This window comes from Salmo salar, chromosome ssa09 (genome assembly GCF_905237065.1).
Source record: "Salmo salar chromosome ssa09, Ssal_v3.1, whole genome shotgun sequence".
NCBI classification, from domain to species: domain Eukaryota; kingdom Metazoa; phylum Chordata; class Actinopteri; order Salmoniformes; family Salmonidae; genus Salmo; species Salmo salar.
The window spans coordinates 44,005,699-44,113,370 of NC_059450.1; the positions used below are offsets into that span (position 1 = coordinate 44,005,699).

At 41.3% G+C, this 107,672-nt stretch overlaps 2 protein-coding genes and 1 long non-coding RNA gene across 5 annotated transcripts; 2 read left to right on the top strand and 1 right to left on the bottom strand.

Moving 5' to 3' along the window:
• Window positions 1-24,345: 24,345 nt before the first annotated feature.
• On the top strand, window positions 24,346-53,775 carry LOC106611381 (calpain-1 catalytic subunit). Its single transcript, XM_014211543.2, has 22 exons — window positions 24,346-24,489; window positions 36,969-37,225; window positions 37,343-37,412; window positions 38,691-38,809; window positions 39,023-39,156; window positions 39,258-39,432; window positions 39,883-39,957; window positions 40,114-40,199; window positions 41,419-41,493; window positions 41,617-41,777; window positions 41,883-42,049; window positions 42,533-42,544; window positions 43,341-43,549; window positions 43,715-43,772; window positions 43,894-43,974; window positions 46,499-46,556; window positions 47,059-47,123; window positions 49,772-49,840; window positions 49,964-50,042; window positions 50,998-51,114; window positions 51,792-51,844; window positions 52,294-53,775. The coding sequence occupies exons 2-22, from the start codon at window positions 36,989-36,991 to the stop codon at window positions 52,318-52,320; spliced, it is 2,127 nt and encodes a 708-aa protein (XP_014067018.1). The 5' UTR covers window positions 24,346-24,489; window positions 36,969-36,988; the 3' UTR covers window positions 52,321-53,775.
• Window positions 53,776-57,791: 4,016 nt separating this feature from the next.
• LOC106611390 (uncharacterized) lies at window positions 57,792-61,268 on the bottom strand. The gene is made up of 3 exons (XR_001330099.2): window positions 61,093-61,268; window positions 59,707-59,790; window positions 57,792-59,135 (listed from the first exon to the last, which is right to left on the bottom strand). It is a non-coding gene; the product is annotated as an uncharacterized lncRNA (long non-coding RNA).
• Window positions 61,216-91,801, top strand: LOC106611380 (calpain-1 catalytic subunit). 3 transcript variants are annotated; one of them, XM_014211542.2, is made up of 22 exons: window positions 61,216-61,414; window positions 63,060-63,316; window positions 63,441-63,510; window positions 64,962-65,080; window positions 65,287-65,420; window positions 65,503-65,677; window positions 66,016-66,090; window positions 66,489-66,574; window positions 72,354-72,428; window positions 72,576-72,736; window positions 72,850-73,016; window positions 73,369-73,380; window positions 73,557-73,765; window positions 74,262-74,301; window positions 74,440-74,508; window positions 76,442-76,499; window positions 76,701-76,765; window positions 80,817-80,885; window positions 80,997-81,075; window positions 84,016-84,132; window positions 84,345-84,397; window positions 86,232-91,801. In XM_014211542.2, the coding sequence occupies exons 2-22, from the start codon at window positions 63,080-63,082 to the stop codon at window positions 86,256-86,258; spliced, it is 2,097 nt and encodes a 698-aa protein (XP_014067017.1). In that variant the 5' UTR covers window positions 61,216-61,414; window positions 63,060-63,079; the 3' UTR covers window positions 86,259-91,801. The 3 variants fall into 3 exon arrangements, with proteins under 3 accessions (XP_014067017.1, XP_045579648.1, XP_045579649.1); XM_045723692.1 differs by lacking the exons at window positions 84,016-84,132; window positions 84,345-84,397; window positions 86,232-91,801 and adding an exon at window positions 82,192-82,955; XM_045723693.1 differs by lacking the exons at window positions 80,817-80,885; window positions 80,997-81,075; window positions 84,016-84,132; window positions 84,345-84,397; window positions 86,232-91,801 and adding an exon at window positions 80,753-80,812.
• Window positions 91,802-107,672: the final 15,871 nt, after the last annotated feature.

Consider the following 107,672-nt stretch of genomic DNA (forward strand, 5'->3'; position numbering starts at 1 on the left):
AGAGTGTCAAGACAAAAGTACAAAGGTCTTTTATAGCCAAGATGCACCCCTTTCAACCTACATGACGAACAACAGATACATAGAATGTGTCACAAGGTTAAGACTCCAAACTAGAACCATCTCTCCCTTGTATGGTATAGAGCAGAAACATTAACTCATGTTCTCTGGAATGCTCTTTAGGTTTTATCACCCAAAGATATCGTAAATCCCCTCTGTCAATGTTATCTCATAGAGGCCCATCCTCAGTAGAACACACACACAATAGTTAACAGAAGGCTTTATTCTGTCGAATAAAACAACCATTATAATGCAATACAAGCATTATAACATAATCTTGCAATTTCCATGACACACCACACGGCGGTCCCGTTCTGTGAGCTTGTGTGGCCTACCACTTCGCGGCTAAACCGTTGTTGCTCCTAGACGTTTCCACTTCACAATAACAGCACTTATAGTTGACCGGGGCAGCTCTAGCAGGGTAGAAGTTTGAAGAAATGACTTGATTGAAAGATGGCATCCTGTGATGGTTTGTCTATGGAGATTGCATGGCTGTGTGCTCGATTTTACACACCTGTCAGCAACCTGAAATAGCTGAATCCACTATTTTGAAGGGGTGTCCACATACTTTTGTATATATAGAGTAGTTTGTTCATCCTTATTTAACATAAAGAAGCTTACATCACAAAATGGCAACTACCTCCATGGATTGGTGTTTTTTTTTAACCTTTTACAAGGCAAGTCAGTTAAGAACAAATTCTTATTTACAATGACAGCCTAGGAACAGTGGGTTAACTGCCTTGTTCAAGGGTAGAAAGACAGACTTTTACCTTGTCAGCTTGGGGATTCCATCTAGCAGCCTTTCAGTTACTGGCCCAACGCTCTAACTACTAGGCTCCCTGCTGCCCCAAAATAATGATAATCCCTGTTGAATTCATGGATTGGTGATAATCCCTGTTTAGTTTAATGGAGTTGATTATTAGTCGAGTATAGTTTTCAAACTGGATATTACAGAGTCGGTTAATTAAGGTTAATCTCATTGATCAATGTCTCAACCAAATATTACTCACATTTCCACATTGAATTGACGTGGTGTGCACAGTGGGAGTAACCTTGGGTGGGGTCAGTGAATTGTTCTTTACTTCCTATGGTATGTAGATAAATGTGGCTGCATAGACCACTTCCCGTGTTTGTTTAAAGATAGGAAGCGCCAAAACACAGGAAATCGTGCAAGAGGCCCCTCTAGCCACTGGCCCTCTCCGGCTCTGCAGTCCAATGAATCTGTCTAATATTTTTCTTTTAGCACGTATGAATATGATGTCACTCCCTGGAGACAGTCCACATCCATTACAAATGTTCTGTAAAAATACTCTTATTATCAAAAGGCTAACAATCAACCCACATTTAAAGATGCAAATGGAGGGTTTAGTTGCTAATATGTCAAAGTTTTAGTTGAATGTTGGCTGTATGGTTCAGACATTAAATTATATATTTATCTTTTCTCTTATAGATGTCTTACTATGAAATGAAACTGCACAGATAAACCCAGTTTTAGGCAAACAATGTTTTTGCTCATGGATTTGGGAAGGTGTGCACATTTTGTGGTACGAGAATTTCTCCCTCCTTTGCCCAGCCCTGATAGAGAGCTCCTGGCCAAGGTAACAGTTTGTATTAATATGGCGTGGCAGTGCCCTCTGCTGGCACAACAGGAGTCCACAGAGACACTGAGCCAATCCCAAATCATCCCTCATGCATAAACTGGTAAACAGTAAACAACATGGTGAAACTTCTACCTAGCCTATCAGAGGGCAAGGTGGAGCCATTACCAGACTCTTTACACCAATCACATCCTCTCAGATCGCCACAAGTGCATAGGGAACAGCCCCCCCCCCCCCCATCCCCCCATCCTGTGAATACTAAAGTAAATAATTTTTTAATAAATTAGCAAACATCTCAAAAACCATGTTTTCCCCTTGTCATCATGGGGTATTGTGTGTAGATGTGTGGAAAAAGTACAATTTAATATATTTAGAATTCAAGCTGTAACAACGAAATGGGGAAGAAATCAAGGGGTGTGAATACTTTCTGAAGGCTCTGTAAGAGTGGTTGAGTGGGAGTCGGTGCAGAAAGTCTCTTGAGAAGCAAGTGTGAAGAGTCAGTGAACACAGTCTCTAAGGTGCAGGTGATTGTCTGTGGTCTATTGAACAGATTTTCTGGGTAGGGCTGTGGTGGACATGGACGGTTGCTCCAGTTTTTCTCCCAATAAGCTCACTTGCCCCTTCTTCCCCTGGTCTGCTGACACAATCAGGTCCTCAACAATGAGGGGAGTGCCAGGGTTGGGAGGTTATTTATAAATAATTATCTGGCTCTGTCTCCACATCAGAAGAGTTATTTTGACCAACTGACCAAAGCCTGTGAAATTACAGGAGACTAAGTTATTCTGCCCAATAAACAAATGGTCTGGAACACTGGAATCCCAAAACTAAAAAAAGTCACACTAAAATCTCACTTTTCTCAACTCAGTCTCAACTTTTCAAAACTCAGTACTGTATTTAAAATGTATGGATTGGTTTACATTTAGAAACAAACCTGTCTCAGGCGACACAGACTTCTCTTTTTTATGTCCCGTTCCTTTGCTCTGTCAGGGGTGTCCAACGACTTATGGCTCTGTCTTTCAGTCCAATACCGATGTGCAGCTGCATCTGAGGAGTCAGTGTGGTGTATCAGCAATGGTTCTATGTTACAGTCAGTGGTGGTGTATCAGTAATGGTTCTATGTTACAGTCAGTGTGGTGTGTTAGCAATGGTTCTATGTTACAGTCAGTGTGGTGTATCAGCAATGGTTCTATGTTACAGTCAGTGTGGTGTATCAGCAATGGTTCTATGTTACAGTCAGTGGTGGTGTATCAGCAATGGTTCTATGTTACAGTCAGTGTGGTGTATCAGCTATGGTTCTATGTTACAGTCAGTGTGGTGTATCAGCAATGGTTCTATGTTACAGTCAGTGGTGGCGACCCGTCAAGCAGGGCCCCCACCTGTTTAGCATGTTATTTTGGCGTTAATACGTGTCACATATCAGTTTGCAAACAATGTAAACAATGTAAAAAAAACATTGAGTTAATAAACCTGCATACAAACTTGGTCTCTTTTTTGCTTTCTTGAGTAAGGCAGCTCCAACATGCAGGTGTTTCAGCCTAGCTCAGTGCTTTCTGTGGTGGTGGGGCAGCCAGCGGAAAATACAGAGCATAGGGGTTTGTAATGTTCTCTACTTGCGGCATGAATGGCTCAGTGTTCTGTCACTCATGGGGATATTCCGTCACCGCAAAATCTACGGGTAGAGCTTGAAAATTGAAGTCCCTTGGGTGACGCCATAGAGTTACATTATAAGTGCCCATCCTAGAAGGCTCAATGTCATTGGCCACAGATAAAATGATGTCAAATCACGTTATATCTACCGTAGCTTTAATTGGACTGATCAACATCATACTTTCAAAATCTTAGCTAGCAAGCTAGTAGTAATCATCATGAAGCAAGTCGACAATCTACTGGCAAATCCTTTTCAATCCTTGTCATATGAAGACAAAAATGAAGATAAATTAAAGATAAAATGTATCGGTGCTCATCGGCCGTTGGACATAAACATTACACAACAAGTTAGAAATGACAAATTCAACAATGAGTGGTTTAAAAGGAATCACTGGCTGGGTGTGGGTGTGTGGGTGTGTGGTCACAGTCTGGGTGTAAGGGTCTCTTTTCCAAGCTTAAAAGGATAAACATTCAACATTGGCCATGCTGTCAATCCAGCATGACTTCTGCCACGCTCAAAACAACTGGAAACTGGAATATCTCAGAATTCAGTGAGGTCAAAACAACTGGAAACAGGAAACATCTCAGAATTCAGTGAGGTCAAAACAACTGGAAACTGGAAAATCTCAGAATTCAGTGAGGTCAAAACAACTGGAAACTGGAAACTGGGATATCTCAGAATTCAGTGAGGTCAAGACAACTGGGAACTCTGAAAAAAACTAGCTCCGACTGGGAAAATACGTTTTGAACGGTCATCCAACTTGGAATTGCAAGCCGGGAACTCTGGCCTCTTTCTAGAGCTCTGACCTGAAGATCACTGATGTCATCATGATTTGACCTTGTTTTTTTCAGAGTTCCCAGTTGTCTTGAAAACACCATAAATCCAGAGAATACCAGACTTTGATGACAAAGTTTGATGACCAAATTTGCCCAAGACGGACCGTCGCGCCACCTTCCTGTTCAAGTGGGCACAGCACAGTCCAAAAATGTATTGCATCATGCTGCATACATTTTTGTAATATGCCAGAAAGATATGTACACTGTAGCTACGATAGTAATACTAAGTGTATGTTGTGTAGTAAACTGTTAGTAGCCCATGTGCCTCACCCTAATAATTTGGTCCCTTTTCCCCTCATAATTTAGCCTACTGTTCTGACTTGGTATTTGGTATTTTATTAGGATCTTTTATTTAATTTTATTAGGATTAGCTGTTGAAAAAGCAGCAGCTACTATTCCTGGGGTCCATGCAAAGCGTGAAACATGACATTTCTAAGGCACATGTAGCCTACAGTACATATCAATACATACACACAAACTATCTAGGTCAAATAGGGGAGAGGCGTTGTGCCATGAGCTTTTACTTGATCTGTTTTTTGAAACCAGGTTTGCTGTTTATTGGAGCAATATGAGATGGAATAATGTTCCATGCAACAATGGCTCTATATAATACTGTACGCTTTCTTGAATTTGTTCTGGATTTGGGGACTGAAAAGACCCCTGGTGGCATGTCTGGTGGGGTAAGTGGGTGTGTGTCAGAGCTGTGTTTAAATTGACTATGCAAACAATTTGGGATTTTCAACACATTGTTTCTTATAATAAGAAGTGATGCAGTCAGTCTTTCATTAACTCTTAGCCAAGAGAGACTGGCATGCATAGTATTTATATCAGCCCTCTGTTTACAATGAAGAGCAAGATGTGCCGCTCTGTTCTGGGCCAGCTGCAGCTAAACTAGGTATTTCCTTGCAGCACTCGCCTGCACGACAGGACAACAATCAAGATTAGACAAAACTAGAGCCTGCAGAACTTGCTTTTTGGAGTGTGGTGTCAAAAAAAGAGCATCTCTTAATTATGGACATATCTTTCCCCATCTTTACAACCATTGAATCTATATGTTTTGACCATGACAGTTCACAATCTAAGCTAATGTCAAGTAATTTAGTCTCCTCAAATTGTTCAATATCCACACCATTCCTATCCAGATTCAGCTGAGGTCTAGAACTTAGGGAATGATTTGTACCAAATACAATGCTCTTAGTTTTAGAGAGGTTCAGGACAAGTTTATCTACTGGCCACCCATTTCAAAACAGACTGAAACTCTTTGTTATGGGTTTCAGTGACTTCACTAGCTGTGGTTGCTGATGCGTACATTTGAAGTCGGAAGATTACATACACCTTAGCCAAATACATTTAAACTAATCCTAGTAAAAATTCCCTGTCTTAGATCAGTTAGGATCACCACTTCATTTTTCCATGCTTTCCACCTGGCTACCCCTACCCCGGTCAACTGCCCGGCACCCTCCACAGCCCCCAGCATATCTCCTTCACCCAAATCCAGATAGCTGATGTTCTGAAAGAGCTGCAAAATCTGGACCCATACAAATCAGCCGGGCTAGACAATCTGGACCCTCTCTTTCTAAAATTATCTGCCGAAATTGTTGCAACCCCTATTACTAGCCTGTTCAATCTCTCTTTCGTATCGTCTGAGATTCCCAAAGATTGGAAAGCTGCTGCGGTCATCCCCCTCTTCAAAGGGGGTGACACTCCAGACCCAAACTGCTACAGACCTATATCTATCCTACCCTGTCTTTCTAAGGTCTTCGAAAGCCAAGTTAACAAACAGATTACCGACCATTTTGAATCCCACCGTACCTTCTCCGCTATGCAATCTGGTTTCAGAGCTGGTCATGGGTGCACCTCAGCCACGCTCAAGGTCCTAAACGACATAACCGCCATCGATAAAAGCCATTTCTGTGCTGCCATATTCATCGACCTGGCCAAGGCTTTCGACTGTCAATCACCACATTCTTATTGGCAGACTCGACAGCCTTGGTTTCTCAAATGATTGCCTCACTTGGTTCACAAACTACTTCTCTGATCGAGTTCAGTGTGTCAAATCAGAGGGCCTGGACCTCTGGCAGTCTCTATGGGGGTGCCACAAGGTTCAATTCTTGGGCCGACTCTCTTCTCTGTATACATCAATGATGTTGCTCTTGCTGCTGGTGATTCTCTGATCCACCTCTACGCAGACGACACCATTCTGTATACTTCTGGCCCCTCTTTGGACACTGTGTTAACTAACTTCCAGACGAGCTTCAATGCCATACAACTCTCCTTACGTGGCCACCAACTGCTCTTAAACGCAAGTAAAACTAAATGCATGCTATTCAATCGATCACTGCCCGCACCTGCTCGCCCGTCCAGCATCACTACTCTGGACGGCTCTGACTTAGAATACGTGGACAACTATAAATACCTGGGTGTCTGGTTAGACTGTAAACTCTCCTTCCAGACTTACATTTAGCATCTCCAATCCAAAATTCAATCTAAAATCGGCTTCCTATATCGCAACAAAGCATCCTTCACTCATGCTGCCAAACATACCCTCATAAAACTGACCATCCTACCGATCCTCGACTTCGGTGATGTCATCTATAAAATAGCCTCCAACACTCTACTCAACAAACTGGATGCAGTCTGTCACAGTGCCATCCGTTTTGTCACCAAAGCCCCATACATTACCCACCATTGCGACCTGTACGCTCTCGTTGGTTGGCCCTCATTTCATACTCATCGCCAAACCCACTGGCTACAGGTTATCTGCAAGTCTCTGCTAGGTAAAGCCCCGCCTTATCTCAGCTCACTGGTCAACATAACAGCACCCACTCGTAGCACGCACTCCAGCAGGTATCTCACTGGTCACCCCCAAAGCCAATTCCTCCTTTGGTCATCTTTCCTTCCAGTTCTCTGCTGGCAATGACTGGAACGAACTGCAAAAATCTCTGAAGCTGGAGACTCATATCTCCCTCACTAGCTTTAAAACCTGTTTGGGATAGGGGGCAGTATTTTCACGTTCGGATGAAAAGCATGCCCAAAGTAAACTGCCTGCTACTCGGGCCCAGAGTCAAATATTTGCATATTATTAGTAGATTTGGATAGAAAACACTCTGAATTTTCTAAAACTGTTTGAATGATGTCTGTGAATATAACAGAACTCATATGGCAGGCAAAAACCCGAGAAAAATCCAACCAGGAAGTGGGAAATCTGAGGTTTGTAGTTTTGCAAGTGATTGCCTACCCATCTACAGTGTCTGTGGGGTCATTTTGCACTTCCTAAGGCTTCCACTAGATGTCAATAGTTCTTTAGAACCTTGTTTCATGCTTCTACTGTTACTGGGGAGAGAATAAGAGCCCATTCAACCAGTGGACTGCCTGAGACCAAGGAGTTGATTACTCCTCTGTAATGAATACGCTATTGTCCGGTTGAAATATTATCAAATATTTATGATAAAAAGACCCTAAGGATTGATTGTAAACATTGTTTGACATGTTTCTCCGAACGGTAATGGAAATGTTTGACTTTTCGTCTCTGGTTATGCGCTCGCGCATTATGCCTTTGGAATAGTGATCTGAACGCGCAAACAAAAGGAGGTATTTGGTTTATCGAACAAAATGAACATTTATTGTGGAAGTGGGAGTCCTGGGAGTGCATTCCGACGAAGATCAGCAAAGGTAAGTGAAGATTTATAATACTATTTCTGAGTTTTGTTGACTCCAGAACTTGGCGGGTAACTGTATAGCTTGCTTTGATGGCTGAGCTCTGTACTCAGAATATTGAACAATGCGCTCTCGGAGAAGTGTATCTATAATTCTTTCAATAACTGTTGTAAATTTTATCAATGTTTATGATGAGTATTTTTGTAAATTGATGTGCTCATTCACCGGAAGTTTTGGAGGCAATACATTTTCTGAACATCACGCGCCAATGTAAAATGGGTTTTTTGGATATAAATATGAATTTTATCGAACAAAACATACATGTATTGTGTAACATTGAGTCCTGGGAGTGTCATCTGATGAAGATCGTCAAAGGTTAGTGATTAATTTTAGCTGTATTTCTGGTTTTTGTGATGCCTCTCCTTGCTTGGAAAATGGCTGTGTGGTTTTTCTTGTCAAGGTGATGTCCTAACATAATCTAATGTAATGCTTTCGCCGTAAAGCCTTTTTGGAATCGGACAATGTGGTTGGATTAACGAGAAGTTTATCTTTAAAATGGTGTAAAATAGTTGATTGTTTGAGAAATTTGAATTATGAGATTTTTGTTGTTTTGTATTTCGCGTCCTGCTATTCCATTGGCTGTTGGCGAGGGATCCCGCTGGCGGAACGGGGTTCCGCTAGCGGAACGTCTGTCCTCAACAGGTTTTAAGCACCAGCTGTCAGAGCAGCTCACAGATCACTGCACCTGTACATAGCCCATCTGTAAACAGCCAATCTATCTACCTACCTCATTTTGGCCCATTCCTCCTGACAGAGCTTGTGTAACTGAATCAGGTTTGTAGGCCTCCTTGCTCGCACACGCTTTTTGAGTTCTGCCCACACATTTTCTATGGGATTGAGGTCAGGGCTTTGTGATGGCCACTCCAATACCTTGACTTTGTTGTCCTTAAGCCATTTTGCCACAACTTTGGAAGTATGCTTGGGGTCATTGTCCATTTGGAAGACGCATTTGCGACCAAGCTTTAACTTCTTGGCTGATGTCTTGACTGATTTCTTTTGATCTTCCCATGATGTCAAGCAAAGAGGCACTGAGTTTGAAGGTAGGCCTTGAAATACATCCACATGTACACCTCCAGTTGACACAAATGTCAATTAGCCTATCAGAATTTTCTAAGCTGCTTAAATGCACAGTCAACTTAGTGTATGTAAACTTCTGACCCACTGGAATTGTGATACAAATTATTTCACTTATAATTCACTGTATGTAAACAATTGTTTGAAAAATTACTTGTGTCATGCACAAAGTAGATGTCCTAACCGACTTGCCAAAACTATATTTTGTTAATAAGAAATTTGTGGAGTGGTTGAAAAATGAGTTTTAATGACTTCAACCTAAGTGTATGTAAACTTTCAACTTCAACTGTATGTGCGTTTCGAAATCATGTCCAATCAATTGAATTTACCACAGGTGGACTCCAATGAAGTTGTAGAAACATCTCAAGGATGATCAATGGAAACAGGATGTAACTGAGCTCAATTTGTAGTCTCATAGCAAAGGTTCTGAATACCTATGATAATAAGGTACCTGTTTTTATTATTTAATACATTTGCAAACATTTTAAAAACCTGTTTTCACTTTGTCATTATGGCATATTCTGAGTAGATTGCTGAGGATTTGTATTTATTTAATAATTTTTAGATTAAGGCTGTAATATAAAAAAATTTGGAAAAAGTCAAGGGTTCTGAAAACTTTCCAAAAGCACTATATACCCCTTTTATTTATCCTACAGTTCTGAGTTGGTGTACTGGGAGAATACTGTAAGAACATGTATCCAATGTGCAAGTTGTAAAAGTAAGCATTAAACTTGCGGATAACCCCTTCCGTCTTGCTTGATGAACGCCGTTCTGGTGCAGTCGCTGGAGGACTGCTCTGCTGCAGCTGCGGTTGTTGTTGGAATAGTTGAGCTACAGTACTTATGCCAGCATTTTGTTCATATCAGCCACCGTGTTGTAGTCCGGCATCTTTCTCAGCCTGGCCATGAGTTTCTGGAAATCCATGCCCTCGTTTGTTGATGCATCTTTCCCTTGCACAAACAAATTGTATCAATGGGAAAACAAATAAAGAGCAAATAGCCATTTGTCTCCTTTGCTGTATTTTACTAGGTTTGGTTATCTAGCTAGCTACCAAGCTATCCGTTCTTCCACCAAAGTTGGATAGCTAACTAGCTACCAAAAAATAGTTGGTTAACACAAACTCTTTGACCTAGATAGTTTGTGTGTATGTATTGATATGTAGGCTACGTGTGCCTTTTTTAAATGTATGTAGTTCTGTCCTTGAGCTGTTCTTGTCTGTTGATGTTCTGTATTATGTCATTCTGTATGTTTCATGTTTTGTGTGGACCCCAGGAAGAGTAGCTGCTAGTTTTGCAACAGCTAATGGGGATCCTAATTAAATACCAAAATCTTGCCAGCAACATTAGCTAGCTAACTATCTTGTTTGGTCAAAACAGCAAATTGCAATTTCTTAATCCTACAACTAAAATCCAAGTAACATGATCGTGGTAACTACAACATTTGTTAGCTAGCTAGTAACTGTAGTTATTGATTACTTTGGCTGTAGTAATTTGCTAATTGCTAACGTTACAGCTGCTACTGTGCTAACTAGCAGAGATAGCTAATTATGCTAGCTAGCTAGATTGTTGACAAATAATAGGACTGCTTCTTGTTGTTGTTCTTTTTTGGGGGGGAGGGGAGTAAATCAGCTTTCATATTGCAGATGGGATGTGACTTCCATCAATGTAATTGTCTGCATAATTTCCAATCCCCATATATATTTTTAGAAATATATACAGTACCAGTCGTGTTTGAACACACCTTCTCAATCCAGGGGTTCTTTATTTTTTACTATTTTCTACATTGTAGAATAGTGAAGACATCAAAACTATGAAATAACACATATGAATCATGTAGTAACCCAAAAAGTGAATGGACCGTCTGTCTGTCAGTGCCGAACCACTTAGCAGAGTGTGCAAAGCTGTCATCAAGGCAAAGAATAGCTGCTTTGAAGAATGTCAAATCAAAATATATTTATATTTGACATTCTTCAAAGCAGCTACTCTTTGCCTTGATGACAGCTTTGCACACTCTGCTAAGTGGTTCGGCACTGACAGACAGACGGTCCATTCAACCGGATGCAGAGCTAACCCCATGCATCGTTACACAGTCTTTGTCTTGTTATGTGCTAGTTGGAAAACATGCATTTCTCATGTCATGGTTGTGTAAATTGGTTCCAGAAACAATCAATATAATTTCAAGCCCGCTGTTGAGGTTTGGGGCAAGGCATTGCAATCAGTATCAGAGGCACAGTTTATTCCAGTTCAGAGAATTATGTAGTGCCATGCCTGTATAAAGTGCAGTTTGCCAGGACTACAGAGAAAGTAACTGTGGTAGTACCAATTTTTAAGCAGGGCTGCTTTTTGGGTATTAGGCTACTTGGGGATGAAACTATAAGAAATCAACGAGCATTGGGAATTTGAGAGCAAAGATGCAATTTATTTCTTAAATTGTAGCGGTAATTTTTTTTTGATTATTCAAATTTGTGTGTTTATTTTATAAAAATGTATCATTCTTTTTATGTTTTATTATCCATTTTTTATATGGAACTTTGCATTGTACTATGAAACTGCTTAATTTAAAGTGATTACATCTTATTTGTCAACCATCCTTTTTAGCTTTGCCTTTAATCAATTAAGCCTTTGTGTTTTATTGCTGTGCTTGTTTTTTTCTTCATTTTATTGTTTAAGTGTGTTGAGGGGATGGCTGCCGTTTTACGGGCTCTAACCAATTGCACTATTTTGTGTGTTTTTCACAAGGTTTGTAACTTATTTTGTACATAATGTTAATGCTACCATCTTTTATGATAGAAAATCTCTTCTGGATATCAGAACAGCGATTACTCTCCTCAAACTTGAGGAAGATTTCTCTTCATGTAAGGGGTGCGTAACTGGTGGCAGGGAAGTCAGACGCAGGAGAGCAGAACTGGTTAATAACCGGAGCAGTTTAATTATCAAAACCAACGGCATCCAGAAATACAAAATATGGGTACAAAACCCATCGCGCACCAGTCAAAATGTGCACAAGCACTTACAACAAACAATTTCACACACAGACATGGGGGGAACAGAGGGTTAAATACACGACAAGTAATGAGGGAAATGTAAACCAGGTGTGTGGGAAAACAAGACAAAACAAAAGGAAAATGAAAGGTGGATCGGCGATGGCTAGAACACTGGTGACAGACCGCCGAACGAACAAGGAGATGAACCGACTTCGGCGGAAGTCGTGACACTTTAGTAAGTCTGCCGCAAAGGATATAATGTTGCTCCCAGACAAGGCCCAAATCCCAGTCATTCGCTTGAAGAAAATCAGGAAAAACAGGGGGCGGAGATCAGGGTGCCTGGTGAGAATTTGTCATCAAGTGGGTAACCCGCCTCTACCATCTGTTCTATTGGCAAAAGCGCAATCACTGGAGAATAAACTGGATGAGCTCTGTTCAAGACTATCCTACCAATTGGACATTAAAAACTGTAATATCTTATGTTTCAATGAGTCGTAGCTTTGACAACACAGATAATATATAGAGTGCTTTGCAAAAGTATTCACCCCCCTTGGAATTTTTCCTATTTTGTTACCTTATAATCTGGAATTAAAATAGATTTTGGGGGAATTTGTATCATTTGATTTACACAACATGCCTTCCACTTCGAAGCAAAATATTTGTGAAACAAACAAGAACTAAGACAAAAAAACAGAAAACTTGAGCGTGCATAACTTTTCACCCCCCCCCAAAGTCAATACTTTGTAGAGCCACCTTTTGCAGCAATTACAGCTGCAAGTCTCTTGGGATATTTCTCTATAAGCTTGGCACATCTAGCCACTAGGAGTTTAGCCATTCTTCAAGGCAAACCTGATCCAACTCATTCAAGTTGGATGGGTTCCTGCTGGTGTACAGCAATATTTAAGTCATACCACAGATTCTCAATTGGATTGAGGTCTGGACTTTGACTAGGCCATTCCAAGACATTTAAATGTTTTCCTTGATGGCCAAAAAGCTCAATTTTAGTCTCATCTGACCAGAGTACCTTCTTCCATATGTTTGGGGAGTCTACCACATGCCTTTTGGCGAACACCAAATGTGTTTGCTTATTTCTTTCTTTAAGCAATGGCTTTTTTTCTGGCCAGTCTTCCGTAAAGCTCAGCTATGTGGTGTGTACGGTGTGGTCACTCCACAGTGTACGGAGTGGTCCCATGGACAGATTCTCCAATCTAAGCTGTGGAGCTTTGCAGCTCCTTCAGGGTCATCTTTGGTCTCTTTGTTGCCTCTCTGATTAATGCCCACCTTGCCTGGTCTGTGAGTTTTGGTTGGCGTCCCTCTTGGAAGGTTTGTTGTGGTACCATATTCTTTCCATTTTTTAATAATGAATTTAATGGTTCTCCGTGGGATGTTCAAAGTTTCAGATATTTTTTTAATATTCCAACCCTGATCTGTACTTCACAACTTTGTCCCTGACCTGTTTGGAGAGCTCCTTGGTATTCATGGTGCCGCTTTGTTGGTGGTGGTGCCCCTTACTTCGTGGTGTTGCAGACTCTGGGGCCTTTCAGAACAGGTGTATATACACAGAGCATGTGACAGATCATGTGACACTTAGATTGCCTACAGGTGGAATTTATTTAATTAAGTGACTTCTGAAGGTAATTGGTTGCACCAGATTTAGGGGCTTCATAGCATAGGGGGTGAATACATATGCACGCACCACTCTTCCATTTATTTATGAATTATTTGAAACAAGTTCTTTTTTTCATTTCACCAATTTGGACTATTTTGTGTATGTCCATTACATGAAATCCAAATAAAAATCAATTTAAATTACAGGTTGTAATGCAACAAATTAGGAAAACCGCCAGGTGGGGTGAATACTTTCGCAAGGCAGGGTATTTGTATTTAGTATGGATCCCCATTAGCTGCTGCCAAAGCAGCAGCTACTCTTCCTGGGACATGAACAACAGGTATAGGCCAATCAAAAGGTTCTTTATTGTAAACCAAAAAACTATTAACTTTAAACAAAGAAAAAGGAATGAGGTGTGGAAATGTCATAATGTGGGTAAGGTGCATGGATGCATGAATCTGTGTGTGAACATGACTGAATGGAAACTAAGTAAACCTACAAAGGAACAAACAAAACAGGATCATACCTGGAGGAGCAGAGAGAGAGAGAGAGTGGTTAGTGAAGAAGTTTTAAATACCCTGAGCCCAGGTGGCGCCAATCACTAACGACCCTCCTCTGCCTGCAGGAGGAACCGCCCCTGCACTGCAGAGGGGCCGTGACACCCCCTCCTTAAAATGAGGGTCCCACCCTCAACCCAAATTACGACCCAACATATTCAAAACAATCCAAAATCCCCCCCCCCAAAAAAAAAACAGATACCAGACCCGGCTCCTAGGAGTAGCCCGTGTCCCCTAGCTCACTGTCCCCCCTCAAACTCAGCAGCCCTGGTACCTGGGGAGCAATTTAAGAGGAAAGAGGCGCAGACAGCCCGCAGGGGTCAGCAGAGAGAAAATACAAACTAGGTTAAAGGAGCACGGGACAGAGCATCAGCAATGATATTATCCTTACCCCTAATGTGTCTAATATTGAGGTTGAATGGTTGCAAGAACAAAGCCCAACGCATCAGGCGCTGGTTGGGATTTTGCAAGGACTTCAGACAAATAAGTGGGTTGTGGTCAGTGAACACAGTTAAAGGGGTCAAACCAGAACCAACAGACTTCGAAGTGCTGTAAAGCCCAAATGAGACCTAAAGCCTCATTTTCAATGACAGAATAGTTTTGCTGATACTTACTACATTTCCGGGAAAAGAAACTGACTGGACACTCAACATTGTCATCATTTTCCTGGAGAAGCACAGCCCCAGCACTGATTTGACTGGCGTCTACCTGCAATTTGAAAGGTTTCCCCAAATTTGGTGCTACCAACATAGGTGCCAAACACAAGAGCCTTAATTGCATCAAATGCCTCTTGACACTGGGTGGACCAGAAATTCAGCCTTGGCCTTCAGAGTGGTCAGTGGGGACAACTACCAAAAAGTTTAGAAAGCACGGTAGTACTCTGCCATTCCCAGGAAGCGCATCAGTTCTTTGTGGAGGGCTGTGGGAACTGCTTCACAGCCTGGACCTTGGCTTCCACGGGACAGACAACACCCTGACCAACAACCTTGCCTAGGTATGTGACTGTAGCTTTGGCAAACTCACACTTTTCCAAATTGACTGTCAACCTGGCCCACACCAGTCTTTTGAACAAGGCTTGCACTCTCCAGACATACTCCTCCCAGGAGTCTGAGTAGACGACCACGTCGTCCAATTGCAGTCTCTTCTCCTCAGATACACAATACAATCTCTGTTTGATAGACATCGGAGATGCTAAGCCTATGTCATGCTCAATTAAGTGGGTTTGCGATAGAGTGTCAGAAAACAAAACAGGGTAGTTTAATAAGAGCTACCAATTCATCACGTTTCTCAGAGTCTAAATGATCTACCAAAACCAAGGTTTTGCAAAGTCTGGGAGTTTTTCAACCGGCCTTGTAAGACCTCATCCAAAACCCTAGCTACCTCCTCCACAAAGTTAAAGCCACAAGATGCAGTGACTGGAGCAGCAGTCAACGCTGACCTCACCGCTGGAGTGCCTTCCACTTTGCTTAGATCACGGGAGTGATAGCATTTTTACAGGTTCACATGGCTTACAAACTGGTTTGGCTTGCTTGTGCGCTGACACGCATGACAAGTTTTAATAAACTGAGCTACATCCCGCTTTAAACGTGGCCAGAAAAAAATAACGGAGTATGCGATCATAAGTTTCACGAACACCCATATGACCTGCTACATCACCATGTGAAGTTTGCAACACTTTATTTCACAAAGTACTAGGTAGAACTGTTTGAAAGACTGGTTCTCCTAGACCCTGATCATAGTGTGGAACCGATTTCCTGACCAACAGCCCATCAAGAAGAAAATAACACTGAGCACTATTCCTCACCACTGAATCAGGAACAACTTTCTCAAACAGATCAGCCAAGGTAGTATCGGCCTTTTACTCAGCAATCAATGAATCTCTAGAACTAGTCAACTGTTCTGTCTGGAGTTTGACTGCCAACTCAAGACTTTCTGGCTTACTCTCAACCTTATTATGAGGCGCAGCGCGGGTAACAGCACAAACTGGAAATACCTCAGGAGACACAGTTGCGATCTGGAGATAACCTTGCTGGGGACACTGAAGGTTGCTTTGTAAAGATGTTTAGTTTGCCATCTGCCCACACCTTACTACCCGCCAAGTCATTCCCCAAAATCATGTGGACTCCCTCTACTGGCAACTGGGGTCTAACCCCAACATCTACATCACCCTCTACCAGACCACATTTTAGGGTAACTTCATGTACAGGAGAAGAGAATGGAACTAAACCCATACCACGTACCATTACACATCTGCCAGTGTCAGACTCCTTAGAGAATGGCAAAACAGATTGCAGAATAAAATAATCTAAAGCTCCAGTGTCTCTTAAGATCTTGATTGAAACATTTGTTGCCATCTACCAGGGACACTACACCATCTGAAATAAAGGCTGAAAAATCACAGTGGGAATACTGAGAATCAAACTCAACTAGTGGCTGAAAAAGCTCACCCTGGTGGTCAGAGGCTGAAACAGGAGCTGCCATCACAGCAGGTTTAACTTGACCTGACTTTTTTGATTTAGTAGAGGACAATCTTTCTTCCAATGTCCTTCAACTAAACAGTAGCGACAGGTATTAGCATTAACCGGTGCTTTAAGTCCTCCAGACTTAAACTTCTGCTGAGGCCTTTGGAAATAAGCTCCAAAAAAAGTTGACCTACTATTCCTAAAAGTAAAGTTATTTTTATGGTACATGTCACTGTTTGACTCAAAATGGCTTTTATGTGTTAGCCTGTACCTGTACTCATCTGCAAGGACTGCTGCATCACTTGGAGACTTAACTTTACATTCATTCATAAATGTAGCAACCTGGTCGACAGAATTTTTGAACTGTTCTAACATAATCAAATTAGACAGATCCTCAGGTACTAACTTCAGAAGCTGTACACCAATGATTAAATGCAGAAGTCAAATCACGAACAAACTGAATAGGTTTGTGAATCTAACTTTTCCTGTAACGAAAATGTTGACGATATGCCTCTGGCACAAGCTCGTAGACCTTCAGAACTGCTGATTTAACTTCAGCATACACTTTACTGTCAGCTACACTCAGTGCTACAAAAGCCTTACGTGCTTTACCTGTAAGTACACATTGCAACAACATAGTCATGTCCAAATCTGACCAAGCTCTAGCTTCCGCAATACACTCAAATAAAGCAAAGTATGTGTCTGGATCTGACTCAAATTTAGGCAACAAACGATGATTCTGTGAAACATCAAACTGTGGTAGTCCTGCTGGTCTATTAGCATTTCTCAATCGCTTTATCTCCAACTGCATTTGCAACAGCTCCCTCTGCTGCTCAAAAGTTGAAGGGCTAGACTGAACTTGTACCCTCACTACTAGCAGACTGACCTGAAAAAAAACACCTATTTCCATAAGACCCTGCTTTAATTTAGCTTTAAAGGTCTCACATTTTTTTATCAACAATCTCAATCTGATAATGTTCAGCAATTTCAATTAACTGCTCCTTAGTACACAACTCTAAGGCTACCTCTAAAGGAGCTTGAAACAAAACTACTCAGAATGGAAGACATTTTCCTCAACCAATACAACTATTACAAATGCTCCAAAAAAAACACAACTCACCTGCTGTCAGTCTGGGTTCAAGGACAGGAGCCACACCCCACTATCCTCCAAAAACTACTAACTAACTTGCCCTGGTCTTCATGCAGTCACATGTGGTGGGGTTTTATGCACACAAAACCAGTGGAGTGGAAAAGACAACCAGGACTGGCGGCCCCCCCATAACCACAGAGGTGCTCCCGAGCCGAAAGCTCTACCCACGTTCACTGCCACCTAAAACAAAAACACCACAAGCCTCCTATTGACACTCGCTGATAAGCCTGAACAGGAGAGGACTCCCACTTGAACAAAAACCCAGAGTGAATTGCTAACCTAATTTAGTTACCAAGCTAACTGAACCAAAAAAAAAAAAAAAAAAAAATGGCTCTCACTCTCCCCAACAATATTCGCCCAACCAAAACATCCCCTCAAACAAAAAAATTCTGGCAATCTGAACTAAACTAACCCAAGTTAAGTATAAAACAAGTCAAATAAGGCAAATTACAAATAAACAAACGTATCAATAATAAGGCAAAAGACAATCTAGACAAAACCTTAACCCAACTATGACAAAGTGTTACAGAAAACTAAAATAAGACTAAAATACAATTAACTTTAAATTACAGACGAGCCCCCACTTGTCACAGGCCGGCTCATAGCCTTTGGCGAAACGGAGGGGATAATGAACAACAGGTATAGGCCAAGCAAAAGGTTCTTTATTGTAAACCAAAAAACGATTAACTTTAAACAAAGGAAAAGGAATGAGGTGTGGAAATGTCATAATGTAGGTAAGGTGCATGGATGCATGAATCTGTGAACATGACTGAATGGAAACTAAGTAAACCTACAAAGGACCAAACAAACAAAACAGGATCATACCTGGAGGAGCAGGGAGAGAGAGAGAGAGAGTGGTTAGTGAAGCAGTTTTAAATACCCTGAGCCAGGTGGCTCCAATCACGCCAGCTCCAATCACTAACGACCCTCCTCTGCCTGTAGGAGGAACCTGCCCCTGCACTGCAGAGGAGGGGCCGTGACAATGTGTAGTGAGAATGTTATCGCATGTGTATGTGTATGTGTGTGTGTGTGTATATATATATATACATTTATATATATATATGTGTGTGTGTGTGTGTGTGTGTGTGTGTGTGTGTGTGTGTGTGTGTGTGTGTGTGTGTGTGTGTGTGTGTCTGTGCCAATGTTTGTGTTGCTTCACAGTTCCAGCTGCTCCATAAGGTGTTTTTTAATCAGTTATTTAATCTAATTTTACTGCTTACATGATTTCCATCCATTTTGTTTCCTTATTCTTGCATCAGTTACTTGATGTGGAATAGAGTTCCATGTAGTACTGTGTGCCTCCCATAGTCTGTACTAGGTGGTGTCAAGTCATAGACTGTTCTCTGTACCGGAGCGCCAAGTCTAGGTCCAAAAGGCTCCTTAACAGCTTCTACCCCCCAAGCCATAAGACTGCTGAACAATGAATCAAGTGGCCACCCGGACTATTTGCATAGGACCCCCCCCCCCCCCCCTCACAATTTGTTTTTACACTGCTGCTACTCGCTGTTTATTATCTATGCATAGTCATTTTACCCCTACCTACATGTACAAATTACCTCGACTAACCTGTACCCCCACACATATAGCCTCATTATTGTTATTTTATTGTCTTATTATTATTTTTTTTACTTTAGTTTATTTTGTAAAGATTTTCTTAACTCTATTTTCTTAAAACTGCATTGCTGTTTAAGGGCTTGTAAGTAAGCATTTCACGATAAGGTCTACACCTTTTTGTATTCGGCAGATGTGACAAATACAATTTGATTTGTTTTTGATATTTTAAATGCACTTCAAATAAAGTTTGAATTGAAGTTTGATTTGATATTGAATCTTTAATTGATGATTGTGTGAATATATACCTCAGAGTCTATCATTCTTCTTAAGACATTTTAAAATGTATGAAAAACATGTTTGGAATAGATTGCTCTCCTTCCAGACTCACATTAAGCATCTCCAATCCAAAATTAAATTTCGAATCAGCTTCCTGTTTTGAAACATAGCCTCCTTCACTCATGCTGCCAAACATACCCTCGTAAAACTGACCATCCTACCGATCCTCGACTTCGGCGATGTCATTTACAAAATAGCCTCCAACACTCTACTCAGCAAATTGGATGCAGTCTATCACAGTGCCATCCGTTTTGTCACCAAAGCCCCATATGCTACCCACCACTGCGACCTGTATGCTCTCGTTGGCTGGCCCTCGCTTCATATTCGTCGCCAAACCCACTGGCTCTAGGTCATCTATAAGTCTTTGCTAGGTAAAAATTAGACAAGGTGTTAGGGGCTATTAGCATGTGTAAAGATCCATGACCTTCCAGAGTCGACTTATCAAGACTGTTTTTATTCTGACTGCTCAATACTCTGTTTTTATTCTGATTTCTCAATATTGAGCTTCTACTTCTTGTCATTAAAGATATTCTGATTTACTCGTACACACTCCGGAAACAGGCCATTTCACGCAGTGAAAAGGATTAGATTGGTGGAGGTATAGGCGTGAGTGAGTTTCCACTATATTTCTTATACTTGTAGTTTTCTTTCTAATTAGTGAAGGGAATTGGACAAGGCCACACTTTTTATTTATTATTTTATTTTATTTCACCTTTATTTAACCAGGTAGGCTAGTTGAGAGCAAGTTCTCATTTACAACTGCGACCTGGCCAAGATAAAGCAAAGCAGTGCGACACAAACAACAACACAGAGTTACACAAGGAATAAACAAACATGCAGTCAAGAATACAATAGAAAAGGTCTATATAGTACAGTGTGTGCAAATCAGGTAGGATAAGAGAGGTGAGGCAATAAATAGGCCACAGTGGCGAAATAATTACAATATAGCAATTAAAAACTGGAGTGATAGATGTGCAGAAGATGAGTGTGGCTGTTGACTTTGGGAGAGATAATTGGGACACAACCACAGGCCATCATTCACATGAAATACATTTATGACTGGTTGCAGTTCTGGATTATCCAGAACCCAATTTGCCCGTGGCTGTTGACATGGAGTATTACTCTGCATGTGCAGGAATTCTTTTTACATAGATGCTGCCTACGTAGCTTGGGACACACTCTTTTCACTTCACCTTGATATGAAGTGATTTTTGTAACAGATTAGGGGAATATTTTCCCTAACCCTTTTCCTAACCTTAACCTCAGTCTTCTAACCTGCTATGTTAATGCTACTAACCTGGTGAGTAAATTCTCCTAATCTGCTACGAAAAAGTCACTTCGGCATCAAAGTGGAATGAAAAGAGTGTTTCACTGTGTAGCTTCTGCTCAGTGCTTCCACGCCACTGTCACTTCACCATTACTGTCATGGGGGGGGGACGTCATGTTCACCCTTAGTGACAAGGAGGGGGAAACTTAATGTTCACCCTTAGTGACATGGAGGGGGAAACTTCATGTTCACCCTTAGTGACATGGAGGGGGAAACTTCATGTTCACCCTTAGTGACATGGAGGGGGAAACTTCATGTTCACCCTTAGTGACATGGAGGGGGAAACTTCATGTTCACCCTTAGTGACATGGAGGGGGAAACTTCATGTTCACCCTTAGTGACATGGAGGGGGAAACTTCATGTTCACCCTTAGTGTCATGGAGGGGGAAACTTCATGTTCACCCTTAGTGACATGGAGGGGGAAACTTCATGTTCACCCTTAGTGTCATGGAGGGGGAAACGTCATGTTCACCCTTAGTGTCATGGAGGGGGAAACTTCATGTTCACCCTTAGTGACATGGAGGGGGAAACTTCATGTTCACCCTTAGTGACATGGAGGGGGAAACTTCATGTTCACCCTTAGTGACATGGAGGGGGAAACTTCATGTTCACCCTTAGTGACAGGGAGGGGGAAACTTCATGTTCACCCTCAGTGACATGGAGGGGGAAACTTCATGTTGTACACTAAAGATATGGTCGGCATGTTCCAACTATACATTCCATGCCTCAAGCGCTATTCCATGTCATTTTTTCATGTTGCAGCCTACACAAAATACATGATCGACATGTTTGTACAAACTTTGTTGTCCGTTGTAACAGTATATTTACGCAAGCGTATCCAACACATGCAAGACATTGTCACGTCCTGACCAATATTTAGGTATTATTTCTATTATATTTGGTCAGGACGTGGCAGAGGTATATTTGTTTTGTATTATGGGGTTTTGTGTGTGGTGTAGTGGGGTGTATTAGTTTGGTATAGGTTCTAGGTTTGTTTTTCTATGTGTAGTTTTGGGTGCTGGACTCTCAATTGGAGGCAGGTGTTTCTAGTTGCCTCTGATTGGGAGTCCCATAAGTAGGTGTGTGTTTGTTTGGTTTTCGTGGGTAGTTGTTTTTGCACTGCGTGTTGTGTGCCTGCAAAACTGTTCCTGTCGTGTATATTGTTTTCCAGTGGATGCGTTACTCCTTTTTTGAATTAAAACATGAGCATCCATATTCCCGCTGCAGTTTGGTCTATTCAACACGGCTCTTTTTGTGACAGACATACAGGCAGTCAAAATAGTGATTATTTTCTCATTGCAAACACATTGGCTAGTTCTTTTTTTCAGCAATTCTCAGTAAGATATGGCAACATAGCTATGAAGATTATCATCACAGATAGTAGACAGCCTAAAGCAGTAGTTGATGAATTATGCCTAGATTGTTCGGCTGCCCAGAGGTTGAACAGCTGGGGAGCCTACTCGTGCGGTACTTGATCATTGAGTGATTAAAGCGCAGGTAGTTTTTTACCCCACTGCAAAACTCAAGTGGGGAGTAAAACATTTTTTTTTAGTGGTTAGTGTCTACGATGTGGCAACAACTATAAAGATGAGCTTACATCATCACACAAAACACAGATTGTTTTTGCTCCGATGCAATGTGTTGGGACACACATTCAGGTTGTGCAACTGCAATATCCATTATAGCAGACAGAGAAGGGAGGCTACGGAGTCATAGTTCAGAAGAGGCTGAGTAAAGAGAGAAATGTAAAGGGAGGGGGAGTGTGAGCAGTAGCTACGTAGTGTGTGTGTAAAATAACACATGCGCAGAACCTGATCCGAATACTTAGCTTTGAGGGGTGGGTTCTGAACAACAATGGCAAAACATATGTACCCCCAAAAAATATTTTAGGGGAAATTAGACCTCCACCCAATAGGGCACTTTGGAGACTAAGTGCTAAGGGGCATGTGCTCTTCACAGGTAGAGCCCTGTCAGTTTAGGACCACCACACAATGTAATTATTCCTATGCTGAGTAATGTTGTTAGATAATTGCATAAAATGCATGTATGATCCCACCATGTGTGCAATTACAGGCAATGTTCTTTCAATGCGTATGTTAAGTCATATACTCTGAGACTTCTGTTGTCAAAGTCAAGGGAAGCTTATTGTAGGAGTGCTACAGATAACAAGTCTTCTCCTTTGTATACCTTGTGTTGTTATTTGATAGTCAGCTTAAAAGTGGTTTGTGCAAGAACTAGCAGGTTTGACATTTAAGTCTCCATGCTGTCAATCAAGTTGCCCCCAAGGCCTTGTCAGTGACTCAACAGAAGCTTACATCCTCAAATGAACAAAGACAAGCATGCGAGTGTGAGAACAGGGGAAAACCTGTTGCAAAAGGGACAGAAAAAAAACTGGTTCAACTTCGCACCACAAAAGCTGACCTTAGGAGACCCCCAACATGATTTACAAGATGACTGACATCTTGATTGCTCTATGAAATGATTTTTGACAAACATACAGTATGTTATTACATACACTGTACTATGTGATGCCAATGCAGGTGAACACCTGGAAATTACCATTGGTTATTTATTTAGTCAATTTATTGTACATGTTATTATCAAACATGGACAGTAGCATAGGATGATTCATTTAAATTGTAATTTAAAAAAATAAAATAATAAAAGATAATAATAGTTTCAGAAATACAAGACTGCTTTAGACATTCCAACTCATTTTATGTGACCAGTTTATCTGAGGGAGGAGGCCAGCGATAAACGGAGAACATTTTAATAAAATGACATTTTAAAATCTGCAGAACAAGTTTATGGTACATGAGTATGGTTGTGAGTATTGTGGTCTTGTCAGCATTAGGTATGTCATGATTCATTTACTTTCTGCGTTTGTTGTGTGTGTATTTCTTTTCTCCCATGGCAGTTACTCTAAATGTCAAATTTTGTTTTGGCAAATCATTAAAATGCCAAGTCTTGCTGAAGGAAGAAAAGACAAGCCCATGCAGGTGAGATAAAATATGCTTGGACTAACATCTGCTGCCTACAGTGATAGGACATTTCACAGGATCGAACAACTGACTGTAGCCCAAATAGTACCCAGGCTTCACTTGATTATTTGCCTTTTGTAAACTATATATTTTCATTCTCAAGTTAACACTTTTAAATAGGCTAGCCTACACAATATTTATATAGCCTATCTAATTTAGCAACAGACATCAGTTGGCATTTGCCCTTTTCAAGTCTTGTGAACCTATTCTCTCTTTCTGTATTTTCAGAAGTTTCTCTTCTGATCTAAAGCAAAAATTAAAGTGGATGGCTATATGACTGACGAAACAAGATTTGCCACTACCCTATCCAATGGAAAGCTATGGTAATATGAGATATGGTAATATGAGAAGCTAGGAAAGCAATGTATGTACTGGAGACCTACCTAATGTGGGCGTGGCTTGTGCCACACCCACATTCAGTAGTCTACAGTACATTAGAAATCTCTGGAACCTTCAGGTATATAAGATGATGATGACCTGAATTAGTTTCTAAAAGATTGAAAACTTTGAATATAACAACCATTCCTGCGATATTCTGAGGTGAGGCACTTTACCTGACTCTGATTTACAGCCAGTGTTATTAATGGTTTGTGTAGGCTACAGGTGCCTGAAACAGACATGTGCATGTTACATTTTACCATGGCTTATGTATTCATGTGATCTCTGTGTGACTCAAACATTACAACATCTCTGATGAAATACTGGTGATCTCAATTTTGTATTATTTAGTGATCACATATATCTGAACTGTTTCTCCGACTTCATGAGACAAATGAGCTTGGATTGAGACTTACATTTGAGAAATATGAGAAATTGATGAGATCTTATCATTGTACCCTCCTCATGAGCACATTCATGTGTTAATTCTTATAAATTACATATTTCTGGATTTCACTTTCAATACATTTGCTAAAATTTCCAAAAACATGTTTAACTTTGTCATTATGGGGTATTGTGTGTAGACAGGCAATTAGAAAATATATATATACAGTGCCTTGCGAAAGTATTCGGCCCCCTTGAACTTTTCGACCTTTTGCCACATTTCAGGCTTCAAACATAAAGATATAAAACTGTAATTTTTTGTGAATAATCAACAACAAGTGGGACACAATTATGAAGTGGAACGAAATTTATTGGATATTTCAAACTTTTTTAACAAATAAAAAACTGAAAAATTGGCCGTGCTAAATTATTCAGCCCCTTTACTTTCAGTGTAGCAAACTCTCTCCAGAAGTTCAGTGAGGATCTCTGAATGATCCAATGTTGACCTAAATGACTAATGATGATAAATAGAATCCACCTGTGTGTAATCAAGTCTCCATATAAATGCACCTGCTCTGTGATAGTCTCAGAGGTCCGTTTAAAGCGCAGAGAGCATCATGAAGAACAAGGAACACACCAGGCAGGTCCGAGATACTGTTGTGGAGAAGTTTAAAGCTGGATTTGGATACAAAAAGATTTCCCAAGCTTTAAACATCCCAAGGAGCACTGTGCAAGCGATAATATTGAAATGGAAGGAGTATCAGACCATTGCAAATCTACGAAGACCCGGCCGTCCCTCTAAACTTTCAGCTCATACAAGGAGAAGACTGATCAGAGATGCAGCCAAGAGGCCCATGATCACTCTGGATGAACTGCAGAGATCTACAGCTGAGGTGGGAGACTCTGTCCATAGGACAACAATCAGTCGTATACTGCACAAATCTGGCCTTTATGGAAGTGGCAAGAAGAAAGCCATTTCTTAAAGATATCCATAAAAAGTGTAGTTTAAAGTTTGCCACTAGCCACCTGGGAGACACACCAAACATGTGGAAGAAGGTGCTCTGGTCAGATGAAACCAAAATCAAACTTTTTGGCAACAATGCAAAACGTTATGTTTGGCGTAAAAGCAACACAGCTCATCAACCTGAACACACCATCCCCACTGTCAAACATGGTGGTGGCAGCATCATGGTTTGGGCCTGCTTTCCTTCAGCAGGGGCAGGGAAGATGGTTAAAATTGATGGGAAGATGGATGGAGCCAAATACAGGACCATTCTGGAAGAAAACCTGATGGAGTCTGCAAAAGACCTGAGACTGGGATGGAGATTTGTCTTCCAACAAGACAATGATCCAAAACATAAAGCAAAATCTACAATGAAATGGTTCACAAATAAACATATCCAGGTGTTAGAATGGCCAAGTCAAAGTCCAGACCTGAATCCAATCGAGAATCTGTGGAAAGAACTGAAAACTGCTGTTCACAAACGCTCTCCATCCAACCTCACTGAGCTCGAGCTGTTTTGCAAGGAGGAATGGGCAAAAATTTCAGTCTCTCGATGTGCAAAACTGATAGAGACATACCCCAAGCGACTTACAGCTGTAATCGCAGCAAAAGGTGGCGCTACAAAGTATTAACTTAAGGGGACTGAATAATTTTGCACGCCCAATTTTTCCGTTTTTTATTTGTTAAAAAAGTTTGAAATATCCAATAAATTTCGTTCCAGTTCATAATTGTGTCCCACTTGTTGTTGATTCTTCACAAAAAATTACAGTTTTATATCTTTATTTTTGAAGCCTGAAATGTGGCAAAAGGTCGAAAAGTTCAAGGGGGCCGAATACTTTCGCAAGGCACTGTATATATATATATTTGATCAGTTTTTCATTCAGGCTCTAACACAACAAAATGTGGAAAAGTCAAGGGTTATGAATACTTTCTGGAGAAACTGTTCATTTAGAATGTCGTTGCATTCATACATTGTTAAGCCTCCATCCAGTGGTGTAGTAGAGGGTAGGTATACTCAGGTATACGCCATATACCCACTAATGTTTCAGTGGGCATTGCCTATACTAACTAACTCCATCTCATATGCTAGGCTATTTACAAATGTGAATGTCTTAGATATTCCCTAAACCTCAAAAGTGGGCTCCTGATGTGGTTTAAGCAACCCTAAGTCTAAATATTGCTGTTACATTGCACAACCTTCAATGTTATGTCATAATTATGTAAAATTCTGTCAAATTAGTTCGCAATGAGCCAGGCGGCCCAAACTGTTGCATATACCCTGACTCTGCTTGCACTGAACGCAAGAGAAGTGACACAATTTCCCTAGTTAATATTGCCTGCTAACATTAATTTATTTTAGCTAAATATGCAGGTTTAAAAAAAATATACTTCCGTTTATTGATTTTAAGAAAGGCATTGATGTTTATGGTGAGGTACATTCGTGCAACAATTGTGCTTTTTTCGCAAATGCGCTTTTGTTAAATCATCCCCCATTTGGCGAAGTAGGCTGTGATTCAATGATAGATGAACAGGCACCGCATTGATTATATGCAATGCAGGACAAACTAGTTAACGTAGTAATTTCATCAACCATGTGTAGTTAACTAGTGATTATGTGAAGATTGATTGTTTTTTATAAGATAAGTTTAATGCTAGCTAGCAACTTACTTTGGCTCCTTGCTGCACTCGTAACAGGTGGTCAAACAGGTGGTCAACCTGTCAACCTGACTGTGAAAGACCAATATGGGATTTGTAATTTTAGGTAATTCAGAGTGTATGTCACTGTTTCACATATTATTTTTCACACAGGGTACATTCCTTCACTGGGCGGGCCGTTTGGCAAATTTTGGGCAAATTAGAGTATAAACACTTTTCTAGGCACCACTACACCACTGCTTACTACCTAACGTTACCTCTGATATACTGTACCTAGCTAGCTAAACTCGCCTCAGCCTGTGCTGCTGTCAAAACAGCGGCAACATCACACGTAAGCTGGGTTTAGCTAGCTAGCTAGTATACCACTATTTTCAACCCGCTAGTTATGATTTAGATAACTAGCTACGTTATTTAATTTTTATGTTAGCTAGGTAGATTCTTCGGCTCACCGTGAATGACGTTAGCTATATCTAAACTCTGTTAGCATGTGTATCTAGCTAATGTTAGCTGCTAGCTAGATTATCTAACTAGCTACTCAGTTTGATTTAGCAAGTCAACAAGGAACCTATCTGGAAACAAATAGTTGTTAACAAAAAAATGCAGTAGTGAGACTGTGAAAACTGAGCCATGTTTGAGAAGGAACATCCAAATCCTTGGAGTCATAGTATAGTCATATCGACTATTATTTGAGATCTTGCTCTAATTTAATTGTCTCGGGCATGGAGACATAAACAGGAGAGTTAAATTAGACTTACTTAAGATCATTTATAGATCTCTTAATTTGATCCGAGTAAGACAAATATGAGATATTATGTGATTGTTTCTCCTGAGCAGAATTTGAGAAATATGAGAAAATTAAATCTTTGGAGGGTGGGGATGAGATATCTTCTTCCTATGAGAATTCTCTTAAAAAACCTATAAAAAAACGTTCACTGACATGGGCTAGTTGATCTGGACATTTCTGACAAGATATAAATAGCTTTCTAAGGTCTGCAATGACTGACACGACAAGAGGAAAACTGCTGTAATAGTTGTACTACCCAATTTAGAAATTGCACTTTGTGCATTCTACTATTACAAGTAGGTTGAAAGCCCGACTGAGTTCATTAAAAAAAACGAAACAAAAAACACTGTGATAAAGCTGGATGGCATTTTGAATTGTGCTGTAGCGCGCAGCACAGCTGTTTGACCAGCATAGCCACATACACTATATGACCAAAAGTATGTGGACACCTGCTCATCAAACATCTCATTCCAAAATCATGGGCATTAATATGGAGTCAGTCCCCCCCATTGCAGCTATAACAGCCTCCATTCTTATGGGAAGGATTTCCACTAAATGTTGGAACATTTCTGCTGGGACTGGAGCATTAGTAAGGTCGGGCACTGATGTTGGACGGTTAGGCCAGGCTCGCAGTCAATGTTCCAATTCATCTCAAAGGTGTCCAATGGGGTTGAGGTGAAGGTCTTTGCGCACAGGGGAATTGTCATGGGCGTTCCCCAAACTGTTGCCACAAAGTTGGAAGCACAGAATTGTCTAGAATGTCATTGTATGCTGTGGCATTAAGACTTCCCTTCACTGGACCTAAGGGTCCTAGCCCAAACTACGAAAAAAATCCCCAGACCATTATTCCTCCTCCACCAAACTTTACAGCCGGCACTATGCATTTGGGCAGGTAGCAGTTTCTTGGCATCTGCCAAACCCAGATTCATTCATTGGACTGACAAATATTGAAGCGTGATTCATCACTGCAGAGAACGCGTTTCCACTGCTCCAGAGTTCAATGGCGGCGAGCTTTACACCACTCCAGCCGACGCTTGGCATTGCGCATGGTGATTTTAGGTTTGTGTGCGGCTGCTCGGCCATGGAAACATATTTCATGATGCTCCCAACGAACAGTTACTGTGCCGACATTGCTTGCTTCCAGAGGCAGTTTGGAACTCTTGCTTCCAGAGGCAGTTTGGAACTCGGTAGTGAGTGTTGCAAACCGAGGACAGACGATTTTTACGCGCTATGCACTTCAGCACTCGGCGGTCCTGTTCTGTGAGCTTGTGTGGCCTACCACTTTGTGGCTGAGCCGTTGTTGCTCCTAGATGTTTCCACTTCACAATAACAGCACTTACAGTTGACCGGGGAAGATCTAGCAGAGCAGACATTTGACTAACTGACTTGTTGGAAAGGTGGCCTCCTATGACGGTGTCACGTTGAAAGTCACTGAGCTCTTCAGTAAGGGCATTCTACTGCCAATGTTTCTCTATGGAGATCGCATGGCTGTGTTCTAGATTTTTTACACCTGTCAGCAATGGGTGTGGCTGAAATAGCCAAATTCACTAAGTTGAAGGGATGTCCACATACTTTTCTATAGTGTATAAAATCGGTGAAATAGGCAAATATTTGACATATCATTGTCAACATTGACTTCATTGTCTGTGAAGGGTCTGTGAAACCAAATTTTATTTTTTAAATATGGAGTATTACACTTTTAAATACACAGCTAAACTTGCTGTAGGCCAGTGGTTACCAAACTTGTTATAGTCCCGTACCCCTTCAAACATTCAACGTCCAGCTGAGTACCCCATCTAGAACCAGGGTCACCGCACTCTCAAATGTCGTTTTTTGCCATCATTGTAATCCTGCCACACACAATATACGATACATGTATTAAATGTACCACTCAACATGCCTCAGACACCTCTTTTGTCCCACCTCCCACACATGCGGTGACCTCACCCAGCATAACTAGCGCGTCCAGAGATGCAACCTCTCTTATCATTACTCGGTGCCTGGGTTTACCATCACTGTACCCGCACCCCACCATACCCCTGTCTGTACATTATGCCTGAATCTATTCAACCACGCCCAGAAATCTGCTCCTTTTATTCTCTGTTCCCAACGCACTAGACGACCAGTCTTGATAGCCTTTAGCTGTACGCTCATCCTACTCCTCCTCTGTTCCTCGTGTGATGTGGTGGTTAACCCAGGCCCTGCGTGTCCCCAGGCACTCTCATTTGTTGACTTCTGTAAGAAGCCTCCTCCCTAAGTTTGTTTTACTCACTGCTTAAGCACACTCTGCCAACGCTGATGTCCTTGCTGTGTCTGAATCCTGGCTTAGGAAGGCCACCAAAAATTCGGAGATTTCCATACCCAATTACAACATTTTCCGTCAAGATAAAACTGCCAAAGGGGGATGAGTTGCAATCTACTCCAGAAATAGCCTGCAAAGTTTTGTCATACTTTCCAGGTCTATGCCCAAACAGTTTGAGCTTCTAATTTTAAAAATGAATCTCTCCAGAAATAAGTCTCTCACTGTTGCCGCCTGTTATAGACCCCCCTCAGCTCCCAGCTGTGCCCTGGACACCATATGTGAATTGATTGCCCCCCATCTTCAGAGTTCGTTCTGTTAGGTGACCTAAACCGTGATATGCTTAACACCCCGGCAGTCCTACAATCTAAACTAGATGCCCTCAATCTCACACAAATTATCAACGAACCCACCAGGTACAACCCTAAATCCGTAAACATGGGCACCCTCATAGATATTATCCTGACCAACTTGCCCTCCAAATGCACCTCTGCTGTTTTCAATCAGGATCTCAGCGATCACTGCCTCATTGCCTGCATCCGCTATGGGTCCACGGTCAAACGACCACCCCTCATCACTGTCAAATGCTCCCTGAAACACTTCTGCAAGCAGGCCTTTCTAATCGACCTGGCCTGGGTATCCTGGAAGGATATTGACCTCATCCGAGGATGCCTGGTCATTCTTTAATGACTTGGAGAAGATCTGCAAAGAGGAGTGGGACAAAATCCCTCCTGAGATGTGTGCAAACCTGGTGGCCAACTACAAGAAACATCTGACCTCTGATTGCCAACAAGGGTTTTGCCACCAAGTACTAAGTCATGTTTTGCAGAGGGGTCAAATACTTATTTCCCTCATTAAAATGCAAATCAATTTATAACATTTTTGACATGTGTTTTTCTGGATTTTGTTGTTGTTATTCTGTCTTTCACTGTTCAAATAACCCTACCATTAAAATTATAGACTGATCATTTCTTTGTCAGTGGGCAAACGTATAAAATCAGCAGGGGATCAAATACTTTTTCCCCTCACTGTACGTGCAATGCCGTCGGGGGTACGCCAAATATAAATGTGATTCACAACAACAACAAAAATCTTCACATTTTCAACTGTACATTTGTATTTTCTAACGAGGCTATACATTTGGGTGAGGTTTTTTTCCTCGCCAGAGTCGCCTCTTTTCACTGCCAAAATCAAATTAAACCATTGTGTTCAGCGAAATAAAAACACTACGTCAAATACAGGTAGCCTAGTCAAATAATTAACATCCAATCACATTAACCATTACTCTCTCATGGGAAACCTTCACTCTTGCGCAGACATTTAGAAACAAAACATGACAGTTTGAAAAATAAGCCACAGGAGTTTTTGAGCGAGAATAAAGATGACTTTTGAGTGGTAAGACATGTATAAAAGCAACAGATACCATTAATAAGGGTCTAGAAGCGTCTTATATGGTGCGCTACCGAGTGGCTAGGACAGGCAAGCTCCATACTATTGTGGAGGACTTAATTCTTCCTGCTGCCGCGGATATGGCTGGGACAAGACTGGGGGAAAAGGCCCAAAAAACTATACAGACAATGTCTTCATCAAACAACACTGTTTCACGATGCATCAGTGACATGGCAGGAGATGTTTTGAAACAATTACTGCTTTGCATACAAGCCAGTGAATTCTATGCGTTACAGCTGGTTGAGTCAACAGACAAGGCGGGCCTGGCACAGCTCCTGGTATATATCCGCTACATTTATGGCGGGTCAATTAAGGAAGACATCCTCTTCTGAAAACCACTGGAAACCAGGGCAACAGGAGAGGGTATTTTTAAAGTACTGGACAGCTTTGTGACATCAAAGGGACTTTGGTGGTCAAGATGTGTTGGTATCTGTACTGATGGGACAAAAGCCATGACAGGGAGACATAGTGGAGTGGTAACGAGCGTGCATGCAGTTGCTCCCGACGCCACTTGGGCAGTTTTGGTCACTTTAGAGTGTTTTCTATCCAAATCTACTAATCCTTTGCAAATATTTGACTCTGGGCCGGGGTATTAGGCCGTTTACTGAAAATGAAAATACTGCACCCTAGCCCTAAAGGTTTCGAGGCTGATGTTTGGCAACTCAAACCTTCAGCCACCTCCACAGATTTACTATGGGATTAAGGTCTGGAGACTGGCTAGGCCACTCCAGGACCTTAATGTGCTTCTTCTTGAGACACTCCTTTGTTGCCTTGGCAATGTGTTTTGGGTCATTGTCATGCTGGAATACCCATCCACGACCCATTTTCAATGCCCTGGCTGAGGGAAGGAGGTTCTCACCCAAGATTTGACGGTACATGGCCCCGTCCATCGTCCCTTTGATGCGGTGAAGTTGTCCTGTCCCCTTAGCAGAAAAACACCCCCAAAACATAATGTTTCCACCTCCATGTTTGACGGTGGGGATGGTGTTCTTGGGGTCATAGGCAGCATTCCTCCTCCTCCAAACACGGCGAGTTGAGTTGATGCCAAAGAGCTCCATTTTGGTCTCATCTGACCACAACACTTTGACCCAGTTGTCCTCTGAATCATTCAGGTGTTCATTGGCAAACTTCAGACGGGCATGTATATGTGCTTTCTTGAGCAGGGGACCTTGCAGGCACTGCACTATTTCAGTCCTTCACGGCATAGTGTGTTACCAATTGTTTTCTTGGTGACTATGGTCCCAGCTGCCTTGAAATCATTGACAAGATCCTCCCGTGTAGTTCTGGGCGGATTCCTCACCATTCTCATGATCATTGCAACTCCACGAGGTGAGATCTTGCATGGAGCCGCAGGCCGAGGGAGATTGACAGTTCTTTTGTGTTTCTTCCATTTGCAAATAATCGCACCAACTGTTGTCACCTTCTCACCAAGCTGCTTGGCGATGGTCTTGTAGCCCAATCCAGCCTTGTGTATGTCTGAAATCTTGTCCCTGACATCGTTGGAGAGCTCTTTGGTCTTGGCCATGGTGGAGAGTTTGGAATCTGATTGATTGATTGATTGCTTCTGTGGACAGGTGTCTTTTATACAGGTAACAAACTGAGATTAGGAGCACTCCCTTTAAGAGTGTGCTCCTAATCTCAGCTCGTTACCTGTATAAAAGACACCTGGGAGCCAGAAATCTTTCTGATTGAGAGGGGGTCAAATACGTATTTCCCTCATTAAAATGCAAATCAATTTATAACATTTTTGACATGCGTTTTTCTGGATTTTTTTGTTGTTATTCTGTCTCTCACTGTTCAAATAAACCTACCTGTCATGTCCTGACGATAGAAAGCTGTTATTTTCTATAGTAGAGTAGGTCAGGGCGTGACAGTTTTTTTTTCTAGTTTAGATTTTCTATGTTGTTATGTTCTAGTTTTTGTATTTCTATTTTTTTTTTTGGGGGGATGATCTCCAATTAGAGTCAGCTGGTCATCGTTGTCTCTAATTGGAGATCATACTTAAGTAGTTGCTTTTCCCACCTGGGTTTGTGGGAGATTGATTGTGAGTAAGTGTATGTTGTAACGCTTTGTCACGGTTTGTTGTTTTGTTCATTCAGTTTATTTGTATGTATTGCATAGTTTCACAGTTTAATAAAGAAAATGTGGAACGATACACATGCTGCGCTTTGGTCCGCTCCTTCATCCTACGACAACCGTGACAATACCATTAAAATTATAGGCTGATCATTTCTTTGTCAGTGGGCAAAGGTACAAAATCAGCAGGGGATTAAATACTTTTTTCCCTCACTGTACCCCAGTTTGGGAATACCTTCTGTAGACTATTCATTCTTGCATTTTTGGGGGGATTTTTCATGTGATAGATTGGACGTAGGCTATGTATTATGAATAAGATCCTTTAAAATATAAAATAATATCTGTAAAAATGAATGTACAATGTTGTGGCTAATTTCTGCATTACCAAATGAGGAGAGTTACAAACGTCACACACCAGTCAGAGTTATACTTAAACTACATCTTTAATAATTAAGAGCTTTTGCAAAAGCACTTTGACTTTCAGTGATGCGCTATCTCCAATGAACCATTGAAAGTGATTACACAAAAGCACAAAGATATTTTATAGCCAAGATACACCCTTCTCAACGTACATGACGAACCACAGATACATAGAATGGGTCACAAGGTTAAGTTTTTTATGAAAGATATCTATAAAACATAGCAGACAGCAACTGCTGTGTCAACAGTTTTCATTGTATAGACCAGTATCTGGTCCTCCTACTCCAAACTGGAACCGTCTCTCCCTGGTACGGTATAGAACAGAACCATTAGCTAATGTCTTCTGGAATGCTCTTTAGGCGTTATTACCCAAAGACATCATAAATCTCCTCTGTCAGTGCTATCTCATAGAGGCCCATCCTCAGTAGAACACACAATAGCTAACAGAATACTCTATTCTGTCGAATATTACAACCATTATAAACAATACAAGCATTATAACATAATCTTGCAATTTTCCACGACAACAATTTAATACTGTATTAACTTCTATGGGAAACGTGGGACGTCAGCGTCCCACTCTATTCAACAGCCAGTGGTATACCGTGGCGCGAAATACAAAAACCTTAAAAATGCTATAACTTCAATTTCTCAAACATATGACTATTTTACACCATTTGAAAGATAAGACTCTCGTTAATCCGACCACATTATCCGATTTCAAAAAGGCTTTACAGCGAAAGCAAAACATTCGATTTTGTCAGGAGAGTACCCAGCCAGAAATAATCACACAGCCATTTTCAAAGCAAGCATATATGTTACAAAAACCCAAACCACAGCTAAATGCAGCACTAACCTTTGATGATCTTCATCAGATGACACTCCTAGGACATTATGTTATACAATACATGCATGTTTTGTTCAATGAAGTTCATATTTATATCAAAAAACAGCTTTTTACATTAGCATGTGATGTTCAGAACTAGCATACACACCGAAAACATCTGGTGAATTTACTAAATTACTCAGCATAAACGTTCACAAAATACATAACAATTATTTTAAGAATTATAGATACAGAACTCCTTTATGCAATTGCGGTGTCAGATTTTAAAATAGCTTTTCGGCAAAAGCACATTTTGCAATTGTCACGTCCTGGCCAGTATAAGGTTAATTGGTATTGTAGTTTGGCCAGGACGTGGCAGAGGGTATTTGTTTTATGTGGTTCGGGGTGGTGTTTTGGAAAATAGGGTGTTTGATTTAGTGTTTCCGGGTTTTTGGTTTATGGTCTGTGTGTATGTATTTCTATGTGTTATCTAGTTAGTTGTATGTCTATGTTTGGTTAATTGGGGTGGACTTCCAATTGAAGGCAGCTGTGTGGTGTTGCCTTTGATTGGAAGTCCTATATTAGTTGGGTGTGTTTGTTTGTCTAATTGTGGGAGATTGTCTTTGGATTTGCTGTGTTGCCTTCAAGGCTGTCATTTTGTCGTTCGTTCTCTGTTGTTATTTTTGTGTTCATTTTGGATGGAATAAATGTTCAAAATGAACAACCGCATGCCTGCTGCGTTTTGGTCCATTTCTACCGACGACAACCATGACAGCAATATTCTGAGTACATAGCTCGGCCATCACGGCTAGCTATTCAGACACTCGCCAACGTCGAGGCTCAGTAAACTCAGAATTACTATTAGAAAAATTGGATTACCTTTGCTGTTCTTCGTCAGAATGCACTCCCAGGACTTCTACTTCAACAACAAATGTTGTTTTGGTTCCAAATAATCCATAGTTATTATCCAAATACCTCCGTTTTGGTCGTGCGTTCAGGTCACTATCCAAAGGGTAACGCGCGGGCGCATTTCATGACCAAAAAATTAAAATGTTCCTTTACCGTACTTAGAAGCATGTCAAACACTGTTTAAAATCAATTTTTATGCAATTTTCCTCGTAAAATAGCGATAATATTCCAACCGGACAACCTTGTATTCATTCAAACAGCTGAAGAAAAAAATGGCCAAGTCTCGTGAACGCGCATCTCCTGTCTCTCTGAGCCACCAGGCAGGCCACTCACAAACAGAGCTCCTGAACCTTGCCCAGAGACAGCAGACGCCCCAATCCACTTTCTGTCGCCTTCAGAGAGCCAATGGAAGCCTTAGAAAGTGTCACGTAACAGCAGAGATACTGTAATGTTGATAGAGAGGCAACAGAAGGACCACAAATTGTCAGACAGGCCACTTCCTGCTTGTAATCTTCTCAGGTTTTTGGCTGCCATATGAGTTCTGTTATACTCACAGACACCATTCAAACAGTTTTAGAAACTTTAGAGTGTTTTATATCCAAATATACTAATTATATGCATATTCCCGTTTCTGGGCAAGAGTAGTAACCAGTTTAAATCGGGTAAGTTTTTTATCCGGCCGTGAAAATACTGCCCCCTAGCCCCAACAGGTTTTAAGTAGTTTTGTATATCTGTTATTGTTGCTTGTCATCAACACTTAATAATGCAGTATGTTATTTATATTTAGGCTCCACCTATTAAATCTGAGTATTTCATCATTTCACCCTGCTAACAGATCCTGCATACAGTACAACAATGCCTCCTCCCGGTGTGTGTATGAGTATAATGCAGGAGCGCCACAAGCAAGAGGGTGTTGGGAGTCTTGCCAACCCAGAGAAACACAGCAACCAAGACTTTCAGCAGCTGACGCAATACTGTTTGGCCAGGGGAGTGAGGTACATCGATGAGATGTTCCCCCCAGACCATAACACCATTGGTGATGGGCTACTTTCCTCTGATGACATGAGCAGAGTGGTGTGGTTGAGACCAGCGGTATGACATCATCATGCACACATAACAACACAGAGTATTAACTGATTTTAATTTGTAATTATGAATAGAAATTATAAATATTATTAATAGGTGAAATGTGTATATTCACTCTTCCAGAAAATGATGCAGTATCCAGATTTTATCGTTGATGGACTTTCAAGGTTTGACTTTGGGCAAGGATTGGTTGGTAAGTGGAACAAACACTCAAACTGGACAATTGTATCTTCATCTCTTCATTCAAAGACTCAATCATGGACACTCTTACTGACAGTTGTGGCTGCTTTGCGTGATGTATTGTTGTCTCTACCTTCTTGCCCTTTGTGCTCTTGTCTGTTCCCAATACTGTTTGTACCATGTTTTGTGCTGCTACCAGTGGAATGAAGTACTTAAGTAAAAACACATTAAACTACTACCTTATCTGTACTTTACTTTACTATTTATATTTTGACAACTTTTACTTTTACTTCACTACATTCCTAAAGAAAATAATGTACTTTTTACTCCATACATTTTCCCTGACACCCAAAAGTTCTCGTTACATTTTGAATGCTTAGCCGGGCAGGAAAATGGACCAATATCAACAGAACATCCCTGGTCATCCCTACTGCCTCTGATCTGGAGGACTCACTAAACACAAATGCTTCATTTTGAAATTATGTCTGCGCGTTGTATTGTTCCCCTGGCTATCCATAAATTAAAAAAACAAGAAATCTGGTTTGCTTATATAAGCACTTTAATACTTATGTATATTTTTGCAATTACATTTACTCAAGTATGACAATTGGGTACTTTTTCCACCACTGGTTGCTACCATGTTGTGCTGCTGTCATGTTGTGTTGCTACAATGTTGTTGTTACGTTGTGTTTCTACCATGTTGTGTTGACATGTGTTGCTTCCATGCTAGGTTGTTGTCTTAGGTCTCTCTTTATGTAGTATTGTGTTGTCTCTCTTGTTGTTATGTGTGTTTTGTCCTATATTTTATATATATATATCTATATATCTTAACTGATTTGCCTAGTTAAAAATAGGTTAAATAAAATAAATAAAAAGTGGATTTCTTAGTAAGCAAGCGTCAACATATACCACACCATGCCACTACCACACCATGCCACTACCACACCATGCCCCCACCACACCATGCCCCCACCACACCATGCTCCCACCACACCATGCTCCCACCACACCATGCTCCCACCACACCATGCCCCCACCACACCATGCTCCCACCACACCATGCCCCCACCACACCATGCTCCCACCACACCATGCCCCTACCACACCATGCCCCTACCACACCATGCTCCCACCACACCATGCCCCCACCACACCATGCCCCCACCACACCATGCCCCCACCACACCATGCCCCTACCACACCATGCCCCCACCACACCATGCCCCACCACACCATGCCCCTTGCATTTCAAATGTCATGATCTTCATAAACATGTAATTTATTTATCCAGGAGATTGCTGGTTTCTTGCTTCCATTGGGGCTTTGACGTTCCAGAAGCACATCCTGGAACAAGTAATACCCCTAAATCAAAGCTTTAAAGAGGATTACTGCGGAATATTCCACTTCAGGGTAAATAACCTTGGGCTAAATAACTTATTAAAATGACCATCATCCTTTGAGGATGTAATGTATTGACACAGAATACATTGTAATGAAAAGGTTCTGAGATTTATTGAGAACTCTTGAATTATATTGAATGATGACTGCTTAGGCTGCACTTTTCTCAAGCCCCATAGAGAATAGTCTCTGTAGGAATCATTTTCCTTTCCACCTATCTTTCAGTTCTGGAGGTTTGGGAGGTGGGTGGAAGTTGTGATCGATGACAAGCTACCAACAGTTGACGGCAGGCTCATTTTCGTTCATTCAAAAACTCCCAATGAGTTTTGGCCCGCCTTGCTGGAGAAAGCCTATGCCAAGTATGTGACCCACATCAGTTATTTATATAAGGAACTTTCTTATATAAAATGAACAAACATCACCTTAATTGTTGGTCTTATTTACCTGTTTCTTCTGGCAGGGTGTGTGGCTCCTATGCAGACATGAATGCAGGGACCCTTTCAGAGGCTATGGTGGACTTCACTGGAGGGGTTCACATCACGTTCAAGCTCACTGACGCTCCATCAAATCTGTGGGACCTCCTGTTCAGAGCTGCCAAGTCAAAATCGCTGATTGGGTGTGGCACACCTCAAGGGGTAGCTTTGATGAAGCTTTGAACAAAATACTTCATAGGGCAGGTAGTCTAGTGGTTAGAGTGTTGGGCCAGTAACTGAAAAGTTGCTGGATCAAATCCCTGACCTGACCAGGTAAAAATCAATTGTTCTGAACAAGGCAGTTAACCCAGTGTTCCCCTAGTAGGCTGTCATTGTAAATAAAAATGTGTTCTTAACTGGCTTGCATAGTTAAATAAAGGTTACATATTTGTTTTAAACGCATGTGTTATTAAGATACCGCAAATCATCCATTGACGTCAATAACATATCTGTAGAGTAATATGAGACGTGGCGTAGTTTAACTTGTAAACACAAAAGATATGAAGGTTGTGTTCATATTGTGTTCTATTTTGTGACTGAAACCTCTGTTCTGTTATGGCCCAATTACTTCACTTTATAATACCTATAATACCTGTGTCTATTGTTCTGTAGGAAACATCAGCGAACACGGTGGCACCCAACGGATTAGTGAGGGGTCATGCTTACACCGTCACAGGAGTTAAACAGGTACTGTATGGAACTAACAATCTGACAGAAATGCTTTGGCAATATCCAGTTCTTCCTGGAGGGAAATTTGAGCGTTTGTGTGGTCTGTGTGGTATGATTTGTTGCACAACCCAAAATGAACCCTTTTCCTTATGTTCATTCTGGTTTCTTCCACAGATCATGAGCCAAGGCATGCTAGTGAATCTTATCCGCCTCTTCAACCCCTGGGGCCGGGGAGAGTGGAAGGGAGACTGGAGCGATAAGTAAGGATTTACAGTATAGTCTGACTGTGACATGTCATCACACCTATTGTCTTCAAAAGGTCTTTATGAAATGTCAGCTAATCTCCCTTACCGTTTACATTGTATTCAGAAGTCACTCACAAGCAGATTTTACATTTTGTGTTTTTAACTTAAATGACACATTTCTAGTTTCCCTAAAGCTAATTTAATCCCCCCTGTTCTTGAAAAACAAGTTGTTCTGTCAAAAGACTGATAATCCAGTCCGACCTTCACATTTTCTCTCAGCTGACCTTCGTGTGAAGGTACTGTATGTAATGGTGTTGTATGTACTGGTGTTGTATGTAATGGTACTGTATGTACTGGTGCTGTATGTAATGGTACTGTATGTACTGGTGTTGTATGTAATGGTACTGTATGTACTGGTGTTGTATGTAAAGGTACTGCATGTACTGGTGTTGTATGTTATGGTACTGTATGTACTGGTGCTGTATGTAATGATACTGTATGTACTGGTGTTGTATGTAATGGTACTGTATGTACTGGTGCTGTATGTAATGGTACTGTATGTACTGGTGCTGTATGTAATGGTACTGTATGTACTGGTGCTGTATGTAATGGTACTGTATGTACTGGTGTTGTATGTAAAGGTACTGCATGTACTGGTGTTGTATGTAAAGGTACTGCATGTACTGGTGTTGTATGTAAAGGTACTGCATGTACTGGTGTTGTATGTTATGGTACTGTATGTACTGGTGCTGTATGTAATGATACTGTATGTACTGGTGTTGTATGTAATGGTACTGTATGTACTGGTGCTGTATGTACTGGTGTTGTATGTAATGGTACTGTATGTACTGGTGCTGTATGTAATGGTACTGTATGTACTGGTGTTGTATGTAATGGTACTGTACGTACTGGTGTTGTATGTAAAGGTACTGCATGTACTGGTGTTGTATGTAAAGGTACTGCATGTACTGGTGTTGTATGTTATGGTACTGTATGTACTGGTGTTGTATGTAATGGTACTGTATGTAATAGTATGTTCCGTCATGTAAGGTCATAAAAGTCTGCCAAATATTTGCATACAGCAAGGTTTATGGTTTTTGCTTTCACTCTTGAGCTTACGACATGATGTAGCTGTCTGTGACTAACAGCATAACATTTGAAAACTACTTAAGACTTTTCCCAAGAGCCTTTTCCCAGTTCACCAATTGATGTATAATATTTGCTTTCCTGTCAGGTCTTCCATGTGGCAAACAGTGAGTCCTGACGATCGGAAGATGTGTCTGTCAGTGGAAGAGGATGGGGAATTCTGGTAAACCATATAATGCAGAAATGTGTTTGCAGACCATGTTAATAAAGTGCAACTGACACATGCAGCATATCAAGTGATGATATTTCAACACCTTATCATTCACAATTTTGCTTGTCTTCTCAGGATGACAATGAAACATTTCTGTGAGCACTTCGTAGACGTGGATATCTGCTGTCTGTGCCCTGATTTTCTCGATGGCAACTCCACTTGTCATTGGACCCCCTCATTCCATGATGGCAGATGGGTTGCAGGAACCACTGCTGGTGGTTGCATGAATTTCCCAAGTAAATCTTACCTTGATTGACATGGAATGATATGCAGTTCATGATGACTACAACATTTCCTGAATCTACAGTCAAAATATCCATATTTTTTGTGTTGTCTTCCAGACAGTTTCTGGACAAATCCCCAGTATCGGGTGAAGATTGGGGGATTGAGCAGGGACTGCTCTGAGACACAGGGGGACAACAACATGTTGGTGTCTCTGATGCAGAAGCCTGACAAGAGAAACAGACGCCTGGTCAAAAGTCTCCACATCGGCTTCTCCATCTTTGAGGTCAGTGCCCTTCTTTGGTGCACATGTTTCATAAGCCGTATAACACTATTCACATACGACCCACATATCCCACATGACCCAGATAATAAGCCCTATAACACTTCTCAACACATGACCCAGATGATAAGCCCTATAACACTTCTCACATACGACCCAGATGATAAGCCCTATAACACTTCTCACACATGACCCAGATGATAAGCCATATAACACTTCTCACCAACGACCCAGAAGCACTACATTTGCTGCTGAAAATGTGTATTTCTACAAAGAAATTGAAATGTCTAGACTTTTATCTAAAGCAATTAAAACAAGTTTATCTACAAAGTTTTTTTTAAATCATTAAAACATTTAAAAATATGATCCAGACACAATTATCCAACATGAACCTACAAGTATAATGTCATCCCATAAGAGTAAATTCAACAGCCCAGATATGTTATTGTTCCTGCTATTGAATTGTATATATTTTACTTTCTACAGGTGCCTGACCAAGTAAGCCACTTTATACATCATTTTCACAAATACAGTTATACAGGAGCTAACAAAATACACTGTTGCACTAGATAGGCCTGTGCATTCTCCTTGGTCTGTAGTTTATGTTGTACTATGGATGTGCAACCTGGTCTCAGAGCATTTCGCATTATTCTGTATGTAAATCTGAGATAACCCATTTATTATGATATGTTACTTTTGGTATAATCCCAAAGTTGGTAAAAACAAAAGGAGGTTGGTTGGGTAGGCATATAACGTGAACATCTAGCAACCCAAAGGTTGCGAGATCCAATCTCCTCAAGGACAATTTTAGACAAATAGCAACTTTTGAACTACATACTACTTTACAACTACTTAGCATGTAGCTAAACCTAACCTTAACCCTTTAACCTAACTCCTAACTTTAACCCTAATCCCTAACTCCTAGCCTAGCTAACATTAGAGAGCTAGCTGATGTTAGCCACCTACCTAGAATTCACTACAGATTGTACGTTTTGCGAATTCTTAACATATAATTTGAATTGTAATTCGTAACATATCATACGAAATGGACCTCCACAAATTAACACATACCATACGAAACGTAACATATCATACCAAATGGAGTGTCTCGGATCTACTTATAGAATAATACGAAATGCTCTGAGACCAGGTTGGGTTGTTGCACAACTATTATATAACATATATACGACCAAGTAGCTTTGTTTAATTGTTGCATTACGGTTCAAAAGTAACATTTTATAAAGACATATTTTAGCACATCCTTTTGTAATTTGTGGTTTTATTGTGATCTCAGTTCAAAGGACAGAGTGGGAAGTTTCCTGCCTCCTTCTTCATCAACAATGTGCCTGTCGCCCAATCGAAGAACTACCTGAATGCTCGGGAAGTGATGGAGTTCTTTAGGCTGAAACCTGGTGAATACCTGATTGTGCCATCAACCTTCAAACCAAATGAAACCGCCTCCTTCATCCTGTCCATCCTCTCCAAGGCAGAGACCCACATCCAGTAAGCACAGCCCCACCCCATAACCACATGAATAATAAAGTAATGTGAATTTTTTTCAATATTATTATTTTATTTTTTATATAGTCTGTGATCATAGCTAACATTAGGTCTCACTATAATTAATGTATTCCTAACAGAAACAAAATGGTACAATTTTTTCCTCAGTGAAAACTCCAATGACCAAGATATGGAGGATATCCTGTTTTCCCCGAAAACCCCAAAGGTATTTAAGGCCAAAAGTGTTTCATCCCTCATATTTATGTAGGTGTATTTTAATGTAACACTGGTATTGCTTTGCTTCCACCTCCTTTATAACTCATTAAAACACTATTTTAATTTTTTAGACCACATCTACAGACACTTTTGAATACAACGGAGGAGATGTGGATGACAAAAGAACTCTGTTTCAGAAGTATTCTGATGAGGCAAGTTCGGGGTATTTTGATTTTTAACAACAACAAAAAAAGTATTGCAATGTCAAATTAAAGACATAACGGGGCAGATAAAAAGCTGTAAAAGAAAACTACTCGTTTACTTGAACATTAGAAAAAGTTTTAGTTTTAGTTCAAGTTCAAGCATTGGCCAATTAAAATTGTTGACGTAGTTGCACTTGATCAAAGGCTACATGTTAGCTGTTCTCATTACATTATCTGGCATATTTAGCCCTTTGCTAACCTCACCAGGTGGCAATGTTTATATCCGGTTCAAAACTGACACTGCTACATAAAGAATCGTCACTACTATAGGGTTAAATACATTACATAGACGTGTAGGCCACATTTACATGTACAACATTTTACAACCATCTATTTCGTCACGTATGCGTTATTTGACCCAAGGATCAACAGTGAAGTGTTTTTTTCCTCTAATAAAAACCTTGCCCCGAATGGGTTACGAACTCACGGCATCTCACTGTTTCTTGACTTACCACCTTAGTGAGTCACACCACCAATTAGTGATAGCAGTACATTTACATTTAGTCACAGTAAGAGGTACATTTGACAAGATCTTGAGCCTCTTCTACATTTATTTTTTGTTTTACAACATACGGATCGAAACGTACATGTTGTATAATCCTCCTACATCTTTACTGCTGTGGAAGCACATAGATGTGTGTGGAACGGATAGGCAACAACGTGGGATTTTGTCATATATGTGAAAACGAGCTTTGTCTAACATAACGTTAGTAAAGTAGCCTGGTCATGGATGCAATGATCATGCATAGCACTCTACACTTGAGACAGACCAAGTGAATATGAACGAATGTAAACCTTGAATTTGGAAGTTTAAATACAGTATATCCCTCTGGTAGGCAAGCTTACCTATTTTAACAAATGCCATTTATTTGTGTATACATTTTTTTTAAAGGTCGAGTGCAGTAAAAAACATGATTTTCCTGTGTTTTATCAGCGAGGAAAGATTTACTCCGCCCAAAATGTGTCCGCGAGAGATAAGCCCTTTTATGAACGGAGGTCCATGAGAGAGTGTCGATTTGCGTGAGGCTTATTAGATCAAAGAGAAATGTCGTAATTTTTAGGCTGTTTCAAATGTACTGATGTACACTGAGTATACAAAGCCTTAGAAACACCTGCTCTGTCCATGACATAGACTGACCAGGTCAAAGCTATGATCCCTTATTAATGTCACCTGTTAAATCCACTTCAATCAGTGTAGATGAAGTGGTGGAGACAGTTTGAAGAAGGATTTTTAAGCCTTGAGGCAATTGAGACAGGGATTCTGTATGTGTGCCATTCAGAGGGTGAATGGGCAAGACAAAATATTTAAGTGCCTTTGAACAGGATATGGATAGTAGGAGCCAGGTTCACCGGTTTGAGTGTGTCAAGAACTGCAACGCTGCTGGGTTTTTCATGCTCAACAATTCAAATCAAAAATGGTCCCACCACCCAAAGGATATCCAGCCAACTTGACAGAACTGTGGGAAGCGTTGGAGTCAACATGGGCCAGCATCCTTGTGGAATGCTTGCGACACCTTGTAGAATCCATGCCCCGACGAATTGAGGCTGTTCTGAAAAAAAGGGGGTGAAACTCAATATTAGAAAGGTGTTCCTAATGTTTTGTACACTCAGTGTAAGTGCGGCATTCCGGCAACTTTGGGGGAAAAAAATGACTGTTGTTCACACACGTATCTGCCCTGTTATTGGTTAGAAAGGTCCCAACTGATCTTGCCTGCCTTCAAACATTGAGGACATGTCTTTCCAATGTTAGAGCGGTCATTCAGCTATCTTATCAATATAATAGATCATCTTTGGTTTGATATATATTTCCAAACTATGATGTTGAAATAATACTGTGAAATTGTGAAAATTAAGATAAGGCTCTTTTACTGTAAGAGCTGTTTAAAAAGGCTACCTGAAATGTTTGCCTGTTTTGGTGGGATGGAGTTTTGGCCTATATTGACATCACCAGGTGGTAAATGAGTTAATAGACCAATAAGAATGAGACTTCCAAACCGATCTGCCAATAATAGCTCGTTTTTAGTTTTCTCCTCCCCACTCAGACAGTCTTAGCAAAATTCTTGCTTATGAAATTGCTATTTTCTAAAAAGCTATTTTTGTTTCTTTTTGACCATTTTAATTTAAAACAATCACAGAAAGGTACTTAATTGTTACACAGAAATGATTTGATATTGAGATAAAAAATGCTGCATTGTCCCTTTTAAGATCTTTGAAAGGTTGACACGGAATTTGTTACAGGAAATAATCACTCCCACCTGGCGAGATTAGCATACGGCTAAATGTGCCAGATTATGAAATGGGAACGGCTAACATATAGCCTTTGAACTACGTCGACGATTTTAATTAGCTCATTCTTAAACTTGAACTAAAGCTTAAACTTTTTCAAATTTTAACAAGTATGGCCCCATTGTTTTTAACTAATTGTAATTTTTTTAAAATATAATAACAGTATCATTTTCTTTTTACTAAAAAGTTTGAGGAGGTGAATGCTGAACAGCTTCAGAGCTGTCTGAATGAAAATCTGATCCAAGGTATGTAAAGAGAAAATCTACTGTAATTTATAGTGTTGGGAAACTGATATGGAAAATCGATATCGATATCAGTAGCATTTTTTCTAACCAAAATCAATATCTTAACGGTTTGAATAAATAACAATGCAACTTCCGCGGCTTTATGAAGTTCAGACAACTGCTTGCTGATTGCCCATTGGGCCAGATGTGAATGTTCTGGGCGTCTAAACTAGCCAACCAGTAGGAAGCCCGTTGATGGCCCATCAGCAGACAGTGAAGTACGCTATAAATTGAGAGCATGTGAGAAGGTTTTGTGCATGCAGAAACAGTCATGTATTTTTCTTTTACATAATGTACGTTAACAGATATCACGTTATGCCTTGCTCATATCGATATCATATCGAATAATCGATATTGATGCCCATCACAAGTTCTGAATAAAAACAGGAGTTTGTACACAGAGAATTGTTTAAATAAGATCTGTATGGTTTTCTAATGTGCCACCTTTTCACATTTTACACAGGAAATGCAAAGAAAACACAAGGCTTCAGCTTGGAGTCCTGTCGCAGCATGTTGGCCTTAATGGATGTATCCTTCATGAGTTTAGTGACAGTCTCCCATGATGTTTTCTGTTATGAAACACCTTGAACAGTACTTTACAAGAGTACATTTTTCAACACTCCCATGTAACAGTAAAATCTGTGAATGAATCTACGAGTCTCTATGGTGTAGACTAGAGAGAGAGAACTAGTTTCCTTTTTCATCTTCATGTATTCTGAAAACCAGTTTACAAACCCAGCAATCTGAATTGGAAAGTAAAAAAGTTACACCAACATAAAACAGACCACAAACAGCGTTATCCCACTACAGGTCAAAATGTCAACTGTTTTTTAATCTGCCCTTGGATATTCCATTAACCCAGGGGTTACCAAATTTGTTTGGCCCACTACCTCATTTTGAAATCTGAAAATTCTCACAACCCCATCAATGTAAAAATGCTTTATTTAATTAACTGCCGATGTTAACTTATATTTTGATCGGGGTGTATTCATTCCGCCGATTCTGTTGAAAAACCTTCCTTAAACGGAAACAAGCTAAATAAAATGGGGATAAACATACCTGAATTTGTCCAATAGAAACTTTAATTTGCTCACTAATGATTATTACTCACTAATGATTACACCCTAGATCAGCTAGATCCAGGCAAGCGTGTGCAAGGTGGTATTGAATGTGTCACTGTCTATCACCTTGATTATTCACTTTTATATCTTGACCTGTGTGCACCTACATTGTAAACTTTCATTCATAGGCTAGGTTGTAGCAACCTCATGATGGGTATAGGGAAAATTCTAGTATCATGTAGTAGCCTAAACCTATCGATGTTACATTGAACTGGGTGAATGGAATATGAATGACAGTCATCCAATATACTGTAGTAGAAATAAGGCCATGCTCATATGAAAAATAGCATCCTCCCTCATCCTAAATGGCACCGACCGCCACTGCCGTGAATGCATTTGGTCACATGACAGCTCGATCAGCTGTTTGATTTCACTTACCGTCTTGTCAACTGAGCCAGAATCACAGTCAAACGGATTGGGAAGTAGGTCCCAAAGTGCTCTTCCAAGCGTTGGAGGTGAGCAGTCATCACTAGTGTGGGACAATTACTGATGCTTTTTATGTTAGAAACATGCACAGCTGAGGGAAGGTTTGCTTTTGAAAGATGCTCTCTCCAATAAGAAGTATTTCCTCTGAATCCAATGATTCGGTCACTCATCTGGCCTTAATGGTCATGTACTGTTATTATCTCCACCCAGCACAGCCAGAAGAGGCCTGGCCACCCCTCAGAGCCTGGTTCCTCTATAGGTCTCTTCCTAGGTTCCTGCCTTTCTAGGGAGTTTTTCCTAGCCACCATGCTTCTACATCTGCATTGCTTGATGTTTTAGGCTTGGTTTCTGTATAAGCACTTTGTGACATCTGCTGATTGTAAAAAGGGCTTTATAAATACATTTGATTGATAGAATGTTTTTGTATTTCCCCTGCATGTTTGAGTTCAGTTCGTTCAGTTTCCAAATCTTTCTGTCATGCTCTGATCAATTATCTCCACATAGTTTAGTGAACAGGAATACGCATAGTGGATGTGGTTTGATGTAGTTTACAATCGAAGTTACCTGCTGCAGTACATCTCAGAGTAATGTGCTCAACTCTTTTGGATGCCAGTTGCTCTCGGTGTGTCATATAATGCGTCCATATGGCAGAGGCAGACACATTCATAACTAGAGTGCAGAGGCCTGCTCGCCGTCCCGCCATAGATCAAATAAAAAACCCGAATCAAATCAAACTTTATTTGTCACATGCGCCAAATACAACAAGTGTAGACCTTACCGTGAAATTCTTACTTACAAGCCATTAACCAACAGTGCAGTTCAAGAAGAAAATATTTACCAAACTAAAGTAAAAAATTAAAAATGATAAAAAGTAACACAATAACAAAACAATGAGGCTATATACAGTGGGTACCGGTACCGAGTCAGTGTGCGGGGGTACAGGTTAGTTGAGGTAATTTGTACATGTAGGTAGGGGTGAAGTGACAATGCATCGATAATAAATAGCGAGTAGCAGCAGTGTAAAAAACAAATGGAGGGGGGGTGTCAATGGAATAGTCCGGTGGCCATTTGATTAATTATCCAGCAGTCTTATGGTTTAGGGGTTGAAGCTGTTAAGGAGCCTTTTGTCCTAGTCTTGGCACTCCGGTACCGCTTGCCGTGCGGTAGCAAAGAAAACAGTCTATTACTTAGGTGACTGGAGTCTCTGACAATTTTATGGGCTTTCCTCTGACACCGCCTATTATATAGGTCCTGGATGGCAGGAAGCTTAGCCCCAGTGATGTACTGGGCCGTACGCACTACCCTCTGTAGCGCCTTACGGTCAGATGCCGAGCAGTTGCTATACCAGGCAGTGATGCAACCAGTCAGGATGGTCTCGATTGTGCAGTTATCTGACAAGGGTATTGATGTGAGTTTCTGTGCCTCTGCCTCCGTACACATTTTTTCGCCATATAATTTGCGGACGGTAATATTAAAGTCTCTGCAATAGTGTGTGGTTTCATAGCGTAGTGGGCCTTGCCATTCACCGTGAGAATGATTCAAGTGCAGCCTTTTCCCATGATCTGGTAGAATTGTATCTAAAATGTTGTATTCTGCCTTTGTAGATTTCCTTAACCATTCCTTCTCCAGACATCAATCACTGGAAAACTGAACATTGCTGAATTTCTACGTCTATGGAGAAAAGTTACTGTGTACAAGGTAAATTAATTAGCAGGTCTGTGGCAGAACCTGTATCAGATTATAAATATATTATTATTATTAAATTCTTCTAATTTTCCAAGTACAATTTACCTGAAAGTATTATTTTCTTACATCATCCAGGACATCTTCTTCCGCACAGATGTAGACCGTTCTGGAATGTTGTCATTGAGTGAACTGAGGAACGCAATCATGGCTTCAGGTAACTTTCGACATGACAAAACAAACAAACAAACAAACAAAAAGATTTTATGGGCTTTCCTCTGACACCGCCTATTATATAGGTCCTGGATGACAGGAAGCTTGGCCCCAGTGATGTACTGGGCTGTTCGCACTACCCTCCGTAGTGCCTTGCAGTCATAGGCCGAGCAGTTGCCATACCAGGCAGTGATGCAACCAGTCAGGTTGCTCTCGATACTGCAGTTGTAGAACCTTTTGAGGATCTGAGGACCCATGTTAAATATTTTCAGTGTCCTGAGGGGAAATAGGTTTTGTCATGCCCTTTTCACGACGTTGAGGGAGAGGTTGTTGTCCTGGCACCACAGGGCCAGGTCTCTGACCTCCTCCCTATAGGCTGTCTCGTCGTTGTCGGTGATCAGGCCTACCACTATTGTGTCATCGGCAAACTTGATGGTGTTGGAGTCGTGCCTGGCCGTGCAGTCATGAGTGAACAGGGAGTACAGGAGGGGACTGAGCACACACCCCTGACGGGCCCCTGTGCTGAGGATCAGCGTGGCGCATGTGTTGTTACCTACCCTGCCCTTACCACCTGGGGGTGGCCCGTCAGGAAGTCCAGGATCCAGGTGCAGCGGGAGGTGTTTAGTCCAAGGGTCCTTAGCTTATTGATGAGCTTTGAGGGCACTATGGTGTTGAACGCTGAGCACAATTTGGCCCATTGTCTGGCATGATCGGTAACATCTGTATTTGTACAGGGGCTAGTTTGTACTTTGAACCTTCCACACTTGTGGCATTTAATTCAATAAGTTGCCTCATTCCTGTCACAACACCCATCATAATTTTACTCACTGCAGATACCTCTACTATTAGGTAAGGCTAAACATTAGGCCATTTACATGACAGCTGATGCATAATACATCTTACCCAGTGAACTAAAGGTGTGAGATGTGAGCCCAGTCTGCCTCTCCTCTCCTCTACAGGGATCAGGGTGGGTGATGACATGTTAAACCTGATGGCTCTGCGCTACGGTGGATGTTCTGGAAACATCAGCCTGGAGAGTTTCATCAGCCTAGTCCTACGCATGAACTGCATGGCCAGTAAGTCCACAAATGAATAGTTCACAATACATCTTTGTGCATGTACACAAGACACATTCCTCATTATGTCTGGCATGGCACACACATGGTGATCCTAGTTAGTTTGCTAGATCAGGGTCCGTCCGTCGGTGCACGTTTTGGTTTTTACCATAGCACTACACAGCTTATTTCAATAATCAACTCATGATGAAGCTTGGATTATTTCAATAAAGTGCTATGTGAAGTGTGAAGTGCTATGGCAAAATCTCAAACGTGCACATTGGGGGGGGGGTCACGACCGAGTTTGGAAAACCCTGATCTAGCAAACTAACTAGGATCACCCTGTGGGTGCCATGGCAGACATAATGAGGAATGTGGACCGAGTTTGGAAAACCCTGATCTAGCAAACTAACTAGGATCACCCTGTGGGTGCCATGGCAGACATAATGAGGAATGTGGACCGAGTTTGGAAAACCCTGATCTAGCAAACTAACTAGGATCACCCTGTGGGTGCCATGGCAGACATAATGAGGAATGTAGACCGAGTTTGGAAAACCCTGATCTAGCAAACTAACTAGGATCACCCTGTGGGTGCCATGGCAGACATAATGAGGAATGTGGAAACCCTGTGCTAGATGAGGGTTTGAAACCATGTTTATCTACATTGTAAATAATGTAATTCATGCCCTTCTCAACAGAAATATTCAGACAACTCAACGATGGAGGGGTCATATCTCTTCAAGAGAATGAGGTAATAAACAGTTAATAAAGTTACTCATCACCAGGGGTTTTCAACTCCAATCCTGCAGTACGTTTTGAACCTTTGAGTGTATGCCAATGATATGAAATGGCACACCTTTCTAGTTGTCAAGACAACAGAGAACAACGGGAGATTTTTATTGCATTTCATTTGGGGACATTTCTCATTGGAAGAGGTCCCAACTTGATACTATTATAGCTTCCCTGTGGCTCAGTTGGTAGAGCATGGTGTTTGCAACGCCAGCATGGTGAGTGCAACGCCAGGGTTGTGGGATCAATTCCCACGGGGGGCCAGTACAAAACACATTTTTAAAAAATGCAATTAAATGTATGCATTCACTACTGTAAGTCCCTCTGGATAAGAGCGTCTGCTAAATGACTAAAATGTAAAATGTAAATAATATACACTACATGATGTTTCTTGAATTATTTTTTTTTCAGTGGATGTACATCTCCATGTATACGTAAATTGCAGACCAAATAGGACGGACAGAAGACTGCAGTTGGAATCGTGAGATTTGAAAAATGTGCTAAAGGTGGTGCTTTGCTGGACAAACCATTACCTTTGTGCTGCAGCAGTTTCAGGGTGATTTGTTGCCCTTTTGAGATATGAATTTCCTGCAGTTCAAAGAGAGCACTTAAGATTGGGTGCTTAGTAAGTGACTGTACTCTTGAAATTGACAGGTTCATAGGCTATAAAACATAATGGGTTACATTCTGGTACACATCTGGTACATTATATTTTATATCTGCTAATGTGGTAGTTTGTGTTGTTGTTTCTGGGTACATTGTAAAGGTTATTACATTCCTAACTGTATATGTGTAGGGCAGTGGTCTCCATCTCTAATCGTTCTGGAGAGCTACTTGAAAGAAAACTAAAACATTTCAAATGTAACCTTTATTTTTAATTAGGCAAGTCAGTTAAGAACAAATTCTTATTTACAATGACGGCCTACACCGGCCAAACCCGGACGACGCTGGGCCAATTGAGCGCCGCCCTATTGGACTCCCAATCACAGCCGGTTGTAGTGCCTTAAACCACTGCGCCACTCGGGAGCCCACTTGAGAGCCTACTACTGTTAGTGTTCCAGCTTTTGGTCCAGCCCTGCACTAACACAGTTGATTAGACTGATGGTGGTCCAGACTGAGGATCACCTCAGTCTGGACCAAAAAAGCCCACAGAATAACTACACTATTAACTATTCAAAACTCAAACCTTTTTTCTATACCAGCAACTAACATCCATTAGATTCTATATTTGTTTTTATCTTTGCCTAGTAGTGTATTCTCTGCATATTTAGAATGTCTACTACCTTTCATTATCCATGTAACCGTGGTGATATATTGGTTGTTGGGTTTTATATTCATTTTTTTTTTTGTTAAATAGAAATGCAGTCACACAACTTCTCCTATGATGGTTTGAAGCAATGGGGCCAGTGTTCTATTGTCTACACAAGTATTGGATTATTAATGCCAATAAAAACTAAAGGGGGGAAAAACTCCTTGTTCCACCTTGTTCTACTCTTTATAACACCTTCATTGTATTGCCTTGTATTCGTAAAACAAGGTTGCATGTTATTAAATGATTATGATGTCATCCAAGGAGATTGTAAATGGACACAAGCTTTGACAACAGACTTTAAAAAAATTATTCCTGCTGTGCTTTGTTGCTCGAAACCAGAGAGCGAGAGGCAAAACGAGTGTTCACTCTGCCCAAAATCTGTCCATGTTAGGCAGAGAATTAATTATTACCGAGTGGCTATGGTTGCGGATTTTCTGGAACCTGATTTGCCGTGGCTATTGATATGGTGATTTGTGCGCATGTGCAGGATATTTGTTTATATTTCTGCTGCCTACATAGCTTCTGCTTAGTGCTCCTCTAGCCTAGGCTAAATAAATAGCCTTCATGTTTGACCTATGCTTTCCATGCCTCAAGTGCGATTTCATGTTATTGTTTCATGTTGTAGCCTACACAAAAGACATGGTCGACATGTTCATACACACTTTGTTGTAACAGTATATTTTGGCAAGCATATCAAACATGAGCCGCTCCTACAAGACTTCTGGACCGCGCACGCCACAGCTCGTGCAAGGCTACTTATATCAAACACAAGCGAGACACATCCAGGCAGTGAAAATGCCGATTATTTTCTCATTGTCATTGCAAACACAAGTCTTTTTTCCCCCAGCAACTCTCGCTAAGATATGGCAGCATAACTGTGAATATTATCATCACAGATAGTAGGCAATCTAAAGCAGTAGTTGATGAATTACATATGGAATAATAGCGCAACAGGTCCAGTGTGGTGAGATAATAGAGCCATATGATGATAGGAGCGTTTACTTCAGAGCGCTCTACAAACGACGCTCCATTGAGCTTGGCATTTTGCACTGGGACAGTTTTAATAGGAGAAAAATAAACTCTAATTTTACAATGGGTCCACCATGGTTCTGTGTAGCCTAGTCACTAATATATTTGAGAACAGTTAATTTCGAAGTTGACTTAATAAGTACAATATTTTGAATAGTAAACAGAGAATTTGTTTGGAATCTATTAGAAATACACAGAGATAGAATTAAATTGTGTTTGGTTTGAAAAGATGGGCCTATCTGAGAATAGAACATTCAGTTTTCTGCCTGAGTGTGGCGCTGTATGTCGCATTTTTCTGGAAAATTAACTTATACAGCTCTTGATCTGTTATCCTACCTACTACTGCAACAAATTGTCAGTTTTTTGCCCTTTTAGAGAATACCCTTTTTTTTAAATTATTATTATTATTATTTACTTATGACTCAATGGTGTGTGACCATTAACATTGGCTGTATATCCATTGTCTTTCTCACAAAGTGTGGACTTACACATTTCTTCTCATCTCAGCGATTTAACCAAGGTATACAATAGCTCAAGCCAATGCTTACATCTATCTAATGCTTGGATATCCACGAGGAGAGGGATGGACAATTGGTACGCAGCCATTGACTTCAGGTGGCTTCATCAACAGTTGAAATGTGTCCCAAATGGCGCCCTATTCCATGTACATAGTACACTAATTTAGAGCTCTGGTCAAAAGTAGTGTATTAAACAGGGAAACGTTATAGAGAATAGGTTGCCCTATGGGACACATGACGCCTGTTGAGCCCTACTCTGCCTATTGTAAACCATTTCTCCATTCCATTCACCCTGTTACACAAATGAAGGGGAGCTGCTGTGACTATAATTGATGTAGCAAATTACTTTTCCTGTCAATTACTTTATTTGATAAACTTCCTTTATTGTGTGTGTGTGTCCCTTTTCAAGGTTTAATAAAACCCTCATTCAACCAAGAAATCCATATTTTTATTGATGGAATATTCAACAGACTGAACAGTCATGTACCAATGAAATTAATTGTGGGGCTTGGGAAGCAAGAGCCCCAGCTTAGATATTCGACATACTTCTTATTCTTCTTCTGCACGCTAGAAACGCTGCTCGAAATTCAAAACGTCCGAAATGGTCTGTGTAAAACTTTTTTTAATGTTATTAAACTTTTTGCCCGTTTTTTTTTTGGCCTTAATCCACTTTCATTTAATTTCATCAATATTCTAAAGATCCCCATTGTGACATCATCACTTCCAACTGTCATTCTCTTTGAGAAATCTTGCAACGTTTTACCCAAATCAGCAAATTTTTCCACTTTGCAACAACTTAAGACAAAAAGCAAAAAATGTATATTCGGATGAAAAGTTACAGCAGTTTATGTAACCGCATCAACACCATTTTCACTTCCGTTTTGACCACTACCCCAACATGTTTTGTCTACTTCTCTGCTATTCATATCTGTTCGTGGAATCAAAATATTCACTATGGAACTTACTTGTCCTCTTGTTCAGTTGTGCAATGGGGCCTCCCACTCCTCTTTCTATTCTGGTTAGAGGCAGTTTGCACTGTTCTGTGAAGGAAGTAGTACACAGAGTTGTACGAGATCTTCAGTTTCTTGGCAATTTCTCGCATGGAATAGCCTTCATTTCTCAGAACAAGAATAGACTGACGAGTTTCAGAAGAAAGTGCTTTGTTTCTGGCCATTTTGAGCTTGTAATCAAACCCACAAATGCTGATGCTCCAGATACTCAACTAGCCTAAAGAAGGCCAGTTTTATTGCTTCTTTAATCAGGACAACAGTTTTCAGCTGTGCTAACATAATTGCAAAAGGGTTGTCTAATGATCATTTAGCCTTTTAAAATGATAAACTTAGATTAGCTAACAAAACGTGCCATTGGAACACAGAAGTGATGGTTGCTGATAATGGGCCTCTGTACGCCTATGTAGATATTCCATAAAAAATCTGCCGTTTCCAGCTACAATAGTCATTTACAACATTAACAATGTCTACACTGTATTTCTGATCAAGTTGATATTTTAATGGACGAAAAAAAATGCTTTTCTTTCGAAAACAAGGACATTTCTAAGTGACCCCAAACTTTTGAACGATAGTGTAATTACAAGCCCTTAAACAACAATGCAGTTTTAAGAAAAATAAGAGTTAAGAAAATGTAAAATAGCAATAACGAGGCTATATACAGGGGCAATGTGTGTGGGGGTACAGGTTAGTAGAGGTAATTGAGGTAATATGTACAGTACATGTAGGTAGGGGTAAAGTGACTATGCATATAAAATAGACACGGAGTAGCAGCAGCGTAAAAAGGTGTGTGTGTGTGTGGGGGGGGGGTCAATGCAAATAGTCCAGGTAGCCATTAGATTGACTGTTCAGCAGTCTTATGGCTTGGGGGTAGAAGCTGTTAAGGAGTCTTTTGGAACTAGTGTAAAAAAAAAAGGCCAGTCTGCTCCTCTCCTCTCTAGAGTCCTCCCAGACAGTTCTCGGAGCTTGCTCAAGCACAGAGTAATTTACGACCCTGTGGCACCAGGCCACATCTGATAAGGTCTTAGCCTGGCAGATTCTCACACAAAGCTGGAGTGAGAGGGTGCCGTAAACATTAATCATTTGTCAATCCAAGTAATAAGTGTTTCTTTCTCTCTCCAAGAAGTGAATGTTTAAGTTTAAGTTTATATCTAGGCTGTATTTATAGCCCGTTATAGATATGGTGTAAGTAAAATGCCATTTGTCATTTATTCATGTACGTATACAGTACCAGTCAAAAGTCTCCAAGAAGGAGAGTGATGGTGCTGCATTAGAAGACCTGGCCTCCACAATCACCCAACCTCAACCCAAATGAGATGGTTTGGGATGAGTTGGACCACAGAGTGAAGGAAAAGCAGCCAACAAGTGCTCAGCATATGTGGGAACTCCTTCAACACTTTTGGAAAAGCATTCCTCATGAAGCTGGTTGAGAGAATGCCAAGAGTGTGCAAAGCTGTCATCAAGGCAAACAGGTGGCTACTTTGAAAATCTCAAATATTGTCACGTCCTGACCATAGTAAGAGGTTATTACTATGGTAGAGTAGGTCAGGGCGTGACAGGGGGTGTTTTTCTGTTTTTCTCTGTTTTGTATTTCTATGTTTAAGTTCTAGTTTTTCTATTTCTATGTTGTTTTTTTAGGATGATCTCCAACTAGAGGCAGCTGGTCCTCGTTGTCTCTAATTGGAGATCATACTTAAGTAGGGTTTTTTCCCAGCTGTGTTTGTGGGTAGTTATTTTCTGTTTAGTCTCTGTACCTGACAGAACTGTGCGCTGTCGTTTTTTCTCTTTGTTATTTTGCTTCAGTATTTTGAGTTATAATAAATTATCATCATGAGCACTCAACACGCTGCGCTTTGGTCCCCGCTCTACGACAGCCGTTACAAATATAAAATATATTTTGATTTGTTGAACACTTCTTTGGTTACTACATGATTCCATAAGTGCTATTTCATAGTTTTGTTGTCTTCACTATTATTCTACAATGTAGAAAACATAAAAAAATAAAGAAAAACCCTTGAATGAATAAGTGAGTCCAAACTTTTGACTGGTACTGTATGTATATTTTATAGTTATAACCCTTAACATGTGTGAATATCATTGTCTTATAGAACCATAACAATAAGATTCCAAGTCTCTTTCAGATTACCAAAGACAACTGTGTGTGTGTGTGTGTGTGTGTGTGTGTGTGTGTGGTGGTGACTATCAAGTGTACCGTGATGGGCCTCAACATCATGTTCTAACCAGACAGCACTATAGAGGACAGAACCAAACCAATCAGTTGTACAGTAAGTTTATAACGGGTGAGGACATTCACAGCCGACCGCTCAGATGGGTGAGGACATTCACAGCCGACCGCTCAGACGGGTGAGGACATTCACAGCTGACTGCTCAGACGGGTGAGGACATTCACAGCCGACCGCTCAGACGGGTGAGGACATTCACAGCTGACCGCTCAGACGGGTGAGGGCAGCCGACTGCTCAGACGGGTGAGGGCATACCAGCCAGCCATTTTTGTATGGCCCTTAGACGGATTTAGTGAACAACAGTTTTTTACATGGTCCGTAAATTCTCTGCATTTAGCGACCAATACATTTTACACCTAGACTTGGTGCTCCGGTAACGCTTTCCGTGCGGTAGCAGAGATAACAGTCTATGAATAGGATGGCTGGAGTATTTGACCATTTTTAGGGCCTTCCTCTGACACCGCTTGGTATAGAGTTCCTGGATGGTAGGAAATCAAATCTGACTTGATTTGAAGCTTGGCCCCAGTAATGTACTGGGCCGTATGCACATACCGCGTGTAGCGCCTTGCGGTCGGATGCTGAGCAGTTGCTCTCGATTGTGCAGCTGTTGACATTTTTGAGGATCTGAGGACCCATGCCAAATCTTTTCAGTCTACTGAGGGGGAAAACGTGTCGTGCCCTCTTCACAACTGTCTTGGTGTGTTAGGACCATGCTAGTTTGTTGGTGATGTAGACCCGCTCCACTACAGCCCCGTTGATGTTAATGGGGGCGTACTTGGCCCTCCTCTTCCTGTAGTCCACGATCATCTCCTTTGTTTTGATCACGTTGAGGGAGAGGTTGTTGTCCTGGCACCACACTGCCAGGTCTCTGACCTCCTCCCTATCGCCAGCAGTCTCAAGACAATATCCATAATGACCATAGAGAAAGTATTAAAACTTCAAGACCCTATGGTCAGATGTCTTTTCATAAAGATGTCATGGAAAGTAATGGAATCCAAGTTTCTGGTGAGTGCAGGGGAGAAAGAACCAGTGGAGGCTGCAACAGGTAGGTAGCAGGTAGAGGGGGACAAGGAGGGATTGGGCCAAGCTCATCCAGTTGTCAGGCCAGTGTGTCCTCAGTTGCGGTCCAAGAGCCTCAGGCCCTCTGGAAGGGGAGACAGGAAGATAAAATTCGACATACCAATTAGGATCTGGATAAAAATACTTGTAATCAGTTATAGAACCCATTGCCCTTTATGGTAGTGAGGTCTGGGGTCCGCTCACCAACCAAGAATTCACAAAATGGGACAAACACCAATTTGACACTCTGTATGCAGAATTCAGCAAAAAAATAAAAGCTGAAATAAATTATTTTCTCTGCTATTATTCTGATATTTCACATTATTAAAATAAAGTGGTGATCCTAACTGACCTAAGACAGGGAATTTTTACTAGGATTAAATGTCAGGAATTGTGAAAAACTGAGTTTAAATGTATTTGGCTAAGGTGTATGTAAACTTCCGACTTCAACTGTATGTCCTGTTCCTCTGTATCTTAGTTGGTAGCACATGGCGCTTGAGTCATGGGTTTGATTCCCAGTACCAACCTTATGTAAAATGTATGCCAAAAAACATCTATTACTATTATTTTATTATAAGAAGCAGGATAAAAATGTCAGACAGGCCAGCAGAATTACTGTCAGTCCCCAACTGTCTGTGTCTGAGCTCTACACAAACCTGATGGATGATGTATCAGCCTTGCTGATACACTAAAAGGAGGCGCCAGTCTTCTGCAGCTCAAAATCCACACCATGGGAGTTCCTTTAACCAAAAGACATGGGAGTTCCTTTAACCAAAAGACATGGGATTTCCTTTAACCAAAATACATGGGAGTTCCTGTAACTAAAAGACATGGGAGTTCCTGTAACCAAAAGACATGGGATTTCCTGTAACCAAAAGACATGGGATTTCCTTTAACCAAAAGACATGGGATTTCCTTTAACCAAAAGACATGGGAGTTCCTTTAACCAAAAGACATGGGAATTCCTTTAACCAAAAGACATGGGAATTCCTTTAACCAAAAGACGTGGGAAATCCTTTAACCAAAAGACATGGGAGTTCCTTAAAACCAGTTGAGCTGACAGACGTTTTGCACTGTTTCGCTACGGTTTTAGTAATCAGTCTAGCAAGAGGGTAATATTTTATTAATGTAGTGGTGATCATATGCAATGTTTCTGCTAGCAACGTAAAACAAATGTTTGATATCCACACAAAATTTGCTCTTTACTTATTTTAGGTTTAGGGAAGTGTGTTGGTCGCAATCTTTATCGTAGAGCTATGAAAGTTATGTATTTAGACCCACCTGCTTGAGACAAATTCAGCGATGACTTTGCCACGTCTGTGCCATGAAGCAGTCGAGCTGGATAAATGTTTTTCTAAGGACCGCCCCTGGGACGTAACGTTGAAGTGATGTGATTTTAACTGATGTAATGATGCAGCCGACCACCAGAGGAAGGCAAATACTAGTTTATTCGGCAGAGGATTTTTAAATAGCTGTCTTTACAAATAAAATGGTGAGTAATCAATAATATAATCATGTAAGCATATTGTTTAAGTAATTCTTGTGGCGTTTTGGGGGACTGTCAAGACATGGGAGTTCATTAAACCAAAATACATGGGAGTTCCTTTAAGCAAAATACATGGGATTTCCTTTAACCAAAATACATGGGAGTTCCTTTAACCAAAATACATGGGATTTCCTTTAACCCAAAATACATGGGATTTCCTTAAACCAAAATACATGGGATTTCCTTAAACCAAAATACATGGGAGTTCCTTAAACCAAAAGACATGGAATTTCCTTAAACCAAAATACATGGGAGTTCCTTTAACCAAAATACATGGGATTTCCTTTAACCAAAATACATGGGAGTTCCTTAAACCAAAATACATGGCATTTCCTTTAACCAAAATACATGGGATTTCCTTTAACCAAAATACATGGGAGTTCCTTAAACCAAAATACATGGGAGTTCCTTTAACCAAAATACATTTGAGGTCCTTTAACCCAGCAACTATAAAACAATGACGTATTACTAAGCAGGTCAGATACTGTATACTCACTTCAGGTTGTCTGATGTTGTGGTCTTCAGTATGTTCACGTCCAGGAAAACGCTGATTAGAGACAATGGCATTTAACTAAAAGATTCCATAATTAAACAAGATTTTCCATTAGAATAGCCTGACCAATGGAAAGCTGTGGTGATAAGGTACACGGCTCACAGCCAAAGCAATGTGTGTGTGTACTGTGGGTGGTGCCTGTCCACACATTACGTCATAGCCTACTGTACAGAGCAATACGGCAGCAAACAAGTATATAAGAAGACTATTACTTGAATTGGTTTACAGAAGTTGAAAACCCTGGTTAAAATTTTGATATTCTGAGGTAAGAAACTTTAACCAACTCTGATAGCTTATGTCCCTGGTGGAGTAAGATTTCAATAACGTAATATATATTACTACTGCTTTGTTATAAATCAGACATGATCATGTTTCCATTTGCAATTATTGAATCAATTGTAATTGATTAAAGACCAATTTACTTCATCTAGATAGCATGATAGAGGCTAATGTGGGTAACATTACCTAGTTAGTATGATAAAGGATAATGTGGGTAACATTACCTAGTTAGTATGATAGAGGATTATGTGGGTAACATTACCTAGTTAGTATGATAAAGGATAATGAGGGTAACATTACCTAGTTAGTATGATAGAGGATCATGTGGGTAACATTACCTAGTTAGTATGATAGAGGATCATGTGGGTAACATTACCTAGTTAGTATGATAAAGGATAATGTGGGTAACATTACCTAGTTAGTATGATAAAGGATAATGTGGGTAACATTACCTAGTTAGTATGATAGAGGATCATGTGGGTAATGTTACCTAGTTAGTATGATAGAGGATCATGTGGGTAATATTACCTAGTTAGTATGATAGAGGATCATGTGGGTAACGTTACCTAGTTAGTATGATAGAGGATCATGTGGGTAACATTACCTAGTTAGTATGATAATGGATAATGTGGGTAACATGACCTAGTTACTATGATAGAGGATCATGTGGGTAACATTACCTAGTTAGTTTGATAGAGGCTCATGTGGTAACATTACCTAGTTAGTATGATAGAGGATCATGTGGGTAACATTACCTAGTTAGTACGATAGAGGCTCATGTGGGTAACATTACCTAGTTAGTATGATAGAGGATCATGTGGGTAACATTACCTAGTTAGTATAATAGAGGATCATGTGGGTAACATTACCTAGTTAGTATGATAGAGGATCATGTGGGTAACATTACCTAGTTAGTATGATAGAGGCTCATGTGGGTAACATGACCTAGTTAGTATGATAGAGGCTCATGTGGGTAACATGACCTAGTTAGTATGATAGAGGATCATGTGGGTAACATTACCTAGTTAGTATGATAGAGGATCATGTGGGTAACATGAACTAGTTAGTATGGTAGAGGATCATGTGGGTAACATTACCTAGTTAGTATGATAGAGGCTCATGTGGGTAACATGACCTAGTTAGTATGGTAGAGGATCATGTGGGTAACATTTGGAATCGAGAGTCAAAGCCAAATGAAATAGACAACATTTAAGGTTGTCAGATGTACTTTGTCCATTTTCAACATTGACTTCCCTGAAACCGTTTTTAGTGTGTTCATGGAGTCCAGGAGTACTGGACTTTTATTTACACTGGTGAACTTGCTGCACGCAGCTTTATATACTTTCTATACGTGTTACCATGTTTCATCACTTTCAATTGCATTTTTGATTTGGATGTTAATATTTATAGCATGAATAAGATATTGAAAAAATATGAAGCAATTTCTGGAAAGACACTTTTGCAAAACTAGGGAGCCTACAATATGCTGAAGGATATACTTTTTAATAGTGTTGCATAGTTGTTTTGAATAGCTGTTGTATTGCTAATTGTTATCAACACTTAATAATGTTATTTATATTTAGGCTCCACCTATTAAATCTGAGTATTTCATCATTTCACCCTGCTAACAGATCCTGCATACAGTACAACAATGCCTCCTCCCGGTGTGTGTATGAGTATAATGCAGGAGCGCAACAAGCAAGAGGGTGTTGGGAGTCTTGCCAACCCAGAGAAACACAGCAACCAAGACTTTCAGCAGCTGACGCAATACTGTTTGGCCAGGGGAGTGAGGTACATCGATGAGATGTTCCCCCCAGACCATAACTCCATTGGTGATGGGCTACTTACCCCTAATGACATGAGCAGAGTGGTGTGGTTGAGACCAGCGGTATGACATCATCCAGATCTGCACACGTAACAACACAGAGTATTAACTGATTTTATTAATACAGAGTATTAACTGAAATTATAAATATTATTAATAGGTGAAATGTGTGTATTCACTCTTCCAGAAAATGATACAGAATCCAGATTTTATCCTGGATGGACTTTCAAGGTTTGACTTTGGGCAAGGAATGGTTGGTAAGTGGATTTGGTTGTAAGCAAGTGTCAACACCACACCATGGCCCCACCACACCATGCCCCTACCACACCATGCCCCTACCACACCATGTCCCTACCACACCATGCCCCACCACATCATGCCCCTACCACACCATGCCCCTACCACACCATGCCCCTACCACACCATGCCCCACCACACCATGCCCCTACCACACCATGCCCCTACCACACCATGCCTCTACCACACCATGCCCCTACCACACCATGCCCTACCACACCATGCCCCTACCACACCATGCCCCTACCACACCATGCCCCTACCACACCATGCCCCACCACACCATGCCCCTACCACAACATGCCCCCACCACACCATGCTCCTACCACACCGTGCCCCACCACACCATGCCCCTACCACACCATGGCCCCACCACACCATGCCCCTACCACACCATGCCCCTACCACACCATGCCCCACCACACCATGCCCCTACCACACCATGCCCCCACCACACCATGCCTCCACCACACCATGCCCCTACCACACCATGCCCCTACCACACCATGCCCCCACCACACCATGCCCCCACCACACCATGCCCCTACCACACCATGCCCCTATCACACCATGCTCCCACCACACCCTGCCCCCACCACAACATGGCCCCTACCACAACATGGCCCCTACCACACCATGCCCCACCACACCATGCCCCCACCACACCATGCCCCCACCACACCATGCCCCTACCACACCATGCTCCTACCACACCATGCTCCTACCACACCTTGTCCCTACCACACCATGCCTCCACCACACCATGCCCCTACCACACCATGCCCCCACCACACCATGCCCCTACCACACCATGCCCCCACCACACCATGCCTCTACCACACCATGGCCCCACCACACCATGCTCCCACCACACCATGCCCCTACCACACCATGCCCCACCACACCATCCCCCTACCACACCATCCCCTTACCACACCATGCTCCTACCACACCATGCCCCCACCACACCATTCCCCTACCACACCATGCCCCTACCACACCATGCCCCCACCACACCATGCCCCTACCACACCATGCTCCCACCACACCATGCTCCCACCACACCATGCCCCTACCACACCATTCCCCTACCACACCATGCCCCCACCACACCATGCCCCTACCACACCATGCCCCCACCAAACCATGCCCCTACCACACCTTGCCCCTACCACACCATGCCCCTACCACACCATGCCCCTACCACACCATGCCCCCACCACACCATGCCCCTACCACACCATGCCCCTACCACACCATGCCCCTACCACACCATGCCCCCAACACCATGCCCCTACCACACCATGCTCCCACCACACCATGCCCCTACCACACCATGCTCCCACCACACCATTCCCTTTTCATTACAAATGTCACGATGTGCATAAACTTGTCATTTCTATTTGTTCAGGAGATTGCTGGTTTCTTGCTTCCATTGGGTCTTTGACGTTCCAGAAGGACATCCTGGAACAAGTAGTACCCCTAAATCAAAGCTTTAAAGAGGATTACTGTGGAATATTCCACTTCAGGGTAAATTACCTCAGGCTCAGTACATTATCTTTGTGAGAAATGCGTTGACCTATTGCAATAACTGTCGTTCGTAAAGGATTATTAATGCATTGAAAAGGTTCTCAGTGGTATTGAGAACAATGACTTTCTATACTTAGGCTACGCCTTTCTCAAGCCATGTAGAGAGTAGTCTCTAGGAATCATTCTCCTCTCCTCCTATCTTTCAGTTCTGGAGGTTTGGGAGGTGGGTGGACGTTGTGATCGATGACAAGCTACCAACAGTTGACGGCAATCTCATTTTCGTTCATTCAAAAACTCCCAATGAGTTTTGGCCCGCCTTGCTGGAGAAAGCCTACGCCAAGTATGTGAGCCACATCAGTTGGTTATAAAACAGTTTAACACCTCCTCGATGTAGGACTTATTTACCTGTCTTCTTCTGGCAGGGTGTGTGGCTCCTACACAGACATGAATTTAGGGACCCCTTCAGAGGCTATGATGGACTTCACTGGCGGGGTTCACATCACATTCAAACTCACTGACGCTCCATCAAATCTGTGGGACCTGCTGTTCAGAGCTGTCCAATCGAAATCTCTGATGGGGTGTAACACACCTAAAGGGGTGAGCAGCACTACCACCCCCTGAAACACCATGATGACCCTTTAAACGAACCAGTTAGTAGAGCAGAAATGTAGTGTAACTCAGAGTTACCATGAATCATGCACTGATGTCAAGATATATGAGAATATGATAAGTTACCATGAATCATGCACTGATGTCAAGATATATGACAATATGAGTTACTAAGCGTAGTTGAAGTTAAGACTTGTCCTTTAACACAAAAGATATGAAGGTTGTGTTCATATTGTGTTCTATTTTGTGACTGAAACCTCTGTTCTGTTACGGTCCAATTACTTCACTTTATAATACCTATAATACCTGTGTCTATTGTTCTGTAGGAAACATCAGCGAACACGGTGGCACCCAACGGATTAGTGAGGGGTCATGCTTACACCGTCACAGGAGTTAAACAGGTACTGTATGGAACTAACAATCTGACAGAAATGCTTTGGAGCTGATATATTTTGGCCATATGCTCTCTTTCCTTTATTGCCATGAAAAAACATTGTTTGCTTTGCCAGAATAGAGCCAATTATTTACTTTAGTTCCACCTGGAGGGAAATGGGAGAGGAAGTGTGGTATAATTCTGCTATGAACAATTTACCCTATCCACGTGTAGCGAACATGAGTTGGTCTCGTGGTCTTGTGATGAGGCAGCCTTACCTGAGACTTCTAAATTAGTGCCAGCCTTCGGTCCACTATGGAATTCCTCTTGGTCTAATGGTAAAGATGCTGGTTTGTCCCATCGGGGACCCAGATTCATTTCCTGCTCTGAGATTACTGCTGGTGTTCATTCTGGTTTCTTCCACAGATCATGAGCCAAGGCAGGCCAGTTAATCTGATCCGCCTCTTCAACCCCTGGGGCCGGGGAGAGTGGAAGGGAGACTGGAGCGATAAGTAAGGATTTACAGTAGAGTCTGACTGTGACATGTGATAAGTAAGGATTTACAGTATAGTCTGACTGTGACATGTGATAAGTAAGGATTTACAGTATAGTCTGACTGTGACATGTGATAAGTAAGGATTTACAGTATAGTCTGACTGTGACAAGTGATAAGGATTTACAATATAGTCTGACTGTGACATGTGATAAGTAAGGATTTACAGTATAGTCTGACTGTGACATGTGATAAGTAAGGATTTACAGTATAGTCTGACTGTGACATGTGATAAGTAAGGATTTACAGTATAGTCTGACTGTGACATGTGATAAGTAAGGATTTACAGTATAGTCTGACTGTGATAAGTAAGGATGTACAGTATAGTCTGACTGTGACATGTGATAAGTAAGGGTTTACAGTATAGTCTGACTGTGACATGTGATAAGTTAGGATTTACAGTATAGTCTGACTGTAACATGTGATAAGTAAGGATTAGCTATTCACAATAGATACCTTTGTTTATTAGATTCTTCCTCAGTATGTGTAATTGTTCTTTTTTGCTGTATCTACAGTATAGTCTACATACTTTGTTTGTATATACACTACCGGTAAAACGTTTTAAACACCTACTCATTCAAGGGTTTTTCTTTATTGTTGCTATTTTATACATTGTAAAACAATTGTGAAGACATAAAGTAACCATACATCTAATCAAATACATATTTTATATTTGAGATTCTTCAAATAGACACCCTTTGCCTTGATGACAGCTTTGCACACTCTTGGCATTCTCTTAACCAGCTTAATGAGGTAGTCACCTGGAATGCATTTAAATTACTTTCTTAAGAGTTAATTTGTGTAACAAAGTAATTGAAATGCATTCCAGGTGACTACCTCATGAAGCTGGTTGAGAGAATGCATTAAGAAGGAAAGAAAATACACAAATTAACTCTTAAGAAAGTAATTGAAATGCATTCCAGGTGACTACCTCATGAAGCTGGTTGAGAGAATGCCAAGAGTATTATACAGAAGATAGCCTGTTTGGTAAAAGACCAAGTCCATATTATCACAAGAACAGCTCAAATAAGTAAAGAGAAATGACAGTCCATCATTACATTAAGACATGAAGGTAAGTCAATACGGAAAATGTCAAGAACTTTGAATGTTTCTTCATGTGCAGTCGCAAAAACCATCAAGCGCTGTGATGAAACTGGCTCTCATGAAGACCGCCACAGGAAATGAAGACCCAGAGTTACCTCTGCTGTAGAGGATACGTTCATTAGAGTTACCAGTCTCAGAAATTGCAGCCCAGATAAATGCTTCACAGAGTTCAGACACAACTCAACATCAACTGTTCAGAGGAGACTGTGTGAATCAGGTCTTCATGGTCAAATTGCTGCAAAGAAACTACTACTAAAGTACACCAATAAGAATAAGGGACTTTCTTGGGCCAAAAAAACATGAGCAATGGACATTAGACGGTTGAAATTTGTTTGGAGTCCATATTGAAGATTTTTGGTTCCAACCACCGTGTCTTTGTAAGACACAGAGTAGGTGAACGGATGATCTCCGCATGTGTATTTCCCCCCGTAAAACATGGAAGAGGAGGTGATATGGTGTAGGGGTGCTTTGCTGTTGACGATGTCTGTGATTTATTTAGAATTCAAGGCACACTTAACCAGCACGGCTACCACAGCATTCTGCACCGATACGCCATCCCATCTGGTTTGCACTTAGTGGGACTATCATTTGTTTTCAACAGGACAATGACCCAATACACCTCCAGGCTGTGTAAGGGCTATTTGACCAAGAAGGAGAGTGATGGAGTGCTGCATCAGATGACCTGGCCTCCACAGTCCCCCGACCTCAATCAAATTGAGATGGTTTGGGATGAGTCGGACCGCAGAGTGAAGGAAAAGCAACCAACAAGTGCTCAGCATATGTGGGCACTCCTTCAAGACTGTTGGAAAAGTATTCCAGGTGAAGCTGGTTGAGAGAATGCCAAGAGTGCCAAAGCTGTCATCAAGGCAAAGTGTGACTATTTGAAAAATTCCATATGTGTTATTTTGTAGTCTTGATGTCTTCACTATTATTCTACAATGTAGAAAACATAAAAAATTAAGAAAAACCCTTGAATGAGAAGGTGTTCTAAAACTTTTGACTGGTAGTATATATATATATATATATATACTGCTCAAAAAAATAAAGGGAACACTTAAACAACACATCCTAGATCTGAATGAAAGAAATAATCTTATTAAATACTTTTTTCTTTACATAGTTGAATGTGTTGACAACAAAATCACACAAAAATAATCAATGGAAATCCAATTTATCAACCCATGGAGGTCTGGATTTGGAGTCACACTCAAAATTAAAGTGGAAAACCACACTACAGGCTGATCCAACTTTGATGTAATGTCCTTAAAACCTGTTGGGGATAGGGGGCAGTATTGACACGGCTGGATAAAAAACGTACCCGATTTAATCTGGTTACTACTCCTGCCCAGTAACTAGAATATGCATATAATTATTGGCTTTGGATAGAAAACACCCTAAAGTTTCTAAAACTGTTTGAATGGTGTCTGTGAGTATAACAGAACTCCTATGGCAGGCCAAAACCTGAGAAGATTTCAAGCAGGAAGTGGCCTGTCTGAGAAGTAGTGTTTCATCTTGGCTCTTTTTATTGAAGACTCAGGATCTGTGCAATAACGTGACACTTCCTACGTCTTCCATAGGGTCTCAGAGCCCGGGAATACGTTGAACGATATCGAGGCAGGCTCTGGCTGAAACACTTTATCGCTTTTGGCAAGTGGCCACTCAGAGTACTATGGGCTTAGGCGCGTGCACGCTTAGACCAAATGCTTTGTTTTCCTTTGTCTGTTTATCTAAACGCAGATTCCCGGTCGGAATATTATCGCTTTTTTATGAGAAAAATGGCATAAAAATTGATTTTAAACAGCGGTTGACATGCTTCGAAGTACGGTAATGGAATATTTAGAATTCTTTTGTCACGAATTGCGCCATGCTCGTCACCCTTATTTAGCCTTTAGGATAGTGTCTAGAACGCACGAACAAAACGCCGCTGTTTGGATATAACGATGGATTATTTTGGACCAAACCAACATTTGTTATTGAAGTAGAAGTCCTGGGAGTGCATTCTGACGAAGACAACAAAGGTAAGAACATTTTTCTTATAGTAAATCTGACTTTGATGAGTGCTAAACCTGCTGGGTGTCTAAATAGCTAGCCATGTGATGCCGGGCTATCTACTGAGAATATTGCAAAATGTGCTTTCACCGAAAAGCTATTTTAAAATCGGACATATCGAGTGCATAGAGGAGTTCTGTATCTATAATTCTTAAAATAATTGTTATGCTTTTTGTGAACGTTTATCGTGAGTAATTTAGTAAATTCACCAGCAGTGTTCGGTGGGAATGCTAGTCACGTGCTAGTCACATGCTAATGTAAAAAGCTGTTTTTTGATATAAATATGACCTTGATTGAACAAAACATGCATGTATTGTATAACATAATGTCCTAGGGTTGTCATCTGATGAAGATCATCAAAGGTTAGTGCTACATTTAGCTGTGACATTATATGCTAGCTTGAAAAATGGGTGTCTGATTATTTCTGGCTCGGTACTCTGCTGACATAATCTAATGGTTTGCTTTCGTTGTAAAGCCTTTTTGAAATCGGACAGTGTGGTTAGATTAACGAGAGTCTTATCTTTAAAATGGTGTAAAATAGTCATATTTTTGAAAAATTGAAGTAATAGCATATCTAAGGATTTGAATAACGCGCCACAGGATTCAACTGGCTGTTGAGTAGGTGGGACCCACCTAGCCCATAGAGGTTAAAACAAGTCAAAATGAGGCTCAGTAGTGTGTGTGGCCTCCACGTGCCTGTATGACCTCCCTACAACGCCTGGGCATGCTCCTGATGAGGTGGCGGATGGTCTCCTGAGGGATCTCTTCCCAGACCTGGGACTAAAGCATCCGCCAACTCCTGGACAGTCTGTGGTGCAACGTGGCATTGGTGGATGGAGCGAGACATGATGTCCCAGATGTGCTCAATTGGATTCAGGTCTGGGGAATGGGCGGGCCAGTCCATAGCATCAATGCCTTCCTCTTGCAGGAACTGCTGACACACTCCAGCCACATGAGGTCTAGCATTGTCTTGCATTAGGAGGAACCCAGGGCCAACCGCACCAGCATATGGTCTCACAAGGGGTCTGAGGATCTCATCTCGGTACCTAATGGCAGTCAGGCTACCTCTGGCGAGCACATGGAGGGCTGTGCGGCCCCCCAAAGAAATGCCACCCCACACCATGACTGACCCACCGCCAAACCGGTCATGCTGGAGGATGTTGCAGGCAGCAGAACGTTCTCCACGGCGTCTCCAGACTCTGTCACGTCTGTCACATGTGCTCAGTGTGAACCTGCTTTCATCTGTGAAGAGCACAGGGCGCCAGTGGCGAATTTGCCAATCTTGGTGTTCTCTGGCAAATGCCAAACGTCCTGCACGGTGTTGGGCTGTAAGCACAACCCCCACCTGTGGACGTCGGGCCCTCATACCACCCTCATGGAGTCTGTTTCTGACCGTTTGAGCAGACACATGCACATTTGTGGCCTGCTGGAGGTCATTTTGCAGGGCTCTGGCAGTGCTCCTCCTTGCACAAAGGCGGAGGTAGCGGTCCTGCTGCTGGGTTGTTGCCCTCCTACGGCCTCTTCCACGTCTCCTGATGTACTGGCCTGTCTCCTGGTAGCACCTCCATGCTCTGGACACTACGCTGACAGACACAGCAAACCTTCTTGCCACAGCTCGCATTGATGTGCCATCCTGGATGAGCTGCACTACCTGAGCCACTTGTGTGGGTTGTAGACTCCGTCTCATGCTACCACTAGAGTTAAAGCACCGCCAGCATTCAAAAGTGACCAAAACATCAGCCAGGAAGCATAGGAACTGAGAAGTGGTCTGTGGTCCCCACCTGCAGAAACACTCCTTTATTGGGGGTGTCTTGCTAATTGCCTATAATTTCCACCTGTTGTCTATTCCATTTGCACAACAGCATGTGAAATTTATTGTCAATCAGTGTTGCTTCCTAAGTGGACAGTTTGATTTCACAGAAGTGTGATTGACTTGGAGTTACATTGTGTTGTTTAAGTGTTCCCTTTATTTTTTTGAGCAGTATGTATATATATATATATATATGTGTGTGTGTATATTTTATTTTTATTTATAACCCTAAAGATATCAATTAAAAAGTGCCTTTTCAATAAAATGTAATAGAATCAGAATTATTGGCCACAACATGTACATACTGAGGAATTTGACCTGGTGAAATGGTGCTGGCTACAATATAAATAAATAAATAAATAAATGTATGTATGTATGTATGTATGTTTTATTTATTTATTTATTTATTTATTTATTTATTTATTTATATTGTAGCCAGCACCATTTCACCAGGTCAAATTCCTCAGTATGTACATGTTGTGGCCAATAATTCTCATTCTATTACTAAATAAATAAATATACATACATACATATACACATATATACACCCTGCGATGTCATCACACCCATTGTCTTTGAGAGGTCTTTTTATGAAATGTCAGCTAATCTCCCTTACCTTTTTTACAGTGTATTCGGAAGTCACTCACAAGCAGCCAGAGCGTTAAAGCTTTTACATTGTTGTCTCTTGGCCACCTAGACTCTGGAGTACTACCACTAACTAACCAGTGGCCTTACCGCATCCAAACTATTGACATGATGTTTGTATTTCAACCAGGTCATCCATGTGGCAAACAGTGAGTCCTAATGATCGGAAGATGTGTCTGTCAGTGAAAGAGGATGGTGAATTCTGGTAAACCATTTTTAATGCAGAAATTTGTTTTGCAGACCATGTCAATATTTTGTTGTAAGCGATTAACACATACAGTACAGTGTCAGTCCACATCTATAGTGATATTTCAATACCAGAACCAATTCACAATTTTGGTTGTCTTCTCAGGATGACAATGGAAGACTTCTGTAAGCACTTCACAGATGTGACTATCTGCTGTATGTGCCCTGATTTTCTTGACGGCAACTCTAAAGGTCTTTGGACACACTCCATACATGATGGCAGATGGGTTGCAGGAACCACTGCTGGTGGCTGCATGAATTTCCCAAGTAAATTACATCTTGATTTAAATGTTTTGCTTTCAACAAGGAATTATTTGCAGTTGATGACTATAAATTACCAGAATTTACCGTCAACATGTCCATAATTTTTTGTCTCCCAGACAGTTTCTGGACAAATCCCCAGTATCGGGTGAAGATTGAGGGATTAGACAGGGACTGCTCTGAGACACAGGGGGACAACAACACGTTGGTGTCTCTGATGCAGAAGCCTGACAAGAGAAACAGACGCCTGGTCAAAAGTCTCTACATCGGCATCAACATCTTCGAGGTCAGTGCCCTTCTTTGGTGCACGCCTTTCGTTATGTTATATACTGTAGTTTATCTCAACTTTATCCCCAAAAAAACATGTACAGATTGAAGCAAAGCTATGTGCTTCCTCTGAGGACTTTGTTACAGGTAGCACTGTTATTGTGCCATAAACTGTCATGTCAGTAGTGTAAGTTAAACGGGAGATCTCTTTGTAAGGTCCTCTAACGTATGTTGGCACTGTGCAGTTCTCAATGCAAATATGCCCATTTGTGAACCTACATGTAGGATGTTATGCCAGAACAATACATTCAACTGGGCCAGGTATGCTATTGTTCCTGCAATTGAATTGTCTTTCTTTTACATTCTAACAGGTGCCTTCCCAAGTAAGTAACTTTTAAACATACATTTCACAAATAACGTTATAAAAGTTAGAGCAGCCACTAGACTATCTGGCCAATATAATGGATCATCACATGTGGTAGAAATGGCTTCAAGGTCCAGATTTGAATTGGAAATGATCTGCAGCCTTATGTAAAACATTCTATGATTGTGATCTCAGTTCAAAGGACAGAGGGGGAAGTTTCCTGCCGACTTCTTCAACACCAATGTGCCTGTCGCCCAAACCAAGAACCTCCTGAATGCTCGAACAGTGGTGCTGCTCTCTAGGCTGAAACCTGGTGAATACCTGATTGTGCCATCATCCTTCAACCCAAACGAAACCGCCTCCTTCATCCTGTCCATTCTCTCCAAGGTGGAAACCCAAATCCAGTAAGCACAGCTCCCCCCCCCCCCATTCATAATAAAGGGGTTGTTTATCCAAGTTACACCATTTCATATTGGTTTCCTTACAAATAAAGTTAGTTTAAGATGATTTGGACATAAATCGTGAAAAATATATCCAAACCATGGATTGCGGTCCTAGCTTGTCCATAGATTGCTTTCAGGGAAACCAATATGGAATTTTGTAACTTGGGTGAACTATACCCTTAATTAATGTCACATATTTTTTACAGTCAGTGATCATAGCAAACATTAGGACCGGGATTCAATCTGTTTGCGCCTGTAAACAATGCACCAAAGGTCATTTTCAATTGAGCCAATATCTGTAATATTTTACTGTGAATGCAATCTCTGCGAACACTGTAGCTTTGCCTTTAAAATGTGCATTATCAACAACCCGCGATGAGATTGAATCCTGGGCTGAGTTTCACAATAATTTATGTTTTCCTAACAGAAACAAAACAGTCTTCATTTTTTTCCTCAGTGAAAATTCAAATGACCAAGATATTGTGGAAATCTCCAAGGTATTTAAGGAAAACTTTATTTCATCCCACATATGTAGATATTGAGGGAATCCCCAAGGTATTTAAGGTGAACCGTGTATTTCTATTTATCTTCTGATATTGTCTTCCTTTTTAATATCTTATATTTCATTTTTTTAGCCCATGCCTACTCACAATAGAGCAGATATGGACAGCAAACAAACTATGTTTCGGCAATATTCTGATCAGGCAAGTTCCCAATATCTTTCATTTGAACACAAAAGGAGGCAATGTGAAATTAAAACACATAAACTAATAAAATCTATAGCATTTGAGAATATTACTACTTTTTAACAATTGTTAAACTATATATAGATATATATATATATAGTATCTCAAACATTAGGACCTATCTCAAACATTAGGACCTAGGATATAGGATATATATATACTGCTCAAAAAAATAAAGGGAACACTTAAACAACACAATGTAACTCCAAGTCAATCACACTTCTGTGAAATCAAACTGTCCACTTAGGAAGCAACACTGATTGACAATAAATTTCACATGCTGTTGTGCAAATGGAATAGACAACAGGTGGAAATTATAGGCAATTAGCAAGACACTCCCAATAAAGGAGTGGTTCTGCAGGTGGAGACCACAGACCACTTCTCATTTCCTATGCTTCCTGGCTGATGTTTTGGTCACTTTTGAATGCTGGCGGTGCTTTCACTCTAGTGGTAGCATGAGACGGAGTCTACAACCCACACAAGTGGCTCAGGTAGTGCAGCTCATTCAGGATGGCACATCAATGCGAGCTGTGGCAAGAAGGTTTGCTGTGTCTGTCAGCGTAGGGTCCAGAGCATGGAGGCGCTACCAGGAGACAGGCCAGTACATCAGGAGACGTGGAGGAGGCCGTAGGAGGGCAACAACCCAGCAGCAGGACCGCTACCTCCGCCTTTGTGCAAGGAGGAGCAGGAGGAGCGCTGCCAGAGCTTACAGCCCAACACCGTGCAGGACGTTTGGCATTTGCCAGAGAACACCAAGATTTGGCAAATTCGCCACTGGCGCCCTGTGCTCTTCACAGATGAAAGCAGGTTCACTCTGAGCACATGTGACAGACGTGACAGAGTCTGGAGACGCCGTGGAGAACGTTCTGCTGCCTGCAACATCCTCCAGCATGACCGGTTTGGCGGTGGGTCAGTCATGGTGTGGGGTGGCATTTCTTTGGGGGGCCGCACAGCCCTCCATGTGCTCGCCAGAGGTAGCCTGACTGCCATTAGGTACCGAGATGAGATCCTCAGACCCCTTGTGAGACCATATGCTGGTGCGGTTGGCCCTGGGTTCCTCCTAATGCAAGACAATGCTCAACCTCATGTGGCTGGAGTGTGTCAGCAGTTCCTGCAAGAGGAAGGCATTGACGCTATGGACTGGCCCGCCCGTTCCCCAGACCTGAATCCAATTGAGCACATCTGGGACATCATGTCTCGCTCCATCCACCAACGCCACGTTGCACCACAGACTGTCCAGGAGTTGGCGGATGCTTTAGTCCAGGTCTGGGAGGAGATCCCTCAGGAGACCATCCGCCACCTTATCAGGAGCATGCCCAGGCATTGTAGGGAGGTCATACAGGCACGTGGAGGCCACAGACACTACTGAGCCTCATTTTGACTTGTTTTAAGGACATTACATCAAAGTTGGACCAGCCTGTAGTGTGGTTTTCCACTTTAATTTTGAGTGTGACTCCAAATCCAGACCTCCATAAATTGGATTTCCATTGATTATTTTTGTGTGATTTTGTTGTCAGCACATTCAACTATGTAAAGAAAAAAGTATTTAATAAGATTATTTATTTCATTCAGATCTAGGATGTGTTGTTTAAGTGTTCCCTTTATTTGTTTGAGCAGTGTATATATATAAACTAAACCTTGTTGCCAGCAGTTTATACATTAATTGCTGTGTGTTGTGTTATTTTGAGGGGACAGCAAATTTACACTGTTATACAAGCTGTACACTCACTACTTTACATTGTAGCAAAGGGTCATTTCTTCAGTGTTGTCACATGACATGATATACTCAAATATTTACAAAAATTTGAGGGGTGTACTCACTTTAGTGAGATACTGTGTGCATATATATATATAAATAATCAATAACACTCTTTTTATTTTCACTGAAAAGTTTGAGGAGGTGGATGCTGAACAGCTTCAGAGGATTTTAAATGAAACTCTCCTCCAAGGTATGTAAAGAGAAAATCAATCATCATGGAGATTCCCAGTCATTTGTGACCAAAAGCAGGAGTTTGAACAGACATACATTAGTTGTGATGAGATCAGAATCACACACAAGGATACAAGGATGGGTGTTTGGTGAGCAATGGGTTGCTTGATTGTAGCTGTAGGATTTCTTTTGATGTGCCACCTTTTCCCATTTTATACAGGATATGCAAAGAAAACACAAGGCTTCAGCTTGGAGTCCTGTCGCAGCATGGTGGCCTTAATGGATGTATCCTTCATGAGTTTAGTGACAGTCTCCCATGATGTTTTCTGTCGTGAAACACCTTGAACAGTACTTTACAAGAGTACATTGTTCAAAATGTAGCAGTAAAATCTGTGAATGAATGTAGGAGTTTTTGCAATGACCCTTAGGCCCTGTTTATAGCTGGTGCTAACATGCACCCTTTGTCCAGATTGTTTCTACATCCTGATTGTGCCCACATTTGTAGACAGGTATATACTATCAAAAGACACACTGGGATCTGATAGTGATCGGATCTTCCTGACCACCTCCGGAGGTGTCTGGATATCCTTCAAATGTAGACGGATCTGGACAGTGAAACCATTTAAATCATAATGATCCCGCCTTCTTAAATAATTGACATGTGGCACCATTGACTTATGACATCAATATGTGTTTTAAAATAGATAACTGCATATTATTTGGAAAGAATATCAGTCAAATAATTAGTATACAGGGAGGGACCAGGAATCTGGTCTCAATGCAGACACAGTGGACAGGTAAGAGACAATACCATTCCACTGGGTACAAACTGGATAAATTAGCATAATTTGTCAATGTATTGTGACGTGGAATCTATGTGGAAAATACATTGGATTTAAAAAAAGTCAGTTGCACTGTTATTTTGAGGGTCAAATTTCCACAGGATTATGTCATCATGGTGACCAAATTTCAACATAGGCAAACCTTGTATACAATATTTTGAATTTGCACCATTAAAAAAAACGTCAGAACTTCAACGTAATATCCACTATTACAAAAAACAATAGGCTGGGCAGTACCTCCTACTGGAGAGTTGATCTGTCTACAGCACCTCCTACTGGAGAGTTGATCTGTCTACAGCACCTCCTACTGGAGAGTTGATCCCTCTACAGCACCTTCTACTGGAGAGTTGATCTATCTACAGCACCTCCTACTGGAGAGTTGATCTATCTACAGCTACCTGTTGGTCTACCATTCAGGGTTATAACCAAGCCCTGCTTATCAAATCAAATTTTATTGGTTGTGTATACAGATTTTGCAGATGTTATCACGTGTGTCGCAAAATGCTTGTGTTCCTAGCTCCAACAGTGCAGTACTACCTAACTAAATGATTATGTTTCTGGCTCCAACAGTGCAGTAATACCTAACTAAATGATTATGTTTCTGGCTCCAACAGTGCAGTAATACCTAACTAAATGATTATGTTCCTGGCTCCAACAGTGCAGTAATACCTAACATTACACAGCAATACATGCAGACCCCAAAACATAAAGAAAGGAATTAAGTCCAGAATATAAATATATATTGTGGTGATTAATTTCTGTATTACCAAATGAGGAGAGAAACAAACTTCACACACCAGTCAGAGTTATACTTAAACTACATCTTTAATAATAAGAGCTCTGCAATAGCATTGACCCACCATTGGCATTTTTCCTAGTGTGTTGCCTTACAATCTGGAATTAAAATTGATTTTTTGGGGGGGTTTGTATCATTTGATTTACACAACATGCCTACCACTTTGAAGATGCAAAATATTTTTCATTGTGAAACAAACAAGAAATAAGACAAAAAAAACAGAACTTGAGCGTGCATTACTATTCACCCCCCCAAAGTCAATACTTTGTAGAGCCACCAGTATTTCGGGATATGTCTTTATAAGCTTGGCCCATCTAGCCACTGGGATTTTGGCCAATTCTTCAAGGCAAAACTGCTCCAGCTCCTTCAAGTTGGATGGGTGCACAGCAATCTTTAACCTGTTATGGCTAGGGGGCAGTATTTTCACGGACGGATAAAAAACGTACCCGATTTAATCTGGTTACCACTCCTACCCAGTAACTAGAATATGCATATACTTATTACATATGGATAGAAAACACCCTAAAGTTTCTAAAAATGTTTGAATGGTGTCTGTGAGTATAACAGAACTCATATGGCAGGCCAAAATCTGAGAAGGTTTCATTCAGGAAGTGGCCTGTCTGACAAGGTGTCGTTCTTCTTGTCTCTGTTTATTGAAGAGTGAGGATCTTAGCTGTCCCGTGACACTTCCTACAGCTGCCATAGGGTCTCAGAAGGCGGTAAAAAGCTGAATCGTGGCTTTGCAGGCTCTGGCTGAAACAAAGTAGCGCGTTTGGGTAGTGGCTGGTTACAGTACTGTGAGACTCAGGCTCGTGCCCGCGTCGACAAAAAGCTTTGTTTACTTTCCTCTGTTTAGCTAAATGGACATTCCCGGTCGGAATATTTTCGCTTTTTTACGAGAAAAATGGCATAAAAATGGATTTTAAACAGCGGTTGACATGCTTCGAAGTACGGTAATGGAATATTTAGATTTTTTTTGTCACGAATTGCGCCATGCGCGCAACCCTTATTTACCCTTTCAGATAGTGTCTGGAACGCTAGTATGCTAGTTCTGAACGTCACATGCTAATGTAAAAAGCTGTTTTTTGATATAAATATGAACTTGATTGAACAAAACATGCATGTATTGTATAACATAATGTCCTAGGTGTGTCATCTGATGAAGATCATCAAAGGTTAGTGCTGCATTTAGCTGTCTTCTGGGTTTTTGTGACATATGCTAGTTTGAAAAATGGGTGTCTGATTATTTCTGGCTTGGTACTCTGCTGACATAATCTAATGTTTTGCTTTCGTTGTAAAGCCTTTTTGAAATCGGACAGTGTGGTTAGATAAAGGAGAGTCTTGTCTTTAAAATGCTGTGAAATAGTCATATGTTTGAAAAATGGAAGTTTTTGTATTTTTGAGGAATTTGTAATTCGCGCCACGCCTATCATTGGATATTGGAGCAGGTGTTCCGCTAGCGGAACGTCTAGATGTAAGAGGTTTAAGTCATAACACAGATTTTCAATTGGATTGAGGTCTGTGCTTTGATTAGGCCATTCTAAGACATTTAAATGTTTTCCATTAAACCACTCAAGTGTTGCTTTAGCAGTATGCTTAGGGTCATTGTCCTGCTGGAAAGTGAACCTCCATCCCAGTCTCAATCTCTGGAAGACAAACAGGTTTCCCTCAAGAATTTCCCTGAATTTAGCGCAATCCATCATTCCTTCAATTCTGACCAGTTTCCCATTCCCTGCTGATGAAAACATCCCCACAGCATGATGCTGCCACCACCATGCTTCACTGTGGGGATGGTGTTCTCGGGGTGATGAGAGGTGTTGGGTTTGTGCCAGACATAGCCTTTTCCTTGATGGCCAAAAAGCTCAATTTTAGTCTCATCTGACCAGAGAACCTTCTTCTATATGTATGGGGAGTCTCCCAAATGCCTTTTGGCGAACACCAAACGTGTTTGCTCATTTTTTTCTCTACGCAATGGCTTTTTTCTGGACACTTTTCTGTAAAGCCCAGCTTTGTGGATTGTACCATTTAGTGGTCCTATGGACAGATACTTCAATCTCCGCTATAGAGCTTTGCAACTCCTTCAGGGTTATCTTTGGACTCTTTGTTTCCTCTCTGATTAATGCCCTCCTTGCCCTCTCTTGGCAGGTTTGTTGTGGTGCCATATTCTTTCCATTTTTTATTAATGGATTTAATGGTGCTCTGTGGGATGTTCAAAGTTATGGATATTTTTTTATAACCCAACCCTTATCTGTACTTCTCCACAACTTTGTCCCTGACCTGTTTGGATATCAAAGGGTGTGAATACATATGCATGCTCCACTTTTCCGTTTTTTATTTTAGATATTTTTTTTAAACGAGTAATTTTTTTTAAATTTCACTTCACCAATTTGGACTATTTTGTGTATTTCCATTACATGAAATCCAAATTAAAATCCATTTAAATTACAGGTTGTAATGCAACAAAATAGGAAAAATGCCAAGGGTGATGAATACTTTTGCAAGGCACTGCAGTTAGTTCCACCAACATTAAACAGACCACATAACTAAACATATGGCTTTAGCCCATTACAGGGCAAAATGTACAGACTTTTTATATTTTGCCTTTGTAGATTTCCTTAACCTTTCCTTCTCCAGACATCAATTACTGGAAAATATTATATTCTGCCTTTGTAGATTTCCTTAACCTTTCCTTCTCCAGACATCAATCACTGGAAAACTGAACAGTGCTGAATTTCAACATCTATGGAGAAAAGTTACCGTGTACAAGGTAAACTAATTAGCAAGTGTGGTACAAGGTTATTAAACAACTAAATACTAGTTAAACTTTTTCCAGAATACTAATTACCTGAAAATATTCATATTTTCTTATATCTTCCAGGATATCTTCTTACGTTCAGATGTGAACCATTCTGGAATGTTGTCATTGAGTCAACTGAGGAACGCAGTCACTGCTTCAGGTAACTTTTGGCTAGACCAACAAACAGGGCCTGCCACTGACCTTTGATAACCATACCTGCTTACAGGGACTAATGTAAAAAATCTGATCATCTAACTAGCAATCTCCAACTGACATCAATGCATGATTGAAGAGTTAGGACTATCAAATTAGGATGAGCAGATGGATTAAAGTAACCTCTGCCATTACGAACTAAACAGCAGTCTGTTTAATGCTCAATAGTTTAAAGTTTTATTAGTCGCATGTATATGGGATACACATGGTATACACCGTCCAACAAAATGCTTAGTTGCAGGTTCATTCGTTACCATGCAACAATAATAAAAAATAATAAAAGATAAGAATGCCAACATAAAGGCACTGTTTTGAGTAGATGTCCTGGATGGGTGGGAGCACGGTCCGAGTGATGTACTGGGCAGTCTTCATCACCTGCTGGAGGGCCTTGCAGTCATGGACTGAGCAATTCCCGCACCAGGCCGTGATGCAACCAGGTCATGACGCTGTCAATGGTGCAGCGGTTGAATTTGGAGAGAAGCTAAGGTGGCATGCAACATATCTTCAGCAGCATTAGGAAGTAGAGACGCTGTTGCGCCCTCTTGACAAGAGTGGTGGTGTTATTGGTCCATGTCAAGTCCTCAGTGATGTGGACGACGAGGAACTTAAAACTTCTGACTCTCTACTGCAGTCCCGTTGATGTGCATGTTCCCTCCTCTGCTTCCTGAAGTCAACAATCAACTCCTTTGTTATTCTGACATTGAGGTAGAGGTTGTGTTCCTGGCACCACAATGCCAGTTCACTTACCTCCTTCCTATAGGCTGACTTGTCATGGTTGGTTATCAGGCCTACAACCGTGGTGTCGTCAGCAAACTTGATGATGGAGTTGGTGTCGTGCAATGCCACGCAGTGGGTGAACAGGGAGAGTCAGTGTGGAGGAGGTGTTTCTTCCAATCCTCACAGCCTGTTGTCTGCCCATCAAGAAATCCAGGATCCAGTTGCATTGGGTGTTGTCCAGACCCAGGGCTCTGAGCTTCGTGTCGAGTTTGGAAGTAGAAATTGTGTTGAATGCTGAACTATAGTCAATGAACAGCATTCTCACGTAGGTGTTTCTCTTGTCCAGATGTGTTACAGCTGTGTGAATAGCGATGGACATGGCATCTTCTGTGGATCTGTTGGAGCGGTTGGCAAATTGGAGTGGGTCCAGTGTGCATGGCATGCTGGCTTTGATGTGAGCCATTACCAGCCTCTCGAAGCACTTCATTATGACTGGGGTGAGCGCGACAGGGCGATAGTCATTGGGCACCTTGTTTTTCTTGGGCACTGGGACTATGGTGGTCTCCTTGAAGCAAGGTGGAGAATACAGCCTGGGACAGGGACAGGTTGAAGATGTCCGAGAAGACACCCGCCAAGTGGTCAACACACACTCTGAGGATGAGGACAGGGACAGGTTGAAGATGCCCGAGAAGACACCCGCCAAGTGGTCAACACACACTCTGAGGATGAGGACAGGGACAGGTTGAAGATGTCCGAGAAGACACCCGCCAAGTAGTCAACACACACTCTGAGGACGAGGACAGGGATGCCTTCTGGGCCGGAGGCTTTGTGAGTATTCACTCTTTTGCGAGTTTTCCTCACGTCAGCCTCGGTGAGAGAAAGACCCTTGTTGTTGGAAGCAGCGAGAGTCTTCCTGTATGGCTTGGTATTGTCAGCCTCGAAGTGAGCATATAGTGTGTTAAGCTTGTCTGGGAGGGAGGCTTTTAGTGGGCACCACACAGATGGATTTGCCTTTGTTTTTTCTCTGACATGCCCTGTCAACTGTGGGACCATATATAGACAGGTGTGTACCTTTCTAAATCATGTCCAATCAATTGAATTTACCACAGGTAGACTCCAATCAAGTTGTAGAAACATCTCAAGGATGATCAATGGAAACAGGATGTAAATTAGCTAAATTTCAAGTCTCATAGCAAATGGTCTGAATACTTATGTAAATACGGTATCTGTTTTACATTTTTAATACATTTGCAAAAATGTCTAAAGACCTGTTTTCACTTTGTCATTATGGGGTATTGTGTGTAGATTTGATGTGGATTGTATTTTAATTTTATCAATTTTAAAATAAGGCTGTAATGTAACAAAATGTGGAAAAAGTCAAGGGGTCTTAATACTTTCTAAATGCACTGTATATTCCCCAATGATGATGGATGAGACATGGGTGGATGTAAATACTGCTTTCTGGGGAGAAGACTTTTGCTGGCTAATGATCTTGTACAGTTCGCTGAGTGCCGACTTGGTGTTTGCGTGTGGCGGTATGTACACAGCTTTTAATAACAGTCGTGGAGTCAGTATATTATCATTAACTCCATGTCGGATGAACAGGAGCTCGAGATCTTTTCAACTTTGGTACACCAGGAATTGTAGATGAGGAAACATACCCCTCCCCCACTGTTACCAGAAGCCACCGCTCGACCGATATGGGAAAGTTGTCTGGTTGAATAGCAGAGTTGAATGTGACATCCATAAGCCACATCTCTGTAAAAACAAAAAGACACAGCATTCCCTGATGTCCCTCCGCGATTGAAGCCTTGCTCTGAGTTCAAAGTTTATTTTCCAGCGATTGGACATTAGCCATCAGGATGCTAGGAAGAGGAGGACATGTAGCCAGTGTTTACATCCTAGCTTGGAGTCCCCCAGCGATTAGACATTAGCCATCAGGATGCTAGGAAGAGGAGTCTTTCTAGCTTGGGATCCCCCTCTTCTACGTCACCAGCAGGTAAGCCCATGTGCGGGGACAAAGGAGCGAATGTAATTAATGTAAGAATAACCATAAAAAAAGCATAGTTGAGCAGGAACCGTCAAGACCAGCGCCCTCCTCAGGGCTGACATCTTAATACCTGTGAAATAACTGTGGCATAAAAGTGTGAGGTCTGTCTGTCCTCCACAGGGGTCAGGCTGAGTGATAGTCTGCTGAACCTCATTGCTCTGCGCTACGGTGGATCTTCTGGAAACATCAGCCTGGAGAGTTTCATCAGCCTCGTTCTACGCATGGACCGCATGGCTAGTAAGTCCACAACTAAAATAAAAAGGGGACCAATTTTATTTCGTAGGGATTTTTAATTTTCCATCTGTGGCATTCTAATGAGCATGTACAGTTAGGCTTTCATGGCGCTCACAGGATCATCCTAGTTAGTTTGCAAGATGAGTGTTTGAAGCCATGGCCTTTGTATTATTTACCAACATTGCAAATAGTGTAATTCATGCCCCTTTCAACAGAAATATTCAGACAACTCAACCAGGGAGGGGCCATATCTCTTCGAGACAATGAGGTAATAAACTGTTAATAATGCACCAGGGACTTTCAACTCTGACCCTGCAGTACTAGGTGTGCAGACTTTCACTCCAGCCCTGCAGTAACACACCTGATTCAGTTAATCATGGCCCAGACTGAAGACCATAATTGGCTGAACATTTTGCATCAGGTGTGTTAGTTCTGGGCTGGAACAACACTTTCTTGGGCACTACGTGATTTCATGTGTGTTATTTCATAGTTGTGATGTCTTCAATATTATTCTACAATGTAGAAAATAGTACAAATAAAGAAAAACCCTTTAATGAGTACAGTAGGTTTCCAAACCTTTGACTGGTACTGTATATGCACAAAAAAAGTATGTGGACATCCCTTCAAAATAATGGACTAAGCGATTTCAGCCACACCCGTTGCTGACAGGTGTATACAATTGAGCACACAGCCATAAAATCTCCATTGACAAACATTGACAGTAGAATGGCCCGGACTGAAGAGCTCAGTGACTTTCAACGTGGCACCATTATAGGATGCCACCTTTTCAACAAGTCAGTTTGTCAAATTTATGCCCTGCTTGAGCTTCTCCGGTCAACTGTAAATGCTCTTATTGTAAAGTGGAAACGTCTAGGAGCAACAACGGCTCAGCCACAAGGCCGCACAAGCTCATAGAACAGGACCGCCGAGTACTGAAGCGCGTAACGTGTAAAAATAGTTTGTCCTTAGTTGCAACATCAGCACAAGAACTGTTTGTTGGGAGCTTCATGAAATGGGTGTCCATGGCCGAGCAGCCGCACACAAGCCTAAGATCACCATGCGCTATACCAGGCGTTGGCTGGAGTGGTGTTAAGCTTGTCGCCATTGGAAACGTGTTCTCTGGAGTGATAAATCCCACTTCAATCAATCACATTTATTTATAAAGCCCTTTTTACATCAGCAGATGACAAAGTTTTTAAACAAAAACCCAGCCTAAAACCCCAAACAGCAAGCAAGCAATGCAATGAATCTATCAAGTCAGATGGACGAATCAGTGTTTGGCAGATGACAGTAGAACTCTTCCTGCCCCAGTGCATTGTGCCAACTGTAAAGTTTGGTGGAGGAGGAATAATGCTCTGGGGCTGTTTTTCATGGTTCGGACTAGGCCCCTTAGTTCCAGTGAAGGGAAATCTTAACACTACTGAATACAATGACATTCTTGACGATTCTGTGCTTCCAACTTTGTGGCAACAGTTTGGGGAAGACCCTTTCCTGTTTCAGCATGACAATGCCCACTTGCACAAAGCGAGGTCCATACAGAAATGGTTTGTCAGTGTGGAAGAACTTGACTGGCCTGCACAGAACCCTGACCTCAACTGACCTGTACCTTTTATTTACAGATCCCTGACCTTTACTTTTATTTAACTAGGCAAGTCAGTTAAGAATGAATTCTTATTTTCAATGAAGGCCTAGGAACAGTGGGCTAACTGCCTTGTTCAGGGATAGAACAACATATTTTTACCTTGTCAGCTCGGGGATTTGATCTAGCACCCTTTTGGTTACTGGCCCAATGCTCTAACCACTCGGTTACCTACCACCCCATATAAAAAATCCTTCCCATAAGAATGGAGGTTGTTATAGCAGCAAAGGGGGGGGACCAACTCCATATTAATGCCCATGATTTTGGAATGAGATGTTTGACAAAGCAGGTGTCCACATACTTTTGGTCACGTAGTTTAAGAACCTGAAATACATGGTCTGAGATGCAGTTATCCAGAAAAACTTTAGCAATGTGTTAAGATGTAATTTCATTGTTTCTATTTTATATGACTAATGAACGTGTTAGTCAAATCTCACTGTTGTTTTTATTCCTTTTTCTTCAGTGGATGTACATCACTATGTATGCATAAACTGCAGACCAAATAGGATGGACAGAAGACCATTAGAATCGTAAGGTTTGAAAAAGTTCTACGGCAGTGCTTTGCTGGACAAATCAATAAACTTCTCAGCGACATTTTCAGAGTATTTCGTTGCACTTAAAAAACTTGATAGAGTATCTTGATTAATCCTACATCACCTTCTTTGCACCAATCCTCACGCTTGTCTTTTCTTACTAGCACTGACTTTGCTGATAGCTACTTTTAGGAAGAAATGTACTTAGGCTACTATGACTGATTTGTGGTTGTCTCACTTAGCCATCATAAGATGGATGCTAAATGACTAAAAGCTGTCATCAAGGCAAAGGGTGGCTACTTTGAAGAATCTCAAATAGAAAATATATTTTGATTTGTTTAACACTTTTTTGGGGTTACAACATGATCCCATATGTTATTTCATAGAAAATAGTAGAAATAAAGAAAAACCCTTGAATTTGTGTTGAAACTTTTGACTTGTACTCATATATATATATATATATACCAAAAAATCTCACAATGACATATTAATTACATTCATTTGTTTCTAAAGTAACACAATTCTAAAGAACAGAGTAATGACTTACGTTGCTATTTTAAACAGCTTTTAAATACATTGAACCAAATACAGCCTATTAATACAGTAGCTGCATACTGACAGAAAGCATACCAACCTATAGTATAGGCCCTGCATGAACCCAATGCATTTAGAAACTAGACCATGTCCCGGCCAGTAGTAATTCTGTTCAGGCTAGTAGATTTTTGGCCCAGACGTGCCAGTGATGAAAAAAGTTAACGTTGTAAACTAGCCTACGAATAGGACCCAGAGTTTTACCTGAACAGATCATGAAATCAGGAAAAACTTCAAGTAAAAAATATTTTCAAATTCCTTATTAAGCTATATATATATATATATATATATATATATCTCAGCAATAGTTTAATAGGATGGCATTGACTAGAATACAGTATATACCTATGAAATTAGTAAAACAGTATTTAAGCATGATTAAAATGACCAGTGATTCCATGTCTATGTACATAGGTGCAGGGTTGAGTAACCAGGTGGTAGCCGACTAGTGATAGTGACTAAATTCATGGCATGGTACTGGGTGGAGGCCAGCTAGTGATGGCTATTTAACAGTCTTATGAGTGAGCTGTTTTTCAGTCTCTCAGTCCCAGCTTTGTTGCACTTGTACTGACCTTGCCTTCTGAATGATAGTGGAGTGAACAGGCAGTGGCTCGGTTGGTTGATGTCCTTGATGATCTTTTTGGCCTTCCTGTGACAGAGTTCTGTAGGTGTCCTGGAGGGCAGGCAATGTGCCCCTCGGTGATGTGTTGGGCAGACCGCACCACGGGTGATGCAGTTGCCGTACCAGGCGGTGATACAGCCCGACAGGATGCTCTCAATGGTTCAGCTGTTAAAGTTTGTGAGGGTCTTAGAGGCCACGCCGAATTTTTACAGCCTCCTGAGGTTGAAGAGGAGCTGTTGTGAGTTCTTTCACCACACTGTCGGTTTGGGTGACCCATTTCAGATTGTCAGTGATGTGTACGGTGAGGAACTTGAAGCTTTTCACCTTCTCCACTGCGGTCCCGTCGATGTGGATAGAGGGGTGCTCCCTCTGATGTCTCCTGATGTCCACAATCAGTTTCTTTGTTTTGTTGACGTTGAGGGAGAGGTTATTTTCCTGGCTCCACTTCGCCAGGGCCCTCACCTCCTCCCTGTAGGCTGTCTCGTCATTGTTGGTAATCAGGCCTACTACCATTGTGTTGTCTGCAAACTTGATGATTGAGTTGGAGAAGTGAGTGGCTACGCAGTCATGGGTTAACAGGGAGTACAGGAGGGGGCTGAGCAAGCACCCTTGTGGGGCCCCAGTGTTGAGGATCAGCATAGTGGAGTTGTTTCCTACCTTCACCACCTGGGGGCAGCCCGTCAGGAAGTCAGACCCAGGTCCCAGAGATTAATGATGAGCTTGGAGAGTACTATGGTGTTGAAGGCTGAGCTATAGTCAATAAACAGCATTCTGACGTAGATATTCCTCTTGTCCAGATGGGAAAGGGCAGTGGGCAGTGTGATCACATCGTCAGGATCTATTGGGGTGGTATACAAATCGAAGTGGGTCTAGGGTATCAGGTGAGGTGATATGATCTTTAACTAGCCTCTCAAAGCACTTTATGATGTCAGAAGTGAGTGCTACGGGGCAATAGTCATTTAGTTCAGTTACCTTCGGTTCATTACTAACAGTAGTATTTCCCCCTTATTGCAACTATCCTTCTGTTCTACAAATTCACTACAACACTGCTATATTGCAGCCCATTAGTACAATAAAGTGAGAATCCATCCATGAATATATTCAAACAGTGCCTCAGATTAGCTGCTTTGTGCATGCATGACTGGTGACTTGCCTCTGCTCCCACAGACACGTTTGTGTAAAATCCCTTCTTCATTGTTCATTCCTCCTGCAGCCGTTGGATAGGCCTGTAATTTACTTTCACTTGCCCACTGTAATGTACAATTAGCCTACTGGTTAGGATACTTAATCTATTGGGCCTGTAGATTTATAATGGGCTGCAATCTAGTGGGACGCTGTAGGTTTATAATGGGCTGCAATCTGGTGGGCCTGTAGGTTTATAATGGGCTGCAATCTAGTGGGCCTGTAGATTTATAATGGGCTGCAATCTAGTGGGCCTGTAGGTTTATAATGGCCTGCAATCTGGTGGGCCTGTAGGTTTATACTGGGCTGCAATCTAGTGGGCCTGTAGATTTATAATGGGCTGCAATCTGGTGGGCCTGTAGGTTTATAATGGGCTGCAATCTAGTGGGCCTGTAGGTTTATAATGGGCTGGTGTAGTTGCGAATTTAGAGAGCAGCTTGACATGGGACACACACACACACAGCCCCCGGTCAACAGGATCCCAATATAATTCGCTTATTTCGCTGTGCCCATGTAGTTCACTAGAAGAATAGTTGCCTTAAGGGGGAAATAATACTGTTAGTAAGGAACCATGGATAACGTCATTAATAGTTGCCATTATACACAGATTAGGTGTTCGCCTAGGCTACACAGCAGAATGTTGTAGTGAATTTAGAGGGCGGACTGACAGGGACCCCAGGTCTCTTCACAGTCAGTGACAGTGCCAACAGTTGTTTATGCTTAATGCTCCATGGAAAACAGAAGAGTGTAAGACTAGTCTGAAACTGCCAGGGAAATACTGGTGTGTGTGTGCAAGTCATTAGATTGATAAGCTTGAGTGCACAGTGACGCCTGTTTGAATTAGATCATTAGATTGATGGCCATTTGTTTTGCCCTTACTTTTTACCGCCCACACACACACCTGCATATACACACACACACTCAACCCGTCTCTGTATGTACTGTATGTACTGTGGTTCCTGCTTCTGAAAAGACCCAATCTGTGGCACAACCTCTTTCAGGTCCTAATACTTACATGGTTATTGTGTGCTAAAAGAGAAAGTATTTCCTTCTTACTAAAGCAAATTCTAAAGTATAGTTTCACCAGTCATCTAACTCAGGCATTTCAACGGTGGCGTGCACAGCGACAGGGAACCTAGAAGACAAATCCCCTACTATTAATATTGAAATATAACTGCGACTTTATTCCCAAAAATGTGACTATTTTCAAAATAAAAATCTCAAAATATTGCCACTCAAAACATTGACTTTATTCCCAAAAATGTTTTTAAACTTTATTCTGGAAATATCTACTTTATTCACAAAGAATTTCTAGTTTTTAAAGTACTATTCATGCAAAATAAAAATCCAACTACCATCACCCATCAATGTTTTTTTCTTTTCATTTGTCCCTAATACTCTTCCGTAGTGTTTGTTTACCTTGGTAGGGACTGATCAGTTGGTAATATGTTGTATTAGCGCTACGCTGTGAGCTAAAGGCAGTCTTGGTCATATCATATAGAGCACTCTTCTGCTCAGTGGAGCAAGAGGTCACATCCAGGGAATTGGTATTTCTTAGAAGATAAATGAGAAACACAAACATTTACACAATTTAGTTGACAGGGATATATGTTTGTCAATTAGTTATTGGCATATCTAGGATCATATAGTATATATAGGTTTACTCTTTAGCTACAATATTGTCTCATTGTTATCCAGGACTACTGTTTAGCTGAAATATTTTCTCATTGTTAGCTATGACTACAGGTTAGCTGGCGTATTATCTCATTGTTGTCCATGACTTGATAAACAGAAATGTGAAATAAATCATTCGTGTTTTTTTTCCTAAGCAGGTCAGATATACTCACTTCAGGCAGTCTGATGTAATGTCTTCAGGAAGCTCACGTCCAGAGAACACAGACTAGAGTTTATGGTCTTTAACTCAGAGCTCCCCAAGGAGTTAAGAACGTGTTCAAGTATGTTGTGATGACTGCCTTACTCTGAATGCATCCACAGAGAGAGATACCTGTATTAGAGTGAAGCAACATAGAAAGAAAAGTAGAAAGTACAAAACATCTCTTCCCCACATATACCTTCGCTGCTTCCCATGAACCATTACCGGAGTCCATCAGTGCTGACATGAACCATCGTTGGAGTCCATCAGTGCTGACAGTGTAGTGATTTTGATAGCTCTCCACTTTGTGATGTCATCAAGAGTGGCCACACGAGACACGGGCCCCAGCACCTGGAGCTGATAGTCAACAATGCCTGATGAAGAAGCCTGTAGAACACGATTTTGCACAGATTAATTCATCCCCAAGTCATTTTAATTAATGAATCAAGGAGTCAGTTTAAAAACTGGACTGGTCTTCCCAGAGTAGAAACATGCACGGCCATAGTCATAGTTTCCATTCTGTTTCTAAGAGGCAAACGTCAAACGGCCATATTGATATCATTATTAGCTGGATTAGTTTAGCTAAAATCATCATCATCCAATTTTTCAGTGACCGTATCAAGATTGTCTCAAAACGTTGGTGTCCGGGCCAAGATCAAACTGGGTCACGTCATAACCGAAGGGGAACTAGGTGTCTGCGATGGTCGACTGGGTGATGTTGCCAGTGGTGCATCCTGTTGAAATGCAACCAATGGTGAGAAAGAGAAGTCATAGACACCCACCAGCACACAAGCATGCTACCCATGAAAATCTCATAGCTAATGATCAATTAGTCTTTTAAAAGCTGTTTCTCCAAGATGATTAGGGCATAGTGGGTTTACCTGCTCCTCGTTAGGATCTCCGGAGTGAGTTGAGCTGCTTGAATAGTCTCTTCAGCTTCCTCTTCAGGGTTCCCTTCTTCCTCAGCTGGCATATGAAGAACTTAAATAATTTTCTTTCCACCTCCTGTGAATACCAAACCAAACATTTTTTTTGTATCAATAGCTTGCACCCTTTTACAAAGTTAACAAGTGTAAACTTACTCTTGTGAACAGGCTTCAGAAGTTTTTGCGTCACATACAATGGTAGGGTTCCAAGGTCTTCCAATGTTTGTTGATAACAGTGTTTCTGAAAAGTTAAAGATTGTAAATTGTATTCTTATTGCATGTACAAATAAAGGTTATTTACTTACCCATACTGTGTTGTCCATGAAAGCAGGAGAGTTTCCATGGCAGTGACCAGAGCGTGACCTGAGTGGCTGTAGAATGAAAGGGGTCAGAGTTTGGGATGTAGGAGCCGTCCATAGTGTACACCATGTTACCCAGTACCTGTAAAACTCACTCCACTAATTACCTGAATATTACAGAGCAAAGTGATGCATTAATTAATGAAAGGTGATTCATAATCATATGTTTCTATATAACTGTATTGACCTCCCAACATTCTGTAATTGTGATTGGCTATAGCCTAGGGATATATGTTTTTTCAAATTAGGCAAATCAGTTAAGAACAAATTCTTATTTACAATGACGGCCTACCCCAGCCAAACCCGGACGACGCTGGGCCAATTGTGCACCGCCCTATGGGACTCCCAATCACAGCCGGATATGATACAGCCTGGATTCAAACCAGGGACTGTAGCGGCACCTCTTGCACTGAGATGCAGTGTCTTAGACCACTGTGCCACTCAGGAGCTGTCAAAACCACAACCTTTCCAAAATTCCATTGCAAACAAAAATGAACTGATATGATAGTGTTGGTCTTGGTTTGTATGATAGTGTTATCAGTTTTAGAGAACCAGACGTGTCTGACTCATTCTACTATGGAACTGTACGTGGGGAAAACACTGACACTACGAAACTGGCTATTGTGTTTCAACACAATAAAAGCTGTGGAATACAGAGTGTTACTGGTATATGACTTAACTGCAGGCTATGGGTATATGCCACTAGGGATCACTTCCTATGCCACTGTACATCTTAAAAGGAGATCAAGAAGAGATATTCATCTATAGATGAAGGACACAACTCTGCAGCCACTCTCCAAGCAACTTTTTGCATTGTCCAGTAGCAGTGTGTTCTTTTCAGCACGCTGAAGAGGATGGAGAAGTCTGCAGAATCTAAAGCGCTGAAGTAGGACCTGCAACTGCTTTGCTCAGCCTTCGAGTTGCTGGAATGAAATTAACTATGAACACGGACTAATACAAATGAGTTAATAAAACATTCCCTAAACCCAGTGATCCACACATCACTCATACTGTATGAAGGATTATAAAGTCAGATTGTATTTCCTGGTAGTTCAGTTACAGTAGTCTGGATTATTATACATTATTTTAATGCAAAGATGACAAACAGGAGGAGATGACGAACAGGAAGAGATGACAAACAGGAAGAGATGACCGTCAGGAAGAGATGACAAACAGGAAGAGATGACAAACAGGAGGAGATGACAAAAGGAAGAGATGACAAACAGCATGATATTTACTTGTAATAGAGTAGCATGTCGGAGGGATAATCTGCAAAGTTCAGGTAGAGGTTGTCTTTCAGTAAATCGTACATGCAGGTCAATAGTGGAAAAATGAGTCAATCATGTGTGAGATGTATTAGCTAAGTGATGTTCATAAGTAATGTCAAGACCATAACAGTCTCCTGAGAAATGTCAGGAGAGCCCTGGGGATCAGTATGGCCATGGCATCAGGTATGTTTACAACCAACGTGTTGGGGTTTCGGTTGATGGTGATTATCTAATAGGGAATGACAGTGGAAAGACAACTATTGTGTTATAACAAAGAATGTGTCCCTTCGTCATGTTGAGGAATTTAGGTGCAAATAGAGCATCATATATCAGTGTGACCCACAAAACTGTTACTGTAGCCAATCCAACATCCTCAGATCCACCTGGTACCTTGCTGATGTAGGCTTCCTGTACAATCTGTGGGACAGCCAGCATGTTGGTGACAAACAGAGCTCTGGGATGCTGTCAACAGCTCAGTGGCTGAGATGTTCATTATCATCGCTGACAAAATGCCCCCAAGGACAGTGCCCAGTGAGATCAGGGAGGAGGCAGTGTTAATCTGTCAATCAAATAGTAATCAGATCAGGCTCATTCAAGTGTGATTATCAATAAAAAACATTTATTTTATTAACCCATTGAGACACAGGGAGACGTTTTATATTTTCTTATCAAACAGACTTTGATCCATCCAAACAATGCAGTAGAACTCGGAGTCAAAATAGAAGGCTGAGACTATGATTCTATGAGTATAAAGGAGATGGCACCCTCACCTGGAAGCCTCCGGTAGTGATAACTGCACTGGCCTGGCCCAGGTTCCAGACACTCACAGAGCCGAGCGTTGACAGGGACGACACAAGCACTGAGGAAGAGACCTAGGAGATCTGGGCGGTCGTCAGGCCAGTGCTGCTGTTCCCCATAGTTGCTATTAGACAACAGTACAGTAGATACATGTCGCGAAAACATTGTTTAGTCTTGAAGCAAAGTAGAGTTGATGACATATCATGAGCAGTGGCGACCAGTCATTCAGGGCAGGTGGGGCAGAGCCTGTTTGGAGCCCCACATTTTTAGCAAAAAAATGTACTTCGTTTTTTTGGGGGGGTTGCCTGTTCTGCATGTTATTTTGGCATTAATACATGTCACTTAATACATGTGACTTATCAGTTTTGCTTTCTTGAGTAAGGCAGCTCCAAAATAAAGGTGTTTCAGCCTAGCTCAGTGCTTTCTGTGGTGGTGGGGCAGCCAGCGAAAAATACGGAGCGTAGGGTTTGGTAATGTTCTCTAGTTGCGCCGTGATTGGCTCAGTGTTCTATCACTCATGGGGACACTACGTCACTGCCAAATCTAAGGGTAGAGCTAAAAAATTCAAGCCCCTTGGGTGCTGCCATAGAGTTACATTAGAAGTGCCCATCCAAGACGGCTCAAGGTCATTGGCCACAGATAAAATGCCGTCAAATCACGTTATATCTACAGTAGCTTTGATTGGACTGATCATGTCAACATCATACTTTCAAAATCTTAGCTAGCAGTCATCATCATAAGTCAAATCGACAATCTACTGGCAAATCCTTTTTAATCCTTGTCATATGAAGACAAATAATGAAGAGATATTACAGATAAAATGTATTGGTGCTCATCGGCCATTGGACATAAACATTACACAACAAGTTGGAAATTGCAAATTCAACAATGAGTGGTTTGGAAGGAATCAGTGACTAACTGCAGGCTTTACAAGCATTCACTAGCTTGCTATTCAGGGTAGAGGGTGTGTGGTTTTTTTCCAAGCTTAAAATTATAAACATTCAACATTGGCCATGCTGTCGATCCAGTGTGATTTCTGCCACGCTCAAAACAACAGTTAACTCAGAAATGGGAAATCTGACTTCAGTGAGTTCAAGACAAATGGAAACTCAGGGGGAAAAAAAGACGTTTCAACGGTCATCCAACTAGGAATTGTAAATCGGGAACTGAAGATCACTGATTCGACCATGATTTGACCTTGTTGTTTTTTAGAGTTTCCAGTTGTCTTGAAAGTACCATAAATCCAGAGAATTCCAGACTTTGATGACAAAGTTTGATGACAAAATTTCCCATGAAAGAATGCCGTGCCACCTTCCTGTTCAAGTGAGCAAAGCACAACAAGGTGAGTCCAAAAATGTCCTGTACTCTGCTGCATACATGATGTAATATGCCAGGGAGATATGTATACTGTAGCTAAGAAAGCAATAGCTAGTGTTTGTTGTGTAGTAAGCTGTTAGTTGCCCATGTGCCTCATCCTAATAATTTGGTCTATTTTCACCTCTTAATTCCGCCTACTGTTTTGACTTGGTGGTGCATATGTAGCCTATAACCTGTTTTAGAGAAATGTAATAATTGAATATTGTGAGAGCTTTCATTGTCTGCTTATATGCTCCCTTTATTTATCCTATGGTTCTGACTTGGGGTACAGGGAGAACACTGTAAGAGTGGCCCATGTCCTGAATTCTGTCGCTGTACATTTCAAAAGTGCTAAACAAAGTTACATTACCTACATCCGTCCTAGCTCACTCATTAATGTATTAATTGAAATTACGGATTGCCTCTTATCCTCTTGTCTTCCATAGTTTGTACACCTCAATTGTCAGTAGAAGCCACATTTGTTTATGCAAGTCAGCCGTATCAGCTATGTTTTTTTTTAAAGGCAATAAATGAGGCTGAATGAACTTTTTCGCTGCCAGACAAGGCTCCGCTGATAGCCAGGTGTAGCAGTGGTAAGGTGTTGGGACTACTGTTGGGACAGATTTATGTAGGCCCTAACAGTTTGTGGGCACCGTTTGTCACCATTATAGTGCAATTAATGTATTGTTTAGTGGCTTTGCTGGCATGCATCCCCCCGATTTTTGTTTGTTTGCCCCACCAAGATTTACATGATAAAATGCAACGGATCATGAGAAACTCATGAGAACAATAACGCTCTCCTTGTTCCATTTCTAAGCATGAACCTGAGGGTCCTCAGTTCCATTGCAGAATAGCTTCAGACGATCCAGGATATCCATACTGACTGTCTTGCCCAGAGAGTCACAGGCCGTACTTGGGACCTCACACAAGACAGGAAGTCTGAAGGAAAACAAAATATCAAGACCAACTATTGTTAGTGTCATTTCAGTTTGGTTCTAACCATTATCGACATAATGCTATTACTAGAGAGATTCTACTACAACAATAACTGCTGTTATTGCTGCCACAAAAAAAACTCCCCAGTCCTTAGTGATTGCAAGCATACCCATATAACATGATGCAGCCACCACTATGCCTGAAAATATGGAGAGTGGTACTCAGTGATGTGCTGTGTTGGATTTGAAACAAACCTAACACTGTATTCAGGATTAAAAGTTAATTGCTTTGCCACATTCTTTGCAGTATTACTTTAGTGCCTTGTTGCAAACAGGATGCATGTTTTTGGAATATTTTCTCATCTGTACAGTCTTTCTTTTCACTGTCAATTAGGTTTGTATTGTGGAGTAACTACAATGTTGCCATTAAACTCTGTAACTGTTTTAAAGTCACCACTGGCCTCATCGTGAAATCCCTGAGAGACTTCCTTTCACTCCGGCAACGGTGTTAGGAAGGACGCCTGTATCTTTGTAGTGACTGGGTGTATTGATACACCATCCAAAGTGTAATAATAACCTCACTATGCTCAAAGGGATATTCAATGTCTTCTTTTTACCCATCTACCAATAGTCGCCCTTCTTTGCGAGACATTGGAAAAGCTCCCTGGTCTTTGTGGTTGAATCTGTGTTTGAAATTCACTGCTCGACTGAGGGACCTTACAGATAATTCTATGTGTGGGGTACATAGATAAGGTAGTCATTCAAAAACCATGTTAAACACTATTATTGGACACAAAATTAGTCCATGCAACTTAAACACATTTTTACTCCAGAACATATTTAGGTTTGCCATAACAAAGGAGTTGAAAACTTTTCATTTTTCATTTATTTGTTAATATTTCAATAAACCTAATTCCACTGACATTATAGGCCAGTAACAAAACAAATCTCAGTTCAATCCATTTTAATCCCCATGTGTAAGACATGTTTAAAAAGTCAAAAGGGGTGTGAATACTTTCTCAAGGAACTGTATACTGTACTACTTACATCCTTGTCTTAGCACTACTACAGCTACTGTTACTACCACTATAAAAGGATACTCACCGCAGAGGGTTGAAAGTGGGCATTCAGTGTGTGTGTGTGTGTGTGTGTGTGTGTGTGTGTGTGTGTGTGTGTGTGTGTGTGTGTGTGTGTGTGTGTGTGTGTGTGTGTGTGTGTGTGTGTGTGTGTGTCAGGAATCAAGGTAAGGCCCAGCTGCAGACACGTCAATTTGACAATGGTTTAAATATTCTAACAGGGGCAATAGACAGGTCAAGGCAGGCGGGGTCAGTACACCAGAGGCAACGGTCCCGGATAGCAAGCAGGCAACCGGGTCAGGGTAGGCAGAGGTCAATAATCCAGAGGTGGGGCAAAGTTACAGGTCGGCAGGCAGGCTCAGGGGCAGGCAGAGTGGTCAGGCAGGCGGGCTCAGAATCAGGACAGGCAAGGGTCAAAACCAGGAGGGCGAGAAAAATGGCGAGACTGGTACAAGCAGGAGATGAGAACAAAACGCTGGTTGACTTGACAAACAAGCCGAACTGGCAACGGACAAACAGAGAACACAGGTATAAATACACAGGGGATAATGGGGAAGACGGGCAACACTTGTAAGGGGGTGAAGACAATCACAAGGACAGGTGAAACAGATCAGGGTGTGACAGTGTGTGGCTGTGTGATGTTAGGAGGTGACTTTAGTATAGCTGTGTTGCTAAAGAGCTGGTTCTCCAAGAAGATCATCTTCTAACCCAATAACACAGTTATTCATACACTGTCTTATTTACACTTCTAGTGAACGATTCCTGTTTCATTTATAATAGGTCAACATTTATATTTACACCTAAATAGACATAACCAAGATGGCCATAAACAATGACATTGCATTATTTTAGAATGGTCTGGAGCTCACCTTTCTGGTAAAAAAAAATAGCTATAAATTGCTGAGGTGTACTCATTTGAAGTCAGCGCTGCTGAGAGAGTTGGAGGAGAGAGCAGACAGATGGGCTTTGTGACACTATAAGACATTACGGCTTTCACAGGGCGCTTTGTACACCAAAATGTCAGTCTGAACCAGTCCAGAACCGCTTAAAGTCCACCATATTGGGGACTGAACATCTAAAAAGGTTGTTACAAGGGGAGTTGAGGTCCTCCAGAGAGAGAGCTAAGTCAAACACACTGATGTAGTACAGAAACATGGCGGTGAAGTTCAGCTCTGGGTCTTTGGTATTTAGGTCCAAAGCCTTACAGAAAAACAGAAGAACAAGCATCTGTCATACAGCACCATCACATGCTGTCATCATTCCCAAATAAATGTTAGTCAACAACCTGCAATGGATAAACACATCCTATGACGGATAAATCATCTCAGTGGAGGATTTACAGGAGATAACCATATCCACAGGATTATGGTTGCATGCTTAGTGGAGTGTTTAGCCAGTGTCAAACCTTTGTGACAAAAAAAAGTCTCACCTGTGCCAGGTAAAGTCTTAATGGTGGCGTACACATCTCTCTGTACAAAGTCAGCTGTTGTAACTGAAATCGACTTCAAGGACTGAGACTGAAGCAAAACTCAGACGATGTGATCAGAACAAAGGCTGTGCATGGTGTCAAGAGTATTACATTTCATATAATCTAACGTGCAAAGAAAGGATTCATGGATTCAGGATTCTCTCAGTCAATGAACAAAAAGGGGGGGGGGGGGCGTCTTGTACTTAAGATGATCTCTGACGAGGCTCCTGGTGAGGTTAAACCAGGCGATCACCTCTGACCTATCGCTGCTGTTCAGGGCTAAAGACCAGACACAGGGAAAGGTCAGCTGCTTCACAGCATCAGGGACATCCTCCTGAGGAGAGAAACGGGATGGGTTGGGGTGAAAATACCCCATGTTCTCAACACTTCTCTTTTCATTTCAAAATTGGGCTGACCACAACACATAAGAAAAATGTGTCAAATACTCATACCAAGTACATTCAAAAACAAGAATACAATTCAGGAAGTAGAATAGCTGCATCCAGGTACATGTGTTGGAACCGTTGCCAACCACGTCAGGTTGACTGAGGATGTGACTCTGCGCCGAGGAGGCTATGGAATTCAGGAGCTGCAACGCCGGGGGAATTAGTGATTACCGATCGATCACTAAAGCCATTTGAAGTACTAAATCCAATGTTCTAAACTGGGTGGTTTGAGCCCTGAATGCTGATTGGCTGTGTTCTACTATTGAATACAAAGAAGAATTACTTCAGGTTTGGTGTGCGTCTGACCTTTGAGTGAAAAGCATTGACAGGTCGGGGAATCCGAAGCCAAGGAACGTGGTTCTCAAAAACGAGTGGAAGCTTCCGTTTCCATAGCATTGCAGTGGTGTTGGCTCTATAAGACAAAAGGACTGTTCAAATGCATTTTTTGATCACTATGGCCCGGCGTTAATAAACAAACACCTGAATTACTGTAGGCCCATAGAAGCAGATAGAGGAACAGTTTCAGACTCCAATCCATACCATTCAGGAAGAGCAGAGTACTGCTGTATATTTCCCTTGGTCCCACTGCGCAAAAACTGGTTGAATAAATGTTGTTTCCATGTTATTTCAACCCAAAAAATGCAATGCAAAGACATTGAATTAACATGGAAAACTGATTGGATTTGCAAAAAGTCATCAGCATAAGGGAATTTTAACCTAAATAACATGGTGTATTTTTTGTTGTTGTTATCTTCAAGATGAATTCATGTTAGTTGACAACTCAACCAAATTTAAAATCAAAAGTAGACATTGAACTAACATCTGTGCCCAGTGGGTTGTTTCTCCAGTCAGTATAGAGAGCAGTGTAATGACATTCTGAGTGTTTCTCCAATCAGTGTAATGACATTCTGAGTGTTTCTCCAGTCAGTGTAATGACATTCTGAGTGTTACTCCAATCAGTGTAATGACATTCTGAGTGTTATTCCAGTCAGTGCAATGACATTCTGAGTGTTTCTCCAGTCAGTGTAATGACATTCTGAGTGTTTCTCCAGTCAGTGTAATGACATTCTGAGTGTTTCTCCAGTCAGTGTAATGACATTCTGAGTGTTTCTCCAGTCAGTGTAATGACATTCTGAGTGTTTCTCCAGTCAGTGTAATGACATTCTGAGTGTTTCTCCAGTCAGTGTAATGACATTCTGAGTGTTACTCCAATCAGTGTAATGACATTCTGAGTGTTTCTCCAGTCAGTTTAGAGAGCAATGTAATTACATTCTGAGTGTTTCTCCAGTCAGTGTAATGACATTCTGAGTGTTTCTCCAGTCAGTGTAATGACATTCTGAGTTTTTCTCCAATCAGTGTAATGACATTCTGAGTGTTTCTCCAGTCAGTGTAATGACATTCTGAGTGTTTCTCCAGTCAGTGTAATTACATTCTGAGTGTTTCTCTAGTCAGTGTAATGACATTCTGAGTTTTTCTCCAATCAGTGTAATGACATTCTGAGTGTTTCTCCAGTCAGTATAATGACATTCTGAGTGTTTCTCCAGTCAGTGTAATTACATTCTGAGTGTTTCTCCAGTCAGTGTAATTACATTCTGAGTGTTTCTCCAGTCAGTGTAATGAGATTCTAAGTGTTACTCTAGTCAGTGTAATGAGATTCTGAGTGTTACTCTAGTCAGTGTAATGACATTCTGAGTTTCCAGAGAAAAAAAACAGGAGATCTTAATGCAAAAATAACGAGCTTAGTGGCCTAGTTTAAAAAGGCAAAGGCTTGCTTGCGAGAGAGAGACAGAGCCAGACCATTGTACAATTGGCAGCAACATGCTGAATTGTGAGCACATTTGGATATAAAAATTGGCAATACTAAATAAAATACAGTAAACATTACTTTAGTAATATCTATCAAAACTATTTCAGGATTGTAGAAATACAATTCAAATCAGAAATGTCAATGCTGTTTACCTGAAAGGCTAGTAGAAAGGCTAGTAGACTGATATGTACCTGAATAGCAGGTCAGTGCATGTCAAAGAACAGTCCAAAGTTAGCCAGACCGAAAGCTGCCATGTGCCACTTTAAGTTGGGAGGGAATTTTTGCGAGCTGAGCCAGCTGGATAGGAGTGAGGAGAATTGCTGCTTCAACCTGGAAATGAAAAACTATTTAAAAAGAGGTGTCTGACATTACACCCTTCTTAAAAGGACCTCACGGCAGATTTTAGGTTATTTTAATCACTTCAATTAAGAAACAGCTTAAGCTTAGCTCATTTAATGTAAACTCGAATATAGCTTCAGACTCAGAACTCTAATAAAAAAATGTTAACACTGACAATACCTTGTGGCTTACTCCATTGAAATCACTCTTCAGAGTCACAAAGTCCAAATATGAAGCATAGATCCGGAATTGTTCAAAGTTGCTTCCAAGCCAATCCCTGTCATCATAGTCTACACACAGGAGAATACTTGGGGGAACGGGACCAAATCTGTTGACAATCTACCTATTTGTTATTTATAGCTTTAGTTATTCCATCAGTCCAATAGATGGCGATGTTACTCTATTATGGTGGTAATAGGGAAGCAACAAGTTAAATACTACGTGCAACATCTGGGTCAAGTTCAGAAGCCAAACGTTGCAGATGGAAATGTCATGAAAAGAGCCAATGTGATTCCTTATTCTACATGTCAGAGATGAGCGTGTTCTACACATATTTATATCTGAACATTCCAAAACATTGTGTGTTGCTGAACGCACCCCTCCTATCTGCATGCAAAGGGAATATGGAAGATGTGTCACAATTGCTAAATGTTTTGAACTTTCATCCAACTCGGAATTCCAATGTGAAAACTCTGGCATTTTACTTTTTTTTTAATGAGTTCCCAGTTGTCTTGGAAGCATCAATAGAACTGGTCCCAGATGACTGTTCCATTCCACAAATCCATTCTGGAGTTGGGCCTCTTATGACATCAGTTCTATGACATCAACCAAGGTCAAGAATGTACCAGAGCTGCCTAGCTAGCAAGCTAGCTGCTACCTTCAGATTTTCCTGAGATACTGTACACAGGTAGGCCTATGCCACGGCACAGGTAAGTAAACCTTCCAATACTAATAGGAAATGTCGTCACATGTATAATACCAATTTGTGAGGGCTTAATACTGTGCAGCAATTTTTTGGGGTTATTTTTATCTGAGGTAAAAATGGGGGAAATATGTTTATCAAATCAAAGTTTATTTGTCACGTGCGCTGAATACAACAGGTAAATGCTTACTTACAGGCTCTAACCAATAGTGCAAAAAAGGTATTAGGTGAACAATAGGTAGGTAAAGAAATAAAACAACAGTAAAAAGACAGGCTATATACAGTAGCGAGGCTATAAAAGTAGCGAGGCTACATACAGACACCAGTTAGTCAGGCTGATTGAGGTAGTATGTACATGTAGATATGGTTATAGTGACTATGCATATATGATGAACAGAGAGTAGCAGTAGCGTAAAAGAGGGGTTGGCGGGTGGTGGGACATAATGCAGATAGCCCGGTTAGCCAATGTGCGGGAGCACTGGTTGGTCGGCCCAATTGAGGTAGTATGTACATGAATGTATAGTTAAAGTGACTATGCATATATGATAAACAGAGAGTAGCAGCAGCGTAAAAAGAGGGGTTGGGGGGGTTGGGGGGGCACACAATGCAAATAGTCCGGGTACCCATTAGATTACCTGTTCAGGAGTCTTATGGCTTGGGGGTAAAAACATTGGGGGGAAAACTGTGGGGGTAAAAACTGTGGGGGTAAAAACTTAAAAGTCCCAATGCAGCCATTTTTATCTCAATATCATTTCTGGGTAACAATTAGCTAAATACCTGACCGTTTTTTTACCATTTTAATTGAAAACAAACAAAAATAGCTTCTTAGCAAAAGCAATTATCAAGCAAGAATTTTGCTAGGACTATCTGGACTAACTAGCTGTTATTGGCAGGGAGGTTTGGAACTCTTTCTTATTGGTCTATTATCCAATTTACCGCTTGCTGATGTCACCAGGCAGGCCAAAACTCCATCCCACCAAAACAGGCTGACATTTCTAGCAGTCTTTTCAAATAGCTCTTACACATTTTCGCAGTATTATTCCAACCTAAGTGTGGAAATGCATATAAAACACAGGAAACCACGTTTTTGACTGCACTGGGCCTTTTAAAAATATTATGCTAGCTAGTTAGCGTATGTAAAAAAATTTTTTTAACAAAAAACTACAATAAAAACAGACTTCGGGTTTTGAATAAATATATATGTATTTTGATAAAGCACAGAGTTATTTTGTTTTTCTGTGTTAGTTAAAACTGGCGCTCAGGAGTAAAATTACTGCCACCTATGTGTCTGCTTCAAATTGACTTCAGTGCAACCGAAAGCTAATTGATTTAAAAAAAAATTATAAGTGTAACAATAAGGCCAGGAAACACACACACACACACACACACACTGAAACAGACAGATAGCTCCCACAGACATAGTATTTTGAGTTTGAGGACATATTGTGTTACCTAACTTCAATGGATTGGCCTGTCAAATAATCCAAGGTGAACATGAAGGCTTGCTTGGACTGCTTCAGTAACAGTTGATGGACCACATTACCCTTGATGCTGTGTGACAAAACAGTTTTATTAAAGGACAACTCACGTACTAACATCCATTGTGTAGAATAGACATCTAGAATATACAGCATTTGGCAGTTACAGTTGAAGTCGGAAGTTTACATACACCTTAGCCAAATACATTTAAACTCAGTTTTTCACAATTCCTGACATTTAATCGTTGTAAGAATTCCCTGTCTTAGGTCAGTTAGGATCACCACTTTATTTTAAGAATGTGAAATGTCAGAATAATAGTAGAGAGTGATTCATTTCAGCTTTTATTTCTTTCATCACATTCCCAGTGGGTCAGAAGTTTACATACACTCAATTAGTATTTGGTAGCATTGCCTTTAAATTCTTTACCTTCGGTCAAACATTTTGGGTAGCCTTCCACAAGCTTCCCACAATAAGTTGGGTGAATTTTGGCCCATTCCTCCTGACAGAGCTGGTGTAACTGGGTCAGGTTTTTAGGCCTTCTTGCTAACACACCCTTTTTCAGTTCTGCCCACAAATGTGATAGGATTGAGGTCAGGGCTTTGTGATGGCCACTCCAATACCTTGACTTTGTTGTCCTTAAGCCATTTTGCCACAACTTTGGAAGTATGCTTGGGGTCATTGTCCATTTGGAAGATCCATTTGCGACCAAGCTTTAACTTCTTGACTGATGTCTTGAGATGTTGCTTCAATATATTCACATAATTTTCCTGCCTCATGAGGCCATCTATTTTGTGAAGTGCACCAGTCCCTCCTGCAGCAAAGCACCCCCACAACATGATGCTACCACCCCCGTGCTTCATGGTTGGGATGGTGTTCTTCGGCTTGCAAGCGTCCCTATTTCCTCCAAACATATCAATGGTCATTATGGCCAAACAGTTCTATTTTTGTTTCATCAGACCAGAGGGCATTTCTCCAAAAAGTACGATCTTTGTCCCCATGTGCAGTTGCAAATGGTAGTCTGGCTTTATGGCGGTTTTGGAGCAGTGGCTTCTTCCTTGCTGAGCGGCCTTTCAGGTTATGTCGATATAGGACTCGTTTTACTGTGGATATAGATACTTTTGTACCTGTTTCCTCCTGCATGTTCACAAGGTCCTTTGCTGTTGTTCTGGGATTGATGTGCACTTTTCACACCAAAATACGTTCATCTCTAGGAGACAGAACGTGTCTCCTTTCTGAGCGGTATGGCGGCTGCGTGGTCCCATGGTGTTTATACTTGCATACTATTGTTTGTACAGATGAACGTGGTACCTTCAGGCGTTTGGAAATTGCTCCTAAGGATGAACCAGACTTGTGGATGTCTACATTTTCTTTCTGAGGTCTTGGCTGATTTCTTTTGATTTTCGCCATGATGTCAAGCAACGAGGCAATGAGTTTGAAGGTAGGCCTTGAACTGCATCCACAAGTACACCTGCAATTGACTCAAATTATGTCACTTAGCCTATCAGAAGCTTCTAAAGCCATGACATCATTTTCTGGAATGTTCCAAACTGTTTACAGGCATAGTCAGCTTAGTGTATGTAAACTTCTGACCCACTGGAATTGTGATACAGTGAATTCATCTTTCTGTAAACAATTAATGGAAAAATTACTTGTGTCATGCACAAAGTTGATGTCCTAATCGACTTGCCAAAACTATAGTTTCTTAACAAGAAATGTGTGGAGTAGTTGAAAAACGAGTTTTAATGACTCCAACCTAAGTGTATGTAAACTTCCGACTTCAACTGTATATGCCAAATCATTAGTCCCTGTAAACAGAGCTGAAACTCACATTGCACTATTTTTAATTAAACAGGGAGTCACATTGAGATTAAAAATCAATCTTACAAGAGAGACCTGTAAGCATTACAATAAAAACAATAATAAATACACACATGTATCTGTATAAAACAATATAATTCAGCAAACAATAAGAAAATAAACAGATTTAATAAAACCAATCAACTACATAGGCAGGTTAAATGATTGATTGAGGACCTCTGAGTGGCACCAGCACATCTAGCTGCAGTGAACTCTGCAGATTGTTCCACAAATTAGTGGCAAAAAACTCAACTCAGATTTTCCCAAATATGTGGCGACTTAAGGTATCTCTAGTGTTAACCATTCCTGAGAACAGGTTTGGTAACTTATGATTCTTAACCTAATTTAATGAAGTTATACATTAAGGGAGTTTCTGTCAGATTGCTTTGTAAATAATAAAAGAGAATGCAACTCTTCTTACAGACAGAGAGGTTCATCCTGGATTTTCACAGACAAAGATGAGTCCTAAAATTGCCCCCTGTGATAAAACGTATTGCGGAATGGTAGTGTGTGTCCAAGGGTTTTAAAACATAGGTTGCCACATGTATGTAAACAATATCACCAATATCCAATACAGGGAGAAGTGTTGTTTGAACAATCATTCTCCTATTTTCAATACTGAGGCATAATTTATTTCTATATAAAAAAATTTGATCTTAGCTTCTTTGTCAGATTCTCTATATGCGTTACGACGGGCAGCTTGTCATCAATCCAGACACCCAGGTACATAACAAATATGCAGGTCCTCAGGGTCAACATTTCGTGACCTAGAGAACAACATGAGCTTGGTTTTACTTGTATTTAACACCAATTTAAGATCTGTAAGTGATTTCATGCTGAAGTTCACGAATGGCCTGCTGCACTGAGGCGGCACAGGAATACTAAACTGTGTCATCTGCATAGAGATGAATGTTACAAGTATTAACAGTGTTTCCTTTGTCATTAATATACAAGGTGAACAATAATGGACCCAAAATAGAACCCCGAGGAACACCTTTTGAATATCAAGAAATTCAGATTCAACCCATCTGTCATGATGGCCTGAGTTCTGTTGCTAAGACAATTCTGAAATCAAAAACAGGCTGTATATCCCAGGCCTATTCTTGATAACTTATTCAGCAAACAGAATGATCAACCGTGTAGAACGCCTTGGACAGGTCAATGAACATGGCAGCACAGCTCTTTTTTCACTAGCCTAGAGGTGCGTGTTCACAAGCTGGCATATCCAGTACCAGCACCACGCACCAGGATTATAGTGCGTCAGCCCAGTCCAGTACGTCCTGTTCCCGCTCCACGCACTAGCCCTAAGGTGTGTGTTTCACAGCTGACATATCCAGTACCAGCACCACGCATCAGGCATCTAGTGCGTAAACCCAGCCTCGCCAGTCAACAGTCGCCAGAGCTGCCCGCCAGTCAACAGTCGCCAGAGCTACCCGCCAGTCAACAGTTGCCAGAGCTGCCCGCCAGTCAACAGTCACCAGAGCTGCCCGCCAGTCAACAGTCGCCAGAGCTGCCCGCCAGTCAACAGTCGCCAGAGCTGCCCGCCAGTCAACAGTCACCAGAGCTGCCCACCAGTCAACAGTCACCAGAGCTGCCCGCCAGTCAACAGTCACCAGAGCTGCCCGCCAGTCAACAGTCGCCAGAGCTGCCCGCCAGTCAGAAGCCGCCAGAGCTGCCCAGACTGCCCCGAACTGCCAGAGTGGCCAGACTGCCCCGAACTGCCAGAGTGGCCAGACTGCCCCGAACTGCCAGAGTGGCCAGACTGCCCCGAACTGCCAGAGTGGCCAGACTGCCCCGAACTGCCAGAGTGGCCAGACTGCCCCGAACTGCCAGAGTGGCCAGACTGCCCCGAGCTGCCAGAGTGGCCAGACTGCCCGGAGCTGCCAGAGTGGCCAGACTGCCCGGAGCTGCCAGAGTGGCCAGACTGCCCGGAGCTGCCAGAGTGGCCAGACTGCCCGAGCTGCCAGACTGCCCGAGCCGCCAGAGTGGCGGCCGAGCTGCCAGATGGCCACGTGAGCCGCAGAGTGGGCCAGACTGCCCCGAACTGCCAGAGTGGCCAGACGCCCG

What these genes read in the sequence shown, in the direction of transcription:
- LOC106611381 (XM_014211543.2), top strand. Translation starts at nt 36,989, where the DNA reads ATGCCTCCTCCCGGTGTGTGTATGAGTATAATGCAGGAGCGCCACAAG. An exon ending in GCGGAATATTCCACTTCAGG is followed by an intron (nt 38,810 to 39,022) that starts GTAAATAACCTT and finishes CCTATCTTTCAG; the next exon opens with TTCTGGAGGTTTGGGAGGTG. An exon ending in AAGGGAGACTGGAGCGATAA is followed by an intron (nt 40,200 to 41,418) that starts GTAAGGATTTAC and finishes CTTTCCTGTCAG; the next exon opens with GTCTTCCATGTGGCAAACAG.
- LOC106611380 (XM_014211542.2), top strand. Translation starts at nt 63,080, where the DNA reads ATGCCTCCTCCCGGTGTGTGTATGAGTATAATGCAGGAGCGCAACAAG. An exon ending in AAGGGAGACTGGAGCGATAA is followed by an intron (nt 66,575 to 72,353) that starts GTAAGGATTTAC and finishes TATTTCAACCAG; the next exon opens with GTCATCCATGTGGCAAACAG. An exon ending in GCATGGTGGCCTTAATGGAT is followed by an intron (nt 76,766 to 80,816) that starts GTATCCTTCATG and finishes TTCCTTCTCCAG; the next exon opens with ACATCAATCACTGGAAAACT.